Source organism: Apteryx rowi, unplaced genomic scaffold, assembly GCF_003343035.1.
Source record: "Apteryx rowi isolate R43461 unplaced genomic scaffold, aptRow1 scaffold_163, whole genome shotgun sequence".
Lineage (NCBI taxonomy): Eukaryota > Metazoa > Chordata > Aves > Apterygiformes > Apterygidae > Apteryx > Apteryx rowi.
In genome coordinates this window covers 1,299,980-1,404,946 of record NW_020447897.1, presented here as the reverse complement: position 1 = coordinate 1,404,946, position 104,967 = coordinate 1,299,980, and the positions used below count along the sequence as shown (strand labels likewise).

The following is a 104,967-nucleotide window of genomic DNA, read 5'->3' as shown; positions in this document are numbered from 1 at the left end:
CTCCCCGGTGCCGGGAGGGCGCGCAGCCCCTCGGCGCTTGCTGCGCCGAGAGTTTCAGGCTGGAGCCGCCGGTCGCGTAGAGCCCCGCGCGGCCCTGCAGGGCACCGCGTTGCGCGCAGCTCTGCTCCCCTGTGCCCCGCGGCCGTGGGCTGGCGACCAGCAAGCGGGCAGCCCTTTAGTAACACGAATTTGCCTTACGCGGGGAAAACGTAAACCAGAGCGGCAGGGTCATGTTTCCCCGTGTGTTCCTGAGCGCCGTTCAGTCTTTAACTTGGGAGGCAGACATGGGAGGTCTGTGCCGCCTCACCTGAAGCGCAAGGTCTCGGCTTCTTCCTGGCGAGTCACACGGAGGAGGCCGAACAGCAGAGCTGCAAAGAAGGGCAGGGGGTAGCTGCGTGTGTGGAGCTGCATGTCTTCGTCCTCGCCTGCCCCGCTGCCGGCTGGGCAGCGGAGGGGCGCGCTGCCCGGGGACGCCGCGTCCCCTGGGCCACTGGCACGGCCGGCCTTCACCCGCCTGCCCACGGGCAGCGCGCCCTGGCCTGGTCCCRTGTGGACACGCTCTTCTGAGGTGCGCGAGGCTGGCAAAGCGCAGGTGAAGCCTGCGTGCCCACGCTTCACTGACTGTGCCCAGATGCGTGCTGGTAGTACAGCTGTCATGCTGCAAATAAACACCGCTTGATTCTGGGCAGAGTGAGGGAGAACGGAGGAAAAACTGAAATTGCTGTAATTATAGGAAGTGGGGGAAACGGGTGAATGAATATCAGCACCACATCCTAAGCAGATCTAGGAACCCAACTCTTGTTGTGGCTTCGATTTCTCAAAAGCCATCCGAGTAACTTCTGAAAGGAYTGTCGGAAAAGATGGATTACAATCATGTATGGTTCCAGGTCAGCAATGTAAACAAACCCATTCTTACACCAGCTGATACGGTTATTTGCCTGTCAAAGCAAACAGTCATTTAAGGTATTGTTTTGTAGAGCATGAATGACAAAATTTGATCATTATCCCAGACAGGATGCACTTGGATCTTGGATTGCGTTAATTTGAAGACGGGCCTGTAGTCACTGTTGTTGTATTGGTCTTTCTCCTTGCGTATGCTCAGTTCTTCTTCCACACGTATGAATGAAAGATCTGTGGGAAATTGAAAGTTATCAGATATTTTACTTGTGCAAACTGTCTTATCTTTTGCTTTTTATATGAAGATGTTCATGCTTCTAGCTGTGCCTTGTCACACCAGATGCATGACAGGAATCGTTTTAGTGGTAACTGGAAGTTGAGTAATGCTTGGCTATTTTTTGTATTAAATGGATGATAAAGTTTGCAAACAGCGAGATGGTATAATCTCTTCTAAATTCTGACAGTGTAATGTGTTTGTCTAGCCTTAATGTTTGCTCATTAGAGTGATCTTACTATTATTTATTTAGGCTCACCTAGAATTGACAGTTTTACTCTAAAAGGACAAGATTGTTTTCTTATAAAGCTTGGTTAGGAGTGATCAACAGAAAAATCACCACAGCATGTTGTTGTTGGTAAGACATAGGTTATATAAGCAATAAAAGAAACTGGCATAATTTGAAGTGCTAGCTTTTTTTTTTTCTTCTGTACTCACACAGAAGTGTTGAAAATTACTTTCTCTTGAGACTTTTTAGATGAACAAGTCTCCCAAAGCTATGTGCTGGCTATGTTTGGAAAAAAACAATTTAGTAATGGTGATTCTCTAAACTCATGTTGTAGGAGGATTGTTTCTTTTCTGATGATAAAGAAACAGAGCTCTTGTCTGGCCTTCCACCTGCTTTCTTTACTGATAAGGAAATACTTGTCTGGAAAGATTTTAGTGGAGAATGAAGTGTGTACTTCTTATTATATATTTTAAAGTGATAAAATAACCCCTGATCAAACTGCCTTTAACTTGCAGATCACTTAAAAATTATCCTGACTATAGAGAAATTCTTTAACTGTAGGTCTATGGTTAAATTGGCAATCGAGAGGTTTTGTGCTTCACCTATCACTGCTGTATTTAGTTCTGTACTATTAACGTCTGTAATRTAATGGTACTTGAATACAGAGCTAAATACAAACATAGACTGTGCTGTCTATGGCTAGTAATCATCATGAGTTTAAAGGTAACGTGAGGCTGGATTCTGTTGTGGTTGATAAACTGCCAGATTTTTGCTCTCCTCAGTGGCAGTGAGAAGTCCATCATGTGCTTACTCTTTGGGCCTGATCAGGGAATGTCGTCGTTAATCCTTAATGTTTCCTATTCGTGTAGGTGTGCACTGGGATAATATAGTGCCTGAAGTCTAGGGAAACCAATCCAAGGACTTTATTCCCCAGAAAGGAGTGGAATTTCTCCAGAAGTGGAACAACTGGTCATAGGCCTAAGAGATGCAGAAACTCGCGAATAGGTGCAGGATGTTCAAGAAGGGAAAAAGAATGAAGGTTTATGCTTTAGTGGGAGACAGATCTATTTCAGCTGTGGGACAGGAGAAAAAAAGAGATTCCACAATGCAGTATAACTATATGTAGAATGGGGAAAAACATGAGACTTTGCAGAGTACAGGTGCTGAAGGCAGCAAGTGAGTACACTTCTGAATGCTGTGTAGTGGGACCAATACTGAGCGGGTGCTACAGCCCTTTGGGAGAAGTATCCATCGGGGCAGTGGTTCCTGGTGAGCTGTGAACCCAAGGAGAGCTGAAAACTCCTGCCTCTTGTGGAGGAAGAGTGTTGTCRATAAGACGGATGATCACCCGGTCCTGCTGACTTTCCATGATTGTTCTTAACCTCTGATTTGGGAATGAAAACGCAGTCTGCAAAACCACTTTAGAAAGGTTGCCAACCACTCCTGAGAGGAATTTGATCTTAGTTGAAAATATTTTCAGAGGTGTTGAACAGAAGCAGGAGAATTGCTGTTAGCRGTGACATTATGCATTGCTTTTGGAGGATGGATATTAAAAAATATAATTTATACCTGTCTTACAGAATGATGATAATAGAAATGCAGTAATCCTGGTAGGAACATTTAAAACTCCTGGGATGGAAGTAGGAAATTGGTGTTCAAGAAGTTTTCCAGTGAGACCAAGAGAAAAGCCAGGGCTGCAAACTACTTGGATCAAGGGAAGCTTAAGAGCAGATGGCCCAGGGTAGTGCAGCATGCAAATAGGATGCAAACATAGCAGTCCGGTGGCTTTTCCAGGACTGTGATACCTTTTGGATTCCCTTTCATGTGGTGATATTTGGCATGTAAACAAGCAGTGATCTTAAACTGAGGCTAGCAAAGGTCTGACTGGGGGCTTTAAACCAAAATTTGTAATGAGTCTGGAGACTTTTCCTAGCAACAGCACCTCTACTTTAATTTCATCTTATTCTTGTTTAGCTGCTTTGAATGACCATTAGCCACTGTTTCTCTGAAGTACGTTTTCCTCAGTTCCTTTGACAGCTCRGTAGGCAATTAGAGTAAGCTTCCTTACATATACTATTAGAAACATGGTGTAAACTCCTTGGAAGCTTGTACTGATTTTGGTTCCTACTGTTGATGTATTGGTGTCCTTTTTTTGTCCCTTAAAAATACCAGTGATACAAACACAGACAGGATTTAGGCTTTCAAAGAGCAAAACAGCTCCTGCTCAGAGCTATTGAAGCTTAGAATAGGAATAACTAATAGCTAATAGTTGCAGCATCCATGTATTTCTGCATTAAAGCACAGGCTTTGTAGACATGTATATTATACCACCTGTTCACTCATTGGTTTGTTTTTCCTGAGATTACTAAGACTAATCAAATCTCTGATAACTTTTTAGGACAGGCTTCATTGCTGTCCCTGATAGTTTGTGTTGAAGGAGGGAGAAAGAGAACCAGAGAAGTTGTCACAGTATTTTTTTTTTCCTGATTCAAAGGTTACTTAAGAAAAATTAAACATCAGCCTAATAAATATGTAATTTTCTGTCTAATTGTATTCAGAATAAACACAGAGTGATCCTGTGACCGCACGGTGGGCAAGAGGGGGCCGGATAGCGGCGGACAGACACTCAAGGCTCGCGAGGGGTTAAGTGGGGTAGGTTTAATGAAGGACTCGCACTGCAGACTGTGCGGGGAGCCCCGGGAACCGCGCCGAGGGGTCGCCGATGGGAGGATGCTGGGCGCACGGGTCGGACACGCTCCCCTGCCCCCGGGGGCTGTACGCGCTGCTCCGGCTGCAGCTGCAGCCACCGCTCGAGCAGCTCTGCGCTGGGTTTGCCGGCCACCTCCTGCCTTGGTGTGCTGGCTCGCAGCAGTTCTCAGGACACAGTGCCGCGACTCACTCTTTTTTTCTTATTCATATTTACCCGCCTGTTTCCCGACTTCCCATCCCTGCTAAGAGAGGACGCCTCTGCTACCCGAGACAGCAGCGCTGCGACTCCCCCCCAGTCGCAGGTAACACCATCGCTTTAAGATGGAGGGGGCAGTTCGCAGCATCTTAACCCGTATGGTTTTGCTCATGGGGATCTGATCCGGTCYGGTAAAGTCGGGGGAGTAAATTCCGGGCACCATCCCTGGTTGCCGCAGCCGGCTTATCCCTGCTGCGATAGTAGCCCACTCAGTGAGCCCGTCACTGATGTCCGCGGGAGTCGGCCAGGTTAAACATGCCGCATTCATCAGCCACTCCATTAAGGAGGGAAAACATTTCGCCTTTGCTGCTGCAGGGTGBGGAGGGTGGCGCGCAGCCTGGGGTCCTGGGGCAGAGCCCCCGTCCCATCGAGTTCCCCTCTAGGAAAATAAACYGCCTCTGCCCCATCGTCCCACAGCCTCAACAGCCGCTCTAACTAACAACCCTTCACGGGGCTGCTGCSGGTAGCGCCCCTGCACATCCTGCTGCAGCTCCGATGCTTTAAAATCGCGAGTAGTTGCGGCCCCTCGCAGATGGGCTGCGTTCGGCCCGGTGAGCCGCTGCTCTGCCACCGGCCGSGCGGCTGCCGCCCCCTCGTGCTCGGTGTCCGACCCCGAGCTGGGGGGCTCGTCGGGGTCCTGGACGTTGCTGTCCTGAGTTTCTGGATCCCAGTCCGCTTTTTGCACCGGTGCTAGAGCTTCTCGGCTCGACCCGCAGTTGCAGTTGCAACCTCCTGGGTCAGTTGGCGAGCCTCCTTAGCGGCTGCGAGATCGCTTGCCAGCTGCCCATTTCACTGCCTTTCGCGCCGCCGGCCCTGCTTTTCCAGCTGGAGCTTGGAGACCAGCTCCACGAGCCGCTCTGGGGATCCCCCGGCTCACTCTCCAGCTCCGGCCGTGCTGCGGGGGCGATGCACCCCACCGGCTTGCGAGCCGTGGGTGCCCACCGACCTGCAGCGGCCACCCGGGAACGCGGCTCCCCACCTCCCCCTGGTCCTCTCGCCCCAAAGAGGCATCTCCGCACCGGTATCCTGCGGGCTGCGCCAAATGCGACCGCACAGTGGGCAGGAGAGGGTCAGATCCCAGCAGAGAGAGACACTCAGGGTTCATAAGGGGTTGAACAGGACAGATTTAGTGAAGGACTCGCGCTGCAGACTGCATGGGGAGCCCCAGGAACCGCGCTGAGGGGTGGCCGATGGGAGGCTGCTGGACGCACGGGTTGGACACATGGACTGGACGCACGGGCAGGACTCGACTCGTCATTCCCGAGGGCCCCTTAAACCTACTAGAGCTGTTTCCTGAGCTCAGCTGCGCTAACCTTGAGTAGCTACTGCCCGGGAAGCAGCTAGACGTTGTTGACAAAAGGGAATATGCACTCCTGACCCTGATGGGAATTCGGTCAGGGTGTAGTCTCACACGCTGGGGCTGCTACCGCGCACGCTGCCAGTCACTGACTCCTCGCCACGTCTTCCACAGGTGTTCTCACTGCAGGTGCTTCAGTGGTACCTGCTTCTGCAGACAGTTTTTGTTCTGAACACCTGTGTAGGAGCTAAGTGAAACTGGGAGGGTAGGTCTTCGTTTTGGCAAATCAGCAAAAAATCTTTTTTTGAAATTCTGCTGTTTTTCACCTTCCGTCTGCCAGGACCTGCAGTAAACTTGTTTGTTGTGTCTGAAGACAGACATAAAAATTGTGAAACTGGTCGATTTCTTTTCTCTCAAATTTGTTTATAGTTGAAAGAAGATTTGGAAGTCTATAATAAATTTGTATTTTGTTCTTTGTGTAAGTTAGGTGAGGTCAAAAAAAAGAGAAATTTGAGTCTTACATACATAAGAAAGGCTGTGGGGTAAATACTCTCCTTTAGACTTGCTATAGTTTCTTTACATGTGAGAATAAATTTTTTTTAATACTCTAATTGTTGCTGATCAGAAAGGATGAGCTTCTATCAGTAGCCTTGAATTTTGGAAGAACCAGTACAATAATTTAAGTGACTCTCCCAATGAAAGTATATTGGATTTTACCACACTTTGCATAGGTATTTAAATTTTTTTAAGATCCTTAATCATATCTTCCTAAAGAGTTGCCTATATGGTCTACTGAGTTCCAACTTTCAAGCTCTAGGAGGAATGACATCCAATTTTTGATCAAGTTGTTAATATTATATTCTTTGTTTAAAGTTGTCACTTCAGCTAAGTCAATTACACTTACAGGTAATCCTGTGCCTGATGAAGCAGAAGATCAAATGAGCTGATCACGTCTCAGATGCGGGCAAGCTGGATGGGAAGTAGGGTGTATTGACTATCTTACAGGATACTGTAGCTGCAGAGAAGCTCTGCTCCTTTTTGTCTTAATAAGTACTGGTATTAGAGTCCACATCTTTATCTGGAGTAAAATTACAAGGGAGAAATTATATAACCTTGTTGGACTCGAGGAAAATATGTTCTATTTGTGTTCCAAAATAAGGATGCTAATTAAAACTTCATAGCTTGTAAAATTCATCACTGCAGCCTAGTCCAGTTCTACCAACTCAGTGGTAGCAGAGCAGTGATGGTAGTGAGGTTCAAACATCATTGGGCTGGACTGGATACGAACCATTCACCACAAGACATAAACTCCATATATTTTTATTTGGCCCCTGCTTGGTTGCCCACATGCAGAACCTTGTAGCTGGATATACTGCTTTTTTTTTTTTCCTATCCCATACTGAGGCCATTTTTTAATCTTATACTGAGACCATTTTTTAATTTTAAAACATTGGGAGACGAAAATAAAATAATTCAGTTATGAGCTGAAATTCAGAAGTATCAAGTTTAAATATCTTGGAAAATTTATTAATAACGTGAACTGTGAATGCTTGTTTATGTTCTAATGCTATTCATTCATGTGCATCGCACAGATAGTAGTACTATCAACAGCCCCAGTGTGATGGTAGAGGGCAATCGCTGCAAATATTCCTAAGCAGCAGAACTGCTGTGGTTTGACATTTCCTTTTTCCTTTCTTCTTGCCTTTTCCTTTTTCTTTTCGTGAAAATCTTCCTTTTCCTAGTGGAGAAAAAAAAAGTTGCTTCAGGAAGTTTAGGCAGACCACATGGMTAACATTTTATAGGTATAATTCAAGTGTCTCCTGACATGGTGGTGACATGAAGACTTTTAATCATCCTTATCCACTTATTTCAACATTTCAGTGCAGCCTAAAGGATTTCAGGGGATTAAACAATATACTTAAATTTCTTTAAATTATCATGCCTATTTTAAGGCCTTTTTTGTTTATTTTACTTTTTCAAAGGGAAACTGCAGGTCTTTTCACCAGCCAGTTCTTCAAAGGGAACAGATTAGTTTGTATGAAGGAATTGTAATGTGTTTGAATAATATATGATTAGAAACAGTAAAACTGACATTTTTGTTAACTGTTTTATGTCATCATACCAAGTACTTCAATGGTTAGTTGAGTTGGTAAATTCCTAAAGTTATGTTTCACAAAGGTTCTCATATTCTCATGTGCTAGGTTCTCTCTTCCATGCAGAACTTAAAACATTTTACAATAAATAAGTAGCTTTCAGGCCAGTAATGGTTCTTTTATTCTGAAAGGGTAAGCAAGGAAAGCAAATATCAGTGTCAGTTTTGCATTTAGGGCATGCCTTATCTTTTTTGTTTGATTAGCATTACTTTTTGTATTTTTATATCTATTGAATATATATGTGCACATGTATATGTACATATATGTGTGTATGTATATATAGGAAGTGATTAATATACAGAGAGATATATAAATGTATGAATCAAGAAATTCAAAGCCTCTACTCACATGAGAGTTCATAGGTTGCATCCATAATTAGCCTGAAAGAGACTAGACTGGATTCTGGATTGCTTGGGGATTTTTATTTTTTTGCTACAGCTTTGTTGTAATCTATTTATCTCTCCGTATGCTTGTATATTACACCACCACATTGCTTGTGACTGTCATGTAACAAATGTGGTGCTCTGGCTGGGGATGCGAGTATGAAATTTGAGAGACCTGGTTTCATTTCTGTGTTCTTCCATAAACTGTCTGCATCGATGATATAGCTAATCCTTTTTTTCTTTAAAAAGAGATATCACTTCTTGGCCATGTGGTAAAGATAAATGTTTTAAAATTAATGTTTTTAAAACCGTGAGGTGCTTGGAAACTCTGGTAAGAGGAATGGAAGCATTAGAGGTCAGTTAAGAGTAAATAGCCTGACATATCATTACTTGTGCAGGGAAGACCTTGCAATTGCCTGGGCATATCTAATCATCCTTTCCCAGTGTTTTGTCTTCTGAACCAGTTCCTTCTCTTCTGCAGATTAACTTGCAACTTATGGTATTGTTTGATGACCCTCATGCTATTACTGATTATATAGCTTTTTAGGAAAAACATCAGACTTGGACTGACTTGCAAGGTTTTGAAGGCATATCTTGAACAAGTATGTAAGATGGCCTGCCCTTTTTGACCTAAACCTCTGAAAAAGATCCTTGAGGAAATAGGGTTAAAATCCTCAAGCCTAAATATATACTGATAACTTGAAACAGTTGGAAATATCTTTTCACAGTAATAAGTAAATAATCCTAAATGAACTGGAAGAAATTTAATGTCTCACTGAATAAAGATGCTTCTATATATTGTTACTTTGCTGCAGCTCAGTCTTAATTTAGCAAATTAAATTATGACTCTGAACATCCAATACTCATGTCAAGAAGAGATAGTATGGAATTAGGTACCATGAAGAGCTATGCATATTTTCCACGACAATGCATTTTTCTTTCTTTTTTGTCTTATGTTGTAGGTAGACAGCATACCTCAATGAAAATACCTGGCCAATCTTGTGTGTGTTTGCTTTAAATTGTTGTGCAGTACTGCCTACATATTTTAGTAAAAAATGGTTCTTTCCTGAAGAATTCACAGCCTAATTAGAGAATACAGATGAATGACAGAAGAAAGAAAAATGTGGTATCCTTGTTTTGTATTTCACAAAGCTAAGGAATAAGGAAACTTGACTTTTTTTTTTTTTTAATGTTAGCTAGAAAGTGTCAAAGTAAATGTTTAGAATGAGTTTAGGATATTTTTTAATTGAAGGAGGAGAAATTACTACCTCTGAAATAGGTTTACTTTTCTGGGTTTATTGGAGAGAGAGAAGGGAGGTTATCTGGGATTTTAAGAGCATAGGTATATTTCACAGAATTACCTAAATTACTTGCACAGAAAAAATGAATAGGTAGATGCCAAGGTGGTCTGATTCAGACCCCTCTGATATTAGTGAAAAGATCCTCACTGTCTTAAAGGGATCCTGGATCAACGCCTGCCTTATCTGTTTTTTCCAGCTGAAGCCATTTAAAGGAATCAGTGTATTGCACAGGCAACAAAACGGCAACTGAAAATTTGGATCAGAGACATGTTTTCTTATTTGTTGTACTCAGCGGTGTAGTGTACTCAGCCATACATTTTGTTGACCTGTACTTTTGTACATCAAGAGCCTCTGCTGTTTTGTGTACTGCTGATGAGTGAAGTAATTTTTTAATACACGTAAGGTTTTTTTGTAGTAGCGGTGCTATAATCCTGATCTCACAGGGCACCAGCATATGTTTCTGTTAGCATAATAACAGTCCTTTTACTAGTTGTGGTGGTTTTATAGTAATATTTTCCTGTTCTTGCTTGCAGAAAAACTGAAGCTATGTACAAATGTATTTAGATCCTGAGGTAAATAAATCTAAAAGTAAGTTATTTTCTCCCTCTTTCAAACTTTCAATAATTTTGCATGCTATCTATAAATTCATTGAAGTATCTGCATCCGCAAGCACGCTTGAAAACTGCTGGTATCCTTTTATGTTTGTTTATATAGTCAGTAGAGAGTCACTTAGTCATAAATCCTGATCCTGCAAAAATGCATACTAGTAATTTTGTCTCTGTGATTTATTGACATTGACTTCAGTTGGCAGTACACATGGGAGTAACATGGGTGGCATTACTTCTGCATGCGCTTGTGGGATCGGGTTCTTTGTACCCAGAAAACAAATCGCAACTGTTTAATAATAGACATCTGGAAAGCAAACCATCCACACTGAGGTCATGATGGGCTGATCGCAGTAGTGCCAGTCGCTTGTATGCCAGGTTCTTCTGGCAGCCAAGGAGTGACTACTAGGGAGAGGTTTTCTGCTCATTTCGCGCTGTCAAATGTGCGGGATGTTCCAAATACGAAATGGAATTTCAATGTGAACCCTAAAAGGGTTTCTAAAACTGTAGCAGAAATGCTTTATGGACATCTTAGTTTTTCTAAATACAGGCATGGTTATTTGATTTCCAAATAAGCAGGATATAAAATGTGCATGAGGTGCTGTTGGTGCGTAGAGAGAGTAATAATAGATTCAGACATACATAGGGGAAATTCCGTGGGAAGAAGTTCCAATTTTTTGGCTGGACTTAGTATCAAATCTAGAATTCTTGAATCTTTGTTATTAATTACTATGTTTTGTATATAGTACTTTGGCACTCTAAAGTACTCTTCTGTGAAGCAATTAAAATATTCCTGAAGTTGGAAAAGTGCTTCAAATATATCAGGAATAATTACAGTATGATAAGGTAATAAATTCAGATATACTTGCTGTTTTGGAAGAAGCAAAAGGGAAAGACTGAAAATTGTAGGCTACATGTCTAACTATAGGATACTGAGGTAGGGCAACACAGAATATTGATGTCCTGAAGGTTTGTTTGGGTCTTTTCTTTCTCACTTCCTTAATCCCTCTTACCACTGATTAAAAAGATAAGATGTATCTGTCTCTGTTAATAAAATTCATCAAAACTTATTATTGGGCCCAACAAGTCCTTACGTCTTGGGCAGTGACTGCAATTTCCTAATTTTAGGAAAAGAGAGATAGATCAGTCATAAAGAGAAGACTAGTTTCTTTAGATAGTCACAGATAAGAGGTTACTTATTTACTGCTCTCCTTTTATTTTTCATTATTAAAGGATGAAGATTTTAGAAAAAAAAATCTGTTTTTTAAACTCATATTTGATTATGCGTTTTATTGGCCAGTAAGAAATATTTAGGCATTAGATTGTACATTTTAGTTTAGTCCTCAGTGTAACGTGGAAGAAGCTGGTATCTCAAAGTGATAAAAATCATTTGCTGCTGCCATTTATTGCTATGCTGCATTCATTAGTACTTCAGAAAATAATGCTGCTGAGAATATTTTGCTTTTCAATCATTTTTATTATAATTTAAATGTAAATGGTACAAAAGCCATGTATCATAACTTTTTCTTGATATTTTTATGGCAGCTTATTCTTCTTAAGTTTTATCTATGTATATGTATAGCTGTAAGGTGCTGAGTCACTCAAAAATGTGTGGACATAAAATTGCCAAAACCAAGATAAAAGYGAGCATTTGATTGAAATTAGAAAAGTGGTTGCAAAAGTGAGGAAACAACTCTGTCTCCTCTTTCTGCAAATCCGGTAACTTTATACTAGTCCCTTCCTCTCTAAGATGTTTTTGTATGAAGAAGGAGATGTACAGACTCATTAAATGTCAAGCTGGGTAGACACTAATAGTGTGAAATCAGTTTACTGCTAGCAGAATGAGGCATTATGGAATGGTATTCTTGATTTTTCTCTTGATTTTCCTCTGAGTCCCTAAAAAGTATGTAAAAGTAGCTTTTACACTGCCGTTGTATTCTTTGTATCCATCCTACTTGAAAACCCAGTGCTATATTGCTGCAGTGTCTCCAACCTGCAGTGACTTGCCACAATAGTTTCCAGTTAATATTTTTTAAATTTGAAGTTAATGAAACCAGGCCAGTTTATAACAGGAAATAAACTCTGAATATTCTTTTAGAGATATTTGTGTACAACTCGTTAATACATTTCTCAGGATGGAAACACTTACAGTTTAATACATATCTAAATAAATGTTCATCTAAAAAACATACCTAATTTCTCTAAAGATTGCTGCAGTATAATTAAAACAGATCTCCTATTCTGTGCCTCAAATCACATTCCAGTTGTGGTTATTTCAGAGTATTTGCTTGAGCTCTGGCTGTCTCACAGCCTATTTCTGAGACAGGATTCCAAAGGAGCAGTTGTCTTAAATCATCATCATGGTGAATCCRTGTCGCACGGATTCTTTACACATCCTGGGTGCCTGTTTTAGTCACGTGCTAGGCTTTAAATGGTGCACCTAATATTTAGAGGAGGCATCACTAGCGAGATTACAGACAGAGGTAGTTATTTGGGTAAAGTGACTTGAATATCAGAAGAATATTAGAATTGYTGATTCTAAATATCAAGCTGCCCACTTGTCTCTAGCTTTTCATTTAATAAACTGAGTTGTGCTTTTAAAAATTGCATGCGTCATTTACATTAGCAGTGAGAATAGGTAACTTGTTCAGCCTCAGTTGTTATTGCAACGTGATACTTTTATCTTCTTGATGCTCACAGAATAAATAGCAATACTCATAAAATCAGCACAAATTGTTCAGTGCCACAGTATTCTTTCACAGCTTGCAATCAGCAACGCTCGATCTGCTTGTGATTACATGTTTTATTGGTTAAGCTGCCTGGCTGGAGATAAAAGCAGAGCGCTGTTTTCAGGTTGACAGACCAGCACTCTAACAGGTGCATGGTAAGAGCCAGCTATGCCTTCAAAGGTCAGCTTATATATTAACTTCGAGTGTGTTGCCTGTAGATAACTTCCAGACTTGGTTCAGTATCTTTGGAAGATGATGTGGTTTTGCTGTGCAGGTATACCACCTTAGGTTAACTGTTACTGAGGGATCTTTGCATTGTGCTCTGATGCGTGGCATAAATATTGCGTTTGGTGTATTGAAARGCCTCAAGAATCAGCCAAAGCCATGTCCCATGTGGTACAGGTGAATAGGCTCAGTTAGAGCCCACTATGGTGCTTCATTTCCATCACTTTTTATTTCTGTCAGTTGCAAAAGGTGATGGTGAAGACACTGTGGAAGAATGCGATCTGTGTGAAAATCGGCTTCTGTCAATAGTCATCTGCACGCGGTAGGTGCAAACCTATTTTTGAAAGGGGATACAAGTATAGGGAACAAAGAAAATGAAAGCAAAAAGCTTACAGGAGTAGATAACCTGCCTTAGAACATCTTTGCTCTAAGGCTGATTTGTGGTAATTATTGAATTAATGTATGTGTCTTCCTCCTTTTAATCCACAAACACAAAGAAAATCTTAAAGTAAAAATAATCTGGCATGGGGGTCRGGACAAGCAGAAGGGGGAGCGAAATAACAGCAAATGCTAAATGTTAGTTTCCCTGAGAGAGTTCTGCCACTTAGGGAAAGTGACTGTGAGATTAATGCCTTTTCAGTTGATTAAATGTTTTAGCTAAATAACTTAGTTTCAAGAAGTGTGTACCTGGAAAGTATTTAAAACCATTTTGAGATAACAAATCTCAATATCTTACCTAACACCTTAATCAGAGGAAGAGCAGTCCAAAAGCAAATATTTGTTGCTCAGTTATGTAGCAGGAATCTATGTGCAGATACAGCTATCTGCAAGATAGATCTATTTCCCAAGTAAATAACACTGTCTAGACTTATTTCCAACAAGAGGATAAGGGGTTTTCATTTCAAATATCATTGAGCACAGCACTGTGAAAGTGGAATTATGCAGAACTTGTTCCTTTGGTTTCTTTTTATCTAGTTTTTTGCCCCCTTCCCTGTCCCTTTCCCAGGCTTTATCATGTTTCTTCTACTCAGACGATCATTTGCAGGGTTTGCTGCCAAGGAACGCTTCACCAGGATCTCTTTTAAAGAGGAGTGATGGAGGAAAACTGGTACTTCAAGCTTTTTTTATTAGTAATATGCTGCATAAGGAAAAGATTTTGAAGAAATTAATCATTTGTTGTGTTTTTCTGCATAGAAGTCATTTAGCAAATATTGATTAGAGGCACTGGTCTATATTTGAATTTAAGGTCAGCTTATTACCCTAATGATTTGGCTTATTTATTGTTTGAGAAAAAGGTAAGAGAAGTATACTGTGAAAATAGTAAATAGCAAAGCTAGTGTGGGGGGGGTTTCCGTTTTAATAGGTAAAGCTGTTATTGAACCAAGCTCCACTTGAACTAAAACATCTCAGCATTACAAGCATACTTAGAAGTCCATCCATTGACTTCTAATCAATTTTAAAGGCATGCTTTCAAACTTGTAACTTTCTCAGAAGTGCAAATAACATGTCTTCAGATATCTCACCCAGTAGCATAATACTCACTTCATTTTTAAGGCCCTATCTCTTTTTAGAATTTTAAGCAGTGTATTTTTGTTTTTAATTCTCATTTCTAGCCTTAAAGACCCCTTTTTCCACAGTGAGAGGTTTTCTCCAATGGCTTTCTCTCTGCTGTTTGCAATAAAAATGTGAACCCTTTTACATACTGGCTTTGTATATGGCTCCTGATGTGTATCCTAATATGTGAGCTAGCATAGGACCTGTCTGGGAAGCAGGCCTAATTTTTTCAGTGGTGGGTAGACCTTGGGGCCCTTCTGCACACCGGATGGGTATGAAACTATTTCAGATGTGAGGACGAGAACGTTGAGTGTGTCTCAGAGAATCTCTGGCCTCTGCAAGAGCAGAAATCAATGCTTATCAGCAACGTCCCTGACCCCCCTGGTGCAACGATAGCTACCAGGCTTATAAAAATTTTCTGTAGTTGCTGACTATGGTAGTTGTTTACAGTGAGCTGTGGTATTCAGTGTGATACAAAAGCAGCAAATTGAAATAATCATATTGATTCTATGTACTGAGTTTGAAGTGCTCTATTTTCTTTTTCCATTTTAACCAAAACAGAACACCAGCTTTTCCCTCACCAGTCAAATGCTTCTGCAGGGCATGACATTGGCCTTCTTTGTTGCTTTGATACCAAAATACAAAGTCTGATGCTTTTCTRTCATTCATTGTTGTTTTGATGGAACATTATGCTGCCTGTCTGTCAAGGTGGAGAAGGTTCTCTTCAGATCTGTATATGGTAAATATATTTTCACTGATGCCCAAGTTGTACGATACAGTTTATGGGCTAGCAGGAGGCAAGATCCCAGCTTCTGGGTGCTTGCCCTCTGTTCCCTACAGATCAAAAAATGTGTGAGCAATGTCCACAGGAGCTCCAGTGAAAGCGTGGAATATTCCAAGCTAGGAGGCAATTGATTTCTCTAGATTTAGGACATAACCATAATATATTAATTGCAGTTGGAAACTGATACATGACAGAAGACAACGAGTGAGAGAACTTGGGGTGAATCATTCATTGAATTCACTCCAAAATGGCTCTGAGCTCATAGTCAGTGTAAAATGAAGATTATGGGAAGATTTAAGTGAGAACTTGAAGTGAAAGTGTCTGTGAGCCATATTCCATTCTTTTAACAAACTCTTAAAATTCTATTAATGCATAAATTGTTTACCTAGTACTGTTATGAATAGCACTTCAAGATTAATAAATGTTAAAGAACAGGCATGTTTTTATATTTACTTTAAGATATGCATACCCCTTTTTAACATTTATTGCATAATTTCAGCTGGAAAAGTAACATTTTAAGCATTTTTTTGACAAAATGTTTGCTAAATAATGGTTGGCAAATTATGGCTCCTGATTAAAAAAAAAAAAAAACAGTTTTACTTCACTCTGCAAGTAAAATGGAAGTAAGAATGGATTATAGGAAGGCAATTGTATGTCATCATAAGTTTCTGCACTTGCTGTATGTGAATCATCCTCTCTGTGAACTCAGTGATCATCTGTGTCTAAAAATGGTTACAGTGGGAGCTGTTTATAAGCTAGATTAAAATTGTGTTGTAAACAGAAGGCCTAAAGTAAAAGGAAAAAAAAGTCACCTTATGTCTTTGTGTAAATAACAGTTCTAGCTGACTGTTAGAGCAATTTAGACTATTTTGACTATTTAGAAGAAATAGGTACAGTCAGAATGGGACTGCATACTGCTTTTATTTTATTTTTTAAAGTTTRCTTAGGCAAGCCTTGACTTCCTTTTGTTTTCTTCTTTCTGCAAGACTGTGTTAATTTTGTTACCCTTTTGCATGCAAAGTCTCTTTTGTCCAGCTGTCTAATGCTGCTTGGCACTTACTCTGAAATAGTACTGAGACAGGAGCTCTTGTCTTTGCTATTTATTTGTCTAGTGCTTAGTGTAATTGCCTTTCACTGGAGTTTTCTTCTATTGCACATGACCACTTTGGTTGATGAAAATGACCTGATATCAAGTGTATGATACTCTATAAATTTGCAGTATTTTCTTAGCTGTGTTAGTACCTGTGAGTCCCACTTGAACTGCAGGATAGTGGAATGTAGCATTTTTCTAAAATGCAAATAACATGCAAAAAGAGTTTTTGTACTGAGAACATGTCGCTGTCTCCAGTCTTTCTGTTCTATACAGTTTTGCTTTTGTCATTGTACTTTCTCTTCGCCTCTTCCTTTCTTTTGCTACTGCAGCTTTTCTAAAAGCAGCTAAAGGTTGGGAAAAGCCAGGAGGGTTTTTTTTTTTGTAAACATCATGGGACCATTGCTGCTCCATGTGTCTATTTGTGTATAGGTGAGTAGAGAGACTATGGAAAGTAATAATATTATTTTCTCTTTTTGTAATGAACAGAAAAGGCTCCATTTCTGTATGGGGCAGCTGTGTACTTTAGGCTGAAAGCAGCAATTTTGCTGCATCTTTAATACTGAGATTTAATATTTCTTTTGGCAAATAACTTTTTTTTTTTCCTTAACTGTATCCTGGCATCAGAATTTGCTAGTGACTTTTACTAGATGGAAGGACAAGATACCAAAAAGACTGCAGAAAAGAACTGATCAATCTTCAGGGTGATTGGGTTCAGGAGGTTTTCTGGTTATCAGTATGAWATCCAGCTGTATTCTTCAGTTTCCAGTTGGCTCCAGACAGGAATTTATGAGCACGTTCATACTTGCTTTAGTTTGTGATTGCTCTGATGAATTTCTCATAAGTGAATTTTAACCATGGGGTGATATAATTAATGTTTTTGGTCAGCACCAAAATTCTCTTTTGGACAAATCTAAAGCACTGTAATTTGTTTTTTTTTTCCGAAGGGTTGCAGTCCTCTATTTAATTAGTGTATGGCCATCTGTGAGACTCCAGTCTGGTTTCATTTGTATTCATGCTCTGAAGACTCTGTTTACTAGGAACTTTAACAGATCATTTGCCTGTGTTGAGTCTGTTGAATCTTTGACTGTCCTTTAGTTCAACTTGCTTGTCAAACTGATTCTTTTATAGCCATAAGTTTGGGTCTTACTTCAGTAATCACTAATGATTACTAATTCCTCTGTAGAATTTATAAGAGGTGAAGTACCTTTTCCTCCAGTCTGTCTCGAACAGGATTAGTTCAGAAATGTCAACAATATTTGGAGTTAAACCGTGCTGGCATGCAGTATGATGACTGCCTGCTTCGGTGACAGTAACGAGATGTTCTGCAGGCGGGTGTTTTTCTCTAGAAGAGGCTAGGCTGTAGTTCTTAAACAGATTATTCAAAATGTGTTTTCCTAATCCCTAATACAATACATGATATGGGCAAATGCTGCATCTGTTGTGTTTCTGGTATTAGATCCTGAGGAAACTAGTATTTTTTCTGTTCATTTTTGAGTTTATTTCTTAACCATCTACTTTTAAGTAACGTAGGGTCGCTCGATTGGTTTTCCAGAAGTGTTTTGGGAGTGGAAAAGGAGAGTGTGTAAGGAGTTCTCACTTTGTGCAGGACTCATTAGGCACCTTTGAGACTCTCTGCAGAAGACTGTCTTTTCCCATTTCCGGGGAAAGTTTAGGATCTTCAGCAAACAGACTCATAAGCAAAAAAGCAGGAGTGCCTAAAACAAGATAGTGTACATACAGTGTAAATACCTTCCTTTTATCATAAAAGTTATGTCATTTGTGCTTGACCATGAGAGGGTTTTGTGGTTAAGGTACAGAATTAGTAAATGTTAGGTACAAGTAAGACTCCTGTGTCTCCCACTCACATACCCCAGCCATGGTTGACTCTGGAGTTGACTCTGTAACACAAACCGAGGAGAAACGTATCTATTTAGCTTGTCTCAGCCTTTCCGTGAACAAGAATGGCACGGTGGGCCTCTCATATTTACTCAACCACCCTTTTTTTACAACTTGCAGGACACCAGTTTTGATGTGTCAGCCAGATTCGGCTTAAATCAGCCAAAGAGTTCAAAAATTACATGGGAAGATAGGATTGCCAGTCAGCACAGTAGCATAAACTGAACTTCCGCAGGAATGGGGGCTATCTAACAAGGCCAGGTGTGAATTCCGTTTGAATATCTCCAAAATATCCAAATCTATTTCAGTATTCCCAGAATTTCCAAAATCTATTTGAGATTGTATTCTTTAAGAGATGCCACATGGTACCAACTGAGTTTGATGAGTTTTAAAACCTTTTTCTTGAATATTGGTTAAACAGAGAGTCTGTTGATAGTAAATTTAAGTCAAATAAGACATTTAAAATTTTTTTTTCAAGGTATAACTGACCTTTCCATTTCTTGTATTCCTATTTGTGAATGGAGTTCTTGGAGACTTCCAGTCATATAGGTTCATTGTGCATTTAAATTTTGATGAAGTTGCTTCATGCTATGTCCATTAAGTTTGTTTTACTTGGACAAAAAAAACCTTACAAATTTTCTTTTGACATTAGTATCTACCAAATGAAATGTTAGTCATAAACTTTGCTTTTTTATGAGCTGCTACACTTGATTTTTGTAAAGTTCTGTGTGAAAGTTGCTTTACGCAGTGGACGGTGATAAAGTTACAAGAATGTGTGCCTGCTTGATCTTTATATTTGGAAACTTTGATTTTCCTTAACAGAGGAATTGTGCAGAAACATTTGTGTCCTTGAACAGTGGGCATGCAAAGCAGCAAAGTGGTGAAGGTTTTTTTTTCTGTTGTTTGAATATTTGTTGTTATGGGAACTTTTTTTGTAAAAGAGAAAATAAGTACCCTTTTTTGTTTCTGAATAGTCTTCTTTGGGTTTTTTTGTTGGTTTTTTTTTTTACAATTTTCTTAAGTTCTTTCACAGTCCAACAAAACTGTAATAAATGCTGCTAACTTGTAGGGTTCCACATGACATATAGTCATGACACATTTCTTACAAATCCATTTCAGTAGGTGTTTTTGATCTATACAGTATATGTTAGGAGCAAATTGAACCTAATGGTGGTGTGAAAACAGTTAAGTAGTAGGAACCTAGTGAAATTTTGCAAGTAGATGTATGAAGCTTGGGATGTGTGAGGGTTGCATCTACATGCAAGACAGGTGATGGGGAAAACAAACAAGGAGAGTCCTTATTTTTTGTAGTCAACTTCAAGAAAATCTGTTTCACATATTTAGTAAACATAAAGAGTTACAGCAAATAATTTGTGTCTCCCAACAACAGAAAAGCTGCTGTATGACCTGTCACACAGGCTTAATAAAGAATGTTTTTTTTTATGCTTTTGGGACAGAGATAAATGAGAAATCCTTGGGATCCTCCTGCAGTAGCCCATTTGTATTACAAATAAAGTGAAATATACATTGGGAAGTTGAATTTCTGGTCTGGAATCTTATTCCAAGGAGCTGTATTGAAGGATAGAGTGTTTCTGCCTGGTGATTGAGGACATTATTGTGGGCCCCAAATGTCATAATTCACTGTTTAGTTCTGTGAAGCAAATAATAACTAGCAGAATCTTCCCATGAGAAAGAYAGGGAGAAACCAAGTCTCAAAAATCTTTTGAGTAAAGCCCATGTCCTGGGCATGTTGTAGTCTTATGTATTTTTTCCATGTCTGCGAACTGCAATCTCTGGCATGCCCTCAGCTTTCTTAGAAAATAGATTGATTCATTGTTCATATTTTTGCCTTTTTTGGCAATAAATATGAATTCTGCGTGAAATCAGTGCATGTAGGGATTCTGAACTGTATGTTATGGCATGGCTTCAGGCTGTCAGGCAACCAGCAAAAGTTGAGGTACTTCATACTCCCATTACGAGCAGTTTAGTATGATTGTAATGCGATCACTGTAACTGTACCTTGGCAAATTAAAGTAGAATAAATGGATAGTTACAACCCATAAAGGCAGCGGAAATATATATAAATAGATAGCTATTTTTAGAAGCAGATAAATGGAAATAAACATAAAATCATTTCAGTATATCTAGCTGCATGTTTAGATCAACTCCCGAAAGTTTTGATTTTTTTTTTTCTTCCTCTTAAGGTATTTCCCAGTTATTGACTTGGCAGCAGACTTCCCAGTGACACATCTGGGGGGCCAGCACGTGCTATATTCCTAGGTTTACTTTGCCAGTATAGGGTTCCAGCCCAGACTGTGTGTTTTCTTTTATACAGGCATCCATGTTTAGCGTTCTGTTTAACTTCAGATCGTGCTCACCTCCAAGGATTGCTGATCTCTGACATAAGCAAGCAGCAGCCGTAAGGCACTTGCCAGACTTCTGACCACCTTCCACCTCTTTGGAAATGGTGCTTTCCCTGGGCTTGGCTGGGTGTCACCACCTTTGCCCTGAAGTAGGCAGCACCTGAGAGTGGCAACCCCACAGCCTGACTGTCCTGGGAACAAATTAATATCCATTGCCAGATAAAATGTTTTTCATGCTTCACAGGATGGTGGTCAGTTTTCACTATTGGAACTTGAATTTTGTATTTACATGTGTTAATTTGGGATTACACGTTGTATAACATATGAATAGGATTAATGAATTAATTCTGTTCCCAAAACATGGGGATTATCGGGTTGCTTTGGAATGGCTGGCTGTTAACACAGCTGTTGAGCAACACTGCGACAGCTATTTAAGGAGTTGTTTAGTCTGAAATAATCACCATAAARATAATGTATATTTATTTTCAATTCAAAGGAGATTCTTCTTCATTATTCTAATGCAGCAAACTTCTAAAACTTTTTTTCATGAACACCCTTATAATRAGCATTTATTTAGGTTCTGTGAGCAGTTGTTCTAATGAGTGTGTAATCTGATGAAATGGTTGAACTGTTTAACATAAAATTTAAAAACACTCCAAATTAACACTTGAATAGAAAAAAAAAAAGAGAGATGTTTCTGTCCTGCTGTGCGCAGACTTCTTCCATAATAAAGTTGCAGTTAGTATGTAGCCTGAACGTAAAATATTCTCTGAAGATAAGCGTACAGACATTTTGGTTGAATCTTTTATTATGTCTGTGTGGAATGTTATCAGGCACAACTCAGTCCAACACAATTCCCTGTGCAGTTTTCAAAACAGCAGTCTTTTCCTGTGTTTGGAACTTGCACATGAAATAAGGTAATGGTTTATCCTTATTCTTCGTACAAAGTGTCAAACATGTAAAAATCATTCCCAGGTAAATCAGGGCATTTTATTAGTGAAAGTCCAGATCCGAGTTCTCTTAGATGTCTAGGTGTGTGTATTAAGAACTGATCAAAGCCTGGTGATACCAATGTAACAGCAGTACTAGATCAAGCCCACGTTTTCAGGTTTTGAAAGAATAATATAATCAGTGGCAGCTTTGTCTGCAGCAGTCGTGAAATGATGAAGTTCAGGATCTTGAGGGGAGAGAGGAAGGAGAGTAGCAGAGTTTAAATCGTGGACTTCAGGAGAGCAGACTTCCACCTGATCGGAGAACTGGTAGGTAGGATCACACGGGAGGCAACTCTGGAGCGTGAAGAGGTTCAAGAGAGCTGACAGGTCCCTAAGGACTGCATCTGCCAYGCACTGATGCTCAAGAGAATGAGGAAGAACCAGGAGACCAGTTTGACTAAATAGGGAACTCACGTCTGAGCTCCAGTGCAAAACCAACCTATGCAGGAGCAGCAGGGACAGGGTACAAAGGAGAAGTTCAGAARCATTGCCCCGGCCTGAAGGGTTGGTAGTAGCCAAAGCTCAGCTAGACTTGAAAATAACAAGCGTTGTCAAGGGCAACAAGAAAAGCCTCTGCTACTACATTAACAGTAAGAAAAATGAAGAAAAGGAAGGTTTCAGCCTGCTTCTCAATGGGGTGGTGATTTAGTGATAGCAGGCACAGATATGGTACTTAATGCCTGCTTTGCCTCAGTCTTCATCAACAAGGCTTGCCGGGCCTCGGAGCCTGGGAATGGTACAGGGACGAGAGGAACCACCTTGAAGAAGATAGAGGTCTCTTGATAAATTTCACCCCACAGAGGACCCAATGTGATGCATCTGAGAGTGCTGAGAGAGCTGTCTGGTGTCACTGTGGAATAGCTGTCTCTCGTCTTTGAAAGGTCGTTGAGATCGAGGGAGATCCCTGACGAATGGAGAGAGGCAAATGTTGCATCTGTCTTTGAAAAGGGCAAGGAAGATCATCTGGAGAGCTTCAGGCAGGTCAGCCCCGCTTTGGGAAAATAAGGAAACAAATTTTCCTGGAAACCATTTCCAAGTAAATAGGTTAAGAAGGTGGGAATAGCTGGCACGATTGTACCAGGGTAAATTATCCTTGGCCYACCTGTTTGCTTTCTATAATGAAATGACTAGATATGTATGAGGAGAGAGCAGGAAATATTGTCTTCCCCAAATTCAACAAGGCTTTTGACAGTTTTCCACAGCATCCTTGTATCCAGGTTGGGATGTTATGGTTACCTTGGTTGAYAGGTATGTGAAATCCTGGCAGCTTTATCAGGCTTAAAGATTAGTGGTTAATGGGTAGTATTCCTCCTGGAGGCCTTGAAAATAAGGGTGTGGGGATGGGGCGTTCTGAAAATAGGGCAGGTTCTGACAGGATATAAGAGAACTTTTTCACTACAAGGACTGAAATGCTTGCACGAAATTATGAAATTTCATAATTAAGCACTGAAATGGGCTGCCCAGAGAAGTTGTGCTGTCTCCATCCCTAGAAGTTTTCAAGACCCAGCTGGATAAAACCCTGAGCAACCTGGTCTGATTTGATAGCTGACCCTGCTTTGAGCATAAGGTAAGACTAGAGCCCTGCCAAAATCGCCTCCAGCCTGAATTATTCTGTGATTCTGTGAATAGTCCCGAGGGTCCATCTGAAGCTTTTGTAAGGATGATTTTCTTGTAGCTGGGCAGGTGGAAAAATAATTTTCGGATAGCTGGTAAGTTTTTAGAAGTTCCACTGGTTAAGCTTATTTACAAATTGCCCACTGTCACGCAGAGCAGTATGAATGAAAAGAGACATGTGCAGGTAAAAAGGCAATGTTTGTGTGTGCGTATGACGACCGTGTGAACTGCGACTGGGTTGATTCGCTCCTGTGTTGCTCGCATAGAGGGCATTTCCCTTTCACGCTTAGATTTAGTGTTCACTCGGTACTAGTCATTTTAAATAGCTGGTGCAGCACATGTACCTCTTTAAAAGTTCGCGTGGCTTTTGGTGGAAGGAAACACTGCGTTGTGGGAAATGTGAAAAGGCACGGGCCTGAGCTGAAACACAAGAAGTCACGTGCTGACCCCTTTGCAGATCTATAAAACGCTTGGGCAAGTCCTAGCAAGCCCACGCGGCTGTGGGACTGCAGCGTAGGGTGCTCACGAAGAGGCTGAGGGAGCAGAAGGAAAAGCGCGGGGGGGGTCAAATTGCCGTCCGTTAAAGAGGTAATGGTCACAGGTTGTAGCAGGGGGAACCCTAACTCGGGATTAAAAAAGCGTGCCAGTGAGAGTGTTGAGTCTTGGAACCCCGGAAGACGGAGAGCAGTTGAGAGTAGCAGGTGCACTGGTGTATTCGTTACTGTGCTTTGGAAAGCRGTGGAGGTTAATTCAAGTCCTCCTTCCCCCTGCTTTTTGCTTAGTCCTGCTTTTGGTTACTGTGTTAAACTCACAACAGGAAGGAAGTTTTAACACTGAGAAGAGAGTTGTATAATGGGTCAACTGAAGTATAAATTTAACTCTTAAATGCATGAATATGAAATTCTTCYTTGACAGAGAAACTGTCATTTCCCAGGTCTCAGGCCTGTGAACCACGAACCGTGGGTGCAAACATTGCAGAGATATGTGGATCAAACCCTAGAAGTTATTGTTAATACTATGGGAGGAATCCTCAAGCCGTGGAAAACTAGCTGGCTGTGTAGCTACATTAGACCTGCCCTCGGGGAATTGTAAAGCTAGTGTGCCTTTAATTAGTTTACAAGCATAAATTACAGAGGAGGCTACGAGTACAAGTGAATGCGCAGATGTAAGAGTGAGTTAGCTCAGATGGGACACATCTCCTTTCTTGACAAACTTTCTTTGCATGCTTAAGCTTTGCTTGAGATAATACCTTGCAGTGGCTTTTTCTCTGTTCTGCTCACTTCTCATCACAGCAGATGCTGTGAAGTGTAAGACTTAAAAAATGCACTGACTAGCTATRTATGTGTCTGTGTATGCCCTCTCTTTTCTCTCTGTGCTCCTTTGAACAGTTAGCAAAGTAACATGGCTCAGCAGTGTATAGTTAGCTTTCTACTGAACTTTTACACTGAAATTTTATATTAATAATTTATTTACTGCCTCTTGCTTTTCAGCCTGCCTCTTTTCTTTCCCTTCATTCTGGGTTCCCTTCAGCTTTTCTCTTTCATGTTCTGTAGCATATTGCAGTATATCCTTTTTCTGTGATACTGTCAATTTTTGCACTTTTGCAGTTAGTTATCTTTTTGTCTCTGTTTTTCCTTAAGCATTGTGCTTTTTTCTGTTTTGTTTTTCTTTTCTTCACTTCTATTCACAAAGATAAAATGTGCATGGGAAAAGCAGTACTAAGCACTTCTTGCTAGTACAGTGGACTAAACGAATGAAAGGATGGTCCAAGGAAATGGAATCCTGGAGCTTTGYTGTTTCGGTGGTCAAGATATATATAATGCAAATATGACATTATTTGAAGTCTTTGCCTTTTGTAGCCCATGTCCATAGCAGCCATAAGCATAAAGTTCCCTGACCTATTTCAGGTTTCTGGAAGTGAGAATGTGGATTCTGTTTGGTTTGCTCATGCAGTTGCCTCCTGACAGCTGCAAGGCTGGTAATGAGACGGTGCATACTGATTTATTGCACTGCTTAAGGCTCTGATACTGGATCCCTTCCACAAGGAGCACAGCATGCAGGCTTACCCTCTGCTGCTCCTGTTCCTAGCTCTAAAGTACTTGCGTCTTCTTCGTCGTCCAAAAAATTGCGTCGCTATGTCTCACGTGGTAGATTTATTGATGGTTGTCATACGTGGCAGGTACGTACTGTGTGCTTCAGTGAAAAAAGCTGTTTTCGTTAATAGAATTGATTCCTGGCTGTTCTCCATGACATTCCATTTGCCAGAGCAGCATCTCTAGAGGTTGTCGGGACACGTGCACATAGTATTGCACCAGCAAAAGAAGTAGAAAAATTGTGTATTTAAGACCTTATTAGGATCCAGGTTGTCCACCCTCTGAGGACAGGACAACATGAAGAGAACTGTGGTGTGTGGATGATAAGCGGGATGGATTTTTGCAAAACTGTGGGTCACTGTGGAAAATCAGCTTAAGAAACAACATGACAGAGAAGATGTATTTCCCCTMATTTGKGCACTTCAGATACAAGCTCAGGCTATTTATTGTTAATCAAGAGAGACATCTAGTTCTATTTGTGGTTTTGTTTTTAACTGCTACTAAAGTATTTTTTTCCCTTCAGCTGATGGAGTCTGTGTGTTTAAATGCTTGGTTAACAGAGACACTGAATACTGTCGTTTGGGAAAAGAGTCTGTGTTAATTACGCTGGGATACAACAGTGCCTTGCTTCAATTCAAGTCACAAGCTGGTAAGTACATTTTGCACCTGTGAGTATCTTCTCTTTCCTGCCATGCTGCTATATTGGTAAAATTGACTTTTAARTATGCTGTCTTCTACCTCTGTTGTTGGCTATTTGAATATTACATTTTGTTATGATGGTCATAATTTGTGCARCTTCATTTGCCTCTGTCCCATTCCAGCCATCTTTTTTGCAGCGCAAACTTTTCACATAGTAGACGTAAGTTTTTTTACAAGACAGCTGCAGATTTGTTTTTTGAAGAAAGCGACTGCAGATAATAAGTACGACTTAACCACATAACCTGTAATACTTGGTAAATGTAATGATTCGTGTGGGCAATCTGCCAGTTACTGCTCCTCAGTCAGAAATTGTCTTGCAGATTTGTTAATCTACATAGTTCGTGGAATAGTGTAACATACACCTGGAGTTCATGGGATAAATACTTTGTGTGTCGGCATGCTGAAAAAACCTCATTCTGTTGTAGAAACGTAACAACATTTTAGCAGAATGTGGAGATACCTATTTTTACAGCTCTCCCAATGCCATTTTTTGTAACTACGCATTTATTCTGAGTAGCCTGCATTGTGGGCACAAATYGTTTTGAAATTGTGTAACTATCAGCAATATACTTGCTTCCTATGTGAGAATAACAACCCGTTCTTACGTAGCAGCCTGTATCACTAGGCCTGGTGATTTCCAGAGGAGGCCAGTGTAATTATTCCCGAGGCACAGAGCAATTAGATTTAATTTTTGGYAGCCTATTTAAAGACATACACATGTTGCAAAATACCAGGAGCTGACAAGCTGGATGTATATGGGTTGGTTGCTACTATATCTGAATGTCTCACAGTGTTGCACACACGCGTACGTTCATTCCAAATTGCACTCCAGTAGAAAACACAGTTTTTAGACTCATCTCATTTTTCAGTTGTGTACCAAATCTTGGGAACCTTTAAAATCCTGCCTCATTACAGTGTTTCATCTGTATCCATCAGGAAAAATTATTCACATTTTTAATCTCTTACTTTGCTAAAACAGTATCAATGTGACCTAGAAATGACTGTTGGTGGGTTTTAAAAATTCGTTTATCTGAGTAGTGTATAGTTCAATATTGTATTCCATCAAGTTATTTCTTTTGAGGCTACAATTCAGTATTGTCTCTAACAGACTCTCACATCGAAATTAAGGAGATGATTGAGATTAGATTATTTAGAGATTTATTAGCTCATTGCTTAGATAATTAATAACTAATAATTACAGAGTCAGCTAGGCAAGTTTTTCTTTAATCTTTGTTTTGCATTCTCTACCATGTCTTATTAACTAGGAAGGTCCTAATTCCTAAAGGCACTGTTAGTTTGGGATCCCAAAGCAAAAAAAGTTTCTCTTAGTTCTCTTCCCTGCCTTTGCAAATAAATGTTTGAAAAATTCAGATAATTTCAGCCCAGTTTGTATTTTTCCTAAGAGCAGATTGAATATTATTTGGTATCTTCAGTCCCCTCTTTAGCCCTAATCTTTGGTGATTTGTTTTTATAGCCACGTATTATGAAATAGATAAAAAATAAGATAACAATCTCTTAATTTATCAGTTCTGATTAGTTGTAACATGACAAAATAGAATGTTTTCCATATTTTTTTCCCTCAGGGAAAAATAAAGTGAAAAGGTCTGTCAGTCCACGCAACAGCTCATTGACAAAACTGCGGGAATATAACTGATAGGTCCAAGTAAAGCCTGGTCAGATTAGATGATGAATCTGTTGGTGTCAGATGTAACAGGTTGGCTGCTGCTTTCAGCTGGAAGTTATTGGTGGGACATATTTTCCCCAGTGCCGTGAGGAGTGCTTGCTGGTACCTTCTTCTACGTGTTTATTATACTGTGTTATACCAAATAGTGCCTCGTCTTGAGGAACTCACCCGTTCTACAAAGAAGGCAAGGCCGTGGAGCATAAGTCAGCTTCTGTTGTTTGCTATGTGTGAGTGTAAACGCTGGTCTCAGTTTTATGTACATGCAAATGCGTGTGCGTGTGTGTAAGCATAGATGTATGTGTATAAAAATACATAAAAATAGGCTGTGATTCAAAAAGTTGCAGAGAAAACGTTCTCCTTTTTGATTTGTTGAAAGTGTTAATTATGAAAACGTGCTGTAAAAGCTTTAGTTTTTTAAAGGCTTCTTTGTCTTTTAGGAAGGTAGGGGGAGATGAGTAGTAAGGATGGAGGAGAGGGAAATTCATGCCCTGCTTGTGCCCATGCAGAGAATTGCTGCTCTGCCTCCAGCGTTTAGACGCTCATAAATCATAGACTGTATCTTCCATTTCCTGCTAAACATATGTTAAACATCTGAGTAAGATCAAGCAGGCCATAAAAATGAAAGTTAGTAGCCTACAGGCTTCTCTTTCGGAAACAAAGATCATTTATCTGGAACAGATCAAGCAACCAGTCTGTAACTCATCTGTGGCAGACGTGGTATGTAGCTCTCTGCTCCGGGGTAGAAATGCCCTGCTTAATTTAGCAGAGAATTAATTGATGAGCATAGGATGAGTTGTTCTTTCAGGATTGTGGTAGGATGCAGATTCCTTTCTTGTCTTACAAACTTAACCTTGGTCTCCAGCCACTTGCACAGTGAGTCTAGGTGCTGGACATGCCAGTAGTTGTTGTCTCTAGGTGGCATTTTACTAGCACAACTCTCCTTAAAAGTTTTTGGCCAGCTCTAATAGTTTGTGCCACCTACACAGAAGCACAGTACAGGAAAAATAAAAGTGCGCTATTTATGTTTTACTTCTTTTAAGTCTATATTATTTGTGGATCTCCATGTATAAAATTGAGATGGAGACATACAAGTGTGTGTGTATGTGTGTGTGTATATAYACACGTATATATATGAAATACATCATACATATATATTGTCATTTCATATATGTAAACTGTACGTGTTGCTGCAGTATAATTAAAGCAAAGGTACACGGTATAGCTTATGGTGATTTTTTTTTACCCAAGTATCATTTCAGTGTAATAGCATATGATCTATTGGGCTGTGATTTCACTAGCAGGTAGTGCAGTCCACAAGGAGCAAATATGCAGAGCAGAGCAGTCGATGCCGGGGGTCTGATGTGCAATCTGTCCTCATTTGGGGAAGGGGGCAAGAATAGAGGGCATGTTCACTTTGGTCTGCGTCTAGTTGGGTCACAGAGATTTAGTGCTCATTTGCTGTTGGAGTGCGTTAGGTTTGCTTCTGGAGTGCATGTTCTGGTTTAATTTCGTCTGGAAGGAGTCCAGTTAGTGTACACTGAGACCGCTCTGTCATGCAAACCAGAGCACAGGAGGTGGGGACAGCTAGTTGATACGCTTCAAAAGTGTATTCTTGATCTAACCTAAGAGACTGATACAGATGCACCCTAGAAAAATTCAAAAGTCTGCTGGTGAAGTACAGCTACATAGGCTTACCCCATTGTAATATTCACACTGGGTTTTGAAACTTGCGYGTAGCTTACACATGGCTCACCTGGAAAAAGTTCCTACAGTTATACAGTTATAAGACTGGTTATGTTTTAGAATGTTGCTATTTCAGGATCCAGTTTTGGTTGTTTAGATTTTTGAGTTGTTCTAAGAAAAATAAAAAGTTGAAATATATTTTAAATGTACATTTTTCAAATGTTTGCTTTTCATATTCTAGATGCTTTCTAAGGGCCTCAGCTCCCCATTAAATCAATACATAAATACTTTTTTAAGGCTGGAAGTGGACCCACTGGTTGCAGTTAAACTATTCAGCAGTTTTAACCTAAGAATCCATATCAAATAATGAGATCCATGAAGTAGCAGTCCAGTGTTACTCTGCAGTTGCTTGCTAGTCTCTGTTGAAAGTAGTGATTTTGTTTTTCAGCCATGCTAAAAAAGAAGAGTCTGGCTGACCTACAGCTGCTTTTATTTTAGTTGATTTAGAATGCAGTTAAATTCACAAATATCTTTAATGTTGTATCTTGAAACTTTTGAAGGGTTTTATTGAATGAAGAAAAAGGTGCAATGTTTTGAGAAGAGAACATAAACAACATGTGACTGTAATTGCAACTCTGCAATTAACAGTAGTCTTGAAATCTAGCATTCCAGCGTCTTGTCTCAAAAGAGCAGCAGAAAGTTCTACTGCTGATATGACATCTTCAAAAATCAAGAAGGGCTTTATTTTAAGCCACACTACATGCAGCTGTCATCCCTAACTTCTTAACTTCTGGGACAGAGACTTTGGCTCTGTGTTGTACTCCAGCTTCTGCATTGATGCACAGTCACAAAATTACTCTAAGATTTGCAGATGCTTTCCCTAAGTTAACTCATTTGTGTGCATGTCCCCAAAACTGGATGGGCTTCGGGAGTGAACAGCTATCAGTTCGACCTGTTCAGCTTTCGAAGAATTGAGTGTCTGGTAATAGTTTCCCAGGCTGTGTTTGGAATTGGGAGCTATGGTGTGCAGGAACAAGTTTCTGTGTTTCGGTCTTGAAGACGGCTGTTCTGTTTGCAAATCTGAAGAGTGAAGACTGCCACTGACAGCACCATATCCACATCTGCTGGTCTTGCTGTTCAGACCTCCGGGTTTGCCACTGTCCCTGTATGATGTTCTCCGCCGTTGCAGCGGCAGATCATCACAGGCGATCCAGTTTTGATGCAAGTAGAGGCTGTCATTCAGAGCTGTTTTGCAGTGTTTTGGGCTGACTCACTGACTGTTTTCAAGGCAGTGAGGTCTAAAGAGAAGCTCAGGACCTAATCACTTCTGGCACTGTTTTCAGTATCTTTTGTTTCTCCAGACTTTCCTTGAACATTTCGATAGGAATGTTTTTAACGTTAGCATTTTAAAGTACTATTTGATGCTGATTGCTGGAAGGAGAAATTAAGATAGCTGGGAAAAGGTCAGTCTCTTTCCCCCACTTTCTAATTAACTTGTAACATTCTGTTGTTTTTGTTGGAATTATTCTGGGCTATTTCCTTGCTAGGTAATATTAGTGTTTGGCTTTTCAAGCGTGATCTGGTAATTTTATTTTCTTTCCTTATGTAGGCAAGTAATTCAGCATAATTTTCCCACAGCTTTAGAAAAAAATAATTATATATTAGATTTTAGATTTCTAGATATTCTACTCAGATTCAGTGTCATTAATAAGATACTTAATCTTTCTTCAACTCACAACCTCTGTTTTCACTGCTAGGTCTGCCTGCCTACGAATTTCAATACAGGGGTGCTAGTTCTGTGTTGGAGGTGGCAGCATGTTTGTATCAGGAGTATGTCCAGTCATTCTGAATGTTTAAATATTCATTTAAATTCTAATGTCTTGTGTTCTGGTAAGAATGGAGGAGATTTTGCGGGGGGGGGGGGGATAATTTCTGGTTTAGAATAAACAGTATTTCATTCCAGTAAGGCAAGGTGTGTGTCAAAAAATACTGTCACTGCCTTGAAAACAAATATTCAAAGGTGCTTGTGTGTGAGGCACCTCCGTGCCCACCAGTTCAGAAGTGATTCTCCCTAAGCTTTGCTAAACCCTGAGCAAAAGAGACCCTTAATGTACAGAGACTTTCAGCATTGTGGCCATTTACAACCAGAAGAGACAAGCAGACTACCTAAATCAACTATATCTGTCTCAATATATCCATTTCATCCAATCATACTGTGTTGAGTCTAATAGTCTTCCTTCACTAAAGCCTAATTTGTGTTCTGAGGAAGCGTGTTTACGTAAAAATCATCCATTCTTTTGAGGAAGAATAAAATAAATAAAAGATCTAATATTTCCTAGTTTAAAAGTTCCAAAATTATARTATAATTTAAAAAGTCTTGTTTGAAATATGACAATAGTTCATACAATCTTTGTGCAAATTTGGCCACAACTTTAATACCCATTTCTCTCTCTCTGTTGTCAAATCCAATTTTTATGGTTGTTGCAAGGATAGTGAGGTGTTTAAATTCAAATACTTTACAATGCCACTTTTCAAATCATGACTTACTCTTTTGGTAACATTTTTTAGTGTGAGATTGACACAATGGGGGAAGCTTTCGCATCTGCTAGTTGACATTACTTTGGAGTGTGGTTGCAGCTTGAAATTAAAGGTACTTGTTTAATATCCTTCTTGATGATAACTCACTGCTTTATGAATTTGGCTTCATTGTTTTACTTTGAATGAGAGTCACTCACTAATGGATGGAAAGTTATATTAGAATAAAATAGATTTCAGTTAGAATGTACAAGATGTTAGTTTGGAGATGGTGAAGTATTTTGCTTTCTGTTTACCAAAGAAAGCATTACTGATATTAAAAACAATATAAAAGATTTTTGCCTTGGGAAAAGTATGATTTAGAAAACTAATAACGAGATTTGGAAAATGTCATCCGGTTACTGATGCTGATTGACAGAATGCTGTCAGTCATGTTTCATGTAAAAACACACAGTTGATTAAGTCCCCTGTGTGTTAATGTTTTCTGATTAAATTTCTAAGCATCAGGTCCTCCTGTGCTGATGCTGGAAATGATTCACCCACTAGTGTGTTTGGGACAAAACCATTTCCATAGCAGAAATCCAGAATAATAAAAAGGTTTAGAAGAACACTGGAGAAACTGACTCATGAAGTAGCATTGCTATAAATGACCTAGTTTGCAAATTGTGGTTTAATATTCAGTCAGTCACAACAAAATGATCTAATGCTCTTTGAAATATTAGTAAATTAAGTGTTGAAATGAACATCTGAATCCTGTTAGTCTAATCTGCTGTGTTTATGGCTATGAAAAGCTCTATATCCATTTGAAAGGTAATTGTATACTGTAGAGAGAAAAATCTCTAGGTTAAATGCAGTCAAACTGGAGTAAACCCAAGGATATCTGGGAGCTTTTTCTTTTGAGTCTGTGTGGTGAATGCTCTGGAATTTTACTAGATTACTTGCAATAGACATCACTGTGAATTTCTGAAGCCTAATACATWTTGCTGAATAAAAACAAAAGGCTTTTTTCCTCATTTGGAAATATTACTCTTACCTCAGACATCTTGGAAAGTAATCAAGCCTAGATAAACTCACTGTATTTTTACTGCAGATTTCTACTGTTTTGCAAAGTGGAGATTTTTTCGTTTGGATATTGGGCAGCTCTGTTGTTCCAAGTGGACGTGTCCCCCTCAAGTATTAACAAAAGACAGCCTGACTGGCCTGATCGCTTGATACAGTCTTGTGAGAAATTACGGGCTTCTTTGCTTTCCTTTTTTCCAAACATGGATCAAAGTTATGACTGTACACCTTTCATAAATCCTAGAGCAAACTTATTGCTTAATGTAAGTACTGCATTTTAATGGTAGCCTGCGAATGATAATACAAAAGGGTGTGAAAATAGCACTTCTACACTGCTGTTATGTTAATAACCCTTGGTCAGATACTATATATTTTTCCCCCTTTTCTCCCCTAGCACCCTTCCAGGTTTAATACTGGAGCCTTCTATTTCTTCCTTCCCCACCCTCTTCCCCTTCAGAATAGTGAGCAATTCCATTTGTTTAAAGCAGATGGGTGAAGTGCGCTATGGTAATATCTTGTGTTTGTGTGTGTGTCCGCTGCTGTGAGGATAAGCATCTCGCAAAGAGCATTCAGCAGTCTGCACGTGCAGAGTGCGTCTGTTTGAGTGACGTTATACGAGGACTGGGGTATGTATGAAAAGTGCCTGCAGGAAGCACTACGGAGTTCTGGGGCTACAGGTGCACGGGACACGCAAGAAGCAGAAGTCTCTGGAGGAATATTCCTGTCGGCTTTGCTCACAGGAGTCAGTTCTGGGTGGTCTTTATTCAGTTCCCAGCTGAGTTCAAGGCCGTCAGTACAATAGTCTTTGTAATAAGTCCCTGAGAAGTTATCAAACTGTATAGCATGGGTTTAATGTCCAACAATAAATGTTAGTTAGTTGAGGTACATAGCTGGTCAAATCTTTAAGGTCAAATGCCTCTATTTTTCGGCAAGATATGGCTTTTCTCTCAAGGCAAAAGTGGTCACAGAAAAATGTATTTTCAGATGTTAATTGAAAAAAAAAGTGGGAGAATAAGAAACAAATCAAAATGCTAACAAACCTGACTTTCGAAGAAAATGTTTGAAAGTTACATTTTTTTAATGTTCTGTGAAGTTGTTTGCAGGAGAAAGGTCTTTTTTTTCCTTAAGTAGATCCCTGAAAAAGCACTTCAGCATACAAGCATGAGAGTCTTTTTCATGGCCTTCTCAATGGCTAAGAAAAGGAGAAACTGACGCTTTTGTTCTGAAAGCTAATAATGGATTCTGTAAGATGTGTTTTGCTCCAGAGGAACATTTATTATAGGATAAGCCAGAATACAAACCAGGAATTTTTTGCTGTTCCTTGGTAACTGCCTGCGTGAATGTTTTTATCACATGATGTATAATAAATGYGAGGAAGCTTACCTCTCATTGGAAGGAGATGTAGTTATTGTGGGATAAGAGCTTGCACACAGGTAGTTACTGAGCGTACTTAATGAGCTGAATCAGTTTTCAAGATTGTTTGTTATTCATGACTTTTAAAAATTGGGATAGTTTGACTTGCTGCGTTTAATTTTTTTTCCGTTTTATGGACCATAGAACACAAGCTTGAGTTCTTTTAAAGGGTTGTATGGTGGACTTTTGATCCAGTTAAACTGCAGTTGGTTTAAAAACAGTTTATTTCAGCAGGTAAAATGCACAGGTTTAACTGCTGTATTGTGCTTACTCCAGTGACTGCAGCTCATGTAGGTGCACCCAAACAAGCTTTACAGTAGCTAGCAGGAAGATTTCTAGGAGTCCAGCCTATACAGCACATGGTCCAGCACAGGCTAAACAGCTCAAATATGCACTCAGCACTTGCAGTCTCTTCCACCCTTTTGGAAATAAACTGATGTCCAGATGGGGTAATATAAACTAGATTAGGCTGCATGTCTGTAGTGTTCTTCATTCCCAGTATTCTTTTCCATTACTTTCTGAATAACATCCAGATAAGGCTCCTTGAAAGAGAAACATTTGTGTTTTCCTTTGCTGCTGGTGTTTTTTTTTTTTTTTTTTTTTTTGCGATACTGAAAAGACAATAAATATGTCTGCATAGCTTTCTTCTCAAGAACATTGTTATTCTTGTTGGAGTGGTTATTTTAAGTCTTACAATGTGTGGGAAGGAGTAAATGCATTGCATTTGAAAGCCTTGACTCATTAATTCATCACTATTAGAACGTGGCTATAGCACTTACAGAGTTTTGAGAGTTTTTTCTATCTGTTAGTGGAAAACTTTAGATTGATCTAAGTGATTGGGGAGAGGGGAGAACAGAAATTTGTTTTTCCGTCAGTGAAAATTGTAAGATATTTCCTTGAAGTTAACCAAGACCATGCAAGAGGATTCAGTGTCATCTTCCCAATCTGCTGGTTTTCCAGAGAATAAAGCGAAAGGTAGTTTTGAGGGTGGAAAAAAGAAGGCTTTGCATGGCATCGAGAAGATAATAGAAGGAATCTCTGACAGGACTAGATTAGCAGRCTCTTAAAATTGTGGCATTATAAGTACTACATTCAGATTAGTATTCAACACCCTTCAGTAAAAACCCATTATACAGGGATTTACTTTGCAGAAGGCGATAGAAGATCTGAAGAGGCTACCTGATAGTTCCTTGGGAAGAGAAAATCAATTCCTTACAGACTCAAAGGAACAGATGCAGAGAGTGCTAGAACCTTGAAGAAGGATATAGGGCTGAGGATTAATGAGAAATATTCTTTGGCTGTTCCTGGAAAATGCTTTGCTGATTTTTAGTTCTGTATGCTTGACTCTTGGCTGCAAAATAAGGAGTTTCCAAGTAGGTGATCTACCAGTATTCCAGTCTATCTGTGAGCCTAACTGCTTTTGGTGTGGATTTTTTTCCTGTCCCCTTCTACTTTTAAATAAAGAATGAAATCYGTTTTCATAAAGGCTAGGACCATTTCTGGATATACTTCTATGTATGACAGATTGAATTCCCAGCTTCTTAGGAAGGTCAAAATTGAATTTTCTTTTAAGCACCTTGGTCAATATGCAGCTGAAGCTATATTTCGTATCACAGGCAGGAAGTATGAATTAACAAAAGAAGTTCCTTTATAGAGAATATAAGAGGATACAAGCTTAGTGTGTTCGTTTGCACAAGCAAATGGAGAGAAGACGGGTTWTTGTAAATACTTGTTGGATATAGAAGATAGGCTGGAGAGGAATGCCTTACTTTCTCCTGAGACAATCGACTAAAGAAAGAAGCACTGTGTTCCTTGTCTCTGCTAAAGAAACCAGAACTATGTCTCTTTTCTATAGTAGATTGGTTTTATATGGGAGAATTTACGAAAGCTTCACAGTGTATCATTTTTCAGTTTATTTCATATGCCCATGTTGTGTGCAGAGTGTTCACAATAGCTTATTCCATTTTTCTACATTAAAAACTAAAAATTCATTATTTGGCTGTTTACCCTAACAGTCACAAATGAATATGTATCTGAATTCTCAGATAGTATTTGAAACTGGCGGAAACTGTTATGAATAGTTCTGGGCAATTTGCATAGCCTAAGAGATTTCCCTTTAGAATTTTTGACTTCTAAAAGGCATGCATTCAGAAATTGTTATCATCTTGCATGTACTCTGTTAAGAAAATTTTAAGGGCATCTGAGATCTATTCTGAAAGATTGTGAAGAAACTTTGAGGACCTCCCATTATTTCTTTCTATATTGATATACTCCCCGACTCAATGAGTATTACTGTTGTGATTTACCAGCATTGTGGAGAGCTCCATCTGCAAACATCTTATTTGTGTGTAGAGAAGTATCATATCACAAGTAAATCATACTTTTGTCATAAAATCATAGAATAATTCGGTTGGAAGGGTTCTGTGATGGTCATCTGGTCTGGCCCCTTACAGCAGGGTCAGCCCCAGGTTGCTCGGGGCTGTGCCTTGAAAGGTCTTGAAAATCTCCAAGGATGGAGACTGCACAACCTTGCTGGGTAATGTCTTCAATTTTTCTTAAACTGTGTTTTGAAATCCATTCTCATTCCTGGACCCCAAAGATGTTCTTCTGAGTGTTAATCAAAACTGCCGAAAAGTCTCTGCAGAAGTGTGAAAATAATACTGTGCGTGAAGAGCAGCTATAGAAAAGAAAGGAGACAAGCGTGTCACTGAACCTGTTACATCATCTCTAACCTTCAGATAGGAAAAATATGGGAGAAGCCTAAGATAATGGGTGATTGTCTGGAAAAGATCTCCAGTATCCAGTGTTCTTTCTGCTGTTGTGTCTCCGTGCAATGAAGGAACAGAGGGACTTGTCTGTTTAGGCTGTTTTCTGCCTTTACTGTCAGAAAACTGGCACTGTTTGGGCCTCTCTTCATCCCTTATCATGAGCCAGTCACTTACTGTAACATTCTGCACATCATCCTTACTGTGTTGGAGTGAAAAGGGCATGCTGATGGCATTTGCACATTTTCATGACATTTTACTATTATTTCTGCAATTCAGAAGCAATAGCAATTCAGAAGCAATTTCAAATCCCCAGATCACCCCAAACTGAGATGCTTAATATGACATCTTCTTCCCACTGGAGTTGAAAGGCCAGAAGTAACAGAGTGGGACCTTCTCTCACCTAGAAGTGGCAGGAGAATCTTCAGTGGCAACAGATCAGTTCTGTAGCAGATTTCATCAGCAGCTGAAGCTTGTATGAATAAATGGGTGAGCTGTGTTTTACAACTTCTGCCACACATACAGTCTTCTGTTGGTGTAAGGTTWAAGTGACTTGTTCATTCACAGTAAGCTAGTGCTTCTCAGAGCTACTGCTCCAGGCTTTCAACATGCTGATTTTGTTGCATCCATTAGACTATTCATAATTTCAACTGAGAGACATTACTTATTCCAGGAGGCTTAAGAGTGGATTTTGTTATGTTTAGTCTAGCTTGTGGTTGCCCAGACATTGAAGGGACTGTGTCCTCAACTGATTTAAACTTCTCTGAGGAACTATGGCTGTTTGTCACTTTTCCAGTGCTAAATTCTTACAGTGAAACAATGCATGACTGCCTGAAAGGTAGAGCTTTTTCCATCCAGTTTTCAGGTTGTAATGATTTCTAGCTGAGCAAAGACTAGAAGTTTTGGATAACAACAGCAGCAGTTTCTGAAGCTTTTACTGAATTCTAAATCTTTTAGATTTAGAATCTTATTTATCATACACTTTTACGAAGGATTTAATATTTTCTGCTGTGGATCTCTCTCAACTCCCTACTCAAACTTTTTTGACTGAATAAAGAGTAAAGCATTGAACTCAAAATTATTTTATTCTTGAACTGCCAGCAAGTATGCTTATGTACATTTGTGTGAACATGGATCTTTGTTTTCATTCTCAGGCAGCTTGACATTGAGGTTGCCCTGATTTCCAAAGCTAAAAAGAAAGCCATCTTTGGAAGGAATGGCCATCTTTTACCTCTCTTCCTTTTGCAAAAGTCAGCTTTCTGCAGTGGAAAAGGATCAGAACAACCAAATCTCTGTTTTCAGGATATCAGAATTTCCTGACATGATGAAGGAAGTTCTTTTCCCTGATTCCTGTATTAATATGTTAGTTTTACTAATTAGTTGTGCTTTTCAAAGGCACTCCTTGTTTCAAAAGGGGTCTGAATTATTTCCAAATGATTAGAATACTTAATGGGTACTTCCCAATGCACATACTTTTATGCTTCAGGCACTTGCTATTTTCATTTGAAACTCTCAACTGTGTAGGAGTTTCCTGTCTCTCTGGTTATTAGCATTGTGTAATTTGACTTCTTTGTCTTCTCTTGTCTTCATATGAGCAGAAGATACAAGACTTTCATCCTTTATTTTATTGTTGTCATTCATACTGTTTTCCCCTCATAGACGCTTTTTTGTCCTACTTCTTGTTCTAGATACAGTCTCCACTGACTCATTGCTTTTTAGGCCCACCTGAATTTTCCTGTTACTTGTCTAATATCAAAAATGATTATGTCTACAGAAGCCAAAATATTGTTACTCTGAACTTTTTAGCTAGACTGCTTCTAAAGAGAGATAAATGGTCCTCAGCCTGACTTTTTAGGCCAATTAACTTGGGTTAATTCTAGGTTTTAAATCTCCTAGCTCAAATACAGGCATCTCATAATACTTCTAGATAGTTCTCTGTGTTGAGCATGAGTTAGCAGAGATTAACCCAACGCAGTATGTTGAGGCTTATGTTCAGCCATTCCTCTGTTAGAGTTCACCATCACAGATATCTGCTTTATTTCGCTGACCGTGATGGAGAATCCTTGGCAAAAGCTGTGCATGTATCCAGGTTCTCTGCGAAAACAACTTCAGGTGCTGTTCAGGTCTTTGCATCAGCTTTTCTTTGTTTAATGAAATTTGAAACTGTTTACTGCATATTTATGAACACTGTAAGCTAAATGAAACATTTATCTGAAGTCTTACTGAATGTGTTCCAACCCTGTCACTGCATAACATTTATTTTATTCTACTCTGCTAGTGTTGCTTTGCTACATTTGTGTTTTTTTCTGTTTTTCAGAATACAGCACATTTTCAAATGCATTGAAGAGATGCTGTAACCAAAAGAAGGAAGACTCTGTGTTCAGTCAGCGAACAGATGAAGCATCTGCTGCTCAGTATTTTCAGGTAATGAAACTGTTCAGTGCCAGTTTGTGGAATCTAAGTTACAGTTGTTTTCCTGACCTTCGTCATCAGGTCATTTAGAAAGATAACTCAATTTTGTTCAGTGAGCGGTCAGACCCTTGGTAATTTAAGAACAGGAAAGATTGATGGGCTTTATCTTTTCTCTATTTTTCCCTTTCTCCTCTCCTTTTAGTTTTATGGCTGTCTGTCTCAACAACAGAATATGTTGCAGGATTTTGTGAGGACAGCCACGTATCACAGTGCTATCCTACAGAACCACATAGATTTTAAAGACAAGGTAAGCTCTATTAACAATTTTAAATATTCCAGGGTCCTGATTAGGCTTTAAACTTCACATTGAACAACACTGGTCAGACTACAGCTTTTTCTCATCTGAGATTTTGTGCGTGAGTATACTAACTTGTGTGTGTTTCATATTTGTAATGTCATTGTCAAACACACGGATGACAATGTATGATGGTGATGGTACAGTATACATCCTAGGATGAATGGTCCAGAACGTGGATCCAAACATGAGTTACAAATTCCTCTGCTGTCCTCTGTGTACAATTAGGGAACCTGGATAGGCATATTTCTTGACTTTATAACTGTTAACATTCCCATTTGGCATCTCAGGGCTTATATGCAAAGTGAGTTTCTTTATCTTGACTGTCAACTTTGTAATTGCTGTTGTGTCTCATAGCCTCTTGCAAATACCTGCAAAAGTATTCTAGTTTACATGTCTTTCTTTGAGGTCTATACTGAGTGTTTTGCCGCCTTGCAGTTGTTATAGACTAAGGAAGCACATAGTTGACTGCTGTGACTCCATTTATATGTGGCAATGAGTTGGAAAGAATGCAGAAACTTTTGCTTATGACTTCAGATGCATAGACTCATTTCCAGTATAGGTGTATAGATCTTGAAAACTACTATAATGAATATAATGACCATTTTTGTTGCTTTAGTACTTTGCCTCTTACTTTCTCCAGACCAGACGCTTCAGAGAAAGACACAAGAAAACTTACACTGAGAAGATGTAGGATAACCTCTCTCCCAGTCATTTGCCAGTTGTAGTTTGTTAGGCTTCTTGAAATCCAAAGCATAGGGCTTGATATCTTTTGCAAAGTTTTTACTTTCTGTTTTTTTTCATTTGAAATTAGTTGCACTAACTCTAGTGACTTTTCTGACCATATCCAGGACCCATCCCCCTGTGCACTCCTGTCTCTTCCCACCCTTAATGATATTTATAGCAACAAATTCTGTAATACAATTCTGTAATATAATGGTACATTATGTGGAAATTAATCTTCTTTAATAAGATTCTGAATTTGTCAACTTTCTAATTCTGTCATTTTGCTTTTATGTTATGAGGCGAAGGAGGATTCATGTTCCCAATTGACTTTCTTTATATTATTCCTCCATTGTGTTAATTTTTGTCATCTCTTCTTACTTGTCCTCTCTTCTCATCTCTTCTTCTGGGGTCAGCATTCCCAGTCCTCTCAGTCTTTTTCTGTAAGAAGAAATTGCCCGTGTCCTCTTACCATTCTTACTGGGTTTTTTTCAGAGCCACCGTTAATTCTGCTGCACCTGTTTTGAGAAAGATTGACAGCAGTTATACATGGTGGCGCAGGCAAACCAATACAACTGATTTGTATTATAGAATTCTGATGTCTTAGTTATTCTTTTCTCTATTTCTTAAAAATCTGGACTTTTTTTTTCTCTGACTGCATCTGTCTATTAAGAACATTTAGAACTTGGATAGTATGTGAATAGTTCAGGTTTCCTAAAAGTGTATTAATCAGCATAGAATTAAACTTATCTTAGTATTGTCCAGTCACCTAGCTTTTTTAGGTCCCTCTGCTCTTGAGTAACCTAACTTTGTGTCATCAGCAGGTCTTGCTATGACACTCCTAAAACACTCACTCCTTTTAAAAATAAAATTTTTTAATGAAAATACTTTAAAATAAAAAATATTAGGGACATGGGACCTTCTGTAAACACACAGTTTATAAGCAGTAGCCTGGCAGCCCAGCAGGAATGTTTGCAAGGTCTTGAAATGGCAGCTGAGACAGTCAGACCTGTGCTTGTGATGTCCAGGCAGGTAACAGCAAACAAAAAATCTGGAGCGATGCAGCAGGGTTTTGTTTTTTTCCTTTTTGTCATTTCTTGTCCTCTCTCCTTTTTCTCTGCCCTCTCTTCTTTTTCTCTTCCCTTCTCCCATTTTTCTGTGTGCACTTACTCTTTTAAAGGGAGCTTCTGACTTCAACTCACACCTGCACAAATGGTTTCACTACATCACACCAGAAAAAGGACTTTAAATTCGTGTAAGCAAATATTGAATGAAACATTCCCTTTAATGCATAACATGTTTACAGCCAAAATGAGGAGAGTTGTAAATATGAAATTTATCTGAATTGTTTTAAGATTCTTATATTTTAACTATTCATTATGTTAAGTAATAAATTCAAATGTAACTGATGTTTCTCTGCCCTGTGATGTAGGCAAACTATGCTTCTTTACAAGCTATCCTTAAATACTTACCTTTGTAGCACTAAAACAAAGGGGCTTCAGTCTCTGTAATTTGTTTCAGGCCTGAGACAATCTTCCTCTCCTATTTAATTCAGTAAGGTTAGTAAACTAGTGATGTGCACAGGGCTGCTCCAGTTTGCATTAGGGATCAGAATCAGATCCAAAATCATATGGTATTGGATGATACCAGATGGGTAAGTGGAACTATTGTATCATTAATGGATTAAATTTTGTATTAGAATATGTAACAGTAAATTTATGATGAAAGAAGCAGCAAAGAAAAAAAGACTTTGTTTGCCATTAGCATCTTGCCAGTTAGGATGCTCACATGTTATAATGCAAAATGTGGATTTATGTCTGTAAGTGACATATATCTGTTTCATTTTTGTACCTGCTGTAAGGAGTTCAGGCTTTGCACATTCTTTCCCTCTTTAGGCAATCTTGCTGCTGAATAGCAGCACAGCTGCTTGCTTTTGCTCTTGGTTTATTTATTTTCCCAACTGTTGGAGCTGCCTTGGCTTCTCTTCAGTGTACCTAATAGTAAGACTATTACAGTCTGGGTGTTGCTGGCCACCCACCTAGAAAATGATCTCTCTGTTTCCTGATTCCTTTTCAAAATGGCAATTTTCAGAACAAATGTGACTGAAAATATTGAGCTAGCTACCTTGTGGCAAAATGGTTTCCCATGAGAACCTCAGAATCCCATTCTGTTAAGACTTTAGCTGGCTGTCTTTAAAAATACTGCAACTGTATTTATCTTGCATTCAGAACATGTAAGGTAGACAGATGTCTAATGGTGGCAATGAGGARACAAAAAAGACAAAAGGGACATAATTATTCTTATACTTCTGTTCATGGGAAGAGGTTTCATTCAATTGATATTTGACTGATCGTTTCCTGCCTACGCTGCCTTTCTTTGGCTTACTTCATTACCTTTGCTGTCTCCTTCCCTAAATTCCTGAATAATTTGTTAAAAGGAAGTTTAATTTCCTGTAGTAAATGGATTTATGGTATAAAAAATATTTTTTTCTTATTCTAGGCTTTTTTTTTTTCAAAAAAGTCTTTATGAGAAAGTGCAGCAGGTGATCTGAGTTAATCTGAACAAAATTAATTCTGGACCCCTTGAGAGGGTTCTTAGTGATGTATTCAAACACATTCTGTCTATCAAAGGTAAGATACTTCAGGACCATCTGCTGGGATTGACCATTTATGTCTGTGGAAGCTTAAAAGAGTAAGGAGAACCCATTTAGAGTGTAATGTGTCTGAGGTTGGATTCTTCACATTGGTATGCTAATCCTTACTGTCATATTCTCCTCTATATTGATTACTTAGAAGAAGTTTCCTTAGAGCTTTAACTAATTTTTCTTAGTAAAACTTTGTCTTAGATTTTGGGCTCTTATAGAGCCAATAGGGCGARTTCAAAGTGTTTTAATTAGTTATATTCACGAAAAGGCCTCAAAATAAATTTTACAGTAGCAGTGTATAATGCAATTTCAAACTGAGTACAGGCAGTGATACATTTCTAGTTCTTTGAAAATAAGCCTGAGGTTCCTGAACCTTTTGTGTTTTTTTGTTTGTTTGTTTGTTTGTTTTTCTCTTTTGTAATCTATTTATAAATAGTTTACTTAAAAGCAAAGCAACTAGCATCAGAATTGCTCCAGTGATTCTGAATTGAAGGGTCATGGAAATTAACCATTCACACTGAGCAGTCAAAGGCACATGTTAAAAAAAAATAGTATAGTGTTTTCTCTCTSTATTCTTGCTAATATATAGTAATTCTGGATGATAAATGTAATCATAGGTTTTTGGTATTTCAGCCTTTCTGCTTTTAGTTTTATGGCTTTGCTCTGTTGCTGTTTTGGTCCGTTCCCCCCATCCCTCTTATTCAAAAGTCCTTTTCAGGACTCTGATTTTGCAAGCACTCAGGCATGCAAGCGTATTTCTGCATGTGAGTAGCTTCCATTAAACTCACCTTTGGAAAGTTACTCATCTGTGTAGGTGAAAGCAGGAGCTGTGATCAGAGGGATATGACACTGTTTCTTCCCAACTCTCTGATTTTTGATAATTACTCAAGTACCTGAATTCCTGTTTCAAAGTAAATGGTGAAGCACATACAGCTTACCACCTTTGCTATCAATATGAATAATACCATCATTACCCAACCGTCTGTCTATTAGTTTATCTTAAAATTCTACTTTTCTCTTTAGAAATAAGCATGCTAGTTCTATGTATTGATATTTCTCAGCACTTTGTCATAGTGAATGCTCTTACAGTTCTATTAAAATGCTCTTACTAGTGTTAAGAGGGAGGTGAGAGGAAGCAACTTATTCTGTAGGAGGTGCCAGTGATTACAGCAATGCCATTTGGGGAGCAAGCTGTGCTGTTGAGAGCTTATTGAACCACAGAATAATTTAGGTTGGAAAGGACCTCTGGAGATCTCTAGTCCAAACCTTGCATTTTGAATGTATCCAAGGATGGAGATTCCACAGTCTCTATTGGCTAACCTTGCTTAACCACCATTATGGTGAAAAAGCTTCCCTGTGTATCTGTTGGAATTTCTAGTATTACAATTTACATCTGTTACCTCCTGTCCTGCAGGACACTGGATGTCACCTTCACTGTGTGTCATAACACTGTGTGTCTGGTTCTGTTTTCCCTGTACCCTCCAACTAGGCAGATGAAGGCAGAAGTAAGCTCTCCCCCTAGCCTGCCTTTTCTTAAACTAGACAAACACTTCTCTCAAATTTCTCTTCAGATGTCAATATTTTTTTTTGACCTGGGGACCCCAAAACTAGACAGAGATCTCCAGATGTTATCTCACAAGTGGATGTGTTCACTTTCCCAGCTTCTGCTGGCTACAGTCTTGTGGTTGGCCTTCTTGGTTGCAAGGGATGATGCATATTCAACTTGTTGTCCAGCAGGACCTCTAAGGTTTTGGGTTTTTTTTTTGGAAAGCTGCTTTCTAGCTAGTCAGCCCCAGCCTGTACTATTGCATGGTGTTCAAGCGAAGATGCAAGGCTGGCCATTTTTGATCCTTGCAAGGTTCCTGTCAGTCAGTTTCTTGACATCTGTAGCAGATGCCTACCACAGTATCACCTGTATCCCTGACCTGTGTCCTCTTATCCCTACCCGTAAGCTCTTAACTGGCTCATTGTCCATTCAAAAGCAAAGCTTCTTGCACTTGAATCATTCCTTTGCATGGAGCACAACCCCCCTCCTGAACTTGCCAGCCTGTTTTTTCTGAACAGCCTGTAGCCATCCATGACAGCACGAGCTGTGCAAGCTATCCCACCATGTCTCTGTAATCTCAGTGAAATCATAGCTGTGCATCTCTTCATGGACTTCTGATTCCTCCTGTTTATTTCCCATGCTGCGTGTTTTTGTGTACATGCATCTCAGATGGCTCCTCTGTCATGCTGCTTTCACAAAAGGAGCATGGGACCCTCTCCTGTTCTGTTGTCTCCTGGACACTTCCTCATGCTTTTCAGGCCTTCTCCTCTCTTCTAGCTATCATAATTTCCCACAGCATGGACCTAGTTTTTCAGCCCCCTTCACTGTGTTGAAAACCTGATGGCAAAGATGCTCTTGCCCCATTTTTCAGATGGATCACATCTGTCCCAGCAATCCTCATTCCTCAAGAGGGTCCTGTCATCATAAAAGCCATAGTCCTGCGCAGCCAGGTACTGATGTCCRGGAGAGGCTAGATTACTCTTACTTTCCTTCTCACTGACAGGATTGAGGAGACACCACCTGGGTCCCATGTGCTTCACCCTCAACCCCAGAGACTCTACAATCACCCTTGATACACTCAAGAGAGTGTTATTGGTGTCTACATGGATGGGGGACAATTGGTAATAAGTAGTCCAAGGGCCAGAGGGGCTTAAGCATTCCCTTTCTAACATCCTAGATCTGGGCCCTTGGTGTGCAAGAAGCCTCCCAAGATGTCATGTCAGATCAGCAGATGAGTGCCTCTGTGCCCTGCAGGAAGGAGTTTCTAGTGACCATTGCCCCCTCCTCCTTTTGGTGTGGACACTTGCTTCAGTCTCGGCTGGCTTTCATTCCATCTTGGGAGTCTCTGTCCTCCACTTATTTGAGCATACCCTCTGGTTGTTTCTCCTTCCTTGCACTGTGTGGCTTGGGCTTTTTCCTCTGAAAAGTCCCTGCGAAGATCCAGTCCATCTCCTGTTCAGCCTCCCTGGTGTTTTGCAGTCTGCTTCTGTCGTTGCACAGCTTCTTCCCCTGGCGGGTCCCCTCAGCAGGAGCCCATTTCATCCTGAAAAGACATATTCCAATTCAGTTGTACCACCTGCTGACGTAGACGAAGGTATAGTGTAAGAAATGGCATCAGAAGCAGATCCAATGCAAAAAAAAAATACTTCTCCATTAGATTTGTAATGGTGAACTTGAACAGTTGGCTTTTCCTTCTAACTTCCACATATGCAGAGAGAAAGCCTTATAATATTTGTGGTTTGGTTCACCTTGAACATTGAGAAATAGCCTATCAGACCTTCTGTCAATCTGTGGTTCAGTGAAATTGGCCTGGGCTTATTTTCTTCCTCCCTACTTTCTTACACAGCATTTGCTGTCACTTGCTGTTCTGAAGAGTTAGTTCCTCTGGGCATGGAAGCATATTCTAATACCTGCCAAAGCACAGAGAAGGAAACTGGATCTGTGACAGCCTGTCATTTGTGATATAAAAAATGAGCTTAATAAAGTCTTTCACTAGGAAAGAAAATATGAATAAAGGAAAGGTTCTGGCTCCTACGCCCAGCTTGAAACTATGTGTAATAACAGAAGCAATGTTAATTTATTTTGCATTGGAGTTGTTCTGTAACACAGATCTATAGCATCTACAACAGATTCAAACCATGTGTGTTGGACTGCATTCTGTAGTGTGTAACCTACGTGTCATGTAGAGTGAGTTTTTGGGAGTAGAACATACTCTTAGTTCTGAGAGATGATTTTGCTGCCAAAATTATTTTGTTTGAATACACAGTTTTTTTCTCTCTGCTTTTAAAGGCTGGTAAGCAGTGTGCACCATATGGGAAATTGGGACATGGAGGGGACAGAGAGCAGGGGAAGCTGATAATATACTTTGCTGTGGTATTCCCTCTGAATCCATATTATATTTAAGATCTGGGTTTGACTCAGATTGGATCAGGGCTGTAGTTCAGTTTCACAGCTGAAGTGCTTTGAAATCTTATGAGGTTCCAGTTCCAGGTGACATAAATTGTCTAACATTTGCTTCTGAATTTCACATCTTGGTTTGAAATCTCATGAGAGTTTCAGCCACAGGAATTGCAGAATTTTGACTCCTTGTTTTCAGTCATGCACATAACCATAGGTGGAGAGCTTGTTCTGTGAGACTTTTCTCACAGCAGGTAGTGAAATTTGAGGGAGCAAGGTACTGAGACTAGATCAGATCTGTTGTGCAGGGCGAAGAATGTTCTTTGCATCAAATTGATTAGGCTTCTCATCTTAACCATTTTTCCAGCAGTTAGCCTCTTTCTGTGTACTTATGGCCTCTACAGTGGTGTGTTGAGCAATGTGTACAGTGGTGGCTGCTGCAGAACAAAGCTGGTGCTAGAGGCTTGRACCGTTGAAGTGGGCGCTGGCTTTGCTAGAATAGCTGACAGCAGAGCTACATACTGGAACTGCAGAGTTTCAACACACTGAAACAAAAATTTTGACCCTTTGAGACATTTTAGCCAACATTTTGGCTTGCAACAGGTGAACATCCTGGCTGACAGGGAAAGTGAGGCCTTGGGATTTATATTTGATTGAGGGACTACGACAGATACTGCATCCAACAAAGCATTAAAGGTATGGTATTGATGTCAGCAAACAGAAACAATATTCGAACAAAGATGTAGTTCAGTTTTATTGAAGATACTTCCACATCAAGGAGTGATTTTTCATTTAAAAAGACATGGTTCTGTACTCCTTCAAAGAATTATTATAGTCTTGGCTTCCCTCCCTCCCCAGGGTATTCAGACTAAGGTCAGTGTTTACATTTTTCTCCTAAAGAAACTTCCGTATAAAAACCTATTTCCTCCATGCCATTTACATATATCTGCAAATCAACAGTCTTTTAAAAATATGCTTTTCCTGCTAGAATAAAGATTAAGGACATTAACACTCTTCAGTAAGAAGCTTTTTCTGGTGTCATAGTGTAATTTGTAAAACTTAGGCATAATATCATACTTATTAAACTTGAGGTTCAGCTGTGAAAATTTTCTTACTCAAAATAGGTGTCAGGAAGTGACTTCTCATAATTTTGTTTCTTTTGGTCTGCCTTTTGTTTTCAAGGTGGTCCTAGATGTTGGCTGCGGATCAGGAATCCTTTCATTTTTTGCAGTGCAGGCTGGAGCTAGAAAAGTCTATGCAGTTGAAGCCAGTTCAGTGGCAAAATATGCAGAGGTAAGTGTTTTATTTGTATGAAGTATCAAAATGATGTAGTGTGAAAGCATGAGAGATCTAGAACTCTGCGTTTAATAGGTTAATGCTGAAGATTTCAGTTTGACTTGCCTAAGAAGTCAGGTCTAAATGCCAGCACTTTTTAGAAGGTAATTTTTGAAGGTGTTCTAAATCTTAGAATGTACCAAATAAACCATATGATGGTTGTTTCTGTAAAAAGCTGTGAACATACATAACTGTGATTAGACTTTTTATCTTTAGAAGCAAAAAAATATATATTTTTAAACCAGATGTTGTTTTCACAGGTTCTGTGCAAAAATACTTAGGTGTTTTTTTCATAAGTCTCTCTGAGATCTGTGTGATCAGCCAGTTGATTGAGTTTCCTGCTAAGTGTGACTAGTCGGCTCTTTCAACCTTTGTAGGAAACAATGTATTTGGGGGTCTAAAAAATGCATCTGAAGAATGCTCTTAGTTTTAAAAGATATTTTTGGAACATTTTTTTAATGAGGTATTCTAATATGATTCAAAGCATTTTAAGCACTTAAAGTGACCTTAATAATGAAGTGTCTTAGGAAAAGTCGACTTCCTAAAAAGTGCTAATCCCAAGTAATAGCAACAGTAAAAATCTCTGTCTTTTCTCGCAGTCAGCAGTGTCTGCTTATTTAGATGAGCATCTAAATGTGTGGGAAACAGTGTGAACATATTACTTTAATTTTGCCAGCACTGACCACCTCCATCTGAGTTTTTAAAATGTGGAAGAGAGTAAAAAGTGGCAAAGTGGAGGTTTCTTATGGAATGTTATTTTCTCTTTTTGCTTTACTAATTTAGAACATTAATGTTGATGGACAGCATTGGGAGTCAATAATTCCTCTAAGCTTAAAAAAGAGCATGCAGCAGATCAGTGAAAACTCCTCCTGTATGTCCTAATACAGCAATCCAGCCTTGCCCTAGATGAAAGCTGGTGAACACCAGTTATCAGTTATAACAGTGTGAAGTGGATGTGTTACTGCTGGAAATTAAGGGAATGTGTTTGGATCTTAAAGAAGCAAATGTGGATATTAGACATTTTTATTTCTCTCCGGGTAGAAATACTTACTAATATATAAGTCTTTGCATTCTTTTTTGCATTTTGCAAGTCTTTTTCATTCCAGCTGTAATATAGGATTTTCTATAATCTCCCCATATATATTTTATATTCATTTATATATTGAATAAAAATATTTTAACACTGAAATCTCTTAGATATTGCTAAGATATGTGTATAAATAATTATTATATAAATTTCAACTGATGAATTTCATAGTCAGTTTCTCTTCCCACCTCATTTATGTTGCTATTGATGAATGGTTGATAATGATGTATGTGTACTTTTACAGCCAGCTAGAAAGTACTAACCTGACTCAGGAGATCATACTGCAAGAACATTTCTATCTTTTTATGATAATTTGGATAGTTAGAAAAAAATCTTCCTAATTAAAGGGAAAACTTTTCCAGATGTCTGTCATTTTGTCAGACCCATCCAAAGCATTAAAAAAGGTAAACATATGGAAGGGCAGCTGTCTGTCTGACTGTCCGAGGGAAGAGTAGAGGGTGGTTCTTTTTTTTACTAAGGATCTTGTGGATAGCTACAATTTGTCAAATGTCCTTGTTTCATGAAAAAGGGAAGTTTTATTTATGAAAAAGTAATAAAAAGAGCAAAAGAGAAATTGCTTGTCCTAGCAAGTAGGTGAGCATAATGTACATATGTTTTAACCTTTTGGTCGCAGTCTTGAATGTGATTTGAAGTCAGAAGTAAGCAAAGTCACTAGTTGTGAAAAGGTATATGCTGCATCTGTAGTCTATCAAATACTGTATGTATTTATGAGAATATATAAACGTGAGTGGAATACCTGGCAACTTACTARTAGAGAAACAGCATGAATCCATTGGTTTTAGAAATTGAATTGCTCTTCCCCTGGGGTGAATGAAATGCTAAACTGCTTAAAATGACAATTTAAGAAAAGAAATAAAGAACATTATACAGCTATAGGTAGTGGGGAATACTAGCTGATGTAAAAGCAATTACCCAGACTCTCCGTTTGATAATTCGTAGATGTGTGATCACTTCCCTCTCCTCTCTTCCCCAAGATGAGACTCAGTTTTCAGAAGAAAAATCACAGAATCATGTAGTCATAATTTCTTATGAAAACCTTTCCACCCTCATAAACTGTATGGCAAGTCAGCTGATCTATTAGCACATAATATGTTTTAAGAGTTTAGGTTTATTTAATGAAAACATGCTTAGTTGGATAAGTTAGTTCAATGCTTTTATTGCATACTGTAGACACTAATTACAGAATTCTTGTATAGTATATTATAGTGTATACACACACACACACACACACATATATATATGTATTATATATAGTATATGTATAGTATATTCTAGTATGGGATTTCGTTGTAAATTAGCATCATCTATCCAGTAGCTGGATTATGAGAAGAGCATTACTTTCTATCCATTTCTTCTCTCATTTTTGCATGAATTTGTTGTATTTGCCATCTGTTTCAGCTATGTGTAATATATCCTGTTGAAGGTGGGATTAACAAGTCGTGTTCCCTTTTTTATTTTTTCCATTTTAATATAAAGTATCTGAATCTAGTATAACAGTCTACTGACTGAAGAGAAATTATGAACTGTGCACATTTAAGCTGTGCACATTAATGCTGTAGTATTTCACTGAGTGATATGTTGGTTTTAAAGTGGATTCCTTTTTATGGTTACAAGTTTATATAGAAAGAATGATATACAAAAAAAAAAAACTCAGTAGTGCAAATACCAGAAATCAGATGTCTATATGACAGTGTTGAAGATTGTGTATTGTGTACAGATGTACAACAGTAGAATATCAGAAAAGGTTGTTAGAGGGAAAATTCATAGCAGCTGCTGTAGTAGGGAACATACTGCCGCAGTCACTCATTTGTTTTAGATATTTGCTGAAGAATATTTCAAGTCTRTGTCACTGAGTTCTGTGCAGTAGTTGGGTGGCTTTTTCCTGGTTAGCAATTTAATTTGCTTGTTTCCATTTTCTTTTATGGCCTCATTAAACTGTTCAGAAAAGCTAGAGAGACCTTAGTCTCTTTGTTATGGTGGTATATATGTGTGACGTAACTCCAGTGAAGCTCATACAGATACACATTAGACAAATTATGTTTTCATTTGAGCTAAAAACGTCAACAGAGAGATAATTTATAATTATATAATTTAAAAGTGCAACTCATTATTACAGTCCAAGGAATTTAGTTTTCTCCCTCCAGTACTTTTGACATTTCTCTACACAGAAAGGAATAGCATTTTAGGGAGTGCTCAGTATTATTGTTCACTTTTATGTCAGTCTTGTCAACATACTGGAAATTGTTTATTCCCTAACATCACACAGAAATAATAGTTTCAGCTTGGCACTTATCTATCCCAGATTTACCTGCTGTCTTTTCTCCTGCTTTGAAGATTTCGGCAGAGGAGAGAGAAGCCCCAGGTACCTCTGGAGATGGTTATTGTGAATGTGCACCAGCTTTTCTTCTGTCCCGCGACTCCATGCCTTAGATGTGCAACTGCTGACAGCTGGCTCCTGCCACGTGCAGTCTGTGACAGAGGAAGAAATTTGAAGTAGGCCTGGCCTAACAAAACAGTTTGTAGTAGGGAGGAAGTTCTTCAGAGTGAGTGCTGTTAGTGGTGCATGCATGGGATGTGAGATGAAAGCAATCTCAATCTGCTAATTTCACTGTTACAGTAAATCTACTGCCAGAAAAAAGGGGATGGGGGGGACAGAAGACATAAGGTTGCAAGTAACTAGCTGGTGCTGGTGGTTTTCTCTAAACATTAAATGTGCTTCTAAGCAACTTATGTAGGACCAAGGAACATTACCAGACTGGAAAAAATATGTATGTATAGCACTTGAATAAAGAGCTACTGTGCATGAGGAAAATATGATTGTGCTGAGGATGTCAGCTAGTGATGGTATCATTAAAATACGAAATTACCCCTGGTGAAAGGCTTTGCTGTCTGTCATAGTATTAAGAAGCTATATTTAAGACTGCTATTTTCTCTGTTACCCTAGCTGAACATTAGGAAAAAATAAAATAAAATCAGCCTTGAGTAGGYTCCGTGATTGCTCCTGTGAGGGTGCTTATAGACTCACTCTCCCTCCAGCACACCTTCAGGAATTCAGAAAGGCATTTAACATGAGTTGGGGGCAGATACTTTTGCAAAAATTCTTTCTCAGCCACCACAATGTTTGCACCTATTTGCAATGTACTATTTAGGTAATAGCGGTGTGCACCATATTGTCTTCTGCGCAGTAAACAAACTGCATCTGTTTGTTTTCTGTTATTTAGATTAAAAGATTTTAACTGTATATAATGATGTGTTAAGTTGTTTGCCATCTCATCTGGTATACCACATGTGTTATTGTGGGGTTTATATGGTATGGTGATAATGCACACTTAAAATAAAAAAAGATTGGCAGGACATTTCATTGCAAAGGGCAGCTGGGTAAAGACTTGACAACATAGCAGTTTCCCTCTCAGGATTGTGGATTTCAGCTATTTAGCTGAATACAGCTATATAATTAATACAGCTGTATTCAGCTAAATCACTGGATTTCTCCAGCTGGATGCAGCTGGATATCTCCAGCACAAAAAGAAAACTTTGTATTCTTTGGAACTAGTGTAGAATAAGCATTTAGGCACTGTTAGTCTTTCTCTGGATTGAAGAGGCTTGGTAGTTTAGGTGAGCACTGAAGTGTGGACCAAGCCTTATATTTTAAGTTCTGATCTAGGTGCAATTACTCCTGACAGCTCCTGTTAAGAGAGGCCAAAAAAGTGACTTAAACAGTTGGATAAATACAGCTACCCCAAAGGTGCAATATCTGAGCAGGTAGAGTTGTGTAGAGCTTGCTGGTAGACTCTCTTACTTTGACTTTCTTTTTGCACCTGCCCAACTGTATTCCCACCTCCTGACAACTGTAAAAAGCTCCGTCACATTTTTGCTCAGGATTGGCTCAGGGCCATCTGTCAGCCTTGCTATTTACCTAAAAAAATCCACAGAGAACAGGTGTGCCAAATTAAGTATGTATTTCTGTTTGGGTTTTTTGAAGTGTTTCGCAAAGACATGTTGTTAATGGGTGTGGTTTCACCAACTTGAGCCCTTCTCTGAGTCTTCTAAAGAGGCTGAAGAAGTTACTCTGTTTTCTCTGCATCTCTCAGCATTAAATGTGTTGATAAGTTTAACTGCAGTAGTACTTGTTATAGACATACAGTTCTTAAGTAGCTCTTAAAAAGTATGTAGCTGCGCAGTTAGATTAAAAGACACTTGGCTATTTCTATTTTAATTATTAAGGATGCTGCCATGTTATTTTCTGTTTTGGTAGAGTTATTCTATCTGCCATCTTTGGGAGTCAAACTTTTTTTTATTTCTGGGATTTGCTGTTTTTTTAATGAAGAATTTTGCAGAATTTTGTTCAGTGCCAAAGCAAAACAGATTCTCGCATATCATTAGGGATGGATCCTGGTTTCAAAATGTAAAACAGCTGGCATGGTCTTTCTGGGGGAAGTCACATGTAAGATACTTGAATTATTCATAGCTTCATAGAATCCATGACATTGACTATCAGACTTATACAACAGCTGGGCTTCTTTTTGTGTCTCTGTTTAGTTGGGTGGGAGATCTGCTGTGCCTTGATGTGGAGCTGGACCTTTCATGAGAAGAGATGTGTGAGAGGCTTCTGTTTACCTATATGTACTGCAGAGATGAATTTTAATCTGGATTTTGTCAAACAGACCTTCCTTACTTTGTCTAAGACTCTTGAATGTTTAATTTTCATGAATGCTGCATGAAAAAAAAAATAACCAGAACACTAACATGGCCACATTTGGTGGCAGATTGATGCAATTCCTTTGAAGTGAATTCATATACCGGATACAAATCTAACCATTTGTATTTTGTTTTAAGAAATGAATTTTATCCTCCATCAGTGTGATCTCTCCCTGCTTTCAAAAGTTCCTGAAATCCAGGAGACTCACCAGACATTGCAGCTATTGAAAACAACACTTTCCTCCCAGCGACTGACAAACCCAGAAGATATAGGGTGGAATGAAAATTTTTATTTTCTTTTCAAGATTTTTTTTCCCCTTCACAAAAGCTATGAAATATTGAAACAGCTTTACTTCTTTTGTTCAAACACATTGTGCTGACCATGACTTGGTGATTGCAGGAATTTATGAAATACTGTGTGGGAAGTGAAAACATTGTCAACACACCCACTCACACATACCTCCTCTCCTTTTGCCACGGATTTGTTGATGATTCCCTGAAGCACTAAATACAAAAGCTCTGCTGCCATCACCCTTAGCTGCTTGTTCTTCATTTGTCAATAAGAGTCTTAAAAAAATCAAAGGACAAAATTTGCTAATATTTAAAAAAAACTTTAATTTAGTGAGATTAGTAAAAACAACGGGATGTCAATATAAAGATACAGTTTGGAAGATTCAATTAAGAGATGGAGGTAATAGCTTGTGTAAGATATATCTTTTAAATGGCATGGCCAATATTGCTGCCTGAGAAGCAGAGCCACGTTGGTGAAGGCAGAAATAACTTTTTACGCTTGAAAATCTCRAGTCATGAAGACTGATTTAACTCAGTGTTAGTAATCCTGCTGAAGTAAGGTCAGGCCAAAGGAGATGGAGGTGGCTGCAACAAAGACTTATTTCATAGCTGGTATTTATAGTCTCCTCAAAGTACGATTTTTTTTTTTTTTCAGTTTTGGATTAATACTGCCTGGGAGTAGAAGCGAGCAGTATTTTGTACACTTTTGGTATAATACACTTGTGTTCTGTATCTGTTATAAATTATTTCTGTTATCTCTGTAGTTTCTTCCTTTTCTGGAAAAAAGATACATGGTATTTGGGGGAGACCAGAGCTCTGAAATATTTAATGCAAATTGATTGATTTTTTGCTTCTGTTCCTGTGATAATGAGCCACTAATCAGAGTTTCATAAATGCATGGTAAATTCCAGTTTCAGAAATATCATCTGACACTTTACATTCTCTTTTTTTAAGTTCAAAAACTAGCTTTTTACTGCCGCCAACCTGGCTAGATATGAACTCTTAATTAATGCTAATTAAACTGCTCTGAAAATCGCAGAAAAGTAGTGTCAGACCTGCAGGCAAGAGTGTCTGCAGCTCTTTGACAGATAACTGCCGTAAGACAGGTGATCTCCTGTCTGAAATAAATCAACAGGTCTTAATCTAGTTTCTCTCAATTATTTATGTAAAAATGCTTTTGTAAACTGCCATTCATTGGCTTCCTGACAATCTTGGCATGCAGACTGAGATTCTGGCAGATGTAGGATTGCCTTGGTTCTTCAGATTACAATCAGAACATACTGGTAGGAAATTGAGAAGAATGTTATGTGAATAACCAGAAGTTTCTGTTCCCTGGGACGCTATGGCCCAAACCTTCTGACATGACCTTAACTCCCTTTTAAAAATGCAGTTTTTATCTCTGCTAAACTTTGAAAGACTGAAAACACAAGACGTTTTAGTTTTACTGAGTCATAACTCTATTCTGAAGGAGAGGATTAGTACTGACTTATGTTTGGGGGTTTTTTTGGCTGTATCTAAAAGTAGGAAAGCAAATAAACATTGATGATTTTTTAAAGTTGTATAGTAATAATAATGTGGAATAGTAATGAAAAATCTTTTTTCTGTTCAGTTTGTCTCCCTGTCATTATCTCCAGTAAAAGTAAATATTTTCTCAATGTGAGTATCTTCTCCACACATAGTGGAGAACATAATATTCTGCTGCCCTCTAGCCAACTATATGAGCTATCTATCACAGTCTGTGAGTATCTGAAAATGATTTAGGCTTCTTGCCCTTGTATACCCATGCTGCTTTTGTGCTTTTACTTCATAGTTAAAGCTATTTTTAGGTAAAGAACTCACCTGTGAGCAAAATGGTAATTTTGTTTCCAGAATGAAATCACATACTGTATTTGCTGGCATAGTCTCTGGTCTAATGAACTTAAAAAAAAAAAATTTGTCAACCTGTTTTTAGAATGGATACAAACACTTGTGAGTAGAAGTATAACCAATGCTATTTAGTTAATTAAAAGTGTATTTATTTAGTAAGGTTTTTGTTTCATTAAATAGTTCTATTACTGTATTTGCTTATGGTGTATAGTAGCAGGTTATTGCTGAAAATCATTAACTGTGCTGTTTGTAAAGGTGCTAGAATTAAGTAATAACAACGTTGTAATTAGAATGAGTCACACACTGCGTACATTTCTAAGATGTTATCTGTGGCCCAGTCTGTACTGGAAAAAGTTTGCTGAAGTAATTAATGCATTTCTGTTGATGTTATAAGTATGCCAGTGCAAGCGCATCTTCTGGGAGGAAGTGCTTTTTAGTACTTGTAAAGAATTCAACCTCTCTTTTCCATTCACTTCCACTTGGCTACCTCCATCCTCTGCCGGGTACACTTTTCCCTTGTGGTTCCTTGTTTTTCCATCCATCCACTTCCCATGCAAGTGGTTTCTTCTTCCTCCACCCTGTACAGGGGTTGTCAGGGCAGTAGGAAGAGAAAAAGTCTGCAGCTGCTAAAGCATCTTCGGGGTAGACCATATTCTTCAATGATGTAATTTATTTTGTTCAAAATATTCTGAAGTCACTTTGAAACTGTGGCATATTTCAGATACTAACAAGTTGACCAAAATCGCAGGTATCTCACAGTTGAAGGCCTGGGTTTCAGGATATTAACTTACCGATAGAGAGGCTGTTCCTCTTTGGCAATGAAATGCAGAGCTGAGCTTCTTTCACACCATTGCAGGAGAATAAAGATCAAATGACAGCAGTCACTGCCAGAGGTCTATGCTTGGGTGTCTGGTTTTTTTCTTCTGAGTGAGGGTTAGCCAAGCATCTGCTTTCATAACTACCTTTTCCTTGAGGGTTTTTGTCTATAGCTTTGCCTGAATATAATATTTTTCTCCAAAATGGTATGCAGTTTGCTCTGTACTGTTAAAGAGTTTTTAAATTCATAATAGTGAGCAAAAGTGATTTCCCTGTTTGGGATATAGATAATAAAGAGTTGCTAATGGGGAAAAAAAAAGCTAGGTAAATCTAAGGTTCTCTAAAACTCTTGTAGGAGGAAGAAGAGATTTTAAATTGTTAATTTGATTCCCTGTGAGGGAATACTAGTATTTTGGCATGGAATGTATATCTGATTGATCAAAYAGATATAAAATTCTTGAATATATAAAGAGGTGAAAAGGAACCTTCTCAGAATTTATCTTCAGAAATCACAAAACACTAATTAATTCCTTATCATAAACATTAAAAACCCATACTTTAGAATAAATTCCTAAGGAAATACAACTTTTTTTCTGTCTACTAGTCTAACCATCCTTTTCAATCACCTTTAGACAGTTTTACTGAAATTTGACAGGTTGTGGTCTCACATACCATTTAAGTTCCTACAGTTTTTTGTGAAATGGACATCTGGCTAGAAAAAGAGAAACTGAATTATTGCTTACACTATGGGAAAGGCAGTTGTAATTCAGTTAGTAGTTGTTTTACACTGTACAAGACTTAATCCTAATCAAGGTCTCTGATAGAATTTTGCTAATCAAAGAAGCCAACACTTTCTGTGTGTTTTTTGTTCTTTCTCCAGCTGTTGGTGAGAAGTAACAACCTTTCTGACAAGATCATGGTTCTGTCAGGAAAAATTGAGGAGGTCTCCCTGCCTGAGAGTGTTGATGTGGTAATTTCTGAACCAATGGGTTATATGCTATTCAATGAAAGGATGTTGGAAAGTTACCTCCATTCCAAAAAATGGCTGAAATCAAATGGTGAGTGTGTCACCACTGTCACTCCTCTGTATAGAGAAAGGGAGATAAAAAGCTTCCCAAAGAAGAAGAAAGACTTGCACTGATAGTCCAGGATTGTCTGGTTTTATTTATTTATTATCTGTTTCTGGCTCCACCACCAACATCTAGAGGGCCCAGTGGAACAAATATAATCACGCAGCCTCCATTGCCATTGCTCCATGATGTGACTACCTGCTATTTCATGCTGGAGGTGGCTCTTGAATATGTCGGTTTGACTGCTGATTTCTGTTCGTGTTTTGATCTTAGTGTGCTGCTCTGTACACTATGATTGCATCTCTCTTGCAGTGTATCACAAAACAAGATGGCACACTAACCTCAAATGCCAGGCAGTGCAATGTAGATGAGAGCAGGATGGCCAAATATGATGACCTTTCTGTGGAAAAACTGCAAACTCTTTTATTTGGAAAAACTATGAATTTCAAACTGTTTTGACGTCCTTTCATTGGGCTTCTCCCAAATACCTTTTTCTAATACTTGGATCTCTCCTCTTTAGTGGCATGTCAAGATTCCTAGCATTTAGTACTCTGTATTTCATTCCTCTTCTCTTTGGAGGAGTTTTGAAGGGAATCTGTAAGATCCAAAGCCTTGTGGGAATGTTCTTTGTGAGGCAAATCTGAGCATCTGATTGCTGTATGTTAAATTCTCCTACATGAATGCTGAAAATGAACTATAAAGTCTCTCTTTAAAGGCTTCTTTAAAAGCAGCCTTTCTCATGTGAAATTACTGCAGGGTGGAAGTTTTGTAAAGCATAGACTGAATCTGTGCCTCAAGGTCGGGAGCTAATCAGTTTTAATTCTGGCTTTGCTGTTGAATTCTTGCAAACCTCCAAAATATGTTTGGGTAGTGTTTTTCAAAAGTCATCCACTGATCTTAAGTCTCCAGTTTAGACTCTCAGGGCCTAGTTTCAGAGGAGGGCTTCTGAAAACTGATCTTCAGGCAGCTTATTCTTGAGGGGACTAAAGATGAGTGGATAGTTTTGAAGGTATGTGCCTCAATTTCTGATTCCCTACTGTACAGTAGGGGTGATTAACTTACCTGAATCACCTTATGCAGCAATTATTAAACTTAATGATTCTCTACAGAGTGTACCAAAATCGTGAAATTTAGTGTAAGTTGCTAGTATTTAGTAGCAGAAATATAATCGATTAAGTTTAGAAACCTTCTATATGAAGTTCTTCTCTGCAAACATGTTAATATTGTCCCTACAGCCAGGTTTAAAAAGCATGTCTATTTTGTGAGTGGGTGTTGTTCTCTTCTTAAATTCCTGTAGACTTCTCCTACATAAAGTACCTGCAAAAAAGAGTTTCCTTTTCCCTCCCCTCCTTCTTCCCTCCAGTTATGCAGCATGTTACGTATCAGGTAGAAAAGAGTCTCAAGAGATATGTGATGAGGCTTTGTTCCCTGCTTCTCACTGACATGTACACGATAGAATACAAGGGCTTCCCTTCATGCTGCTAGGCAGTCTGATGCAGTGCCCACTATAAAAAATTGGAAAAAATTCCTCTGGTTTCCTCAGACATGAGGGTGTGAGTTCCTACTTAAAGTACATACTTGAAAGCTAATAGATCAGGATTTCATCCCCTGCTCTGTCGCTAATTTGCCACTTAATGCACGTAAAATTCTTCGTGCCACAATTTCAGCACCTGTAAGCAGGTTTGTAACATATATTTTGCGCGAGTAAAATTTTTGGTATTTTTTCTGAAGTCCTGTAAGATTCCTAGATAAAAGGTCTAACAGAGTGAAGCATGTATAACTGCTTCAAATCCTTAATAGTAGTTCTTCTGAATTTGACCAAAACCATAGCCTGCAGTTTAACTTGGGATCAGATCTGAGCTTTAATGAAAATTCTTTACACAAATGTTATGTTATTGAGCAAAGTCTAAGCAAACAAGATGTTCCATTGGAGAACACTGAGAAGGGAGCACTTCACTTCATTTGAAGAGAGCTAAATTTATTCAAATACTTGATACAAGACCGTAATAGGGCTTTATGAAGTTTCTTGGTCTGTCCAATTCAGTTGTTGTGGGTTGTTTTAGTTATTGACTGCTTTAATGTATTCAGATTTCAGTAATCCATATATTAATGAAAATAAATGTTAACCTATTGAAATGTTTGGCAACTACTGCTTCTGAACTGATGATCTCTTGCTAGAGAAGACATTCCTATAGAAATGTCTGTGGGACTCTGTGTTGCTATTGTATATTATCTTTTGTTTACTAGGAATGATGTTTCCAACATTTAGTGACATTCATTTCGCTCCTTTTTCCGATGAGCAGCTGTACATGGAACACTACTCCAGAACCAATTTTTGGTAATGATATTTTATTTTATTTTATTTTTTATTGTCTGGAGATTCAGTAATAGTTAAAAATTAAATTGGTTATTTGATTCAGAATAAAGTGTAACTTAGTGTCTGTCAATATTGGAAGAGAATTCTTTGATGTTTTCCATGTTCACTTCTACAGCTCTGGGCTGTGGCTATAGTGTTTATTGTGTGAGTGTGATAAATCTCTCAGGAAGTGCTGGAGCTGGCTGGGTCTCTTGTTGAAGAAGAAATTGTCTCCACGGAGCATCCAGAGTCAGGAATAGTTGAATCTGAATCAGTTGGTAGCGCTTCTTTTGCTACACCAAAGCACAGTGTGCTGTGAATGGTGAGCATTGTACTGCATGAAGTCCCGGGTGCGTGTGTGCACAGCAAAGATTCCTTGGCACGTTTCTCAGGGAGTGGGTGTTAACTCCCCATGTCTTGAACAATTTCCAGTTTGGTAGTTACTTTCTACCGCCTAAATTTTTCATGCAGCTTCAACCAGAAGCTGCACTCTTTTTGCCGTGAAGTGTCCTAATGCTAATATCCACTATTGAGCTGTTGCAGTCCTTTATATAGGAGGAAACATTAACAGCAATACTTTAATAAGAAAAAATGGAGATACTTTCATTAGAGCAAAGGGCAAGATGGTTTCTAAATATCTCCTTCATAGGATACAGATCAATTAATTTATAAATTAATCATTTATAGATTATTATTTGAAGTTCTTGGGTAAAAAGTGCTGTGAAACTTCAGGATTAATTCTTCTTAAATCTTCTGGAAGATTATACTTATTATTATGTTCTTTCAGCTTGCAGTGTGGAATGTAAACATTAAGTTGATTTCGTCCAAGCTATTCATTGTTTTCTTAGATTAAGGAAGAAGTTTTCTTTTATGCCGAAGGTGTCTTCTGGCTGCCTCTGAAGAACACCTATGACAAAATCTTACTTATCCTATAGAGATGAAATGAATGAGAGAAATTGGCCTTACACGTTGAATGCTTTACTGGCCATGTTATCCTATTCAGCTGGCAGGTGCTCTTTTGTCTCACCTGCGTGAGCTAAGAGATAGTGCAGGCATATACTCTGAACAGAACTGGGGAAAATGCAGCAGTGTTCTTCTGTGCCAAGAGACTGAAAAAAAAAGTAGAAGTAACTTCTGGTAGATGTTCATATCTCAAGTGTCATTCTGATCCCTCTCCCCTGATCTCCTGCTCTTTTTGGTTGTATGTGACATATCAACGATGTTGTCTTAGCTTATTTTGTTGTTTATTATGTTTATTAACTTATTATGTTGTTTAACTTATCAGTGATAAGTTAAAAGACTGGAGCGTTATGTCATGCCAAGAGGCAGCTTCCTCATCATTTAATGAAGAAAATATATGCCTAGTTAGTAGTCGACGCAGAAATGTAGCTTTTTTTCCCAGGTCTGTACAGGACTGGATGTTACTGCCAATATGAAAGCATTCCGTTTCAGGCTGCTTGGGATGCTTCGTCTCCATTTGTAACGAAGTAAGATTTCTGTGTGATAAGTGGAATACCTGTGGAATAGGTACACTGTACATGTGTATATCCTCATAAACACTGAAGTATATGGTAATAGAGGTGGTGGCAGAAGAAAATCTGCTGCCTCTTGTCAGTTAAGAATTGCACAGTGGGAATGGCAGAATTCAGCTACATTAGTTCCTTATAGTTTGTTAGCACAAATATGCCATCTGCATTTAAAAAAAATACAGAACTTCAAACCACGTCTGTTAGATCTAGATGATTACAGACATTCTACGCTTATACATTGTATCGGCTAAATTGTCTGTCAACCACTACAAGGCTTTCAAAGAACTGTATAACAGAGACAAATAAATCTTTCAAGTCTGCAGTAGTAACTAATTGCTCTCTGCACCAAGAATATTTTTGTCATTGTTGTTATTATCACAAATTGTAGTTAATCTTTGTAATTATAATAATGATCAGGTTGGTATCTAAGCCCCAAAGTGCTGCAGTCTCTTCTCTCCCCTTCATTGCAAAAGGATGTCTCCCATTTTTCACAAATTTTTTTATAGCCTTTTTATTTTTGATGAGAATGTTTCAACCAAACTAACCACAGAAATGTAAGACAATTACCCTGGATGAGATTCCTCTTTTATCAGGTTTTGTTTGACTTACTCCTAGACAAAATAGTTTTTGCCATCACAACATAGTTTATGGCTGTCTTGAGATGCCCCCTGAGCAGAGGACTGTATCATCAGTCCTCCTATTTCACATCGTTGTACTTTTGTGTAGATATATGCCCAAAACATTGATTGTGCAAGACGATTAAATACTCCTGGAGTTACAGCGTGCTCTAAAGACCAACAAATTAGTGCTTCTTATGTCTTCAGCCGAAAGTGGGATCAAAATCTTTTGAGTAAGAGTGTAGTGGTACTGCCTCTGCACCACTCTAAGACATTCAGATTATTAATACTAAAAGGACTGGTTATCCTGATAGATCCATAACTATAAAAGGATGGAGGTCAATGTCCAGGCCTACTTCAAGCAGGGCACTTTCTTTTTTTCTTTTTTTCTTGTGTTTTTTTTTTTTGGGGGGGGGGGAGGCATTTGAAAGGTACCATCAGGAGCTAATTGGTGACAACCAGTACTTCTATAAACATCAAATTCCAGGCCTCAAAAAACAGCTTTCCTGTATTGTCCAGGTTTGTTACTCAGAACATGAGATGTATTTTGTGTATAATAAACCCTTTCCTATTTAACAAACTGTTTTCAAAGAAGATAATGCCCTGTGACTTAACAGAAAGATCTGACATTTTTTGGAACTGCTACTTTGCATGATAGTACTTGAACAAAAGAGTTAAAGAAGTATCTGGATTTGTAATTTAAACTTGCCTATGGTAAAGGCACCAGGACACTGAAAAGCCTCCAAAATCCTATCCAAGAATCTTGGTGAGTGTCTTAGCATTAGGTGCAGCAGTTAGTCAAGACTGTTTACTGTACAAAGGAAAGGTTACATATTTCTCATACACTTAGGATTATTGTCTTGGATCTGTACAATAATAATAATTATGAGGCTGTATACATTGGCCATGTTTCTCTTCAGGCCTATAGGTTGGTTTACTGTTGCGCTACAAAGAGGCACATTAATTTATCAGGAATCATTCCTAGAAGTGTGATAATGTGTAGCCTATCATAGAAGAGCAGACTGCTCTTTTTGTTGTCAAAAGTCTTGCAAAGATAGGAAGACATGAAGCATAAATATGCAGCAAGTTGTTAAAAATAGTGTGTATTTTGTCTGTGTTTTTCATCAGTGACAAGTAGGTGATTCAGTTGAACATTACAGCAAACATTTAGAAAAGGATAAAAGATCACTTGCAGTTAGTGGTATCAGCAGACTTCCTCTGTTGTGCTTTTTTAGTTCTTTCCTTGAAGATATCCTCTCAGATTTAGTCATGCAGACGTCTTCCCCTTATGCAATTAGCATTGAAACAATAATGCAGACTTAGTCAGTCTTAAAGGGGTGTCATTAACCTTGTTCAGACCGAGTCATCTAGTTTTGAAAAAAGTAATGATAGTCAAAGAGCTGTATGATGTTGTAACAATGGAAACAAACATTTAAGATTTCCCATTTTAAGTGCTTCTGAAGACTCAGAAGGCTTCAGATCATGGTTTTACATTTAGATGACACTTTCATCACAAGGAATTGAGCTCCGTTGCTGTTTTCCTTCTCCATCCCATTCTCTGTATGTCGTCTGAAAATAAAGGTACCTGTTAACTTCATGGAGTTGATAAGAGGGTCATGCCCAGGATCTGGGAAACTGCTGTAGGCATGCATATTTCAGATTCAAAATTGATGTTGAAAGTAGGCTGGATTTGCATTAAATGAACGTTTGCATAAATTGGTAAGATAAAAATATTGTTGGTTTTTTGTTGATGTTGTTCATTGCTTTTCAGTCGGTTTAAGACGAACCTTTGCTTTCCTCTTCTGTGTCAATAAAAAGGACCAGACCTATAATACAGGGGTCTTCAGCACCTTTTTAATTTGTGCCAGGTCCACTCCCATTTCTGGACCAGCCCAGGATAAAAGGCTTACAAAACTAGTTTATGACTGCCTCAGCCTTTCTCCCTATTCTCTGCTTTCTTTGTGGATTCTTTCAGAGCTCTAGTGTGAAAAACCTCCGTGTCCTTTTGAGGGAATCGGGTCACCTCAGTGCTGTAAAAGATGTCTGGAGGGAAGGGAAGCTGATGAGGGGAGCTGAGCATGGCTGGAATTTGGACTCTTGGCAAATTGCAGGAAGGGAAAAAGACACTCAGCCACATTTCCCCTTTTGTTGACAGCTATTGTGCCTTGGTCTTTTTGGTGTGCAGTGGAATCCAGTTTTTTTTTTTTTTTTTTTTTTTTTTACCTAAACCTTTTACAATGTATTAATGTTTCTAGGTACCAAGAGTGCTTTTATGGTGTCAATCTGTCCAGTCTTCGCAATGCAGCTGTGGATGAGTATTTCAGACAACCTATTGTGGTAGGTTTGTATGTCTGGGGTTTTTTTGTGTGTTTTCCCTTCTCCGTGTGTTATCCCTTTCACAAAATCTTGCAGGTACAGTGGCATCCTTGTTTAACAAAGCTCTGTGGCTGTTGTATAGAAAGCCAAAGACTGACTCTGTGAAAACTGTGAACAGAGCTGCTGTCAAAGGTTAACAACTATGTGTAATATTCCCAGGTTTGCTATAAGTAGCAGATGTCTAGAGATATACACACATTAGGAAGCCACAGCATGTGAACATCTGTCTTCCCAACATGCAACCACTTTCCCTCACTGCAACCTCTTAAAAAAGTGCTTGGATCTTGGGTTTTCCCTTCTCTTCTCTGATACACAAATTAAAGCAAAAAGAGAAACCAGCCAAACAAACAGGTTTCTGTATTATAGAACAAACTTTTTTTTAGCATATAAGTATTCTTATTTTATTGGTACCTTGGATTGAGCATCTGCAGTTCTTGTTCGTTCTTTTTAGGAGAAGTCTAGTTTGTACCTAGTTGGAAAGAATAGGGAGTACTCCTTGTTCAGCTCTGGAGAAAAAACAAAACGACCCTCTCCCCACCCCCGACTTAATACTTCAATGAAAAAGTCTGACTGCAGCAACTCTGGGCTAGCTTTAAGCTAGTTAGTTTAAGTAGCAATTGCTGTATAGCTGCTGTTGAATGGAGGCTGTACAACCTGCCCAGGAACCTGGAAAGATCATCAGAGAGCTGCTGTGACTTTTAGCACTGTACTGCTTTCAGTACATGAAATGGATATATTACAACTCTCATTTGTCCTCATAAGTTTCAGCTATATCTTTGACTATAGCAGGATCCATGCCCAGTGTTGGTTCTTTGGCTTTCAGTTAGGACTGAAGCCCATTTTTGCATTCAGTATGAAGTACATGTTTGGCTTTGTTTTCTCAGCTGAGATTCTTCTTCCTTTGAAGATTAGAAATGCAGTGCCCAATAAAAGCCATGTAAAATTGTTTTTTTAAAAATCACACATCTCCTTGGCTTCCCCTTATTCTATAGATAGATTTCAGTTTTTAAAGGGATTCACTGGTGAGGATGTGATAAGAGAATTTACACTAAGACTTTGCTTTACTTATCTTTGAGCTTGTGAACACTAATGGATTAGGATTAGTACATGTGATTGAAGAAGGAAAAATGAAGAGGAGAAAGTTGTTTTCATTTGCTGGAGGGACTGACTACTCCTAACTTGTTTCTATGGGGCAATCTGCATTACGTAATTTTGCTTCTTACACATCATAATTTAATTTTCAGCTCTTTCCAGACTCTTAGTAGAGTTTGCCCAACTGTGCATTGCAGAATAGTGTATTAAAATGTGAGCTTAAAAAAAAAAAGCAAAATTTTTTTAGAAGTGATGAACAATTTTGGTACAGGTTTTATTTTTTCTGGGTTGAATAAAACAGTCTTTAATACATATGTAAGCTATCAAATATATTCAGTCCTGGTAATAGTGCAAAATTTTTTCAGAGCTGTTAAAAAAAATGCAACTATTTAAAATAAGTTGATGGGGATGAAAGTTGATTTGTTTTCCCCATTTTGTCTCACAGATAGCACATTTATATTCTGACAAGACAAAACGGTAACATTGCGACTCTTTTCCCCATAGGACACTTTTGACATGAGAATTCTGATGGCTCGGACGGTAAAGTACACCGTTAACTTTACAGAAGCTGCAGAGGAAGATTTGCAAAGGTTAGCAGACACCAGTATCCTGCTCTTCATTTTTGTGATTGCTTGTTGGTGCTCAGAGGTAGGAGAGGCTGGTGGTTTTGGCCAGTGTTGAACACAGAAGGGGGAAGGTGGCATGCCAAGATGCTTGGTACACCTCTAGTAGTGCACCACCGTGTTCATCTGCAGGATGGTTTGTCTACTCTTAGTGAGGAAGCCTGTTGATGAGCCTGTGAAACAGTAGAGATTGGTTCAAAGAAGTTTCCTATGGAAAGAGATAAACTGGCCCCTGGAGAAGAGCGTTTGCTTCCTAGCATTATCTGTTGGGATACGTTTAGTTCTGGTGACAAAGCAATTTTTGTTGTTCTGCTTCAGCATCCTGAAAGACCTCAAACCCTGTTGATAAGGTGGTGTCATTACAAGCTGTGTTGCTGGACTCTGTGCTAGAATATATCTTTTTTAAAGTTTTCCAGTCTAAGAGGGGTCAGCTGCACCTCTTTACTTCCCTACAAATTATTAGTTAGAAAGTCTTACATATAAACCAGACTGCATGCCCCTTTGTCCCAGGATTAGAGCAGAGAAACCTCCTTCTGAGTACATTATTGAAATAAAATATACCTCGTGAGGAAACTTGAGGGACTACATCAACAATCTCTGCAAGACATTGACATATCACAGGCTGTCTTTGAAACTCAGAACCCTTATTGTTTCAGCATGACTCACAACTAACTGTATGTGTGACATGGTCTAGTGAGAGAGAGGAATTACTCCGAGAGAAGAAAACATCTGTAGAATTACTTTCAAGTTTCAACTGGCTAGTGTTGGCTTGTTTCAGTAGTTCTCAGGAGAGAATTTATGTGTGCTGTCTCTCTAAACCACAACCAAATACCATTTGCTTCTGTCTATGTAAATGCTAGTTACATGACTTGTCTCTGCAAGAGACAGTGAGATTTGGCTGCAACAGCATAGCCACTAATACCCCTTTTGAAAGTGAAAATAATCCAGCTACCTCTTGCTCAATTTTTGCTTCTGGTTCCAAGAGTAATTCTGTTTGTCATATTTCTAGTGGAGCTTTTTCCTGTTAGAATGGTATTTAATGTAAATCCATATCTTTTTACTGGGAATGAGAAATTTTCCTTTAGGAAAATTGAACCTGGATATTTGTAAGAGTCTGCAGTATTGTCACCAACAATGTAGTAACTCTTTGGAAGTGGGATGTTTGGTTCTATTGCTGAATAAGGCACACAAAGAACTAATACCTAAATTAGTTGGCTAATTCTACTAACCTTTGGCTAATTCTACTGACACTGAAAAGAGGAGCATATTCTTTAAAAATATGGAAAATTGAGACACAAACTGATGAATAAGAATGGAAATGTAGAAATTAGTACAGGATAGGTTTCAGTACATGAATGGAGATGATGGATTTTTGTTTCCAGTACTTTTTGCAAATTACTTTGGGAACTTTTTTTTTTTTTCCTCTCTCTACAGAGTGGAAATCCCTTTTGTTTTCCAAATGATGCAGTCTGGACTAATCCATGGCCTGGCCTTCTGGTTTGATGTGGCATTTGTAGGATCACTGTAAGTACTTTTTTCCTCCTTCCTATGAAATACTAACTACTGGGAAAGAAAATCCCATCTTTCATATAAGGTGTGCCAGAATTAGATCTTCATCTGGTGCTCAGCCTGTTTGTAACGTCATTACCAATGCCTTTTTTATTAAGGAAATGAAGCTTTCTAGAGGTAACAAGAGTGGTAACTCAGTGCTAGCAGCATGACTCAAATGGTGGTGATCTTGCTTTCCATTAATTGGTATGTGTATTATCTAATATATACCTCATCCAGGAATTGTTAATGGTCACGATGCCTATCCTTTTATCTTTCCACACCATACTAATTCTTCATAATATTATATACCTTTATGCTTTACACTGTAAGTAAGGAAGCAGCATATGAATATGGGCTGGATCTTCTCATTTGGGCCTGATCTTGTTTATGGGCAAAATGGAGAGGAGATTGCAAGTAGCCACCTACAAAATGGAAATGGAGTAAACTTCTCCAAGTTTAAGAAAATGTTTTCATTCTAACACCACCTAGTCATTTCAAAATGAGGACATTCATCTGGTGTAGTAAGCAGGTGAAAATTAGATAAAGTTACCTGGGAAGTCAAAAAATAGATTTCAGTTGTCTGTGTTTAGCTTTATATAAGATTTGTTGATTTCCCCATGAAATTTATCCAGTTTTAGATGAGGTTTTTTGCAAGATACTGTAAAACACATTTCTATTTCTTTCTGTTGATAAATACTATTTATTAACCTTTGAAATGAGGATTGTGAGGAATTCAGAATAGTACATCCATTAAAAGGAAAAGGAGATCTTGTGTATTTGTAGTTACTTTGAGGGCTGAAATTATCAGCTGAGAAGGTCTCTATTTTGGAGTAGAAGATCGCATAATCAGCAGATCTTTCATGTTTATAGACTTCTAAAGTTCTCTGTCTTAGCACTTGAAATTTCAGTGGATTGAATTCAGGATATTTCATATGTTATTGCTTTCTTAACACCTACAGCCCCTTTCAGCAAAATTACTGAAATACCTCTTGGAAGTGGAAATATTTGAAAACTGTTGTAGGAACTTCTTCAGGAGTGGTGTTTTAGGATGAAACTACCGTTGTGAAGAATCACATTACGACGTTCAAGACAAACCTGTATTTCCTGTAATTTCTTTTAATTATCTGAGTGGGAAGATGGGACAGGAATTAATATTCTCTGTCCTGGAGGTGTGGACAGAAGAGAGAACAGGAGTCTGGAGAGCCTCTTTTCTGAATTTCCATAATCGTGTTAGGCACTCAGCTCTGGTAGTGACAAGCATGGTATAGATTAAGAAAGAAAAGAACATTGGATATAATCACTGGCCTAGTTTACTTTAAGTTGTTTCTGAAAGGAGAAGGTGAGAGATCAAGTCTAGATAGTTTTTCTTGTTTGTTTTAGGGTAACTGTTTGGTTGTCAACTGCACCAACGGAACCTCTCACTCACTGGTATCAAGTACGCTGCCTTCTTCAGACTCCCCTCTTTGCCAAAGAGGGGGAAACTCTCTCAGGGAAAGTCTTGTTTGTTGCCAATAAGAGGTACGTATAAAAGCCTCATAAAGGAGGTTTTGTAGTGTGGCTATTCTTGTTAGAAGTACTCAAAAGACACCAGCTATCTGGATAATTACTACAGAATCTGTACTGATGGGTGAGTGGTGATTAATAACTGCACATGCTCTTGCAGCATGTGTCTGTTTTAGCACTTTTATATCCACTTGTAAGCCTGCAAACCAGGCATTTGCTTGCTGATTGTGGATCACAGAGAAAATGTGAAGTGGCAAAATGCAGAAAGAGTATTTCTTTAGAAGAATGACTAAATCAAAACACATCATCCAGTAACATGATTTATTAATGGCTTTGAAGGTCAGATCAGCTTGTGTTGCTTGTTGCTTCTGAATAGCCACAGATCCCTAAATTTAGCACAGTAAAATTGGTTTTCATGGAGGGGATAGTAGTGGAGGAATCAGGTTTAGTCTTTGTTAATGCTTTTTAGATTCATCTTAATACGGATTAATAGCTGTGATTATCTTCCATTGAGTACAATATTTTTTTCCTCTGCAAAATATGAGTTACTAATTTTTCTACTATGAAGTGGTGTTAATTGCCAGTGCCATCAGGCCTGGGGTGGGCACCGACACAGTGATGCGAGGATAGTTTGATCCATCTGTCACAGGCATTCTCCTGTTAGCCAGAGAAAACACCAGGCTCCCCACGTCCTTCTGGCTGCAGAGGCAGGTTTGATTCATATGGCATGGTCAGAGCAATGGATGTGGTTTATTTTCCAGCACCAACTGCAGTGATAAAGTACAGGGCCCACACAGTCTTTATCATGGCATTTGCACACCTTACCATCTCTTTTCCTATTTCTTGACTCTTTTTTCTGCCCTTGTACCTCCCTTTCTCTGCCCTGTTTCTGCGCAGATAAACTGCCTGCCCCCAATTAGTTTGGGGTACATTTGTACCCAGATTTGTTATTTCTGATACTGTTACATAGATAATTTTGGATTTATATGATCTTACTGATACAGTTACCTAGGCACTGTTGGCCTTGCAAGATTCTGCTCCCCAAAAGGTCCCCAAGTGCTCCATGCCAATTATCCGTGAAGTTGTTTCTCACATAATTCCTCCTTAACCACTTGTGAAATCCAGCCATCCTTCACAATGTTACTTGTAGGTGTCAGCTTTTCATGCTGATATCTATCACATGCAACAATTTCTTAAGTCATGTTCAAATATTTTCCAAACCTTATTCAGTAAGCTTAACTTCAGGGCAGAGGCCTAGTCAACAACCTGGTCGTTTGCCAGCAGCACTAACATCCCTTGCCTCTCAATAAGTCATATGCAGAGACAAGAAGTGGGGTTGATCTGGAATCCATTCTACACTACTAATTCTGAAAAAAAAATTTCTTATGGAAGTGCTCTCCCTGTTTAAGAATAGTGCTTTCACACATTGTTTGTCCTCCCACTGAGGTTAATGGAAAGGAATGCTTTCAGAAGGGCGTCTTTCTTCAGCAGACTTCTGTGCTGCTCTTGCTGTCAATCAGAGGTCTGGAAACTCCACTCCTATATTTTGTTTTGAAAACAATCCTGAAGAGACTGGTTCACACAAGTTGTAGCCTGATTTGCTCATGTGTATTTGTGGTTGTAACTGAAAGCAAAGTCTCTTCTGTGTAGAAAGGTGAATCACTTTTTTTTTTGGAAACGTACTCACCAATCAGGGGAGTCTAGTGAGATCAAACTTGTCAGCGATGCTTTCGCTCATTCTGCAACATGTGGGACTTGTCAAATTGCCAGATCTTCTGGTTAGGAGCTCCTCACATGTCTCCCTACATCTCTTTCAAAGTAAAATGCATTACTATTTTAACATATAAGAGAAACACTGTACTCCACAAAGTGATCACACAGACACTGCTGTAAATGTGTCAACATATAAGGAATAATTACAATGGAGCATGGCTCAGAGACACCTGAGCTGAAGACTTTGCTAGAGCTAAAATGAGAAGCAGTTTGACCACGTTACCACTGAGGTTGGAAGTCCTGCTGCAAAGCTAATCTGCTTTCGAGATGAAGATAGCATCTCTGCATAACTCTGTACTGTGCTGTTCTGTGCGGGAGGACTAACTTGGGTCAGCTTTAGCTTTTTTTGTCTTTCTGCATTATACATAAAATCAGGGAGACATCTTTTGCCTTTTGAGGTCAACTTGAGTTTAAAACACATATGCTGCATTAAGTGTATTATATGTTGTTGTTATACTGCATATTCACATTTTTCCAAAAGTGAGTATACTCTGTTTTTACTGTGCAGAAAAGCTTTTGTCTTCAGTACTACATTACCCCTGCCCAAATTCCTGCCCTAAAGAGTCTGTAGTCTGAATATTGAGATGCTAAAAGTAGCAAACAGCCAAAGGAAGGGTAAAAAAGCATCAAAATACTATTGATGAGTTCTTGATTCTCAGTGACAGCCTAAGTCAGTTGCTAATTAGAGGCATGTCATAAAACAGCATTATAGAATACAGGCACACACTGAAGGTGCTGTAACTACAGCAGGGATGCTCTCAGTGGCCCAGTTGTTTCTCTTTACTTTTCTGTGTAAACTCAGTTTCTTGCAAAAAGTCCTGTGAAAAATTAGCCTTTCCAGTGAAGTCCTGGGTTACAGAAAGAATGAACCTAATGCTTTTTGGCCAGTTAGATGTTTTTGATTGTGAGGTAATACTCTGATTGTGTATGTTAATGTTGAAATTTATAGTATTTTTGTTGGAAAGGCAAAAGACCTTTCACTGTTATCTTTTATCAATGCAAAATGATGATGTTTCTCAGATAGAAATTCTTAAGATTACTTAAGTGTCTTAGTAAATTTTGCTTCTTTATTTCTTTAAATAATCAGGCTGTAGCACTGATAGCACTGAAAATTAATTTCCTTCGCTTGTTATGCTAAATGGTTCTTGTTCAAACAGTAGCTATCTTTTTAACACAAGAGTTTACAAATGCAACTACAGTTTAGTTCTATTATGTCTTTTTATACTTTTATTTCTGATGCAGACAAAGTTATGATATTCAGATTGTGGCTGTGGTGGACCAGACAGGATTTAAATCTGGTAACATTCTCGATTTAAAGAATCCATTTTTTAGGTAAGAAATGCTTTTGACTAAAAGCATTATATTTAATGGCTCAAAGTATAGTGGTAAAGTCTTGTGTGTCAGAAAGCATACCTACTATGCTTAAATAAGTTTCTGACCTCTCATGGTTTAGTTTAGTTTGACAGGTATCAGGGCACTATTGTTTCATATCATCAGTGATTTCTTATATAATGCATTATTTCATTAAGRTTGTATGACAAAGAGCAAAAGGAAGTGGTTTTTTAAGATCTGTATTGACTTAGCACTATGACAAAAATAGTAGAATGCATCTTGGACAGAACATGGATATGCATTTCTTTTAACTTTTAAGATTTCTTTTAAGATCGCTGCTATTTTCTGTCATGTGTGGAAGACCTTGTGATTCTTGAGGAATCAGCGATATGCTAAGCTGCACAGTGCTGGGTGCATACTTTGATATTACTATTAGACATGAAGGACCCATACTTTCTTTATAAAAACATGTGAGGAGGAAAAACCCTTGACTGCTGCAATCCTTCCCAACAGAGCAGGGAGCGTTGTTAAGTGTTGCTACAGCACGGTCCTAACTCCTTTTGGGAAAATAACAGATCCAGACAGCAAAGAGGAAGGAATCATCAATTCTTGCAAAGCAAAAAAGATTTGTGAGAAAAACTGGCTGACTGTGTTTCTTTCTTGTTCTTATGCTGTATTTGGCATAAAAGTAGACAGACTAATAAAACTGGTGAAATTGATTTTTCCAGAGGTACACATGGGAAGTAGTGTTTCTTTAGTTCATTATGTTTCCCATTTTATCTCACTTTTTGACTCAGACCTGTATGACAATTCCACAATAATCTTTATAAAGCAGAATACCCTTTGTGTCTGGTGAAAAGTAAGTAATTGTCACCAGTACATTAAATGTGTAGCACATTAGACATTTTTGTTTTCAAGTGGGGCCCTTTTGACTAAATAAAATAATATGTTGTTACAATAAGACTGTTTGTGGAAGACATGCAATAATTATAAACAAAACCATGCAGTGGAAAAACTGAATTTCCTCAGATTTGCCCTGTGACATGGACAATGTCTAGCTTGGTTATGTTTTTGGTTTGGTTGATACACATTTAAAATGGAGAAGTTTTTCATGAGGATGATTAGAAATAAATTTATTGGTCTTCTATAGCCTGTACTTGCTCTCAGTATCCACTGCATGAGTGTGAGTGACTTTTCAAAAATTACAACTGTCTGCTCATAGGAGCAAAAGAAGCTTTTCTTAAGAGTTTTTAAGTTTAGTTAAACCACAGAAATCATTCCTTGGTAAACATATGCCCTTACTCATTTGAAAGAAAGCACGGGGAAAAATGGTCAAATTGTATGGTGCATATAGGAGAAATTTAGGTTGTATAAAGTGGGATTGTAGTTTGAAAATTGAATTGAAAAATCACTGTGTGATTTCATGGTTGCTTGCCAATTAATTAACCATGTTTAGTTCATTAATTTAGACTGCTGTTCTTTACGTATTAATTCTTAGAGTGCTTGGTCCTGAAATCCTGTGTCACAACACTGTAGCCTGATTTCACAGCCTTCCCCTGCGAGGTTGCAGAGCACTGCTGTTTTGGTTTTTATTTATCCTGCTCCATGCTGTCCCTACCCTCCCATAATAGCTCCTAGAATTCTGGAAGATTTGAAAAAAGAAAGGCAAAGAAAAACTCCCCTAAGAAAAATGTTCTCTGTAGTGTAAGCATTCATAAGGGTTTTTAAAATTAAAACGTAACCCAGGTTTCAAACTAGGACATGCAAATTAGTGTGCATGGGGGGGGGAGATCTGATTTAGATATCTGGCATAAGATTCCACAAGTGCTGTAGTGTGTGTGGAGAATTTAGTGGGGCTTTACGCCAACACATACGGCCCAATTCTGTTCTACCTCACTGATTCACAGTGTCCCCAGCGCAGAGCTTTCTTCTGTACCACATGGATGAAAGAGGGAAACAGCAATTCTGGACATTTTTGGCTCCCTTAGAACAGCTCTGTACTACTTCTATAGTATAAGGTAAAAAAAAGACCAGCCTCTCATTTCTGCAGAGACCATGGCCTGAGCTGCTATACATGTGAGCAGAAGAAAGCTTTGCCTTTGTAAAATAGGCTACATGAGATTTGGTAGCATTTTACACTTCCTTGCACAGCTGCAAATCTAGATGAAAAGACTTGCAGTATGAATTTGAAACCACTCTGCATTTTAGTAAATYCTGTAACAGTATATGGGACTAACTCCTTAGCCTTATTCCACTGAGGCTTATCTGACATACATTGGCTGTTGTGCTACAATATGTTACATTTCATGAAAGTCCTTATTAAATATAAAAAAGCTGCCAGCAGTTTTACTCCAGAGTAAGATGAGAAAAGCTACATTAAAAAATGTATTTACTATGCTTAATTCAGCTAATGCTGTAAACTGTGAAGAACTGTTTGTTGTACTGTAACTGTTCTATTCTTTCATCCATTTTTAGGTATGCCTAGAATTTACTGTAATACAGCACCTGAAAAGCAGAAATGAGATTCTCACCAAGCTGAATAACCAATGAGACTGAAATCAGTTCAGTTCCTAGTAGGCCTACTGGTTCTTGTGTAAAATCTATTTGTAACTGTACATATCTGTAATAAAAGATTTTATGCAAGTAGCAAAATAAGGGGATACTGTGGTTCTATCCTCCCCCCACCCTTTTTTTAACTGAAATTTAGCCGGGGCTCACATTTACAGGCATACCTCGTTTTATTGCGCTTTGCTTTATTGCACTTCGCAGATACTGCCTTTTTTACAAACTGAAGGTTTGTGGCAACCTTGCATGGAGCAAGTCTGTCGGCACCATTTTTCCAACAGCATGTGCTCACTTCGTGTCTCTATGTCACATTTTGGTAATTCTTGCAATATTTCAAACTTTTTCATTGTTATTATATCTGTTATGGTGGTCTGTGATCAGTGATCTTTGAGGTTACTCTTGTCATTGTTTTGGGGTGTCACGAACCATGCCCGTATAAGGTGGCGAACTTAATAAGTGTTGTGTGTGCCCTGACTGCTCCACCGACCGGCCGTTCCCCCATCTCTCTCTCCCTCTCCTCGGGCCTTCCTATTCCCCGAGACACAGCAATATTGAAATTAGGGCAATTAATAACCTTAAAATGGCCTCTAAGGGTTCAAGGGAAAGGAAGAGTCACACATCTTGCATTTTAAATCAAAAGCTAGAAATGATGAAGCTTAGTGAGGAAGGCATGTCGAAAGCCAAGACAGGCCGAAAGCGAGGCCTCTTGTGCCAAGCAGGTAGCCAAGTTGTGAATGCAAAGGAAAAGGTCTTGAAGGAAATTCAAAGTGCTGCTCCAGGGAACACACGAATGACAAGAAAGTGAAACAGCCTTCTTGCTGATAGGGAGAAAGTTTGAGTGGTCTGGACAGAAGATCAAACCAGCCACAACATTCCCTTAAGCCAAAGTCTAGTCCAGAGCAAGGCCCGAACTCTCTTCAACTCTATGAAGGCTGAGAGAGGTGAGGAAGCGGCAGAAGAAAAGTTTGAAGCTAGCAGAGGTTGGTTCATGAGTTTTAAGGAAAGAAGCTGTCTCCATAACATAGAAGTGCCAGGTGAAGCAGCAAGTGCTGAGGCAGAAGCTGCAGCAAGTTATCCAGATGATCTAGCTAAGATAATTGATGAAGGTGGCTGCACTAAACAACAGATTTTCAAGGTAGATGAAACAACCTTGTATTGGAAGAAGATGCCATCTAGCACTTTCATAGCTAGAGAGAAGTCAATGCCTGGCTTCAAAGCTTCAAAGGACAGGCTGACAGCAAGGGAACTAGAATTAGAAATGGAGCCTGAAGGTGTGACTGAATTGCTGCTATCTCATGATCAAACTTGAACGGATGAGGAGTTGCTTCATATGGATGAGGAAAGAAAGTGGTTTCTTGAGATGGAATCGACTCCTGGTGAAGATGCTGTGAACATTGTTGAAATGACGACAAAGGATTTAGAATTTTATAAACTGAGTTGATAAAGTAGCAGCAGGATTGGAGAGGATTGACTCCAATTTTGAAAGAAGTTCTATTGTGGCTAAAATGCTATCAAACAGCATCGCATGCTACAGAGAAATCCTTCGTGAATGGAAGAGTCAATCGATGCGGCAAACTTCATTGCTCTCTTATTTTAAGAAACTGCCACAGTCACTCCAGCCTTCAGCAACCACCACCCTGATCAGTCAGCAGCCATCAACATCAAGGCAAAAAGATTACAACTCGCTGAAGGCTCAGGTGATGGTTAGTATTTTTTAGCAATAAAGTATTTTTTAATTAAGGTATGTACATTGTTTTTTTAGACATAATGCTATTTCACACTTAATAGACTACAGTATAGTGTAAAGATAACTTTTATATGCACTGGGAAACCAAAAAATTTGTGTGACTCGCTTTATTGCAATATTTGCTTTATTGTGGTGGTCTGGAACCGAACCTGCAATATCTCCGAGGTATGCCTGTACAGACCTAAATTGCAACAGACTTAACTTTATTCCAGAAAGCTCATTTGATATGGATCAAGAAGAATTTATTTCTTTTTTCTTCTGTTTTACAATAAACTGACATTGGTTCAGATTTGGGGTGGGGGGGTGAGATTACTGTTACTAGTATTCTAGATTAGCAAAAAAAACCTACCTCGTCTTTATATGTATGATGCATTAAAAGATCTTTGGCAATATGCATTGTTCATGCTTTCAACTTTCAGCACACATTTCCTGATATTTCAATATACTTGGTGTTAATCTTCTGGCTCACCAGGGTAGTGTGTTAAATAATTTCATTTTCTCTCCATGGACAAATTAATTTGGTTCACTTTGAGACATGAACCTAAAGTCATCTTGCATATACCTTTAAATGTTCTAAGATTGCCCTGTGCATATCAAAGTGTAACAGGGCACATCTGTAAATTACTTCCAGCACAGTGTGAAATAAAAATGTAATGACAGGATTTAAGTAAGACTTTTGCTTTTTCTGTAGCTCTGTGAGAACTCCTGATACTCCAAAATACATATTTTTGGCTTGTGTAGCTAGAGAGGGGAGGAGACTATAGCCTCATAGTGCAGATTCTAATGAGGTCTCTCTCCAGACAGTCTTACCCGTAAAGAACACAAAGTGATTTTATAGACTGTGCTTCTATTTCTCAAAGTGAAACCTTCAAAAGGCTGAATTAATAAGCTGTAGTCAAAACAAAAAGGTAGGGGCGACCAGAAACGTAATAGCAATTATACCTCTAGCAAGATATAATCAGTGTTTAGCCTTCCCTGTGCTGTTGGAAGGCTGGTTTGAATGAAAAGGCCAACCAAAACTGACCCCTCCCCCATGAAGCAGCATGCAGGATTTGATCAGAAGACCTTGTTAGCTTTGGGCCCCTACTGGGAGCAATTAAGACACAGCTGTGGTTTCAGAGGTTTTCTCCAAGTCCACAGCTATTTAAAGATAGTTCCTAAAATTATGGAAAGTAGTCCCTAAAACTCTGAAACCTGTTAATCTAACATGAACTTCTTTACGGCTGAGACCATGAAACCATTGAAGTTAGTGTGGCTGTACTCATTAGAATGATGGCCTTGTCTGTCTTAACAGGATATTTCCAGTAGCATTTAACACAGCAGGTCTGAGACTGCTGGCATAAAAATGTAGTTTGTACAATAAAAGAATGTTTTGTTACACAAACTAGCCCATATGAATAGTATTTAATGTTGGTTGCTGCCTAGAAATGACAACATAAATTGTTCTAACCTGTGAAAGCAGTGTAATGACATTTCTGAGGCAATGTCTGATGATTGGATATCTCCACCTGTGACATTTATTCTGTACAGTTAGATGGGAGAAAGCCACAAACTTGAGAATATACTAATCCACATACCAGACAACTGTTAGTCAGTTTGCCACAATTTGGCAGGTTTTTATATGAAATTTGAACCTAAATTTAGCTTATAGATTTGTAATGTCTCCCACTGACCTGCATGTCTCTCTGGATCTTGTATTTCAGTCTCAAACCTCTTCTAAAATTCATCTATATATTGAAGACTTATATCTTCTGTAGGCAAAAACCTTACATTGTGAATTTCATGTAGTTATCTGAGTTGCTTTGTTCTGCACAATCTTTTTAAAAGAAGAAAGTAACTAAAAGAGGAGGAAAAACAATTGTGATGTTAACAGACAAGAATGTCAGGTTGTGTATGCTTATTTAATTCCACCTTTGTAGAAAAGATTGCTTCATTACACACTAGCTAGTGTAAAAAAATTTTCACAGTGGTTGCCACTTTGAAATTATTTGGTTTATTCTGCACAACTGGTATTTGTATTTCTCTTTACTTCAGGAGTTTTCAGATATGCTGAAACTGAAGAGAAGACTGACATTGGATGTTGCACCACAGCATCCAATCCAATCCATCCATCTAACTACATTCACAGTCAGAAATGCAGTCCTGTGACTGTCTTCATTTTTTCATAATTTGAAGTTTTCTTCTTTCCTGCTTTGATGCTTTGGTGTTATTAAAGTATTCAGGTGCCTAACTTCTAAGTAGTACAATGTACTATTTTAAGCATAGAGGACTTTTTTGAGGATAAAYATGAGAATATATTTGTAAAGTATTTTTGAAACAACATCACAAAACATTTCATTGATAATAAATGCTGGTGTTTTGTTTTGATTTTTTTTAAAAGCAACATTAATGAATGCTAAAGAAATTAATTGATCAGTGGCACTCAGTTCAAGAGGATGTAGGGAAACTAAAACAGACGTCTGGGGACTCTGGAGAAAAGAGTGATTATGTGATGTAGCAACATCGAGCTTGAACAGATTTGACTGCACTATGAAATACAGTGTTTCCTCATTTACACTTAAACAGGTTATTTTCAAGGTCTTTAAAAAGTGACAGATTGTCATGCATCCCGTAGACTCAATAAGCTACACTGGGAAGACACTGAGTATCATATTAAGGAGCTGTGAATTTCACACTTCATTGGATCCCGGATCATTTTGAAGTTCCATCTTTAAGAAATTACAGGAGGAAAAAAATACTTTTAACAGCTTATTAATCAACAATTGCATTTGATTATTTTATTTTTCTCTTCAGCCTAGACAGAGAGACACATTTAAAGTTTGGAAAGCATTCATAAATGCATAGTGATTCATGATAAATTGCATTTTCAATAGTAATGGCTTTCATTATCTATCTATATGTGTGTGTATATATATATATTTATATCAGTTCTCCCATCTGAACTGATGATGAGAATATTCTATCCATAGGAATAGTTAAGGAATTCAACGTGATTAATATTACTGTAGTGGCTGCTAAGAGAAATAATGATTTGCTGTATTTTGTGTGCACTAAACCCATAGAAATCTTTGTGATACCTTCTTTATAATACTCAAGACAACTGTGACACCCAAAAGCAATCTTGATGCATCTGGAAATAACTGCAGTGAAACACACAATGGAATTGGTGTTAATTTCCTTAGCTAAGTTTCTAAGAGTTGTACTTTATTCTCAAGTTGCATGCCTTCGGNGGGGGGGGGGACAGCAAGTATTTTAGTCTTCCTTAGGCCGTTTGTGGCCCTTTTTCTTCTTCTTGATTAGATAATATATTTTTACAGCTCTGCACTGATGCAAGTCCAGAGTTAAAACTGAGGAAGGATAAACTGTGAAGAAGAGAAGGAGCTGAAGAAGAAAACAGTCAGTCCAATGGAGGACAACAATTCTGTAAGAGTCTTTGGCTAGAAAAAATAATTTGTTGCTTGAGGACCTAAATGTTACCCAAATAGCTGACATAAGCTATTTAGTTTCAATTCCCCAGGTCTGACCCGCAGTGATTGTAGTTGCCCACATTCAGATGCACAGAAATAGTTACAGGGAAAAAAAAATAATGTATTAAAGTGAAGAAAACAAAACTTCAAATACAAAGGAGCGGAAAGTGTAAAGATACCAGGTTTTTTTCTAGTGACTGTATCCCCCTTGGATGGCTAGCCCTTTGCCAGGTATGTCATATTGCAGCATAGAATAGGATGCTGGGATGTTAATTTGCAAGAAGATTTAAATGTGCATCCCTTAGCTAGACAGGCAGTAGCTAGATCTGTGGTGGATCAGGATAACTGCTGTGAGCAAAAGCACTGATCAACAGCACTGGACCTTATGATAGTAAAACTTCTCTTTAATAGACTCTCTGTTTGAACAACAGCCAGCGTTCACAGTTTTCACTCCAAATCACTATGTTTTATGTAGTCAGATTTATGATGAACAGCATAGATACCACTACCTCTTGTGAGTATTTATGAAGAAATCACAAGCAATCTTAGTTTTTTTACTAACATTTTTTTGGTGGTGGAAGGGGAAACAAACTTTTTAGTTTTATGGCTGGTTGCTAGACTTAGCTGCCAGAGCTAACATGACACAGATCCTCATATGTTAATACAGTAACACTGATATAAGCAGTAATAAAAGATGATAGTACCATAGCTTATAAAACAAGCTTGAGTTCAGGAAACAGCACAGTACTCAACCTGGTACATTCTTTGAAAAAACACCGAAACAGAACAAGGGTCTTCCTTTGCTAATATATCAGATAACTGGTATGTGCCTGTTGAGAGCAGGAAGAAGGATCTGGTTTTGCCACAATTTAGGTGGAATTTTCAAAGAATTTGAAGTGAACAGTGCTTTCCCAATATATAGTAGTAAAGTAGGCTCTGGCATGGCGAACCTGTAGATCAGGGAGCAGTCATAATCTTTTAATGGAAAATAGTACAAGAAGAAAAGGCAGCAAAATGTGCTAGCCTTCACTCACAATATTCATCTATAATGCTGGACTTCAGAAATTCTCAGAAGTTCTCCCAGGAACACTAATGGTAGGACATACACCATAAGAGTCTTGTTCTTTGGCACACTCCATCCACCCTCAAAACAGTGGCTTCAGAAACAAGAATGAATGACTGCAGTTGAGTGTTTTGGGTCTACTTCAGAAAAAGAGAAATATAATTCACTGAAGTTTGTCATGTAGAAGAAACACTTTGTCAGTTCATTTAACCAGAAACAATGGCAAATGAGCAGTATCAAGATGCCTGGGAAGCCCTCCTGTTATTTTTCTTCAGAGGTGACTGATGCATTAGTTTTACTACTTCTACCAAGTGTTTATACTACAGAAAATTATCAGAAACTGAATCCTCCCTCACTAACACACACTAAGTAAGGAAATCAAACACCATGAATGCAAATTAGTTTGTGGTACTCAAGGTAACCAGATATCCCAGGGTAAGAAGCACTAATTGCTACTGAGAATTTACCATTCCTTTAAAAATGCTTCTCATTATCTTTTTGAGCACAGATGACTTACAAAATCCTTGCACTGAATTCTAAGTGAGTTGAGAAGTTAAAAATCCGAGCATGCATGCATTGCTAGGACATCACAGGATGCTTATGATGAACAAAAGCTGGGGTCACCTATGGGCAAAAGCAAAATAGGGTGTAGACAGCTGGGGAGCAGTGAAATATCCATGACCCCATTGCCTGCTTGTTTATGGTGTAGTCTTGAAAAGCCAGGCTTGCCCTTTTCACCATCAGGGAAAAGAATTCAAATGTGGAAGCTGGCAACTCCTGTTGTCAGGGGAAGGAATGGTCACTGATAAAAAAATTATGTGCTGTCACCACCGTTTCCTACTGCTGTTTGGCAGCAGGAATAAGTGGCCTCTCCAGTGCACCTCACTCAGGAGATACCAGTTCCAGATTATCTCTAGCTCCCCATCCTTAGGGATCCTTTGGGGCAGCAGAATTCAGTTATACATCAACTGGCAGTACAGAACAGGAGGTTTTTGCATAGGGAAAGGGATGGATTTAATTAGGCAGAGCAGTATGTGCCCAGTGTGGCTGACTTGCTTAATGATCATCTCTCCTACAGTCCCTAAAAAGTGATGCTGAGAAGAAGTCCTTGGCACAATGCAGCTGGATCAGCACAGGCACAAATGGCTTTGGCTGTGTCTGTAACTCAGAGGTCTGTGTCACGTTCTCTGGAAAGAGGGAGATGATTTGAAAGGCTGAGCTAGTGTGATGCTCCCTCCAGAAAGGATCCTGAAGAATGACAGGAAAGGAGCAGCTGAAAGCCATGGTAATTAATCCATTCAGGAGGACAGCAGAACAGTCTGTTTCCTCAGAAATAATGTAAATTATAATATATAAACTTAGTCAAGGTGCACTTAGCTGTCTTCAGAAACTGAGTACCATCAGTACCATTTAAAAATAAAAATGAAATGAGGCAGTTTTAGCTGTCTTCTATGGTAGTTATTCTCGTGCTGCTTTGGCAGTAGGGAAAGTCAGGTTATGGATGTGGTTTCACTCCATTTCCCTTACAGCTTTTCAGGTCACCTTGAGAGGCCTTGTCCAAGGAGACTCACTGAAGAGAGCAGACCTGACACAAGGCACCAGAGAGCACACCACTGTTGCACTCTTCACTGCAGCTGCCTTAATAGGAAGGCTAAATCCATTGTGTCATGGCGCCAGAATATTTATAGATGGTGAAAACATTCAGATAAATGTCATGTTAACAAATGCATGAATAAACATCTCTCTGTTACTGTTTTCTTGATATCTTTACTACAGACAATACAGAATTCTGCTTTGGCTAGAACTAGATAGCAGAAATACTGTAATTCTGTGAATCCTTATGTAACATGAGGTATATGCTATTTTAAAACTTCTTGTTATCTTTATCACAGTTCTTATTTCTTCACAGTCTGCTAAGAAAGAAAGTGGTATGAACTTCAGCACAACTGAAGTTACCATAGATCTCTCTGAACTGGAAGCCAATGACAGAATAGTATAGTGTCATGCCAGGGAGTAGCTCCAATTGTAAGTATGCTAGTACTGTTTATGCTACTGCCACAGCAATTTTATTGCACTGACAAATCTGTATGGATGTGGATGCACTGTGTGAAATGTTTTAGACATTTTGTGATGATCTTGTCCAGACTGTGACTATTCTGTGAAACATGTTCGTGCTCTTGGGATTCATACTGCTTATTTTTGCTGATGAAGAGCTGGTTCCTTCTTTTGGTTTTAAAAAATCTAGCGACAGGACCACATTCTTAAAGGAGTCCAAAACATGTTTGTAATACAAAGTTGAAAATCATGTGTTTGAGCAGTGATACATAGTTATGCAAGAAAGGCACAATTTTAGAAGAATCTGGATATAAATCTGCATCTTGAGATCAGACTCTTAGTAGAGAGACAAACTGATGAAAATGAATTTCACCATTACATATCTTGTAAGCAAATTACAAATTCACTTTTCTGAATTTTAATCTCTTGATTTCCTTTTAATTATTTTTATCTCCATGGAATTAAAACAGTATCCAGAAAAAGATGAAAATAGACATAAAAACACACATAAAAACATCTGTGCTATAAAAGGACTTTCAACACATATAGGAATACCCTGGAGACCTGAGCAGGTCAAGAGCTATCTTCTACAACTATAGCCTGTTTTATCTATTTTTAAAATATCTGTAATTACTTTTTTAAAAGATAAATGATAAAACTTGTAAGATGATTCACTTGAAATCTCTGGCTGACATTCAAAATTTTCACCAATTTCTTCTGTGGGAGATATTCTTTTACTGAGTATTATAGCAAATAAGCTGAAGATAGCAATATATTTTCCAATTGTCTTTCTTCTTGAAAATAAACCAACAAAAAAAAAAAAGGGAAAATAACTATAGGTGGAGAAAAGACATCTAAAATACCTAAAGAAATAGTTTCAAAAAATGATGCAAAGCATTTGGACTGGGAGTATGGAACCCTGTGAAATTACACCCTTGGTTTAAACCAAGCTTCAAACTACTCTTTCTCTCATTCTTTTAAACCCACAATTTTGATGTAATTATGATAGATGCTATGTTAATGTTTCAAGGAGTGGGAAAACTTAATACCCTAATTCTGCCTGTGACCGTTCTTTTCTATTTTGCAAGTTACTACTAAGTGTTTCCCAGAAGAGGAATAAAAGAAAAATAATACTATCACCAACTGTACTGAAAAAAAAAGCTTTACTCCATCAAGTAATTTCTCTCTGCATCACTTCTTTAGCCAAATATATTATAGGCAGTACTACAGAAGTATTTGTTAAGGTCTGACTTCCTTTCATAGCTACTGTAATGGCACAAGTGTAATAATAGACACATTTATGAACAGGGATTCCCTTTCCATTTGGAAGTGACGACTTCATTGAACAGCTGAATATGAGAAAACAGGTGACACTGACATTTCACACAACCAAACATATTTGCATCATTTTGAAGTAATGACTCCATCTGGTGTTCTGCAGCAGTACTGTTACTTAATTTGTATTGCAGTTCGTTACCTTATTTTTAAGCCAGGATCTTATTTATGCTGCGCATTGAGCAAACTCAAATCAAAAAGACGGTTACAGGTCTACTGGCCTAGCTATGAGAAAAGAGTCAGTGGATGAGAAAGCAAAAGATGCAGACAGAAATATGAAGAATGAGGCAGGACCAGTCAGAAGACAGGACAGCTTCCTACCAATTTCCTACTCTTTCCGAGGCTTCTTCGAAGTGCTACAGAAAAGGGCTTTTTTAAGGAAGAGTTTGAGGTATGATAATGAGGTAGCTGTCTCATGCCTCCCAGAACTTCTGCTGAGCCTGAAGGGTAGGATGATGGATGGCTGGAAGGTGCTGGAGGGCACTATCGTAATCTGACGACTCAGACCAGCTGAGTGGGGAGCAGGAACTGCCATCCTGGCAGCTGGTAAGAACCGGCAAGGAAGGAAAGGGCCACACAGCTCCTTGAGTGTGACACTAAGGAGTTTCAGTGACAGAGCACATAGACTAAGTGATCAATGTGCTCCAAAAAGTGGTGCGACGACTTCAGAACAGCGGGTTCACGCCCTGGATATAGCAGAGAGAAATGTACTTGCCAAGCCCAGAAATAAACGTTGCAGCAGTGAGGCGAAGCCCTGGATTAAAGACCATGAGGTGTATATGCGCTAAGGCTCTGCTGAGGGAGCCCGCACGATTTAGTCACAGAATATTCAGCTTGGCATTACCCAAATAATAACCGTAATTACGTCAGCAAGGAAAAAATCTTCGTTTCTCTCTCTAAACTCAAAGACCGTCACGGCCAAATCGTTCAAATTCTCGGTCCCTGCAAGCACCTCACGCGCAGCCGTTACACCGGGCTGCGGCGTCTCCTGGCAACGGGCGCGCCCGCCCCCTCCCGCGGCGGCCGCCGATTGGTGGGGGCGGGCGCGCGTCACTCGGCTCCCTCGGCGCGACCCGGCGGTTCCGCGCGGCGTTTTACGGCAGTGTGTTTCGGCAACGTCGCGCGGGAGCCGACGGCTAGCCAATGGGAGCGGCGCCCGCGTCCCCCACGGGAGGCGCCGCAAAGCGCGGACGAGCGGCGGCGGCGGCGGGGCGGGCACGTGTGGGGTGAGTGGCGGCGGCACCGGGCGAGGGGGGAACGGGCGGGGGCGGCCGTTACGGGCAACGGTCGGCCGGGCGGCTCTCCGCGGCGGGCGCCCGGCCCGGGGGCCCGCGGCGCTCGCCGAAATACCGGGAAAGTAAAAAGCAGGAAGCGGCCGTCAGCCGGTAGAATAAAACAACCAGCCTTTGAAAGCAGGGCTGTCACCGCCACCGGCTCGGGCTCCCTTGTCCTTGTCTCGATGAGCTCTGAAAGCGGCCGAGGGTGAGATCCCGCAGCCGCTGGGTGCCCTGAGTCTGAGCCTCCCAAGCCGCAGTTCGTGGTTGCTGCCCCGCGTTACATCACTGACCACCAGGGAGGAGAGTTCAACTCCATTAACTCTGTTAACTGATCTTCAGGGAGTGGTGGGTTGTTTTTTCTTCACGTTATCAGCGATGAAGAATGGGTGTTTCAGTGATGCTGGTTTTTATTCCATTTTTGCAGTGTTGTCACAATGGAAGCCAAAAATAAAAAGAGATTTGTAGGGAAAGGTGGAAAAGTGCCTCGTGGGAAAGCACTGCATGGAAAAAGAAAATTTAAAAAAGATAATGGTAAGAAGACAAAGATTTCTTTATGGAAGTGAGCTGGCTGAATGATTAATGTAGTGCATAGCAAACATTTGTGTTTTCTGTCTTGCATTTAAAGCTATGCTGACTAAGAAGAATCAACCTGAAAATAAACAGCTGAAATAGATTGGTTTGCAACCCTTCAACTCCATTTGGTTGACATAAAGTACTGGTTTAGATCAAAATTGGAAATTCATAATTTCTTGTTTCTAGTTTTTGCATTCCTAAAAGTTTTGTTTGAGATTTGAAGCTAGGATGGAAAAAGTGCTGTGGATTAGGAATGAGGAAATGTCATTTAGTACTTGTTCTGTTCTGTTTTAAGCTGGAGATTTCAAAACAGCTGTGATCATAAGCTATTAATAGGTGTTTGCAGGATTGCTTACTTCAAAGATATGCCGAGAATAGTGAAATTCTTAGTTTAGAATTATTATTGTATGCCATTATACTTCTGCCTCGAAGAATTATTTGGAAAACTGGAAGACACAGGGATTGTGATGAAAAAGACTGGTTTTGAGAAGCACATAAGAGTGCTTATGGCATGTTGTCCGCAAACATGGGATTTAACATTCTTGCTATATATTGCATAGTAGTCTGTCATAGTTGTTGTGATAATAACAGTGTATTGCTTTGAAACCACATTAGCTCTGGGATAACATACTCTGTTTGTCGGTGACTAGATTCTGGTCCTCCAAAGAAATTTCATAACAAAGGAGATGAGGAGGGAAAGCCTAAATCCATTTCCAAGAAATTCGTGAAAGGAAACTTAAGACCTGGAAAAGCTAGTGTCAAACAATTCAAGAATAAACAGCAATCAGAAAAATTTGYGAAGAAGAGAAAACTCCAGGATGGTGAAGAGAAAGGTGAGTGGATTTTTAAGCCTGGATACCCATGGACACTAGATTCTGGTAAACACACTGTTCATCTAGAACTTCCTCTCTCTTCTTACCTTGGTCTTGCCTTTCAATTCGGCTGAATGGCTCCAAGTTTAGTTTTTACTCATTTAATCTTTTCCTGTGGAAAGTTGTACTTAATCTAATTAAGCTTGAGGCCAAAGTCATGAGAATCCATAAGTCACATTTATGAATATTCTTGGAAGTCAAAAGTAAAGATGCAGTGGCAAATTTAAATTGTTGGTATGCTATCATAAAGCTCTGGTTATTTTAATGGTAGTATTGAGTGGCTAACTTGAACCTGACTGTTTTTACACAAATCTGGAAAATACAAAGTTGATGAGAGATTGTCTTAGAGCAGAAATTCTCTAGTCTAAAAGAACTGTCTAATGAAATTACCTGGAACATAAATACAAATCTGTGAAACAAAGTTGTTATCCTTCTTTATAGTATTTCTCTCCAGTCCAAGCTACTTAGTCATGTGTATAAAAGAAGAAAAAAAAGCATCATCGATGTTATAACTGGCTTTTACATTTTACTTTTGTGTTTATGTGGAGAGGCTAAATTAAAAAAACAAAGCACTTAAAAGTTAAATATCTGTTTTTATCACTTTTATGTTGTTCATTCTCTGCTGTGAAACCAAGTCCTATGAGGAGGCTTGACCATAAACAGCATAAAATGAAAACTAGATTGTTGTGTGTGGGATTCTGAAGTTTTGTACAGACATGTTAGTTGTTTGGGAAGAGAGGGAAAGAGATTGTTTATTTTAGTGTATCTGTGGGGTTTTTTAAGAATGGCTTTATGTATGGAATTTGCTAGTTGTCTGGAAATTTATATTAATCTGTTTTTTAAAAACAAAAAAAGTAAACAGTTATGTATAAGTGAAAGCTGCCATGTATTGTACAATGGTGTTGCTCTCAAAACAAGATGTTACTGTTTTTCACTTGTCACTATTTCTGTAGGACAAGTGATAGAGAAGTTCTAAAATACACTTTGTTAAAAGAGAGCGTGGTTTTTGAATGGGCAAGGGAAATAAATACGTGCTGTTGAATACCAGCAAACAGTGCTTTAAAGATCCTGTCTTGAATTTATGGAGCTTAATGTTGTTCTATCTAGAAGTACTAGGTAGCATGACTTGCTTCTGTGAAATCATGTAATATAAGGTGATAATTTTTGTCAAGGTATGAATAAAACTAAAATCAAATGTCTGAAGTTTTTTTTTAACTCATTTGTGACATTTTGTATAAAGTTACTTAAGCTTGTGTAGCACTGTATAGCTAACTATTGTATAATAAAATCTACTACTTAATGTATCAAATTGACTGAAAAGATAGGTGTGCAAGGACTAACATATAAGGCTTTACATAAGAAAGGAGTATGGGATGATTGTTAGCAGCATATTTGTATTATGAGGTTGTATTCAAACCTGTGAATGAACTAATATGATAATCTTGGCAAACTTCATGAATGCGTTGTTGAGAAAGGTATTGGATAAAACTGTAAATTGTGTGTATAGTCTGTCATTGCAGGGCAATGGATTGTAAACTGTGGCCTTTATTTTCATTATTTTCATCCTGTTAAGTATTTTGGGGCTTTTTCTGTTATGTTATCTTAAAAGATGGATGGTAATAGTGAGATCAGAGACATGGAATATTTATGGCCTGTGTGTTTAAACTCTTACTAGCATTACTTTTTAATACTTGTCTTGATGTTATCAGAGACCTCAAAAGGAGGAACTACAATAGGTTTTAGTTTATAATCTTTCCTTTCTTTGAGATTTCAGCTATATATCTCTAAATCAGGGTGCTTTTGAGAGAGGAAAATTACATAGGTGAACAGAATGAAGAAAAAAGGGAGAATCACCTGGGGCTGCACAGTCATTGAGTAGCAGGTGCATCCTGGGTCAATGTTTAGGCCATTACGATGTTTAATTGAGATGCATCCTTTGATAGAGCGTTGAGAAAAATTGCGTGTTTGCCTTGTGCTTCCAGTATTCTGGAAGTGGAAATTGCTAGCTTAGCGTACCTATTACGTATTTGCACACTCATATTAGCTAGCTGGGTAGCTATAGGCAAAGATCCTAAATTGGTAGCAATTTAAGTCACAGAGCTACTACAATTGACGCCAATAGAGGATTCCCTTGTATCTCTCCTATTATAAAAATGTATTTATTTTTATCTTCAGGGCCAGATTCTAAGAAGCCTAAATGGAATGAATTCAAAAAGAAAAGGAAGGAATTAAAGCAAAGCAGACAACTCAATGACAAAAGCAATTATGACATAATTGTAAAATCAAAGCAAATATGGGAAACTGTGAGAAGGTAATAATGGTTTCTTTCTTTCATTCAGTTGGCTTCTAGTCATAAGTCTTGTGGTAGCAAAGAGATACTTTTTTCTCTTATAATCTTATGAAAGCATATATCTATAGTGGAACTCCATGGGTGAGTGATTACATTAGATGCATTTCTGTAGAGCACTGAAGTAAAGTATGATGACCCATAATGCTAGAAATCACTTTTTCTATAATGTCAGTATTGATATCACTTTTATTTTATGCAGAAATGTTTAAGTAAGTGCAAACTGATATAAAAACAGGAGTTCTTTTGGGTCTCAAGTTGTCTTATTCTTTGAATCATGAAGTGTGAGCAATACAATTGATTGACAGTCTGATCACGACATGTTTTCTTTTTTTGTGAGGGTTTACGTATTCAGTCTGGGCTGGTGTAATTCTAGGACTGGGGCCCCACATCAGAAGGAGGAGTTATTTTGTGATGTTCCAAGTGTCTCTACTGCCCAGTTTTGGCTATAAGATACATACAGATCTTCAGTGTCTTGCTGACATTAGTAACTGTGACTGTAGATTTGAGCTAAAAATTTTTTTTTAGTGCTATTGTTACTTTAGAAGATCATTTTAAAATGTGAAAAACTGGTTTAGTTCCTAGAAACTGAAACATGTTTAATTATATCTAGCCACAGCTTTAATGAATTAGCAGGAGCTAATTTCATTTTAGTTTTTATGGTCTCACTTTTTAATTTATAGATATAACTGAATCATACTATCAAAAAGCCACTTCCTCAGTTAAAATTCTTTTACTTGTTTGCTTTTAGGAAGAAATGTGATAAGGAGAAGCGAGAAAAGCTAATGAATGAGCTACAAAAGCTACTTCATGGAAAAATTAAAAGTGTAAGAAAAAGAAATGCCACTGTAACAAATGAAATTAGACTACTCAAGTTCACAAAAGCTCCTTTTAAGAATGTTGAAATGTCCTGATACTTGCTATGCTAAGTAGTCTTTCTGTTTCTGCTTAACTCTTGAAATGTGTAAGTTTGCAGTGAGATATATGTCACCGGATTCTAAAGTGATTCTTGCTGTCCTATGCCAAAGTGGAACATACGATCACTCCTACTCATTCTCGCTTTGTCAGTATTAAATATCTGAGGCATATTACAGTTGCCCTTCATTGCCAGCAACTACAAGTACTATTTGTATTATGTTGGTAGAGTACTCTTACGACAGTAAAAATACTTAGAAATGAATTTGTTGTAAGCAGTTGACTATTTTATAGTTAGTATTACATGCTGTATGTGGCATAAAACTGTATCAGAGATCAAATGCATTAAAACAAATTTGGATCATAATGCCATATGAAAGGCCTAGGATAAATAAAATATTTGTGTCCTGCAGCTGGCGTTTGCCCATGATTCAACTAGAGTGATCCAGTGCTTTATTCAGTATGGTAACGACAAGCAAAGGCAAGAGACGTTTGAAGAACTAAAAGGTACTTTTTCCCATTAACTTTGTACTTGCAACCTTCTTTACTGTTGTCGGTATGCATTAAGAGAAGTGATGATTCCACAGTTGTTTTCTTTTGAATATTTTCAATTTTCTATTGAAATGACATGTCATTCCTAGCTAGCTATGAAAACTTATTTGAATAATGTCATCTTGTTTTTGTAGAGATAATTTAAAGAAAAATAAAAGCCAGCTGAACACTTTTTCCCTTCTTCTAGATAGCCTTGTAGAGTTGAGCAAGTCAAAATATTCCAGAAATATTGTGAAGAAGTTTCTTATGTATGGGTGAGTATGAAAAAGTGAATTTGCTTAGGTCTCACTTGCATTGTTTCATTTCTGGTGTGAATGTTCCTCTTAATCTATAATGCATTGATTATTAATGAAAAAATAAGTTTCTGGATATGTCTCTATAGTAGTAATGAGGCAGGAGACTAGCTGATACTGCTGGCAGCAGTTTTCCTATTGCAAAAAGTAATGCTAAAGCTGTGCACAGCATTGAGGAAAATACACTGAAAATGCACAAAAGCATGCTCAAAGTCAGTCTTTGCCTGAAAAATAGAAATTGGTTTGTAAAGACTTTCTCTGCTCAATCACTTTTGAAGCTGTAGTGTTCAGAAAAGCATCCTTTGTTCTGCAGAATTTACCCTCTGCTTTCTAAAATTGGTTTCTGTACTTTGTAGTGCAGAAGCAGACTTTTGTTCTTGCCTGGTCTACCCTCTAGCTGCTTGATGTTTCTCCTTTTTCATCTTCCTTCACCTATATTTGCTGGATTTATGGAAGTTAGCTACCCAGGCTCGCCACCATAATCTTTCTTCTTTGCTTCTTCAGCCATCTTCGTAACATGACAGCATTATGCCCAAATGAGCTAGTCTTTAGACTCTTCTAAGTACAGAGGGATCTAACTGTTATACCTTTTGCAAGCCTGTCCTGTGCATGTTTTTTGCTGACAGTGACTTACCCTGCAGTTACTCATCTTGAAGTACTGTTGACTGATAATCTTCCTATGGGAATCTGCTGGGATTGAGCTAATAGCAGTGTTATCCTTAGTGTCATAAAACTAGATACAGGCTTTATTGTGATTTTTCTGGAGGTTTCTTTTCTTTCCCTGAAAATATCCGCTTTGTCATCCCTCCTGACTTCTCCAGAATGCTAGCTTTTTCACCATCTTTTGATAAATGCCATAAAGCTGATCTAAGTGCATGTATTTCCTGTGTTATTATACTAATATTTGATCACCTAAATATGCTTCCAGAAGTATAACTATTAATAGGTCAGCTCGCTCTTGATGTTTTAACTTCTGCTATCAATCTTTCCTGTGAAACAGGACAAAACCTCAAGTTGCAGAAATAATAAAAAGTTTTAAAGGCCATGTAAGAAAAATGCTCCGTCATGCTGAAGCATCTGCTGTAGTGGAATATGCATATAATGACAAAGCCATTTTGGAGCAAAGGAATATGCTAACAGAAGAACTGTATGGAAACACTTTCCAGGTTTATAAGGTGATGTTTTAACACTTTCTAGTCTAAGGTATTTTAGTATCTAAAGTATTATGTTAACAATATCTTGCCTGTCTTACCTACTATTTCTTCTGATAAAATTCCTTTTCATGTAGTTGCAGTTATCCTAGTGCTTAGTCTGAAGTTGTCATCCTTTCTGAGATAAGGTTCAGGCTTTATTGAACCATACTGTTACTGTTTCTTTACAGGTTTCTGTCATCTGTTCCCCCCCTAGCCCCTGTATTTAACAGATATTTTTCTTCTCACTTTGTGTCTGCTCAGACAGCTCTGCTAAGAACAGATTCTCTTAGAAGAGTTACCATTGTAAATGTTTAGACTAGATACCAGAAGATACTTCTATATTTAAAATATATAGTCTTTTTCCTCTCTGCCATCCTTGGACTGGAATTTCCTGGGCCTCCGCTAGCTTCCCAGTTCATTGAGGTGGTGTGAGTCCTACCCCTGACATTTATGCTGTCCTGCAAGATTTCTGCCTTAGCTCAGAAGTCCCTTACTGCACTGCCATTTTAGTCCATTTTGCCTTGTATATGATAGTGTCATGAAGAGCTAACTATGTTTTGGCAGAAACCAGTTCAGAGCCTAAAAGTAGCTTTTGTTTGCTAATCATTAATACAGTTTGTAGAAACTTGTTTTAGGTATATAGCTTCTGACATATTCACAGTAGATAAACAGTTTATTTTTTAAGTTGTAAAAAATGTTCGTTTTGCAGAAAGTTCTTTCTGTACAAGATATAAAGTGTTTGAGGTACTGTCCCTTTTCAGTCAAAATCTGTGAACTAAAGAAAACCATTTTCTGTGAAATCTGATACCCACTGGAAATCATTAAACTTCTGGCTGGACACTCATTTCAGACACCAGTTGACCCAACACTGGATAAAGTGTTAGAAGCTCAGCCTGAAAAGAGAGAGGCCATTCTGGATGAAATGAAACAAATTCTTACACCAATGGCACAAAAGTAAGTGTGCGTTTCTGAGCCTGTGGTATGACAGTGATACTGTTATTTCTTTTCAGCTGTAAAATTGCTGGATTATATAGTGACTAACTATGATTCTTTCCAAAACATCGTGAATATTTTACACTGTTTTGAACTCCGGTTTTATAAACTAAAGTTTTTTTCTAGAACTCCAACAGTGTGGTATTTTTTTGTAATGCATGATTAGATAAGCTTCCCCAGTGGTCTTTTGGGAGAAAATACTGTGCCAGGCTTTAGAATTTATCACTTCTGGTAGAATTTTCCACATATTGTAAATGCTAAACATCTCATTCAGAATGACTTTGTGTTCTTCTCAATAAGTTGTGTGGAATTTCTATGCTGACTTGACTTTCAGGGAAGAAGGTGTATTTTTTTTTTTTCAGGTTTGTTAGAAGAATAACTGCATACCACATTAAGACTGTGACAGATTTTTTTTAATATGAAGTAGTGTCAACTTATGTTAAAATCATTGTTTATGTTAGTATTTTTTCCTTTTTTTCTTCTTCCCAAAATACAGAGAGGCTGTGATAAAACACTCACTGGTACATAAAGTGTTTTTGGACTTTTTCACTCATGCTCTTCCAAAGCAAAGATCTGTAAGTGTGCTTTGTTTTTGCATTTCAATGGAATGTTTTGAATTCTGTCGTGCAAGTGTTGTAAGATAAATAAAAGAAAAAATAGTATACTGGAATGCTTAGGAGTTTTATACAACTGGTGACTCCAGATAGATGACTGAGACATGGTGTTATATGGAGATCTAGAGTTACAGTGAACTTTCACACTGAAACAATAGTGATTGTGGTGAGTGGGGTTGTTTTTTCTTGCTTTTTTTTTTTTTAACTTCTAATGCATTGACTTCAGTGTTTTCTCTGTATTTGATAAATGGTCCTTCTCAATAGCTGGAAAATAAGGTGTATGTAAAGCTACAGGCATTGCTTCCAGCAATTTAACTTTCCAATATATAATTTCTCAGTGTCTTCTACCCATTGCCCAAAAACCCTTTGACCAAAGGATAATCAATTTGGCCCCTTTCCTCAGCATCCTTAAGCTTTGTTTTCTGTCTCCTCCTAAAACAAGCATACAGCTTGTCTCATCACTTGTATATTAAATTCCAGTTATAAGCTTTCTCCATTCACTCTTGCAAAAACTAGACCTAAATTTATCCAAGTAAAGTGATGTCCGTGTAAGCTGGTATCCCATTGGTTTCATCTGTTGTAAAGCCCTGTCTGTCAGCCTCATTCTGATCCTGACTATACACCATCCTATACACTCCAGACCTAAAGGCAGTCAGGTAGTCCCTTCTGGACTTGCTGTGTCTTTCCTATTTCTGCTAGTTTGAACTCCAACTCTTCTTTGTTGCTGTTAACAAGTGGCCTATTCATGTCCTATTCTGAATCCAGATTTTATCTTAATTCAGGGTTCTTGTGCATGGTTTGCTGTACTACTTTGTTAAAGAATGCCCCTGAATTCACAGTGTTCTTCCGCTCCAAGACAAGGGGAGTAAGGGCATATCTCTTACTTCTTGCTAGGCTTTTTGTGCACGCATGGTAGCATCATGTTGTGATTGAGCAGTTCCAGAATAAATGGTAAAATGCTTGGAACCTTTGATTGGGGACCTGAAAGAAACTAGGGTTAGAAAAGGAGATGGATGGAAGCCCCATGTCAGAAAAGAAATTGTATCTAGAAATCAGTTTTTATATTGGTTGGTGTTACTTGTCAGATGATTTTAGACCCTTACTCCTCTGATAAGACACCTAACTTTTGACTGGATCTTGTTATAGCTGATTTATAACCTGTTTTTTCTGGTGCTTAAGTTCTCCTTTCTCTCTGGCTGACACGTGTATGTGTTTATAGGTAAGTTGTATCCCTTCACAGTTTTTCTTCCTAAGTATACAGGTTTTCTTTGTCTCCTTTAATTTATATGATGATTCTAAACACCTTTTGTTGAATTTTCTGCACTAGGACAACTGACAGGCTTCAGTACAGTTCTGATTTGCCGCAAGACAATGTATAGTGTAGTTCTGAAGGGGGAAAGCCTATGTCATTTACAGCCTTTTGCACTCTTCTGAGGCCAGTTTTCATAGGTCAAGGTGAATGAGAGTGGTACTGTAGACCCAGTGATATGAGTGGAATAAATTCCTTTCATGCTTCTTCCTACCCCCCCCCCCCCAAGAAATTCCTCAGATTATGTAGTCTTTTCTTCCTCAGGAAATGATAGAAGCTATCAGGGAAGCTGTCATCTACCTGGCACACACTCATGATGGAGCCCGAGTAGCTATGCACTGTTTATGGCATGGTACTCCCAAGGTATTGTTCAGTTTCTGTCTACTTAGCCCTGTTTAATGATAGTCACATCTGAGACTACATGAATCTGATTGCTCACAAGGGTCCTTCTGTCAGTGCAGATATCTGATGCCATTACGCTTTTTCAGAGCAAGCTTAAAAAGTGGACCCACTTTACCTATTGGCAAATGTAGGTTGTAGATTTTTGTGGATCAGTGCTTACATGAGATCTTTTATAGTGGAAACATCTCATTTTGCTTTTAGCAGAGTTCTTGGGGTTAACACATAAAGCTTTTACGTTTTAAGATTATGGGTCATTTGTTCTTTCTATAGATTTCTTAATGTAGGTCAAATTGGCAGTAGGGAGAGGGCAGCTGTAGAAGTCATAATGTGGATTTACATTTGGCTTTGAAATTCCAAGACTTTATAAAATTTTATAAGAACTGTGTTTTAGAGTTTCTTCTTCAAGAACTGCTGATGCTGTCTCGTGAAATACCTTAGGTGTAAGGGATGCCATCAGCTCTTTTGGAAKTAAAATAATGCCTCATCTTTTTGTGTAAGCAAAAAGAAAAACATTCTTTTGAAAATAAAGACCTATAAAAATAGTGTCCTTTTTAAAGAGTATTTAAAAAAAAAAAGTTACTAAAGACTGTGGATTCGTAATGGGTCACAAGGAGACTGAGCAGTGCTTGTAGGAGCCAAAAGTACAAGCACTGAAGAAATTGTCTGCAAAAAATTTTGCTAGTAAAGGATTTTGCAAGACACTGGAGTCCTTGCTCCTTATACTGTTGGATAGGTTTCTTTCCAAATGAAGAGCTGAATTGCATTCTTTTGTGAGTAATGGTCAGGATATAGGTGAATATCTATGTGGGTGGGGGTGGGGGGGTTAATTTGCCATTTTAGAGGGTCTCCCAGTGCTGGACTGGACTTGTGGACACCTCACAGAACCTCCCTGGAATTGAGGCTTTTCTCACARTTTAGGTGTTCCTAACACCACATTGTTTCTAAAGTCTTCACTAATATTATAGATTTTAAACTTTAGTCATAGTGTGTGCTTTAGGAAACAGACAGAAGGTCATATTTTTGAAGCTGTAACAGTTTAGTTTTTCAAAATCAGTGTTAAAGGCTCACTGGAGTTTCTCCTTTCCTTTTCCATAGGACAGAAAAGTCATTGTGAAAACCATGAAGACATATATTGAAAAAATAGCAACGGTGAGTGTTCAGTAGCCATTTATTTTGTAGTCTGTGAAACGGCACTGATTTGGTAGTTAAGAGACTAATTTGTATGTATTCTGATGCTAGAAACAACTGTGAGATCTTAATAAAACTAAGTTTAAACTAGTGATAGTGTAACAGATCATATGAAATATATAAAATTTTTGGAATATTTACAGGGTCATAATGAGAAGCTTCATTGTAAGCACTATATGCAGTAATATCATGAAGTAAAATAGCTGAAATGTTTGGGTGGAAGAAATTGCTTTGTTTAATTTCTGCTTTATATTTATGCTTGATTTCTAACTTGTTGTTGCTATAGTAATTAATTATATGTCCTAATTATTTTTTTCAATTCTAATTTTTTCTTCAGCTAATGAATGGGAAAGTTATTTGCCAGTTGAGGCAGAAAGAGAGCAGTATGATAGCTTAGAGTACCTCTTCATATTGTGTCTTCATCTTACTCCTTGGTTAACTTGTTAGGAGTAAAATAACTTGCATACAGAAAAGGAACAAAAATGAAGTAATAGAGATGTTGTTGGACAGGTCATCTGAATATCTGTATTTCTTATAAAAGATTAGGAAAATGCTCAATGAAGTTTTAAGTCAGGCAGCCTCAAAATGTTAAAAAAAAATTGATATTAAAACAGGCAATGGACAAAATCTGAATCTGTTACTTTTCTGAATAAGATGAGTGGAGACTGCGGTACCAATAGAGTAACAGTTGCAACCACATTTCATGGTGCTAGGCAAAATTGGAACCATGAAGACATACTTTTTGAACTTCTTCACTGTTGTTGTTTTGCTCTATTTATTAGTAGTTGACATGATCGAAATAACATTTCCCTTCATAATTTTATAATACCAGAATGAATGACTTGCTGCTCTTTTTCTTTTTTTTAGTATAAAATCTCTTATACTTTTAAATAATAAAAATCTAGAACACATACACTGCTTTCATATGAGGCAGTGGCTGAATAACTAAAACAATATTGGAGCTAGTTAAGGTCTGACCTAACTTTCATGTAGAGTCTCAGTGATTTAAAGGTGAATTGGATTATACCCTTGATCTGTAGATCTGAACATGCTAGAGACATGCTCTCTGAAAATACAGTATGTAATTCATCTCAGCTGTAGGCAAATCCACCATAGAAATAAAAATCTCTATATATTATTCCTGTAAAGCAAATCTGTGATTTGAAATGGTGATTACAAAATGGGATTATATTAATAGCTTGCATATGACAAAGCAATTCATGAGTTTATAATAGCGGATTAATTTGATCTACCTCTATTTTAACAACATGCTTCTCATAACAAACTGCTTTTAGAGAGAAGAACAGAATGAGAGAAAGCAGACAATAGACAGAATTTGGTTAAGGGTTGTGTCATGTTTGAGACAAACTGTTACAAATGCTGATTCTAAATGAATTAGTTAGTATATATGTAAAACTTGCCTGCATGTCTTTGAGCCTTTCTGCTGTCCCACCTTTGCAGGGTGAATTCTCTCATTTGGTCTTGCTGGCAGCATTTGATTGCATCGATGATACTAAACTTGTGAAACAGTTAATTGTATCTGTAAGTAATTGAATTTTTCTTAAAATATTATGCTAAATACTGTCAGTGTGTTTGACAGTGTGTAGAAGGGTGAAAATTGGAATCCATCTTTTTTTTTCCCCCCAAATTAAGTCCTTTCCGCCTTTTCTATTTCATTATATTTGTACCTTGTGATACAAATGATTGTGTCTTATGATTATGTATCTTTTTCTTGGTACAGAAGAGCTACTTAGGTCTAGCCTCGCTTTTATATAAGAGTCCTGCTGACTTACAGGTGACCTTAGCACTTTTGTCTATTCTCTTATTTATTTAATTTTTAAACTAGATTCAACGCTTGCTGAAACTTACCCTTTCTGTACATGTCTTTCTATAGTCTCACTAGTGAATGACTGGAATCTCCATAAAGTAAAATGTCTTTGTCCTAAAAGTTTGAGCTCTGCTAGTTTTTCAGGAGACTAAAACTGTGGAAAACTTCAGAATGATGATGTCATCTTACCCATTTTACTGACAAACCTAGAGTGTCCTTATTCTGCAAACTTAATGTTCTAGAGAAAGCTATTTATTACATTTAGCTGTTTTTCTTTGAAGAAGTAGCAGGAAGTCATCAAAGTAACACTTTAAGATAAACTGTGGCAGACTTAGAGGAACAGGGCAACTTACCTGAATATAGCATGATTTAATAAAGCATATCTGAACAGCATGATTTGAAACGGGAACAAATCCAATCAAAAGTCTCTGAGTATGCTGAAGCCATTAGCTCTAATTCTCAAAGCTTGAATTTTTTACTTAGTATGTTGGCAGCTGACAGTATGAATAAAATCCATGTAATATTTTTAATCTGACTTCAAAATGGGTACAGATAGATGTCTGAAACATGAAAGCAGTCTAGTCATTTTGCTGGACCTAGATGGAATTGGAGAATGAACAGTAAGGTGGATATTATGAGCCAGTCTGCATCTGCTCCCTTTTGGAATGATCCATTTCCCCACCTTCATCCAAATATGATTTAACAGGGTTTCATAAAGTGTTTACACTTGGGTCTTGTTTTAACACAAATTTTATAATTTTTAAACTGCTTTGATCTGTAGATTACTGTAATGTTTTCACACTGATACAAGAGACTTTGTATGGCACAATTTATTTTCATGCAAACAGGATAATTAATGTATTGACATACATGTTGTAAAGTGCTTATAACTTGTATCACTGAGTTGAGAGGCAGTAGCAGGGAGGTAAAGACAAGGCAATAGTTTGCAAGTGGAGAAAATATGAAGAGAAAGTAGTCACAGTGAGATTTGCTCTCAAAAATATGAGCAGTTGCTCTTTGAGCAACTTTGTGTAGGGGGAGTTGGGTTTGCCTAGCCCAGCCTGGAAATTCAGTCAAGTCTTTTCCTTCTCTGGTGGGTTTGGAGAGATGAAAGCATCCCCATGTGGAGTTAGTTTATGTTTCTTGGGTGTATTAGCTGTGATCATAGCTTTTTTTTGTTTCCAGAATCTACTGAGCAATGTAACAGCTTTTGGGCAAGTTTCAAGCAAACAGGCCCTGGCAGGTCTGGGCTATCTTGGTACAACACAAATGATGCATTTCTGTACTCTTTTACAAGCCCTTTGCTTTCTGGAGTTGAGATACAATGCTTGATTTTAGTTGGGGCTTCCAGCATGACATATGATATCTGAATCATTGGTATTTTTCCACCATCTGAGAACTCCTGATGTTCCAGATAATGGAGTGTTTACTATTTGGCCACGCTACTGCATTAATCTATACAGAGGAGAAAATGAGAATAAGAAGGAATGGCCTTCACACATACAGCATTAGGCCATCTGGGTTTATATGAGTCCAGGAATAGGGAAAGAATGTCAGAGAAAAGGAGAATTATCATATGAGATCAAAAGCCAGCACTTCAAATGCAGAATGAAAACTAGTAGCCGAGGATGAGATGGAAGCATGTCCTTGATCCCTGGGAAGGTGATGGAGCCAAATAATCCTGGAAACCATTTCCAGACACATCAAGGACAAGAAGGTGTTTGGGAGTAGTCTGCATGGATTTATGAAGGGGAAATAAGATGACTGGTTTGGTGGATGAGGGGAGAGCAATAGATGTTGTATTTACTTTAGCAAAGCTTTTGACACTATCTCCTATAACATCCAACAACCTGAAGGCTTAGATCAGTGGACAGTGAGTTGGACTGAAAACTGGCTCAACTGCCAGGTTCAGAGGGTTGTGATCAGCAGCATAACGTCCAACTGAAGGCCAGCCACTAGTGGTGTACCCCAAGGGTCAATACTTGGTACAATACTGTTTAACATTTTCATGACCTGGGCACCCTCAGCAAGTTTGCAGATGATACAAACCTGGGAGGAGATGTTGATACGCCAGCTGCTTGTGCTGCCATTCAGAAGGACCTTGACAGGCTGAAGAAATGGACCAACATGAACCTCATGAAGTTCAACAGAGGGAAAATGTCAAGTCCTGCACCTGAGAGAGAATGATCACATGCACCAGTACACACTGGAGGCTGACCAGCTGGAAAACAGCTTTGCAGAGAAGGCCTTGGGGTCCTGGTGAACACCAAGTTGACCATGAGCTAGCAGAGTGCCCTAGTGACAAAGAAGGCCAGTGGTGTCCTGGGCTGCATTAGATAAAGCATTGCCAGCAGGTGGAGGGAGGTGATCCTTCCCCTTTACTCTACACTGGTGAGACCCATCTGGAGTACTGTGTCCAGTTCTGGGCTCCCCAGTGCAAGAGAGGCATGGAGCTACTGGAGTGGCTTCAGCACTGGGCCACGAAGACAATGTAGGGACTGGAGCATGTGTCATAGAAGGAGAGGCTGAGAGAGCTGGAACTGTTCAGCCTGGGGAAAAGAAGGCTCAGGGAGGATCTATCAGTGCTTATAAATATCTGATGGGAGAGTATAAAGAAGATGGAGCAAGAGTTTTTTTTCAGTGGTGCCCAGTGACAGGACAAGAGGCAATAAGCAGAATTTGAAACATAGGAAAATCCATCTGAACATAGGAAAAAACTTTACTGTGAGGGTGGCCAAAAACTGAAACAGGTTGCCCAGAGTCTATATCCTTGGAGTTACTCAAAACCTGACTAGACATTCTCCTAGTTCTAGTTGACCCTGACTGGAAAGAGCAAAGGGACACAACTAGATGACCTCCAAAAGTGCCTGCCAGCCTCAACAATTCTGTGATTCTGTGAAAGCAGGTTTTGAAGCATGCTCTATAGAAGGATCAAAAGCTTAAAGTTCTATAAAGAATAGCTCAAATTCTAAAAGACCTCATTCAGATTATCAGTCTGTTTGTACTAAAAGTTTACGCAATGGAAAAAAAGTAATAAAGATCTTTGTAGGCACAGAAAGCTTACAGTATTTGGGCAAGACTTTCCTTTTTTGTAGTATTTTAAAACTAACTGCTTATATGGCTTGGCAGAAAGGTTGGGAATTTGCAGGTCTTGTGATTGTGAGGTCTTAAAAGCCCCAGAGGAAAGTCTTCTCATCTCTGAGCTCCACAGAGACTTAATCCTGGACCAAAGAGTACGTGTGTTGCTTTAAACCTTCATATTTGGTTGCAACTGCACATTGGTTGCTTAAGCATCTATTGGGGTTTAGGAAGATTTGAGTGAAAAACCTCTTTCATGATAATTCTAAGTACACACAGTGCTAGAAGGATGTTACCAATGAGAGAGAGAGAGCATAGTTGTATTATTAAGCTTCCACTGATATTTTCTCATAGTTGGGACATTGAACGTGACTAAATTCTGTAGTTCAGATTCAGTATTTTGGAAAGGGGTGAGTGGAGGTAACACGTTTGGAGGATTTAAACAAAAATGCATTATCTGTTATGCAAAATGTCTGCTTCATAGGTTGATTTCAAAGTGCAGATGATTATTGTATTTAATTATACTAAATTAAAAGTTTCCTTTAATTGTTACCAGTTCAGAAATATTTCAGCACTGTGTTCAGCCATTTAAGTGATAAATGAACTTCACATAACCGCAGAATCTGAATGTACATCCCAAAAATAAGAGACAATGTGTCTTTTGTCTTGTTTTTCTTCATCAGAACAGATTTTTTTATGCCTGGAGTGTGAAGGTTACAGTAATATCTTCTTAATTCATAGATGCACTGGGTTATGATACGTATTAAACCAATGTTTGTCTCAGTCCACTAAAACCCATTTTCATCTAGGTTTAAGCAACCTTTTTGAAATAAGAAAGGTGACTTACCATTTCCTGCCGACTTCCAGCCCCCTCTTTATATTTCTCTTTCCCTCAAAACCAGCCAACCTAACTGCATGTTAATGAAGGGTGACATGATGTAAATTGTTCCCTTTATCTTTTACTAGCTGTTGCTGGAAGGACATTCATGGTTGAAAAAAGGGTTTTCAAGGGCTGTGGCATGTAAAATGTGTTAAAAGTGCCCAGAGTACAGCCCTCCTTTGATTTAAAAATCAAAATTTACATGTATATTAGAAATTATCAGAAATGGATTGTCATAATAGTCAATAATATCTGGATGGTATTCAGGGTTCTCCAGTGGTGCTTGGTAGTTAAATACATGTTGCTGTATGAAATGGAACCTGTATGTAGAAGTTTGGAAGAACGTGAGGTCTTACAGATGCTTCCTTCTGAATGTAAAGGCATGCTTTTATAAACAAGATAACTTTTGCACATTAATGACTTTCTGCCTTAGCTGTGTTAATGCATCAGGGTATGAGGTGCCCTCTGTAAACTCTGTAGTTTACAAAGTGATTATTTCTAGCCAGCTCCTAATCTCTGGGAAATGACCAGTGTTTCTGCTAATGTGCAAATAAACTGGAAGTAGTGCTGATTGTCCTCCCAGCAGAAGTCAATTTTACTCTGTTAGTGAAACTTAGTGATTACTGTTGGATTTTCAGTGATCAATTTAAGATAAGACTTTCCTTCCTCTGGACCATTGTCACTGCCTTTTTACTTACATATGGTTATTTGAGAGTCAGCACTGTATTGGTGATTACTCTTTGGCATTGTAGTAGATGATCCTTTGTATGTCCATTGAATTTATGACTTTTACGGAGTTTGGTTGCACAGAACCTAACATACCAGGATATATGTTGTTGTTCTTAGTACTTTCATATATCAGGGAAAACAAGTCCTGTCCCATGCACCAGTACAGGTTGGGGGTTGACGTGCTGGAAAGCAGCTCCGTGGAGAAGGACCTGGGAGTGCTGGTGGACACCAAGTTAAGCATGAGGCAGCAATGTGCCCTTGTGGCCAAGAAGGCCACTGGTATCCTGGGGTGCATCAGGAAGAGTGTTGCCAGCAGGTGGAGGGAGGTGATTCTCCCCCTCTCCTCAGCCCTGGTGAGGCCACATCTGGAGTACTGCGTCCAGTTCTGGGCTCC

The 104,967-nt window shown here is 38.6% G+C and overlaps 2 protein-coding genes across 6 annotated transcripts in view; both read left to right on the top strand.

Moving 5' to 3' along the window:
• The first annotated feature begins 25,489 nt into the window (after nt 1-25,489).
• On the top strand, nt 25,490-76,790 carry LOC112963193 (histone-arginine methyltransferase CARM1-like). The gene is made up of 13 exons (XM_026060020.1): nt 25,490-25,533; nt 25,954-26,096; nt 39,603-39,709; nt 39,900-40,004; nt 48,545-48,655; nt 58,357-58,534; nt 60,794-60,884; nt 65,304-65,385; nt 67,021-67,106; nt 68,574-68,663; nt 70,071-70,208; nt 73,209-73,298; nt 75,774-76,790. Exons 1-13 carry the CDS (start codon nt 25,490-25,492, stop codon nt 75,781-75,783), a joined length of 1,275 nt encoding a protein of 424 aa, XP_025915805.1. The 3' UTR covers nt 75,784-76,790.
• A 9,931-nt stretch (nt 76,791-86,721) lies between these two features.
• PUM3 (pumilio RNA binding family member 3) overlaps nt 86,722-104,967 on the top strand; it is a 28,559-nt gene continuing 10,313 nt past the window's right edge. For 4 of the 5 annotated variants that reach the window (XR_003252520.1, XR_003252521.1, XM_026060009.1 and 1 more), the window contains exons 1-13: nt 86,722-86,756; nt 87,232-87,338; nt 88,031-88,213; nt 90,428-90,563; nt 91,351-91,426; nt 91,928-92,021; nt 92,254-92,320; nt 93,360-93,534; nt 94,403-94,506; nt 95,042-95,120; nt 96,733-96,831; nt 97,966-98,019; nt 99,520-99,600. Coding sequence is in view for 3 of the 5 variants with exons in the window: in XM_026060009.1 (XP_025915794.1) it covers nt 87,242-87,338; nt 88,031-88,213; nt 90,428-90,563; nt 91,351-91,426; nt 91,928-92,021; nt 92,254-92,320; nt 93,360-93,534; nt 94,403-94,506; nt 95,042-95,120; nt 96,733-96,831; nt 97,966-98,019; nt 99,520-99,600 (1,245 nt within the window). In the remaining 2 variants the exon portion in view is untranslated. Of the gene's footprint in view, nt 86,757-86,888; nt 87,153-87,231; nt 87,339-88,030; nt 88,214-90,427; nt 90,564-91,350; nt 91,427-91,927; nt 92,022-92,253; nt 92,321-93,359; nt 93,535-94,402; nt 94,507-95,041; nt 95,121-96,732; nt 96,832-97,965; nt 98,020-99,519; nt 99,601-104,967 lie in introns of those variants that run through there. The other variant, XM_026060010.1, reaches the window with a different exon arrangement.

Coding starts and splice junctions, on each gene's coding strand:
- LOC112963193 (XM_026060020.1), top strand. CDS start 25,490: ATGTCTCACGTGGTAGATTTATTGATGGTTGTCATACGTGGCAG. Junction 58,535..60,793: donor AAAATGGCTGAAATCAAATG/GTGAGTGTGTCA, acceptor TTTGTTTACTAG/GAATGATGTTTCCAACATTT. Junction 68,664..70,070: donor GTGGCATTTGTAGGATCACT/GTAAGTACTTTT, acceptor TGTTTGTTTTAG/GGTAACTGTTTGGTTGTCAA.